Source organism: Zootermopsis nevadensis, unplaced genomic scaffold (genome assembly GCF_977971745.1).
Source record: "Zootermopsis nevadensis isolate Lab colony 2312 unplaced genomic scaffold, Znev_1.0 Znev_ptg000015l, whole genome shotgun sequence".
NCBI classification, from domain to species: Eukaryota; Metazoa; Arthropoda; class Insecta; order Blattodea; family Termopsidae; genus Zootermopsis; species Zootermopsis nevadensis.
The window spans coordinates 1,277,685-1,421,863 of record NW_028259147.1 but is presented as its reverse complement, the minus strand read 5'-3'; the positions used below and the strand labels follow the sequence as shown (position 1 = coordinate 1,421,863).

Below are 144,179 nucleotides of genomic sequence, written 5' to 3'. Positions count from 1 at the left end.
AATTAATAGCCGCAGAATAAAATTATAAAGTTTTTGGATGCCACGTCATACTTTTTCTTCTGCATTTGTTACCATAATTTTAATTCTCCCTGCAAGGTAGGAATATACAAGGAAAATTAATTTCAAATGAATACGAGCAATATATCTTCGCTGGATCTGAATAAACGTTTCTATAGACCTATACCTTAAATTAAATAAATATTCAGTAACTTGTTTCTTCTGCTGATTCCGTTGTTCGTGTTTATCGCGATATCATTACTCAGAAATCCGAATGTAACTTCCTAATGTAAACCACAGACTTCATTATTTAGTAAAATTGTTTCTGAGCTAGTGACTTAGTTTATAAAATGTTCATTACCGTGTTCAAAAGAGCCAGCTACTGGAATCTGTTCAGAAGTAGTTGAACCCATTTCACACCCTTATAGTGATACCCGTTACGCTGAAATTTCAAAATTATATTTTGTACAGTTTATATCTCCTTCACATCTTCATAACCGTAGTTATCAGAGTGATTATTCTCGTGTCACGTTGAGATCACTGTTAGGCCAAGGTCATGACAAAGTCAGGACAAAATCGCCCCAATAGTTTGCCAGATACGCGTCTTTTTAATTTCTCAAGGTCATATATTTTCACGCTTATTTCTGCCAAACTGTAAATACCTGGTTGACCATACTCATGTCAAGATGAGGCCACGTGTCTGAGTGACATTGCACACATCATTTAGAGGTCATAGATATGTCAAGGTCATGTGAAGATCACAATATATACTCAGTGTGTAATTTGTGTTGGGATATGTGACGATAGATTGGGTTAAGTTAGGTTATTCTAGGGCAGGTCAGATCTACGCCTAGGTCTACCAAGGGAGCTGTGTCCTCCAGTTTTTTTCCTCCGACGAGTATGCACGCTTCCCTTTTTACACATGAGTGTCACATGTCTCATCATTTTCTCGAACGCCTTGATTTCATGAACCTGATGATTATTGGTGAAGAGTTAATATAACCCCTGTCATTTCCCCCCCTCTTAGTTCTAAGAGACGGAATAAAATCTCATGTCAAATTTGAGATGACTATTATCTGTGTTTTTACACAGTTTAGTCTCTTTTAATATTGACCGACGTTTCGGAGGAGATTATTGTCTCCATCGTCAGGAGAATGGGCGAACATGTGTTCTAAGACTCCCGACCCCAACCACCCCGAGGACAAACGATCCGTACTGAGGCGCCAGAGTGGTATAGTGGGGGCAACACTGAAACCACGAGCCCCCCCCCCCCCCACAAGAAACGAAAGCCATCTTTAAAATGCCATAAAAACGGTAAGGAATACGAAAGGAAACCGCGAAACAGAACGGTGCTGGCAGCAGACAGAGCTGGAAGAATGGAACACAAGATGTGTTCCAGACGGCGTACAAATGAACACATTCAGGTTTACAAAAGAGAGAAGGCATCGGCGGCGTGTTTTTCAAACAATTTTCGCTGCCTTAACCTGACTCAGAGTTGTAATTAGAATCCCCAAGAGTTTGGACGAGGCCCCTGTAATTTCATCACACGTAGCCAGACGGGGCTCCAAGGGGTGCGGAGGGGAGGGGGGGGGTTGTGGATGAACGGAAGTGGAAACCGACTTTACCTAACCGCGGGTAAAACGTGTCCCTTTGAAGGAAGTTCGGTGTCGTAAAACGATTAGTGGTTCGTATTTTCAATTGATTTTTTGGAGATTATTACGATCGTGTAATATTGAAATTTATCGGATAGATTCAGTGCGGTGTTTCAGAAGTCAGAAGCTCAGAAGAAACTCGTTTACTTGAGAGCTCAGTAATGTCCGCTCTTCACTGAATTAGGATGAGATGGGGCGGGCATGCAGCGCGCATGAGAAAAATGATATAAACATTTTTATTTGCAAATCGTGAAATGAAGGGACCGTTCGTAAGACCTGGGCATAGGTGGGAGGATGATATCAGAAACTGATTTTAGGGAAATAGAATGTGAAGGTTTGGATTGGATTTATGTTGCCTCGGGATAGGGTCCAGTGACAGGCTTTTGTGAACAAGGTAATGAACATTTGGGTCGCGTGGAAGGGGCAATTTCTTGATTACTTCAGCGACTAACAGCTTATTAAAAAGGCACAAGAGAGCGGGGAAAATTAAGTCACGTTTTAAAACATCATTTGAATTCAGGATGTTGAAAATATTTTCTATCGAAGCATTTCTTTTTATACCGACTTACTATATTCGCGGAAAGCTGACAGGTTAAGGTCTTGAGTTTTGATGTGGTATAACAAATATTTTTTCTTCGTAGAAGCGTGGGAACAGTATTGTAATATTTGACGCTGAAAATATAAAATTATAATTAAGCAAGATAATATAACAAATTAACCATAGTTAACAATGAACCTATGCCATAAATAACCATAATATGAGGAGCACTGTACTGCTAGGAATTAGTTAGTTAGTTGGTTACTTAGATAGTTGCTTGGTTGGCTTGTTGATTGGTTAGTTAGTTAGCACGAGGCACAAACTACTTGTAGAAACATGAAGATTTATTTATAACACGGGTAGAAAAGTAGATCTCGTCTGCTGTGAAATTTTTGAATCGTGTGAACAAAAGCTAATAGTCGCTCAGCTAGTGAAGAAATTTTGAACCTTTCATCAGACTTCAAGGTTCATTACCGTGTTCACAGAAACGATCCAAGGATAATTGCAATTATGCCTCATATGACGTGGAATATACTCGAACCTCATCGCATTATCTGCGCTCAGAGCGTGTCGTTAGCGAATTTCTTAAACTACCTAACTCTCACATAACACGCAAACTTGGTATAGACTTTTTTTTCACAGTGAAACCTAGTCAGTTGATACACACTTCTGTACCATTCGTCTCAATTGTTTTACCCTTTAGATAACAAATATCCTTATGGGGTTTTATACCATAACTCATTTTATCATAAACGAGAATCTACATCGAAAGTTTAAAGTAGTCTGTCGGGTTTGGTTTAAGATTTTAAAGCAGACTTAAGTCCACTTCACAGTTGAGTGTGGAGCCAGGTCTGGCTTGTGACCTTTCACCCAGACTTAATTAGAAACCTGGGTAATTAGTACGTCATATTTAAATAAAAGGTCGATACATTCGGGGTTTTCATAACCTATCATTATCTTTACCCTGTCCTTGGATACCGCGAGATGTGGTTGGGGGGGGGGGTTAGTGTATCGGCTCCCAAAAGGGGGGCTGTGGCCAGCAATATGGGTGGAACTGTGTTCGTTCGCTGCTGGACTCTGGAATATATACGACCACTCGAGACAACTAAACAAGAGGAGATGGGAGCCCTCTGTGTAGGCTGCTCGGTGGGAGGACACACAGCACGGATAATAAATTGTCTTAGACAACCTTTGGCAATGCTGCCCATGTGCTCCAGTGGGGAGAGACTGGCTTTTTCAGTACCAGAATTGTGGGACGCGTTCGTATTTTTTATTTTACGTTGTGGTGAAATCATTTGATCACAACTGAAAGTTAGATCAGGTTTATACATATCTCCGCCTATGACTGTCCAGAGTTCGAAACCAGGACGACGTGTTTACAAAATATTTTGTCTTTTTTATAATCCTCTTGCTTTAGTAATATCGCGTTACTTACTTTCAGTCCAAATTGTTAATTAATTTATAATATAAATTGGTTTAAAATCGTGCACTTATGACTTGAATTAACTAACTAGATGGCTTATGGAATCCGAAGGTTCATCACCGAATTAACCAAAGCCCTCCACCAGACCCTGCCCTTATGACTTGAAGCTTGTTCAAAATTCTAGTATTAGAGTCCTTGAAACGCTGATAGTTACTTAGCTAATTGAAAAGAATTATTATTCTTTTATGGTGCGCGTGTGAATGCTCATGACAGGGTTATGTGCTTCTCAGCCAGATTAATCCACTCCACGTCGTTATTTTAAATAGAATTATAAGAAATCAGTGTTTGCCTCTTAAAAGCCAAAGATGACGATATACGCGTATGAAAATATCCCTCCCCCCAAGCGACCTACATGGCGTAAAGTCGGACAGCTTTACTTATGCTTCTATGGTTATATGTGTCATGACTTCTCATCCTAACCCACGCTTCCTTCCTGATTAGCTGATAGCAGAAACAAAAAGCTGGTTAAGACCAACAATTAAAAATAGCTCCGGCCGCTTTTACTCCCACGGCAACAGAGTGTGTTAAGAGGGTGGCTAGCAAGGGGATGAATACAGGGGTAAAGCAAATTTTTATTCATTTGCCGCTGGGTGGTTGGGGGTTGAAGTGCTGGAGTGTGGTTACTGATTTATACCCCGTGCCACGCCTTCTGGTTGCGTTCTAGCAGGGGATTCCCCTATCGCAGTGGTGTGTGTGTGTGAGCGCGTGATTCCTACTACAGCAGCTGGAAATCGAGATTCAACTCAGGATCATAGCGAATGGCCAATATCTACATCGACTATTTTACACTCCCGGTCCTATTGTGTCTGATTTGGTGAGCCATCTGGAGTGGTTCATATCACCATCGTCTGCTGTTATGCCTAAAACTTTTGAAATGTTTTCCCATAGATTAAAAATTAGAATTTGGCGGCTACATGTTCACGTTTACGCTAAAATATTATCGAGGTATGTGGACACATCGTAGATTTAAACGTTAATGACATAATTTATGTGCAGTTTTTCGTAATATTAATGTGGGATCGCACGTGTTAACATTTTGAAAAATTCAGTCAACACTTTTTACCTTTAACACCGGCATATATATCTTCTCGTCTGCTTTTTAAACACCTAAACATTAAATTACACGAAACTACAGTTCTGCCCTTTATTTACGTGAAAGTCCAGTGATCACACCTCCTCCTCTTAAGATTAATTAAAATATAACAAATGTATTGACACTGATATGCATACACCAACGTATTTTATATATCTTGCAATATTTTTAGCATAACATATCCAAAAGTGATGGGAAATGTATTATAATTTCGTAAAATTTGAGGTTCTCACGCGGCGAATTTGAAGACGGCTATCTTCTGTGTTGTTGCGTCGTGTAGTCAGGTAGAATAATACCGACGTTTCGGAGATGCTTGATGTCTCCATCATCATGGTAGTTCGCTTACGCTAGAACTTAAATTACAACTAAAATTAAATAAGAAACTTGTTTATTTTTATAATGACGTTACCAAAACCTGCACATACTGTTATAGTTAGGGTTGCGTTTGAAATGGAACACCCTGTAGCTCGTAGTCATATTTCACACAGACTTAAATAGTCTTCGGTTGTCGTGGTTATTCGGACAGTCGTTATGATCGACACTGCGTGACTTTGGAAGTTGATAAGACGTTATTACGAATCATGAACAGAGCCCTCACCTTTGGGTACACGAACTCGTATTTAAAGGGAGATTTCTACGTGCCAGGAGGTCGACTAAACTCAGCAGTTCCCGAGGGAGCATTTGTCTCAAATCCCTCTATCAAAAGTCTCACTCGTCAGAGTAAAATGTACGTTCCTGAATCACAAATTACTTCCTCGTAATTGGAAACTCTTACATAAAATTTATCGTCAATGTCACAATTAATCGAAGTTTTTATCACGTAGTTAATAAACGCTGCCTACGAGATTCTCATACTGATCTTCAGCCAACTTAAGCCTTTCTGTGTTATTCTCGAATTTGAAGTTTTATTTCAGAGGGTTGTTTTCACAACAGCTTAGAATTCCTTCAGACAAAAGAAATATATATATTACACAGTCGTTGACACAGCTTTAATTGTGTTTCCAGGAAATACACTGATTTTTCTGGCTATATAAAAGTAAATCAATGTTGACCTTTGTCCCTTACGTATGTTTTATGAGCCTATGCAAATTAACTGTTCAGAATTTTCCCTCTTCTGTCTTACACTAAGCGTTATTCTAGTGCTGGAAGCCACTCAAAAACCTTTTAATATTATTATACTAACAGTATTTTTCTATAAAATTTGCCATGCGCTTGGGTAACAATTCCCCTTAAGTTCCAGTAGCGAAATTAAAAAAAAAATTCCAAATGTTTTCTATCGTTGACTATTACGTGATATTTCGTTGTCTCTATTACAGCATTCATAGATAATCCATTCAGTATGAATAATCATAGTAAATACTGTTTTTTCCAAAGTGTAATGGATGTTGTAGTTCGATATTAATATCTACCTCTTCTCTTCTGACAAAATTTATTGATATTATGATCAATAACTAAAGTACTATATGACACTTTTACATTAATTGATAGACACGTGAAGAAACTCTGTGTGCAAAACTTGGGTCAACTGACACTGATATGAAACTTATATTATTAAAACGCTTAAATTACGTCGAATTTATACTGGATATTTTAATAAAAAAATATCAAAAGATTTCAAATATCTAACTCCATGGATGAAAGTATGAAATTTCGAGTCTTCTACGGAACCCAAAGGTTTATTACAATTGAATAAAAATTTACTTGGATATTATCCATCGTCTAGTAATAAAACTTAAAACGACGTTTCGGAGATGAGGCTCTATCTCCGTCTTCAGGTTCCTACTCAGTTGGGCCCACTAGATAGAGCTAATCCCTATCTCTATCTAGTGGGCCCAACTGAGTAGGAATCTGAAGACGGAGATAGAGCCTCATCTCCGAAACGTCGTTTTACGTTTTATTACTAGACGATGGATAATATCCAAGTAAATTTTTATTCAATTGACTCTTCACCATCGTCAAGAAGTTTTAGGTTTATTACAATGTTTATAAAACCCCACAATTTGACTCTATCCTGAATCAGATGAACCCATTCCACACTCTTGTACCATATTTTCTTAAGATCTGTCTTAATATTATCCTCCCGTATGAGGGAAGATCTCCCAAACGTTCCTGGTATTTTTTTTACGAGTTACATTTAATTGCCCGCAAGGTAGATAATTGGTCCCGCCTCTCTAACAGGTAATCCACCAATCACAGTGTAGATCGTCTTCTGATGAATGGCTTTCTGTACGCAGGTGATTAAATTCTATTGGCGTTAACCGTGTGTCGATATAAATACGGGCTTTGTGCAGTCCTTGTGGTACCTTGTCACAGTTGTTTAATGTTGACTTTCGGCTTATTTAAAATTACTACCCAGTTCATTCACCGAAAAATGTATTCTGATTATCTAAATGCCATTCCAAACGGATGTGTGATGGAAAAAATGTAAGTTTCACACCTTCGTCTACCTGTTACTTATCTGCTAACTTCATGAAACATTGTCCCTTTGAGAACATGACAGTCGCTTAGCTGGTCAATAAATTCCATATCTTTTATAGAATTTAAAGGTTCATTACCTTGTTTCAAACATCAAGCCATTTTATCTTATCCTGAGTCAATTTAATCTAGTTCATTTCTCTTAAGATTCGTTTTAAAATTAATCGTACTCCCATACACGCCTAGGGATCTGAATTATTAAATTTCATTGATATTTTCATATTGAAATGTAAGCATTTCTGGACGCGAACATGCATCAGTGTAATCTCGTAGATGTTTGCCGACGTTTCAGAAATGCTTGCTGCCTCTATCATCAAACTCTTCACCCTGATGAAGCTGGCAACAAATATCTCTGGAACGTCGGTAAACTTGAACCAGATGTCGCGTCATCCCAGGAGACAGTAGTTTCAGAAAATCTTCGAAATATCTGTGATGATTTTGATCATGAAATCAAATAGCCATAAGCAGTCGTGGCAGACTCCGAATGTGGTCTCCGTTTTGCGTTCCTTGTGTCATTTTGGTCAAACCAGTGTGCGAATGACAACAAGCCTTCGTTGTGTGGGGTCCGCTCTGGGAGGAGCTCGCTCTGACAGTGACTACTGGCTTATTCTTCTTCTTCTTACTCATTCATCTCCCGCAGAACAACACAATTTGTCAAGGAATCGCAGTTATTTGTCTCCACACGCAGACAAACCCTCGAGTCAACAATAGACCTGTTTGTTAGTCACAAAAACGTCCGTAAGGATTACAGCTTTGTATCCGGTCTCTACCGATGTTTTGTCTTGTGGGCCATGAAGCAAGCCTCTTTTGCCACAGTTCATGGGCAGACCGGCGATGAATGCTGAGTTCATTGCACCGGGCGATGGAATACGTCGGCACAAAAATATAACTTGTATTAGACCTAATTATTAATCATATCAAATAAGTCGTAACTTAAAATAAACTTTGAAAAGTTCAAATGTTTTGGAATGACAGTAACAGATTAGAATTGCAGTCATGAAGAAGTTAGGAGAATATTCATTTTACGAAATTCTTGTCTCCATTTAGTTTAGTATCCTTTCATCTTGTCGTCACTTGTCCAAAACACCTAAATAATAACGTATAAAAAAATTGCCTGTTGTTTTGTATGTATGTGAAACGAGGTATCTTGCCGTGACGGAGGAACGAATGAACCGATTAGCACCAAACTTTGCATGATCATTTCTTGCGATCAGGAAGAGATGACATGATAACCAAAACTCAGGAGAAGGTGTCCTGAGTTCGGTTGTTGGAGAGCGTGTTTCCGTAACTCGTAAACTCAACATGGCGCACTGCGGACACTCCGCTATTATTTAATAACCCAGTCCGTATCGCGAAGAAAACACAACTCTTCACCATTACAAATATCAAGTGGTTAACCCTTTAAAGCCGAAGCTAATATAAAGAATATTGATTTAAGTCCGGACCGCGAAGAAAACACAACACTTCACCATTACAAAGATCAACTGGTTAACGCTGTTTAAGGAAATGATCGCTGTTTATAATGAGAATTATACGAAACACATAAATACACTGCGTAGGCATCTAAATAGTATTTAATAATTCTGTCCGTACCGCGAAGTAAACACTACACTTCACCATTACGAAGATCAGCTGGTTAACGCTGTTTAAGGAAATAATCGCTGTTTATATTGTGAGAATCATAGGAAATCCATGGATACACTTAGTAGGCATCTAAATAATATTTAATAATTTAGTCCGTACCGCGAAGAAAACACTACACTTCACCATTACGTAGATAAACTGGTTAACGCTGTTTAAGGAAATAATCGCTGTTTATATTGTGAGAATCATAGGAAATCCATGGATACACTTAGTAGGCATCTAAATAATATTTAATAATTTAGTCCGTACCGCGAAGTAAACACTACACTTCACCATTACAAAGATCGATTGGTTAACGCTGTTTAAGGAAGTGATCGCTGTTTATTGTGAGAATCATACGAAATCCATTAATACAAAACGAAAATTTGTTGGTTGTTGAAGCAGGTGGGACATATAATTACCATTCAAATGGTCAATCAAGTCTGTACGACAGATTGCATGTTTTAGTTCTCTGTGTGGATCTACACAGGCCAATTGCCGTTTTGTATCAGAATGCAGCTTTCGTCAGCCATCGGCTAAGTTAGAGGCACCTTACCTCGACAGCTTCTGTATTACGTAACCTATTTTTTTTTAAAAGAATAAAACAACAGAACGTTAGCATTTTAAACCTCTCAGACATGCAGGGACTCATAGAATTAAGTTCACTACATAACATTCATTGTCACACCAATAGATCTAACGCCACAAAATGATATTGAAAGTTTAGATGCTTTTAACATGTGATTGTGAATCAGTTTCTCAAGAAATCATTATTCGCTAATTTGGTTAGTTTCTGAAACAAAATATCCTAATATGGTCGTAAATGTGATATATGTGTCTTAGTAGTTCAGTAAATATTTAAAATGCATACTAAATTTTCTTTTCATTTGTAAACAACTTCATTGAGCAGAGTCCATCTTCAAAATCTCAGATTATCAAGAATTATCTACATTTTATATAACCGAAATATTCACTGCAGATCACATATTGATCTCTGCCTTGATCCAGTCGAATCCTATCCACACTGTAATATTCTGTTTCTTTAAGATCTATCCTTCATTTGTTTCGACAAAAATTTTGTATACAATTCTTATCTCCTCTTTGATTTAATCACATTAATGGATTTAGTAGATTCTGCTTTCCAGTCGTTTATTAATTTTATATATTTTATGATTTATTTTTTCTATAAAACTACAGAACTGCATACTTCCGCGTTGTTATAGTCGCATTTTCAAATCTGTCCTTTGCCACTTTTACAAATTCGCTGGATTTGACGTTCATTTACTCTTTAGACAAATGAGTTCTCACCTCAGTCTGACACAGCTTTTTACCTACATGCCACTTATACGCCTTCGTGCCATGATTAGTAACGGCATGGTTCCCATTAAAGATGCTGAGACCGTAAACAACGGTATCTTAGCAACCGCCCCTCGTAAAATTAGCGTGTCTCAATTCTGTCACCACGATACGTGATGCTGACCAATTACACGGCTTTAAGGTAAATCTAGCGAAAGACCCCCGGATGGGGTGAGATGCAGAATATGGCCTGACCGTTCTTCATCCGTCATTTCAGAATTGTTAGTGGCTTATCTTGTAAGAGGAATTCGTGTTACGTAATTAGTAGTGTGAGCGTCATGTCCACCACGCCCAAACCCCGTCTTGGCTCAGCCGTCCTGAAATGCGGGCGACATCCGAGCCCGGGTGCAGTGTATTAATGAAGCAAGACAGGACGGCGGTGACTAATGGGGAACAGAGTCGTAGCACACGCAGAAGTGACAGGCAGGTGCTTTGCCACACCGGAGCGGTGTCCGCCCACGTGGCCCCGCGTTTCCATGACGACAGCAACCCGGAAAAAGGGTGGAGTTTAGGATGTCACGGGGGAACGAGAAGTTAACTGAACCCTCGCCGGGGAATGTGTCTTTTCGCGGGACAAACTACTTTCCCTGTTTGTAGGAGGTGGGAGTAGAATCCACGAGACCTGTGTGTTCTTTCATCAACACTTGTTTCAGATTCAAAAATATTAAACAACAGGGAAATGAAAAAAAGGTAGCGAAAAATTTGTATGAAAATCTTTTCATGTTTTTCTTGGTTTTGGTGTCATGTAGAATCGTAGGTAAATGTCAACGTTTCGGAAGAAAACATACTGTTACCATCTTCAGGGCTGAAATGAGCCAGGAATATCGAGGCAGTAATTACCTCTGAAACGTCGGTCAACTTCTACGACGCTGTATGGTATAATATTTTAGAAGGGTGCCCTATTCATACTCGCCTACATGAGAACCTGAAAACTCACCAAGTTTCATGTAATTAAAAACAAAAGATTAGTTTACAATTCGACCTGTACGTAAACCAATTTAAGGTCTGTGATTTGTTTAATAGAAGAATATTCTCAAAGGAATATCAGTAACCGTTGCTTGAATTTAATCGACTTTTAATTTATTTGTGAATACAAGTTTATTTATTATTATCATGAATTCCGAATCTGAGATCCGAGCTCGGCTTTCGCCTTTATTATTCGTCTGGTCTGTTTAAACCCCTTAAAAGTTATGAACACGTTTACTCGTCATATGCTATGACCTTTGCTTAATAGATACCTATGTCTTTTTGTGAGTATAAGGTGTGCAGTTCGAACTCTGAACTTGACTGACATGTTGTCTATGTTTCATTACTGTCAGGATTTAAGCAGCAACTTGAGAGTGAGTGGCTATTAATTCCTTCAAACCAAGCGAAACACGTTAAACACTTGTGTACTGTGCACTCGTCGTAAAATGTCACACGAGTTTATCAAGCAAGTAAAATGTTACCGGATAAAATATTAAACATTTGCTCAAAGGTCAATAAATGTTGTACACTTATTCAGAAAGTCTGCGATAATTCATAAGTTTTTTTGTTTTTTTTTGAAATGTTAATTAATTATGTGGGTAATTTTTACATGGAAGTTCAAATACTACTGCTAGTGGAATAATTCGCAATATCAGATTCAAACAAAATGCACTTTTCGAAGATGACTAAAAATCTACAGTAAATTTAATTAAATAAACACGTAATAGTTTACAACAGGTTTAAATGTTTCGACTGTTAAAAGAGGCTGTTTAGGTTAAAAAGGCTTTAACTGTTACCCCTTTAACTGAGTCGCTCATTACATTTTGTTATATTAGATCACTTCGAACCTTTTAAATTACTTTTATTGTTGAATTGTTTAAAATATTTTCGTGCATAATAAATCTCACACATTTTTAATGTACCTTCCTTCTGTTTCAGCCGGTAAGTTCAAGTCAGACACCTCGCAGATGGACATTACAAACCGTGTGATCACTCCAGATAAGTACTGTACTCTGTGTAAAACTTAAATTACTATCACACTTAAATTTTACTTAGCAAACGCAACTTATGGCTTGAATTTTTGCTAACAGGATTGCAAGTCGTAATGGAAATAAGCACTGACGACTGCTATTAAATATAAGTAGTAAAGATAATTAATTTTCGTTGGGGAACTTAAAATATTTTCGTATTTTTTGCTTGTTTCTATTAAGGGCTGGATGACCGGGGTTTTAATCCCGGTAGGAGCAAAGTCCAGATCGGCTCTGGGGCATAATCAGCCTCCTATCGGGGTTTAAAGCTGACCGCCCGCCATCTTTTAATGCCGGTGTCAAAGAGTGGAGCTATACCTTCACTACACCATACGCCCTTTTGATATAGTGATTAATAACTACCACGGATGATTTTAGATCTTTTTTGTACATAATACGGAGTTCCCAGAGGATAATGGTGTTCCAGGTTTGAATTTGTTGTCATGAGGTACTCCGAGGGGTGACCCTATTAATCAAAATAATGTAAGGTCCATAAAAGTGAACTCAAGTGAAGTTGAAAATAAAATATATTCCTATTCTCGCTATATGAGAAGGCGTATGGGGTTTGTGGAGGTTTTATAATTATCGGCTTGAAAGACGAGTGGTTTTGGATCTGCGCTCTGACTTTCTTCGAAAATTTCGTAGTCCCCTCACCCCTTTCGGAAAGCATGAGTTGTGAAAATATTTCGACGTCTGTCCCACTTACCGAATCATGAACTCAAAATTTCTTTCGGGTTACACAGATAATTCAACACTTTCGTTTTGGGAGATTTTTAATAATTTAAACGTAACTAACAAAGGAATTGTTGTCATTTCTAAGACAGGAGATTTTACATACGTTTTTCTGTCTCTTTCAATGTCGTGAGCATCGACGTTGAATGTTCCCATCATTTATTCTTTCTGTAAAGAATGCAGCCAGCACACTTCCGTTCATATCACGACAAAGAACAAATTAATACCTGTGCGAAATCTGATAACGTGGAAATATAATAAATATAATGTTGTAGATACAAAGCATTTCTCGAAATCATCGCTATTTTTGTTCTTTTTAAATGGTTATTGTTCCACCGTCGTACCAGTAAAATTGCGTTTGGTTTCTCACGTACGTAACATCCAAGTGCAAAATTCAATTACGAAATTCTTGCCTGTTTACTGCGATCAGAAATGCGACCGAGTGATTTTCGAAGGATGTTTTATATAATCGGTGTGTACCCGAAGTGAGTAACACTGTTAAATAAAACAACCAGCTTTGTACGTTAAATATTTTAATTACCAAGTACCAACATCTTTAAAATTACTATTTATTTAATACTGTATAATTTTCGATGGCCCCGAGGATGTAAGGTTAGTAATCGGGGCAGTCAGAACTTGTAATTTCGCTGGATGCGCGTAACATCCATCAAGATGTTTGATACTGTCTGAAGAACGCGGGAGTCTTTGGAATACTCGCACCGACGTGATCACACGTCTGTCTGTGGGCAAACTTGCCACTGTAACTTTCGTGCTAAAAGGGTATAAGCTCAAACAGAGTATTTCGAATTATGACAAAGTTATGGAAAATCGGTTTGGGAGGATATTATTAAAGAGAATCTAAAATAATTAGTGTGTGAAGGAGATGACTGGATAGTGTAACTTCTGATTCCATAAAAGACGGTGAATTGAACAGCTGAGCTACCGTCATCTTGTCAGGTGGGACTGAACAACAGAGAGTTATTTTTGAAAGTACTTAATTATATGCGATTAAAAATTAATATAAACTTCTATTAGACTATACGGCGTTATAACCCAAAAGACAGCCATATTCGTACTCAACGCCATGAGAACCTGAAATCTCACATTTAAAACGTATGCTCATGCATTTTTATGAAAATTGTGGGAAGTTCTACATTAGATTGCATTTCTGTATTTTTTTAAAATTTTATTTATAAGGAGACGAGTAGGTAAGAGTCAATGAGTAGAAGTTGCGTTGAAGAGCTACGCTTATTTTTATACGTCGCCTGCAGTCTGACACTATTGATTGTAAGGCTTGCGTAAATTACGTCCAGCATTTTTTTTTATTTCGCCCAGGATCATTTCCTTTAAAGCCCAGTGGTAACTATATGCACCACCAGCTTTAACACTCGGTTAACACTTCACTTTTTTATTTATGGGTTTCGAATGATTCTTACTGTAAACAGCGATTATTTTCTTAAACAGCGTTAACCAGTTTATTTTTGTAATGGTTACGTGTGGTGTTTTCTTCGCGGTACGGACTGAATTCTTAAATATTACTTAGACGAGTTTCGCGCTTGAAATGGTAAAGAATTTATTTAATTCTCGACGAACGCGTGTGTTAACTGTGAATTTCGGTACGGGCTGGATATTTTCAGTCTTGTTTTAGATATAATCGAATGCTCCGAGGTCTATCGAAAATGCAGGCCTACTTCGGTATCCGTGGGCCTAAGCAAAATAAATTTTCCATCAGTAACGGTGTGGGCCTAATTATAAAATTGGTGTTTTGAAAGTTTTGTAATTTACACTTTTTAACAGACTGCTCTGTTCCTCACACCCGCACACACACAACTTTTTAGCAAGTTTATAGCAAAGGAGCAAAAGTTATGTTCTGCCTCAAGGTGATCATTGCGTGGCCCGAATTTATCACGAGGTAATCACAGGTGACGTCACGATAATCACGGTGATGTACACCCCCCCCCCCCTCAAAGGGTCTGGCGGCTGTGGGCCGACAGAACAGACTCATGTCATCGGGGCTGTCATTGGCGTGAAGTAATTCCTCGAATGGCGCTGTCAGTTAAGAAGGAAAGAAAAGTTACGAGCGAAACAGGTTTATATCTCTGAATGATAATAACTAATAAGAAATTATTGTGTTGCCGGATCGAAATAATGATAGTAAATAATTCTTATCTTTGACCCATGATAATTAAAACAAAATGACAAATATAACATAATTGCAGTCTTTTTCTGAAAGGTTAATAAAACTAAATTTGAAGGAAAGTTTATATTTTTGGCCGAGGTTGGTTCTCTGCTGTCTTATGTTTAATTGCTTATTTTGTCTACCATTAATGACACGTGACATACCAGTACTGTCTAGCAGCGCATGAAAATTATACTTTTTTACCGTATATATAATATCCCTTATATTTTAAAGGTAAATGAACGACCCTACGCCTATGCCTTTAAATGTTCTAGACTACTCCTGTTCAAGACACAGATTTTCTGTATTTCATTTTCTTACTTGTTTAAAATATAGCATCACGCCACTGTTCCTACTATTTTCAGTCTCCATCTTGATCCTCTTTATCTGACCCCTGCTCCCCCCGCCTCCATTCTGGTCCTGGCTGCATGGCTATAAATCAATTAGACCTTCCACCATCTCTTCCGATGCAATATCATTACTGAGGCGATGGTGTGTGCCGTAGCTAGATGGCACGCAAAGAAACGAGTGTTTAACAATACACGTAGTTATATGAACATGATTATCTTTGCTTTTTGTTGCAACAATAAACAGTACACGATTGTAGTTATTATCATATACGGCGAGAAAATAATATTTTCGTCACTTCTGCTTGGCCAATGGCGAGAAAGCTGCTGTTAATGTCAGATGTTTGATTTGAATTACGCATCAGTAAGTGGGAGTGTTTATGAGATGTCGGCAAAATCTTTAAAAATAAAAATCCAATCAGAGAAGAGTGATTGTGATTGTAATTTACGTAACGAAATATGTCACTTACCCCTTCAAATCGTAAGCTCGTCTGAATAACATTTAATAATTCGGTCCGTACCGCGAAGAAAACACTGCACTTCACCATTACAAAGATCAACTGGTTAACCCTTTAAAACCCAAAGCTCGTCTAAAAAAAAAAAAAAAAATAATAATTCGGTCCGTACCGCGAAGAAAACACTGCACTTCACCATTACAAAGATCAACTGCTTCACCCTTTAAACCCGCAGCTCGTATAAATAATATTTAAATATTCAGTCCGTACCGCGAAGAAAACACTGCACTTAACCAATGCAAAAATCAACTTGTTACGTGTCCGCTTGCATATATTAGCTCGTATGTTCAATTGCTTTGCGACAATGAAAATGTGGATCGCGGTCTTAAAATTTATGAAGCCGTGTAGCATTTCAGATAGTTTACAGTGGTTCGGTGTTGTCCCCTTCCTCAGGATGCAAATCCACAATCCATCTGCGTTCCTATGTCCATTTAATGACAGTTTCTTTTATACACGTAACTCAATTTATAACCGTAGAGCGTTCACGGCATTTAGCTCGTGTTATATATTCTATCAAGTCATTTGCTCGAGATTAACTGAGACTCAGTTCTGCATCTCCGAGAGGGTCCATTTATTCAGTCTCATAGGAGGAACGCAGATGAGTTCATTGGCAGGTTTTATGACGCGTTGCACCCCACACCCTCCCGGCTCGTTGATTCAGATCAACTCGAATCATTTCACGCGAACAGCTCTGTGGGGAAACTTCTTGTGGTCTCATGTACAGGGTGCCAAAATAATGATGTGGCGTAATCCTGATCATATTATTGAAACTTTGACCACCCCTTTTTGTTAGGTTTTTTGGATATAGGAGGCTACGTATTGGTAATTGTCCGGAATGCATGTGGATAAGTTTTGTAAATAAAATAATATCTGAAAACGTTAAAATAAGAGATTGTGAATGAGGTGAAAGATAACATTAAGACGGATTTCAGGGACAACAAAATCAGTGATCCCATGGCAGTTTGGGATATGTACTCTTCACAAAATTCAATAACTAAATGTTGAAATCAAGGGGAGTGACATTTATTCGAAAGTCCGAAGGGAAGAGATCACTCGAAAGACCTAGGCGTAGATGGAATGATGATATTAAACTGGATCTTAAAGGTAGAAGATGAGGTATGTAGACTGGATTAATCTGGCTCAGGATACAGACAGATTGCTGTACTTATGAATACAGAAATGAACTTTTGATTTCTATAAAAGGCGAGGAGTTTCTGGACTGGACTTCGCCTACTCGAAGACAGTTGGTAGCCCAGTGACGGATTCAGACAAATTCACGGGCACCCTAAGTACACACACGATTCGATTAACGAACCAGAAGGCGAGATGAACCGAACAGTCCAGAAGATTGAATTATTCATCATCATTTGTGTTGAGAGGGAGGATGCACAGTGGCCTGCATTGCTGGACAAATGTTAGTTTAATGCTCATCGGGGCATTTCCACATTTATGACAAAGGGGGGGGGGGTCGGTTTGACCCAGCAATGAAAACAGGATCGGATCAGTGTTGCCAACGAATGCGAGGCATGTCACGACACGGATTCGGTTGCAAAACCGGAAGGAAAAAGATCACATGGGAAACCTAGAAGTGGACGGAGGGATAATATTAAAATGGATTCTAAATCCATATGCCCACTTGCTTTCAAAATTCTTTATTTTTGTTTAATCTGTTAGCTAAGTTCAACTGTCACATCTTTTTGTATAATTTCTCTATCTGTTTGTTGTCTTATGTCCAAAAGTTATTACGTGTTGACCACATGGATCCCGTGGGTTAAGTATCTTCATTAAGCTTTTAAGTAACATACACCTAATGCTATAAATAAAGTTTTCAGTGACTCAGAATCCGACGTTTTCTAATGAAACGTCTGCAATGTCTCCTAATACAGATAACATAATAAACATGCCTTTAGTAATGTTTATTATCCTTATACACTGTGATTCTTGTAATTATTTAATTATATTTAAGCATAATATTTGTATGTATGATGTACGAATTATTATGTGTACAAGGTCATGAACTATACGTAAAAAGTTCCATGATCAAGTGAATTTATTCCTCTTCTGTCTCTAAGAGACAGATTTCTTCTTGAGAAACTGACAGTCGCTCATTTAGTCAAGGATCTCGTTTGTGTAATAATAGGACTTAACAGATTATCGGTTTCGCAACAAGGTTAAATATATTTATTTTGTACAGTCTATACACAAACGTTTGAAGTTTATTGGTGTTGTCAATTCATACTCATTCCAAGAAAATAATTAAACATTAATTCCACAGATAAATATAACGTCTGACTACAATAAACAACTTACCATGAAAATGGAAAGCTATAAACAGGACTACGGATAATTATAATATATTGCATCAAATATTAATAGCTTTTAAAATATTTTAAATTGATAAAAACCTGAAGACGACGGTATTACCCGTCGAAACATGTCGTTTTAATAAAAGCGCTAAAAAAAATATAATGTAAAATCGTATTTACGATTAAGAGCGCTAATATAATATTTTACACAACAAAATGTTTTAATATTATATAATTTTTACAACACCAATAAACTTCAAACGTTTGTGTATAGACTGTACAAAATAAATATATTTAATCAAACACAAACATGACGCATATAAGATACAAAAAGATTAAATATGTATATTGCTTAGCAGTTCGTCTTCACGATCGTAAATCAACAGAAATTACTCTTTTCTGTTTCTTAAATGACCGACCATATTTTCATCCAATTTCTGACCAGCTGACATGTATTAACCATGCCTTACATCCGGTAAATTCATTTCACAACGATGGTATTTATGCTCTTTAATGTTTATGTATCATCATACAAAATGAAGTTATCACAAACGTTCGTAAGGGTCTCGAAACTTTAGATTCATCACAGTAACAATTACTTATGCTGAAGTCCCAAACAGGATGTGGCGCGTATGTTTTACCTAGAGGATATTCTTACAGCTGCATAATTTGTTATAATGGCTTATATTATCGTATAAACTTTAATTGAGATATAAATCGTGGCATCATAAGAAGCTTCGTCTATCACGTTTTTATGTACGCTTACATAATATTACATATTAATTTCCGTTTTCGTCCAATGAGACATTTTGCGTTGACTGAACTCAGTGAATTTCATTTCATTGTTGTTCATTGTTGTACAGAGCGAGTCATTTAAAACGCGGCCTCAAAATGACTGAATTATTGATAATATTGAATTCTTTGAGCCACATCCCATTGTTGCAGATGAACTATCTCTGTTTTATATTTATTTAGTGTTCTGTCTGACGACAGGTCCATATGAACAGGATCCTTCAATCCTTTTCTCGGACTGGGACCTGTTCATATACGTTCTTGGCAGATGATCCAGAAGTGGTTTGCCATTGCCTTCTTCTGTGTGTGAATGGAGTAATTGTTGGGATGCCACGGAGGAAAACTCCGTGTTGCCTAGACCACGGCCTTGCCCAACACAAGTTATAAATTCGAACCCGAGACCCCAGGATTACAAGACAAGCGTTCTAACCGCTAGACCACCTCATCTTATTATTATTTAGTGTTCTGTCTGACGACAGGTCCATATGAACAGGATCCTTCAATCCTTTTCTCGGACTGGGACCTGTTCATATACGTTCTTGGCAGATAATCCAGAAGTGGTTTGCCATTGCCTTCTTCTGTGTGTGAATGGAGTAATTGTTGGGATGCCACGGAGGAAAACTCCGTGTTGCCTAGACCACGGCCTTGCCCAACACAAGTTATAAATTCGGGCACCGCCGGGAATCGAACCCGAGACCCCGATTCCCGGCTGTGCCCGAATTTATAACTTATGTTGGGCAAGGCCGTGGTCTACAGATACACAATAATGAAACACAGTTGGCATCTTAAAAGGCAGTTGTCATGAGAAATGTAATTTAAGATAAATAATGGAATATTTTTTTGTTTCACATGTAAGAATTACTGTTTATTTCTGTATTGTCAGTTCATACCCTGACCTTTCATTTATGCTTCGCGTAGAGATAGCTCATTTTGGGTCTATAACACAATAAGCTATTCAAAGTTTGCAGTTACAGCGAATTAATCACTGTTCATTTCTCTTTAAGGTGCCGTGTTATTAGTCGGTGTTAACCTTTATAAGCGCTTGTGTGTTTGTGTGTGTTATGGAACACCTCAACCCATCTGCCGAGTAACAAAGTTTTGGGGGTGTGTGTGCTGTATAAAGGAGCAATCATTCATAAGTATAATCCATTATATGAGATTTTGAGTTTTGTTAAATAGTTTCCCTTGTAATTCTCGCCAAAGCAGGTGTCAAGTCTGACTGATGCTAAGTTTTATTAATGTGCCACAAGCTTGTCTGCGTGGTGGCGCTAACTAACTGAATGTTCAGTCTGAGATTTTTGTTGTAAGATAACGACCCTCACAATTTGTTATAATTAATAACCAAATATTCGGAGCTTTGTTCTGTGGGAAATTGTATGCGTGTAAAATTCATATAGTCCTGGGTTATTATAGGATTATATAATTTGTAGTTTTCATAACTGCTCTAATTTTGTTGGGTTAATGGTTCTTGAGAGTGTGAAGAGATGATGATGAATTATGAACTGTTACATAAGACATTGCGTCTCAAGCACGATGTCTCAGGGGAATTACAAATGTCTGTGCCAACAGTTTTAGTATTCGTTCTTTTGAATTAATCTTACGTTATGAGAATTTTTCTCTAGCAATGGGTCGTTGAATCGATTGGGGGTGAGTGCGAATGAGTGATTTGCCAGTCACTGCTGTCATTATCATTGTCATCGTCAGCATCTTAACAGTCATCATAACATAGCGTTATAACATTAACAGCGTTTATCTGAGATTTTAGGTTCTCACGGATGATTTGTCGCTGTCGGTCTCATGGGTAGTTAAAGTAGTGCGAATTGTGTGCGTAGATATCAAAGTTTCGGAGTGACATACTGACTCCATCTTCAGGACTAGAAGACAAACATCGACTCATTTTATCTGATTATCGCCTTTGATCATCTGAGTAACATTTAAGAATCCAGTCCGTACCGCGAAGTAAACACAACACTTCACCATTAAAAAGATCGACTGGTTAACGCTGTTTAAGGAAATAATCGCTGTTTACAGTGAGAATCATACGAAACACATAAATGCAGAATACAGCTTTACTGCTCGTTCAAGCAGCTGGTACATATAGTTACCATTTGACTTAAAAGGGTTTAATAAAGTGTTGACGTCATTATTTCGCCTTGGTTGGGATACAATTCAGATTCCCTCGCCCTGTTCAGATTGTAAGCTGAGATTATACGCTCTATTCTATCATTTATGGTTATGCACTGTCTTAATATTACTAAATGACCTTTTAACACGAGGGCGCTGCTTCGAAACTGGTCTTGTGGTTACGAAATTGTGGTACAGAGGTTTATCCTTGGACTCCTCCGATTTCTCCGAAATTTAACGAACATTTCTGTACTGGCGTTTAATATTGCTCATTGACTGCACAATTTAACGAATTTGTCATCATCATTATGAAAACTTAACTGTATGTGCAGAGCCCTTTTTGAAAGCTTCGTTCACAACACGCCAGCTTCTGAGTAACAGGAAAGTAAGACCACATGTTCACAGGTTCCCATCTGAAGCTAGACCAATCCAGAGCTCACCTTCCACACCATTTATTTTTATGTCAATTTTAATATTATCCTATTCTTTTTAAGATAGTGTTAGCCAAAAACATAACATTTCTGAATATTATAAAAAAAATTCTTTGTGACGTCATGAGGGTGGATATAGACAGACCGTTCTCAAGTACCGCTGAGTTGACGTCGTGTTTGTGCAATTTGCTTGCCTGCTGAGTGAATCAGAGTCAACCCTCTTCACACCATGGACCACCTCCTACTGGTCCTCCTGACCTCCCTATCGACGATCAATCAGCCGGTTAATAATGTGGTGACAATAGCAAACCATCCCTGTCTAGGGGTCTAGTTAGGGGTGATCTCAGTTCACATTCAACCCCTTCTCATCCGAGCCTTGCATCTCTTCAGATGTATTCGTGTCAAATCTAATTGTGGCACCCCCAGCGAAAATGTCCCAGCCAGTCCACCCTCTCGGCTTTGTTATTTATCAAGGGTATGTTTGCCCGCATTTAGAAAACTCAGTACTGAAAGGCAAAGGGCTCCAAACTGGAACACTTGCTGGATTCAAGGGCCGCAGTGTAGGAAACAGAGCCCTTTGCTAGACGTTCCAATTACGAAATAAAAAATTTTTGGTTTGTTCATTTTTATGTCTACTACAGATCGATAGCCAGTCACTGACATCGGCCCCAAAGTCGAATGTCTCACCCAATTTGAAATTGAAAATCTTTCGATTTTCCTACGTGACACGATACATTTTAACATTACTCTCAAAGTAACTGATTACTTCTAACGTTACCATAGCGACTGCTTACATGTGTACAAATTTTTTAAGTTTTTCACGCAGTGCAGATATTGGAGGGAAATTTCACGAAGGCCAGTCCTTTCAACAGGTCGTTACTGCGAGTTGCTTTGCAGAAGAAACCCTCTTAACTTCTCCGTCTGAAGTTTCCTCAACTTAATTATGACAGTCGTATTGGCCTGATTTGATTTATCATCTCTGAATATGTCTGGAGTGACTGAGGAATGCCACGATAAACCCCGGTCAGGATATTTGGTATCCGGGCCGAGATTTGAACACGGGAGTGTCAAATACGAAGTTTTACTCAGTGAAATCAAGAAAACATGATAGAGAGAATTTTATCTATTATATATTAACCCACCTACAGATTACAGGCTAATCCATTGGACTCTGAAGTATTCTACTGTAAATGCGCATCGAAAAAAGATCTTGTAGAATGGGAAATGATGATGATGATGATGGTGGTGGTGGTGGTGGGAGTGGGGAAAAGCGGTGTTTCAAATACGAATCGTGATGATGGTTCTCCTTGGGGTTCCCCCCCCCCCCCCCGTCATCCCACTGCAGACAAAGATACCCACAAATTATGTGAGAAAAAAATAGTTCGACTTTTTCCTGATTGTGTGTAAAGCGACCGCCATGATACTTTCGCGTGTTCGTTGGGTTACAAGTTGTGTTCGGGTACGCTCGTGAGAGGATAGTATTTTGATGGATTTAAAAAAAAAAATAGGATTGTGAACTGGAAAACTGAATATTTCTTTACAAGCTGAGTGACTATTAGCTTGTAGGATTTTATGTTTTCACGTCATCGCCCTGATGATGGAGGCAGAATTTACCTCCGAAACGTCGGTAAACTTGTACTTGACGGCGCAACAAAACAGAAGACGTCTATTAGTTTGTCAAGAAGGATTCTGTTGCATGGAATAAATTAATAGTTCTTCTAAAATATTGTTTAATTGTTTTATGATTTATTTTATTCTTAGCATAATATATTTGAAGAAAGACATTAGCTATTAATTCAAATTTTATACTGAGAACGATCATTCCTGTGGACCTTTTGTATTTTATAATATTAAAATAGAAATTTAATACGCAAAGTCTAAAACTCCTTAATATCTTACTGATTATTATAGTTCTTTCCTTACCACTGATTTCAGTTTGTCCAAATTACAATATAAGAGTATATAATTTTAATTACACGCCGTCATGCCTAGCGTTACTTAATGTATTCGTCTTGTGTAGTATCAGGATTTATTATCACACAGGTGTTGACACGTGACAGCGTACAGGGCAGGAGGGAGGGGTAAGGCCTACGTGCTTGTATCAGGTCCACGTGACGTGCAGCTGTTATGTTAATGTCACATTCAGATGCGCCTTGATGATGGAAGCGTGATTGATAAATTGCTAGCGTGTCTATGACGGCGTACTGTCATCAATAGTCTCGACGGCAGTGTGAACCGAGGGTGGACATACAGTGGACTCTCATGGTTTCAGGTTACGTGATTTAGTATTAGTCGCTAAGTCACCTCGTATCTTGTGATAGTTGTTTTATATTTCATTTTTGTTACAAAATTATTGTTACATGTGAGGTTATTTGTAGCTTTGTATCAAGTGAATCGATGGAGAAGGGCTGATAGTCGCTCAGACAGTCCAGAAATTCACTGCGTCTTTTGTGAACCGAATGTTCGTTATCGTGTTAACAACAGCCCGCCGCTAGATTACGTTTTGAATTTTCTTAACCCTTTAAATCCGAAACCCATTCACATTTCATATAATATCTTACTGTATTCTTTAATTTTTACAGCGTTAGTACAATTTATTACTATTATTATTATTTTTTATCTACTTTCTCATTATCATTAAGCAATTTTATACTCAGAATTTTCTTAACATTATAAAAAAACTTATACGTATTTTATGACGTGTGTACTTGAAATTATAGAACGCCGACGTTCAGAGAAGTGACGACTAAACATTGTGCGGTCTTCAAACGAGGTCCGAAGGCACAAATGGCACACACAGATGCACGTCTTGACGTCGCCCTGGTACCGTCGGTTGGGATAAAACTCCGCAGACAGGCAGACAGACAGACCTTGCCTGGCTAGAGCCACCAGCATCTGTAATTAAATATCGCCAACCCTGTAATTAGGGCCAGTAAATTTCTGGAGCAGAGGCCTTCAGATGATAACGTAACTGCTTGATGCATTTTCCTCCTCGTTTTCTGTTGCTTGATGGTGGTAGCACTGGTGTATCTGAGGAGACCATCACTTGAGAGAAATGCTCAAGCGACCGAAACTGAAGTCTGCATTTACCGAGAAAACAAACCAGAAAGAGAGAGGCGAACGGAGATGGTATTAAAACAGAGGGAAGAAAATATAATTGAAATAAAATGAGATGAAGCGTAATCATAATTATAAATAAAGCTATAGAAAACTAGTTACATACTTGTGTTAAGAAAATAAAGAACAAAGGATATCATACGTCTGTTTGTTCGTGTTGCGTAGAACAAATTCCGAGTAAGCGCTCTGTAAGGCTGATCATAAACGTCACGCACAATTGTACGTATACTACGTCTTTGGCGGAGTAGGGGGTCTCATGTGATCTCTTCATTTCATTTTAAAAAAACAAATATGCAGGGAACTTGATAATTTTGGGTTAAATGTTTATGGTCTTTTGTTACTTCAAAAGGGAACATCTTTGATGCAGACAGATGCGTGCACTGAATTTGTCGACTGTAGGGTACATTTCCAGCGTTAATAAAAATTGTATCTGTACAGGCCTGGTTCTTCAGACTCTTGTTAAATGTTTCCGGTAGCTTAGCTGGTCAAAAACTGTCTCCCCAATTTTATGAAACCCTAAAGTTCAGAAACGTCTATCACTGGACGTTATCCTGAGCCAGATTAATCCAGTTTATACACTCAGACTTTATTTCTTTGTTCACTTTTATATTTATTTAAATAAATGAATTGATTTTTATGTTACTTAATTGGGCTGTATTAAATGGTGTGTAGGCCTATCTTGAAATATTTATACTTGTCTGAAGGAATCTTCGGAAATTTATGTAAAGTTTGGTTGAGGTTGAAAGATACACTTTTCGAGATTCGAATATCGTAGGATACCTTGCAACGTCACACACACGGAAGGTGACTTTGTAAATGAATGTGCACCTAACTGATTAAATTTATTATAATTTATTTAGTATGAGCCAAAAACTGTAAATTAAATAATCTGGAAATAATTGTATTGGATTATCCTTGAAGCAAAATTGTGAGGAAAAGAAACAAAGGAAGGAAGAATATGATGGGGGCAGTAAGCATCTCTGAAACGTCGGCCAATTTCCACCAGACTACGCTGCGCAACATCCCAGAAGACAGCCGTCTTGATACTCGTGGCCGTGAGAACCTGAATTCTCTCAAAAGAAAGACGGAAGGTTGGAAATACATTTCGTCTCTTGTCGAAGCACCGTGCAAGTATAGACGGGCGCTGAGATATGCTGCTCCTTTCTTTGCGTCTGGGGGTGGGGGGGGGTGCAGCTCTGTAATCACCGCGTTGCAACACCACCAATTATCTTGGTTAGACCTTCAGGCGGTAGTCGGCTCCAGGCCGTGCGATACTGACCTTTGTCTCAACACATGATCGAACATTTCGGACGGCAAAGTCGAACGTCGTCATGGAAACGGGAAGAAGAAATTTTTAAAGTCTGAGCTTGCGCGTGTCAGTATTTCGGTACATTCGAACACTGGGTTTAGTGATCAGAAAACACGGGCCCAATCCGTGCGTATAAAAGACTTTCTCGTTCGTTTAACTTCGGTCGCTGTGAAATGTGACCGGCTGAAGGCCGAAATAGATTTTTTGTTCATCAATAGACGTTTCTTTACTGTTCTATGGTGGATAAATAGGACCTATTCAGTCCGGTGTCGCTAAGAAACAGAACTCATTGTCAGTGCGAGACCTAATTCCATCTTTGTAACACTGATTTCTTGGGATTTATTAACTTCTGTGGTTGTTCATTACCGTGCAAACCCTGGTGGGCTTGCCACACGTAATTGCAAGGCAAATTTGACGGTTCGCTTTGCAGACAAATGGAAATAATTTAAAATTACATTAATAGCATAAAAACAAAATTTCCGGTGGTAGGAGAATGATTTCGTAATGGATATTATGGTGGCACTGCAATGCAAATTGTTATAGAGTCCGTTTCGCCTGTTGCAATTATGTCTGTTCAGCGAAATTGCACGTGTTATTAATCTTTAATGCTTAGACAAAGTCCATTTCAGTTAATGAGATAGGATTGCTGAGGAAAAATGAAATAAAATATTTTATAAAGGAGCAGCAAACGACTAATGAGCCTAGTTGCATTTCTTTGGGATTTATCTTAGCTATTTTGGGCCAAAGCTCGTCTAAATAATATTTAAATATTCAGTCCGTACCGCGAAGAAAACACTACACTTCACCATTACAAAGATCAACTGCTTAACGCTGTTTAAGGAAATAATCGCTGTTTATTGTGAGAATCGTACGAAAAACATTGATACACTACGTAGGAATCTGAATAATATTTAAAGATTCAGTCCGTACCGCGAAGAAAACACTACACTTCACCATTACGAAGATCAACTGCTTAACGCTGTTTAAGGAAATAATCGCTGTTTATTGTGAGAATCGTACGAAAAACATTGATACACTACGTAGGAATCTGAATAATATTTAAAGATTCAGTCCGTACCGCGAAGAAAACACTACACTTCACCATTACGAAGATCAACTGCTTAACGCTGTTTAAGGAAATAATCGCTGTTTATTGTGAGAATCGTACGAAAAACATTGATACACTACGTAGGAATCTGAATAATATTTAAAGATTCAGTCCGTACCGCGAAGAAAACACTACACTTCACCATTACAAAGATCGACTGGTTAACGCTGTTTAAGGAAATAATCGCTGTTTATTGTGAGAATCGTACGAAAAACATTGATACACTACGTAGGAATCTGAATAATATTTAAAGATTCAGTCCGTACCGCGAAGAAAACACTACACTTCACCATTACGAAGATCAACTGCTTAACGCTGTTTAAGGAAATAATCGCTGTTTATTGTGAGAATCGTACGAAAAACATTGATACACTACGTAGGAATCTGAATAATATTTAAAGATTCAGTCCGTACCGCGAAGAAAACACTACACTTCACCATTACAAAGATCGACTGGTTAACGCTGTTTAAGGAAATAATCGCTGTTTATTGTGAGAATCGTACGAAAAACATTGATACACTACGTAGGAATCTGAATAATATTTAAAGATTCAGTCCGTACCGCGAAGAAAACACTACACTTCACCATTACGTAGATCAACTGGTTAACGCTGTTTAAGGAGATAATCGCTGTTTACACTGAGAATCATACGAAACTCAGATACAAATGTAGAGTTACTTACTGCTAACGAAGCTGGTAAATATGTCTACCACTCGGCTTTAAATGGTTAACTAAAGGGATAGTTCTATGCGAGTACAGTTTTAAGAAATTTACAAGGAAAAATGAATAATTAGAAATAATATTTTGTTTTCTGGATATGTTTTGTAATATTTTTATCGATAAATGTATTAAACTTATATTCACTTCAAAATTACATATGGCGCAATCCCTTTCGCTACTAATCCTCGTTTTGAGGGTGAATGCCCTGTGAAAGGGTGGCTCACCCAGCGTAAGCCGAGGGCCGGAAAACGAGGCTGAATTACAAATTGTTGTTACCCAGAGGAGGGGGTGTTTCAGTCGGTATAAAGGACGTACGAATTCTTATAAAAGGATTTAAAGTTGGTAAAAAATAAATTGTATTATTTTTTTGTTGTGTTCGTCTTGTCTCCTGTTTCTTAACTGCGTCTCTCCTTGCAAGAGGCTGGGACGTGTAACCCGATCTTGGGAACAGCGTCTTCTTAGCAGCACGTGTGTCAACTACGTCGAGGACGTGGGATCCACACCTGGGGGACCCCAGAACCCTTGCGGTCTATAGGATGTTTCCCAAATCACTACTGTGCGTAGTATTTATTGACTTCAGCAAGCTGCCACTCAATAACACACCTTTAAATAATGACCGTCCATTGCTGGGCGCTCGATGACTACAAATGTACCAAGAATAGTAATTTATGCCGAGGGTGTCATAAAGTGTCATGTAACTACCGGCTGCTTTATTTTTCTATGAATCGCCTTTTATTGTAAACGTAGGTTAGAGGCTGTGACGCTGAATTATACGGAATGTGTTATTATTAACTCTCACCTAACGCTGTGTTAGGAAAACACAGAAAGTCAGAAAATCCAGTCCGTAAACGGAAATAAAGCGCATTTCGCTATTCGAAAATTAACGCTGATAATCGCTGTTTGCACTCAGAACCGTACGAAACAAAAATTCAAAATGCGACGTTACCGAATGTTGCAGTCTACTGATTATAAATCCTGGTTTGTATTTGGGAGTTCCCGGGCTCAAATCACACACCGGAGACTTTTTCTCTCTCCAGGAGAGTGCCGTTTCCTTCCTTATCCATTCCGATTTGTTATGAATCCTGTAATTTGACGCTGGTATTGGCAGAGTAGATAAACTATTTATTATTTATTTAGTGTTCTGTCTGACGACAGGTCCATATGAACAGGATCCTTCCATCCTTTTCTCGGACTGGGACCTGTTCATATACGTTCTTGGCAGATGATCCAGAAGTGGTTTGCCATTGCCTTCTTCTGTGTGTGAATGGAGTAATTGTTGGGATGCCACGGAGGAAAACTCCGTGTTGCCTAGACCACGGCCTTGCCCAACACAAGTTATAAATTCGGGCACCGATAAACTACAAATAATCAGATAGACATATAAATAATGTTTAATTCATATTTTTATAATCATCGTAGTGAGAGCACCACCAGACACAAGAAAGAAAGGAAGAAAGAATGAAAACCCTCCGGTTTCTTGTCGTGGACATTTCCACGAGCTCGCCTTTCAGGTCGCCATTTATTTATCTGCTTCTGATCTCCATGTGACCTCTCCTACCGCCTAACTGAGCTCTTTGCTCCAAGTTATCTTCGTCCTCGTAAAAATCTTACGCCGAAAACAATTAATTCACATTTTAAGGCCTTCAGATATTTTAAAATAGCAAAGTTTATCGTTGTGGTTTATTCCCACTGCCTTCCAGTAAAATCACATTAAATCCTGAACACTTACTTTCGCTCTAATTGTTTGTAGTGTTTATTGTTAGTGTTTGCATAGATTATTATTAAAAAAAAAAATCTGGCAATCACCAGGCGCAGCGAACAGCTGCAATGACTTCGAGAATTCTGATTGGTTACCTCGCTCTCGAAAACCTGTTTTATACTTCTTTTGATTCGTTCATGAAGCCGTTTCGAATCCAAATTTTTTCTCCAACTGTCACTTGTTTTTATTGTGACGTCATTACCTTTAATGGCGGTGTTGATGGCCGCGTGGATGCTAATGATGCGTTGAGAAAATCGACACCGCCATGACGTAAGACGCGGGGGGGGGGGGGGGTGACTGGCAGGTGCTCTGTTTGTGCCCAAAACATGCCGGCTGGATGTTTGGAGAGACGTTTTCTCTCTTTGGGTTTATTACTGTTGTGTTCATTATGGGCGAAGACGCAGACCGCGATGGAGTAGGATAAAACAGGCTGTAACCTCGTATAACTCTAAAAATATACACATCAGAATGTGAGTGAAGGGTTGGATGGAATATTTTTAACCAAGACAAGATCTTCATAATTTGTAGGTCTACTCTACACTAACTATTGGCTTAATAGGGTTGTAAACCCAGGAAATATGATGTGAACAGGATCCAGTTTGCATTCACGGTGAGATTAAAAATGCGTACAAAATTTTAGTCGGTAGACTCACAGTAACACTGCAATTTAAGGAGCTGTTGTCAATTCTTCACTTTTATATCAGTCTTGTAGATGGAGGCGGTACGTTTATCATAAATAATTCCACACGGCGTTGCAACCCAGAACCAACATTAAATGACCTCAGAAGACGCCTTGATGATGGTCTGGAGACCTTAGAGGTAAAACTCGAGTAATTCTTTACCTCGAGTCCTCAGAGCACGTAGACCATACCGAGGACCATTCACTCCGCGACTTTCTGAGTCCAAGGAGTTCTTGAGAAATTGACAGTCAAGAAATTCCCTGCTGTGTATGGACCCCGAAGGTCCATTACCGTGTTCACAAAAGCCCCCACTGGCCCAAATCCTGAGGTAGTCGAATGCATTTCATAGCCTCACGGCGGCGTGTATGAAGATGGCTGCCTTCTGGGTTGTCTGGTGAATGTTTACCGACGTGTTAGAGGTGCTTGCTGCCTCCATCATCAACCCAGAAGACAGTCATTCTCAAAAATATATGCCAACTGTGTGGACAGTGCGAAGTTTCTGTTCGAGAGGAGTTGGGGAGAGAGTACAGGACATGTTCAGGCAGCCTCGCTAGTTGAAGCCGCCGTTAATGAGTTTTAAAAGACGTGAACCCTGTTTGTGGTAGGTGGGCAAGGAACTCGATGATGACCTATACCAGAGGTGTGGAGGGGGCAGGCAGTTCATACAGGGGAGGAGTTAACATTCTGAAAGTGAACCAATGGAAACGCGAGGCAGTTTCTGAAAGGGGGGGATGGGACACGGAGGTACAGCTGTCTTAGGCACGCAACCCGTCTCCTGCTTTTTAATAACTGTCCACCCATTTGCTCGCCATGTGTGTGTGTCTGCTTGCACAATATCAGCTGCCCGTAGTTACTGTTTCCATGATCAGCGTGTTACCACGAACTGATTCCGAGAACGTGGGAGGACTCGTAATTTGGGACGAGAAATTGACACATCTGGATCGAAATTCTTCTTACCGAGTTCTCAGACGCCTTCTGTTTCGGCTAAATGTGCCACTCGAAACAGTCATAAGGACCGATCTGTATCGCGACCCACACTTTACAATCCTTCCTCTTGGCTTACGTACGATTTGCAGTACCTTATTTCGTATGATTCTCCCTGTAAACAGCGATTATCTCCTTAAACAGCGTTAAAAAGTCTATCTTTGTAATGGTGAAGTGTTGTGTTTTCTTCGCGGTACGGACTGAATTATTAAATATTATTTAGATACCTGGGTTTCGCGCGATTCTCAATGTAAACAGCGATTATTTCCTTAATCAGCGTTATCCAGTTGATCTACGTAATGGTGAAGTGCTGTGTTTTCTTCGCGGTACGGACTGAATTCTTAAATGTCATTTATAGGAGATTTGACTTTTTTATTTCGTTTAATTTTTTTTTTTTTACATATCCTAGCTTCACCATCGTCCTTTGGATCTTGCCAAATATATCCCAGCACTATTTTAATTCTTTATTCGAATTCTTTTCCGAATTTTAATTTTGTTTTTCTATTTTCGCGTGTCACGATGATTGCTACCAGAGAAACGAAGTCCTGACGTAGCGCGACGTTGCGCCCTGCCTCCATAATTCATATTTCGTTACAGTCTGAGTGAGATTGTCCATGTTGCGTATTGAGACACCGTGGGCTATGTGTTATCCTTGAACGGGCTACCTAACCATGAATTACAGCGAGAGAAAATAGCTGTGTTTACACCTCAGAACGACAGCTGAGGCCTCATATCAAGATGTTTCGGTTTCTAAATTCCCCCCCCCCCCCCCCCCCGCAACAAGTAAGCCCAAGTTACTCGGATTTAGTAAATATAAACATGTCAGGTTAGGTTAGGTTCTCGTTTGCTTGTAGTAGTGGGTTTAAATGAATTCATTCTCATTTTCGGTTTTTGAATGAACGTAAACCTGCCTTTACTCCCAAATTCATAGCACGGCTATATTTTCAAGATCTGTGCCAATATATGTATTTATTTATATATTAATGTAGGTACGTACGCGTGTGTGTTTGTGTATGGAATGGTAGCAGATGTGAGAGCCCGTGTGTTGGTCGCACCACAAAGCTGTAAGAGTAGGACCAAGGACTGAGTTAAGACCCTGTCGCTCTATTGGACAACCTTTGTCCGGGTTTCTGAGCAGAGCTCAGTTTGGCCACCTTTCGACACGTCCTCCTGCACTGTTAAAATAATTATAGGCCCTGCTACTCGCTACGAAAAAATAGTAGTTTTGTGCAAAAAAAGAAAAGCAAAATGTGAATAGTAACTTATGCTAAGGCAGGCCTAAAATTGAAGTTTGTTCCCAACTGTCTTTAATGAAGCATAATTAGGAATTGTATTACGTCGTCGCGTGTATTCTGTAATTAAGCTATCAGCATCAGATATTTCTGCATACGGTGGAATATATGGACAGGGTTGTTAAGAGTAAAACAGCTGTTTTGACTTCTTGAAACACGAAGTTCATCTTTAATAACATTTAATAGCTCAGTCCACACTTACCGCAAAGAAAACACAACATTTCACCATTACAAAGATCAACTGGTTAACGCTGTTTAAGAAAATAATCGCTGTTTACAGCGAGAGTCAAAAGAAACTCATGGATACTTACGTAACCAACCAAAGAAGCTAACTGAGGGCAGAGTAGAAAACACAACACAACACTTCACCATTAAAAAAAATCAACTGCTTAACGCTGTTTAAGGAAATAATCGCTGTTTATATTGTGAGAATCATACGAAAGACATAAATACACTGCGTAGGCATCTGAATAATATTTAAGAATTCAGTCCGTACCGCGAAGAAAACACAACTCTTCACCATTACAAAGATCAACTGGTTAACGCTGATTAAGGAAATAATAGATATTTAATCCGATAATTAATTAACCCTCGAAGCCGAAGTTCGTCTAAATAGCATTTAAGAATTCAGTCCGTACCGCGAAGAAAACACAACGCCTCACCATTACAAAGATCAACTGGTTAACGCTGATCAAGCAAATAATCGCGGTTTTTAATGAGAATGAAACGAAATCCCCCCTCCAAAAAAAATAGCAAAATTCAGAGTTACTGTCTGCCAAATAGGATGGCACCACTGTACTTAAAGTATTTGAGCAAAGTTTACGAAAATAAAGTTGACGACAAGTGAACCTTATTTTAATTATTTTTCCTGTAGCTGAGCCATCTTGTGTACAGAAATCTCCTATAATTCCCACAAAGATAATTAAAGGTAATTTGAGGGCAGATATTTAAACTGTGTACGTTCATTGGAGTCTGTTATAAAATTGCGTAAAAAAAACAAGATTGCATGAAATAACCGACTATGTCCACGAGGTGAATTTAACTGGCCGAAATAACAATATTCTTAAACACCCAGTCCACCATTTCTCTTGTGAGAGAGTTTAATAAATCAAGACAATAATTAAGGCGAACAGGATCATATGAAAGTAATTAATTCTAAATATGAATTATGAACAAATTAGGTTGAAGAATACTGTCCGTTGTTAGCATTGTTTGTTCCTGTAATGTATCTCCAAACACTCTTTGACAATTTGAATACGTAACTACTAGCTGTGCCTTTGGGGGTCCAGTTTTTTTTAACACTTCGTGCCTCGTAATAAACCAGACTTAGTAGCATCAATCAGGCAAAATGAGAAGGCTGTTGAAGCACCCACAACCTCAGGCATCGCATGATATCCCTAACCAATTCCCGAATTTGAAACATTTAGAAATCAAATTAATGGAACGGTTTCCTTCGTAATATAAACTCTATTTTTAATATTTTATTATTAAGTTATTTTTCAATTAGTTTTCCATAAACGAGGTATTATTTATTTTGATTCTTTAGTTAAATCATGCAAATTTGTTAAGGGGTTTTATTTATTTTTCTGGTTAAACTTTAAGAATGCAGTGCCCCTGTCTCTGGACTACACAGACTACACAGACTGTAGTTCGCATGGTTTGTCTTCCACGTCACAGAAATGATTGATTGGTTCTCATCGGTTATTATATGTAAATTGCTCACATAATTAGAGCCTTTTCTCATAGACTTACAACATCATTACAAAGTATCATATTCTCCTAACACAGTTCACAGAATAAATGTTTGTTTCGTTAACACTGTCAGTGTTTGACTATCAGGAAATAACGTAGTATTACACATCCATTACAGATATTAATGGCAAATTGACGAAGTATTAATATTGTACATGACTACATTTTTAAAATCTGACGTCGATTCTGTGCAGAATTGGTGTTTTGAAAATGGCATGATTTTTAATGTTATTAAAATTACTGTTAAATCTTTTACATAATTTTGGGTTTATGTGACATGTGCCCTTTTTATTCCCACGCACAATTAGTGGTAAGTCACAGTTTCAAGGACAGTCGCTCAGCTGTGTTTCCACTGCCAATGCTATTTGTAAGGACATCGACGTTTCTAACAAATGTTATATTTCGCTTGTGGACGTTTCATAACATTGAACGTGGCTGTCTTCTTGGTTGTAGCGCCGTGTAGTCTGGTATGATTTTTACCAAAGTTTTATAGATCCGCGCTCGCTACAACCCAGAAGACAGCCATCTTTGAAGTCACCTCCGTTAAAACCTCAAATCCCACGAGGTCATAACAATTTCCTTTTGCCTTGTCTTAGTTCATACTCTGTAGGTTTCGTGTTGTGTTTCTTGGTTTTTTAATGTTATTTTTTGATCACTTACGTCATTTGTAGATTTTATTATGATATTTGATTCCCTTCATTGTTGATTTTAGTGCTTGGCTATGATTGGTTCTGTTTCTGCTGTTGTCAATAAACTGTAAATAAATTAATTGAATTGTTATTCAGCGGATCATGCAGGACTTTTAACACGCAGAAAAAGTACTATTAGGCCCTTATTGAGGTGAAATACCAATTGGACCTGTGTCTGTCTGCCTGCCCGGTCTCTGGAATCGCTGTGCTTGATTGAATATCATCTGAAGGTCGCCAGATGTTTGTGGATCCGGGAAAGACTCTGTAATGCGATTTCCTCGATCTGTAGTTAGGCCCTTAATCCTCTGAAGTCGAAGCTCGTCTAAATTATATTTAAGAATTCAGTCCGTACCGCGAAGAAAACACAACTCTTCACCATTACGAAGATCAACTGGTTAACGCTGTTTAAGGAAATAATCGCTGTTTACACTGAGAATCATACGAAACACATAAGTACAAAATGCCTAGTTGGTGATTGCTAAATCAGGTGGTACATATAGTAACCACTTAACATAAAGTGGTTATAAACCGATTTGGAATTTTTTCCTAAAGTTTTCTTTGATATATCACAAAGTTAGTAGATCAGAATAAAGAGTCTGGTAACAACAAATTATAGTTAAGAGTGCTCTTCGAAATAAATTATTTTAGCTAACATAACTCTAATACGGATGAAATAATTTCGATACTGATATTAGTATTGGATATCGATTTATCATTTATCTTCGATTTCCTTTTGCGTTTGTTTCTTAGACCGGGAGAAGTTTAATGATCCAGTGTTTTTAAGTGTTATCGGGCCTGCATAACATTAAGGCTTTAATCTCAGCTGATCTCGAGTCCTGGATCTGATAAATTCAATAAAATATAATGAAAAGATGGAAGGGGCTTTGTAATTCGTCCCGCCCTTAAGTGAATAAGCTACTTCACACCCATGTGTATGCAAACAATGCTTTCTTCAAAACATGAAATGGTGTCTCGATCCGAGATTTTTCTAGATCTGAGTACAGACATGCAAAATGTTTGTTTCGCTTCTATCCTATGCATGAATGGTTTAACTGCCATTCGATCAAATCTTTCTCCAGTGTTTCATCCGCGTTCATATAAGAACACGCTCGTATTTCAATTCGAAGCTAAAACCTCTTTCGTAGGTCTAAGTTATATATTTCTGATAACATAGCATGTCGTTTGGAGATGAGGATTACACATGTAATTCACTTCTATTCAATTATGAACGTCTGTTAGAACTGTCTTACGTTTCAACGTTCTGTCTCTTGGTGTGTGTAAAATGGATATTTGAATTACGAAATACATGCACCGCATGTACGTATAACTGTAACTCAGTGGTGGGGGGGCTTTTATATGAAAATACACACAGCAGGGAGCGCTTAACATTTAATGATGTCACGGGGTCAAAGTTGAATAACGTACAGGATGATCCAAAAGTCCCAGTTTACATACATTTGTACTATAACCTACCTTTAAATATAGTCAAAGCTTTGCGATTTCTGTACTGAGTGTCTGAAGCTACTTTAAAAAAAATTTGCCTTTTTAAGATAATATTAATTAAAGGTAATTATAATACGTAACCTAAAGTGGAGACGTTAATTTAATACAAGTGTTTATCATCGTTGTCTTCTATGTTCTTTTTGTTCTGTAAAGGTTTAGGACATTGTCTGTTACAAATTTCCTTCACTTTCTTGGTTGTCCAAGATTTGGTTTTCTTTCTACTTGATATTTCGGGGCTTCTTTCGTCAGTCTTCCATTATTTCAACATGATTGTTCAAATTCTTTTCACATTTATATCTTTTCTGTTTTTTGGAAAAGAGTTTATATTTTGTTCTGTACGCCCTTAGCTGCTTTTAAGAATCTTATCTCTGTGGTTCTGACTTCACCTTCTACTCACTTAATGTCCAATCATTTATGCTCCGTGTAAGGATGTTTGGCGCTGCTTATGTAGACCTGTCTGTCTTAATAAGAGACATCTGTACGTAAGATCTGCAGGTTGATCGAGATAAGTTATATTATGAGTTACTGATTTCAGAGATGCAGAACTACATCAAAGGATAATTATACGGGTGAGACATAGAGCTATAAAATAAGAGACGTAGTTTAAAGTTACCGGGTCTAATTGCTGATAAATATCCACGTTATTTGCATGTAGCGATACTGAAATATCCTTTAATGTTTTCATGTATGCATGGTGCAGTTGATTCTAAATAAAGATAATTTTTAATGTTGATTAGTACATTTTAGAGCGAAAATGTGTTCTAGACAAACAACTGCTTTGCTTTATTAATTTGTAGGCGTCTCGTTTTCTCTGCCACTGTGATGAACTTAGATTTTTTTATGAATGACTTAAATTTAAATTACAGCCAGAGACCTTTGTGGGGATGAAACTAGACCTTTTAGAATATGTTACTGAAGCATTAGGAACACGGGATTCTTCAGAAGCTGATAGTGGCTGAGCTGGTAAATAAATTCCCACCCATATTTTATGGAACGTGGGTTTATCAGGTAATATCAGGACGGATAAGCAACTACCAGTATAACGAAAGGAAAGGGACATGAGAAATGCATAACAAGTATAGTCGGAAATCCTGAAGGGAAGACATGATGCAATAATAATAATAATAATAATATTAATAACAATAATAAATATCTTATAGAAAATGTATTAAATTATTAAAGTGGCTCGTGACAGTGTCCAGTGGCAGGCTGTTGCGAACACGGCGATGAACATTCTGGTTCCATAAAGGGCATTGAATTTCTTCACCTGGTAATTCTAACGCGGATCTTGTATTCCCACGCGTTTTTTCGTATCGACATCAGACAATGATAACTTTCGACATTCCGTATGACGTCATGAAAAATAATAATATAAAAAGGTACGAGTGTTTCTTCTTGGAATGGGCCGCGCTCCACCCAGCGCACTACCAGTTCGCTCCCCTCACTCCGCCTCACCCTCTGAACCGTCTACAAATTGTTCGTCTGTGATTTCCTTCACGGTCTAATCGCCGATTTGAATTCTGTGTTGTCGTAATAAAAGCACAGTGGAGCCGAAGACGGAGAGAGATAAGAAGTAAAGCCGAAGCTCTTTAAATGGTTTTTAAGAATTGAGTCCGTACCGCGAAGAAAACACTACACTTCACCATTACGTAGATCAACTGGTTAACGCTGTTTAAGGAGATAATCGCTGTTTACATTGAGAATCGCACGAAACCCAGGTATCTAAATAATATTTAAGAATTCAGTCCGTACCGCGAAGAAAACACTACACTTCACCATTAAAAAGATTATCTGGTTAACGCCGTTCAAGGAAATGATCGCTGTTTACAGCGAGAATCATAAGAAACTACCATAAATATAGAAAGAAGAATTATTGATTGTTAAATCAAGTGGTATATATAGTTACCACTGGGTTTAAAGGGTTGAATAATTTAGCTTCAGATTGCGACCTCTGGAGTCATATACCAAGGAAGGAAAATACTTAACAGCAGTGAAATTGTCTAAATCTACCAAGAAATTATAATCCGAAAGTCGTCTTATAATTACTAAGATAAATCTTGCTGCTTAGTGGAGGATTATAATCATAACTTAATCATTCTCTGCAGTTATCATTTCAGTGTATAGACTCTAATTTTTGTTAAGTAACCTTATTTAGTCCCAAAGTCATATTTGGCTCAAGGTAAATACACAGATTAGGCAGCCTGTAAGAACACAAATTAACATTTCTTGCGCGTGTTCATGAGATATGTGAATGCTAGCATATCGATGCATGTGTGGGTACAATGAACACATGGCATTTCCATGGCACTGGAGTTTAAGGAAAGAAGAATGTATAATTCAATTCAAATTTGGCAGAGGCCTTGTATTTGAGGTTATGAAATTTACTGTTGTCAAAAGACCATATTGCTCGCGACAGATCTAAGCCGTTTCATGACGACTCTCGCCGATGATCCAGATGGCGTGATGTTCCTAAGCTACTTCACGTCGTGTTCTGCCTCAGGCAGGACGTTTCCTTCACGTGACGTGACGTGTGGCCTTGGTCAGTTCACAGACAACAACGTTTTAACCGTCAGGACTGAAAATACCTTCCACCTCTTGTAGGTACATCTTTCAGAGATAACGTTAACGAATTTATCTGAGTTCATTACAGTTTCAACGTTGTGAAGGAATCAGGAAGGTTTACTTAAGTTAACACGCAGTTGCTATAAATAACCAGGAAAGAAAATAAAACCATTTTAATACAGCCTTTATCATGATGGCCGGGGCGTGAAGCTGACCACTCACCCCATCTAGTGCCGAGGTCAAGAATGAGTAGGAGCTATACTGCCTCTCCCCCCAAGCGCCTACATGGCGTGTAATGAAACAGCTTTATCTTTTTGTACTTTATGTATCCCTCTTAATTGATCTTACATGAACGATGTATTTTTAAAAAGCGTTTTTAAACAAATAAATAAACATAATTACTTTCGCCTGCGTGTATGCTTAGACTGTGAAGATTCTTAAAACATTCCAAGTTGGCGTTTATGAGGTACGCGGGAACAACTGTGCTCCTTGCTCGGATGTGATCATATCACGTCTAAAGACGTAGCGAGCGCTGATGCGAACTGAAACATGGATCTTATATCGAGAACAATAGGCTTGTTAACTTAGGCATATTTATGTACCCTAATAATAATTATTAAGAGACGTAAATAGGCAGAATTATTTTATCAGTTAATTATATTTCTGTATTTATTTTACTCTTGGTTCATTGAAAGACGAATTAAATTCTTGAGATTATACAGCATCCAATGATGGACGATTAATGAATAATTCAGTGGAAAGGAAGCTGTCGTGCCATAATTTAAAAGTACCATTCCATCATTTGCCTGGATGGACTGAGGGGAAAAACACAGAATTTCTCAGTCGACCGTCAGTTATTTTGAATTTGTCCACAATTTTCAGACTGGACCTCGGTTCAAATCACTCTCTATCCAATAAGCCAAAAGTACTTAATTAAGCACAGTGAAATATTTTTATCTTAAACAGGTTAAATGTAATCGAAATTCTTAGGCCGGAAGCGCGTATTGTTAATGTGTGAGTTCAGACACAAGAAAGCTATCGAATTCGATGTTGAAACCCCCTATAAGGCCGTTTAATGTTTTTAAAATAAAAATCTAACGTTGTGCATAAAGTACCTTTAACGATTCCATTAAGATGTGCTGAAAGAGACCAACGCTTTACGTCTTAAGTTTATCTGTAATTAATGTAATTTGCTAAGTTGTTACGTGTGATAAATAAATCAATGAACGACATCTCGTGGTAGTAATGATCAACCACGGATCGTGTTAATCGTGATCTGAAGGAGCCCCCAAATAAGTGTTATTAGACACAATCGGATCCACTTGCAATGCACTGTAATTACAGCCGGAACCTCGTGGCCAGTCTTGCGTTGAAACAGTGACCGGAAGGAGAAATTGTAAACAGCTGGGTCAGATCTAAGGAAGGTCTCATCAGCGCTTCCAGAATTAAGGCGGTAGACTCTGAAAGCACCGTTTTAACATAACGGAGGCTTAATGTAATGTGTGGTGTGTAGGGAGTCGATCGTTGTTTGGTTGATTGGTTGATTGGTGTGGGTAGGTTGGTTGATTACGAATTATTAATATCAAACAGGCGTGCTTTAACCAGAAAATTCTATCAAGGTGGAAAACGGTTGACTTCCTTAATTACAAAGATTTTTAGCTCAAAGTGACAGACTCAAAACGCGTACAATCTTTGATCAGTTGATTACTAAGAACATGGGTTCGAATCCCAGTCGAGGCCTTTCACATGTATTTTGGTGATCGGGGCAATCATTCAACAAAGCAGTTCTACCAACTGCCGAAAGGGATCCATAGTTCATAGCTCTAGAATTATTTACGAACCAGAACAGGCCATTACTTATTTAGAAGCTGATAGTGTCTCAGCTGCCCACGAAATTCCTGTATTTATGAAACCAGAATATTTATTACTATGTTCACAAAAGTCCTCCATTCGACTCTGTACACACCCTCACATTCTGTGGCTGTGGGATAAACTTTAATATTATCCTTATATCTAGTCGTAGGACTCGCAAGTGGTTTTTCTTTGTTTTTAATTAAAATTTTGTATAAATTTATTATCTCCACCGAGCGTGCTACGTACCCTGCCAATTCCATCCTCATTTGTCTCATATGATATTATTAAAATGCTTAAAAATGTATTTTTTCTTGTCTAAATAGCGCGGGTACAAGGAGTCTTACCAATCCTTCCTGTTTTGCTACGTTCTTGAGGGAGAGTAGGTGTTCGTCGATTATGATCTGTTGTTTACCAATATTTTATGCTATCAGGAGAGAATTTCATTCATCATGATCTTGACACATGATGAGATATTGTGCGTGCCTCGTGTTCAGTGGCGTTTAATTACAGTAGGAGGGCCCCTTGTGTCTCGGAGTGTTAGTTTATTGGGAACACGAGTGCTGAAATGGAACACCACCCAGATGGCTCGCTGGACCACCATGTCATCATCACTCTTAACTGGCACAGCTCCATCTGTCCTAATTGACATGTCTCATGATGATGATAATGTTGATGATGCGCGTAAGAATCAGTAGCCCTCACACGAACAGCGAGCTTTTATGTTCACATCCACTGAGTGGTCGGCAGGGATTAGATAGGTGACTACTGGAACTACTTTTCTGCAGAGTGGTCAGTAGCCACTCTTTGTATTCGTGAGGTCCTGGGATCGAAACTCGAAACAGGATACCGGCTATTGTAACTGAGGGTATGCACGGTTCTTCTCAGTTAGTCCCGACAAATCGTTTATATTACCTTAAATTAGGCCACGACCACTTTTTTACATGTTATTTCCAGTTCATTATTCATTAATCATTCTGTAATTTGACGCTGTGTCGTCAGAGTCCCTGACAGGGTTGTTAAGGGTACATAAACAGGAAGTTAGTAAATAAATCAAATACTAGAATTGCGTCGAAAGATTAATGACCAGAAAATTTTTGATAAGAAATTGGTATATACAAATTTTTCTATCGTTACCCCCATAAATTGTTTTGGAACCTGAAGTTTAATTTTTGAAATAACGCGAGTCCGATATTTTATCCTAAGCTGAGAAATCACAGTCAGAACCATTTAAATATTAAGTAAGTCACTGAGTAGAAATAATATCACTTTCCGTGTCTTCGCAATACAATTTTTGTGTGCATCTCTTTTATCTCAAGGCGTAACCTGAGCTAATTGAATCCAATCAGTATTTTTAAACCCACAGATCTCTATATTAAAATATTTGTATATTGAATTAATAAATGTAAATGTGGACGTGCCAATCCACGGCCTGTCCACGGGCCTTCGGCATTACTCTCCAATAAACGCAGGTCCCGGCTGAGGCATTTGTTAGTGAGGGCATTACAGAATTAGTCCTGGGTTTAATATACAAAGAAGTGTAAGATACTTCTATCGTATAAGTGTCTGTTTGATACCTCGCGAATGACATGACCGTGTATGATCGGTCAGCTCGACGTATTTAAGAAAATGCGGAAGGACTCAGCGAAGATGGAAAATCCTCAGTGGGAGTGGCAAAGCTAATTATTCAAGCCGAGTAAAAATAACCGCGCATGTGGCCGACCTTTGTGGGCCAGTTAATTGAAAGACGAGGCCTACAAAAATGTGTTTTAATTACGCGTGTCAGATGAAAAGTGACAACTTTGTGTTGTGAACTTCCAACTCCAAAACATCGTAATCTCTAAATAAAACCCGAAATGTTATTGACGCTTCTAAGTGAAAATCAGTCAACTAATGACTAGATAGTTCAGTAGGTTAATCTGACTGAATCAATGGAACAGAGTAATTTTTGAGAATCTGGTAGTTGTTCAGCTGGTTATTTCTTTACAAGTCTTTAATATAATTCGAAGGTTCTTTACTGTATCCACAAGATTCCACAACTGAGCAAAATTAATCCAACGAAAACACTTATTTCCTTCAAAAATATAATTCACTGTGCCCCTTCCAAAACCAGAATAATTATCCTAATATAACTTTTTACACCGACGCCTCTTAAAACAATATTAGGACGTAAAACTTGTCTCTTCAAAATACGCGCTTCTCATAGCTCAGTCCATCTGTTAAGATTATCAGTAACAAATCTTCTCTGCTCGTATCTCAAGACATCCTACAGCAAGCGATAAACTTGCGGGGGGGGGACGGACAGACGGACGGAGTGACGTCGCTGTGTTCCGTGTTTTATGAATACTGGGAGGGGCGTCTGAGCCTCCCCTTGCGGAGGGTGGCAGGAAGGGGCGTGGTAGTTAAAGTAGACTACACAGCAAATGTGCGTATCGCGTGAGACAGGACAGACGCACGTCGAAAGCGATGATTCCGCCAGGGTCTGTGCCCCGCGACGCCTTTCGTGAATGAGGCGCCCCAAAAAGTTATAATGAGGTCTCTGGCATCCGTAAGGTAAATGATAAGATGGATGTCTTCTGGGATGTTAGGCCGTGCGGTCTGGTAGATGTTGACCGACGTTTCGGAGGTACTTGCTGCCTCAGTCGTCAGGGCAGTTCCTAAAAGACTACATGGAGCTAAAATCATCTTGAAACTAGGCGCCTTGAGAACCTGAAATCTCGCTCGGATAAACTTGATTGTAGGAAAGCATTTGTGAGACTTAAGCTTAGATGTGACGACAAGATCTGGACTGGATAACTTTTAGCTGAGTGCAACCCCAGGTTGCATATCAGACGGGGGTTTTCGTCTCTGACTGAACTTCTACTAGACTAAATACACCTTTTGTAGACGACTGATGTAACACAGACTGATCTTGAGGATAAGTACACTGTAATGCATTGAGACGCGTGTGAGTGAATCATGCTTTAATTTATATTTACAATGATTTTCCTTTTTATTTCAGGTAATTATGCGAGTATTTTACGTAATTTCTGTCAAGAGGTAAGCGTTTGGCCAATGTGTACTTCAGGACTGTCATGCCCGTTAAAGTAAGGTAAGAACATTGATCATACTTAGGCAGTGAACAGAAATACTTAGGGTTAAGTGCGCTAATTCTTGCTAAGCATATAAGGCTAGTTAAGTTAGAGAGGAATTTGGATGTTTGTATTTGGGTTTCAAATACGTGGTTTATAAGAAGACGGTGCTCTTTTATTGTATGAGTCAGTAATAAATGAATGTGGAAAATAGAACTTAACCCTTTAAAGGCGAGAAAGAGAGAGAGAGAGAGAGAGAGAGAATTGGGACTGGCAGAGAAAGAATAGAGACTAAGGTAAAATTGTGGGAGAGAAGTTGAATTTTGCTGTCCTTTGTGTTTTATCCCCGTGCAGTCTGCTATATGTTTGTCGACGTTTCAGAGATACTTGCTACCTCCATCATCAGAGTAATGATTGAGGCAGCAAATACCTTGGAAATCTTGGTAAACTACCAGACTACACGGTGCATCAGTACACAAGGCACGCATCGTCACATTCGTCTCTGAGTGGCTATGGCGTCTTAGTTTGTCATCTATGTAATTTTCGCGGTTGATTCTTTAATCCCTTGATGCAGGTAACTGATTCAAACTAGAGAACAATGGCTGGTGTGAGGTTAGCGGGTTTTGAAACACACTGTAAAAATGATACTATGAATATTCGAGACACGTGCTGATACTCCCACAATAAAATTCGTTTCGGTCTGATCCACCGCCCTTGGCTCACACATTCCACCAACCAGAGACAGTGTAACATCCTCGTTGGCTTGGGCATATATCTTGCTGAGCATAATTATGAATCACTATAGTAAATATGCCAACAGTTTGGCCAGGAACATTATTGTAATATTTTATAATGCTTATCTGCTTTGTGGTCGGATACAAAATTTATATACCTCGGCCTATAAGCAATTTGTTTCGGTTAACGTTTACACGATGTAATTACATCATGCTTACTTAAAGTAACTTAGCTTATAACGAAGTGTTTCTTGTACAAAAACTCGTAAACTAATTTTAAATTATTTATTATTATATTGATTATTTTTGTCATGAGTTAAGATATTTTTACTTAAACCTCTGAAGTCGAAGCTCGTCTAATCAATATTTAAGATTCCAGTCCGTACCGCTAAGAAAACACCACACTTCAACATTAGATCAACTGGTTAACGCTGTTTAAGAAAATCATCGCTGTTTACACTGAGAATCATAGTTCGTCTGATTAATATTTAAGAATTCAGTCCGTACCGCGAAGAAAACACTACACTTCACCATTACGAAGATCAACTGGTTAACGCTGTTTAAGGAAATAATCTGTGTTTGTAATAAGAATCATACGAAACCTATAATAAATACAAAATGGAGCGATACTTATTGTTAAAACAGGTGGTACATATAGTTACCACTGTGCTGTGTGATTGTTCGCAACAATTTAGTGCCTCCTGTGGGTGAAGTTTTATATGGCAGACAACGGCCGATAATTAAATAATCTTATGCCCCTTCTACGTTCACTTGGTTATCGAAAAACAAATTCAGATTACCAAAATATTTATTTCTCATAGAACATACAGCCTCTGTCATTCTTCTTAACCTCGGCACCAGATATATTGTAGTGGTAAACTCACAGACGGTATGAAAGCGGTGTTTATGTCGGGAGTCAAACCCAGGTCCACCTGTGGGCTCACTGATCCACCCCAGCCTCAAGTTTCAATTCAAAATGAACAAGCAGCACTTCACTTGAAATAGCGTTTTTAAATTACTCCCCTTGTTGATGAACACTGATCTTCTGTATTCCATTTGAGGTTTCCCTGGCGACCACCATCTCAGCTAACGACGCAGGGGATAATGATAATGGCCGATATAGATAAGATTAACCTCTCTTATGGAGGCTTCGTCTCGCTGTTCCCTTACAAACCTGCGACCTCATTTTACCCCTCAAACTTACCCTAAGTAACAGCACGGCTGTACACTTTTTGGAGGGGGTGAAAAGGGTGTGTGTGTGTGAGGGGGGAGTCCGATAATTAATAATAATAACAAGGCCCTTTGCTTTGTACAGAAGAGATGGGATGAAGCATCAGGAGCTAAGTGCATTGAGGATGTAACCCTCAACTGATGACTTTGCTTGCTTTGCACAGCCAGCAGGCAGACAGACAGGCCCTAGAAGGGCTGTAATTACAGGGAGAACCCGCCACAGTAATCCTATCAGATCGGACGACATGGCGCCAGCAACTACGAATAGTTTCGGTTCATTTTAGAAAAATACTCTCTGCGGTCTTCATTATCATCAAATTCATTTTATCATCACAGTGATGGTACCGGTGGATGAAATAGCTGACTGATGACACAATCATTTCTCGTTCTGTAATGTGACCTTCAAGTGTTTTAACTTTTATCTGGTAGTGGCGTCAGTCAGTGGAATGTTTTTTAGCAAACTTAAGATCGAAATAAAGTAAAAATTCAATATTATAATTCAGTCCGTACCGCGAAGAAAACACCACACTTCACCATTACAAAGATCAACTGGTTAACGCTGTTTAAGAAAATAATCGCTGTTTTTACTGTGAATCATATGAAACACATTGATACAAAGTACAGAATTACTGATTGTTAAAACAGGTGGTGCATTTAGGTACTACAGAGCTTTGGAATATTTGAAAAGGCTGAGATGAATTCGGGTGACAGGTATTTGAGCACATTCGCGTCATCGCGACAGTGAGTGATCTGTGAGTGTCTTGCTCCCAGCCCACTCCGTCGGGCAGGTTGTGACACTTGGCAGAGACAATGCAGACACAAGACGTGTCCCGCCACGGTTTATAATTATAATCCGCGTGGCATCGAGCTGCCTCGAAAAGGCGACCCTGTGCCACACCCGGCCCCGATGACAACAGGGCTGAACAAAGCAGTGACGCTTGACTTGTCAACCGCCTTTGCCACCAGGAGACCTCCCTCCCTCCCAAAAAAAATCGTGTTAGTTATGAAGACGGCTATGTCCCGAGAGTTTTTTATCGCCCTGATGATGGAAACAATAAGTGCCTCTGAAACGTCGGTTACTTTGTACCAGACTACGCGGTGCTACATCCTTATCTCAATCAAATCGAGACAGCGATCTCTATTTTTAAGATCTGCTTTGATATTATCTGTCTCACTCCGGCTTTGTTTATTGGATCGTATACCACCTTCAGCCTACTCCTTTCTGCAGGAAAATGTCTTGTTTTGTTTGTCCTTGTTGCATTTAGAACTAAGAAGCCACTCGATGATTAAATAAACTTTTTTTTTGAGTCGTCACTTTTCTGCCCAGTGACTGCAGTCACAAAAATTCCTCCTTCTGACACTTGGCTGACTGCCTTTATCCATCAGCCGCGTCAGGTTGGCAGTCATGACCAGGTTCCCCAGCTCCTGCCCCATCCGGGTGGGCACCGGGGTGCGTCCCGCGACAACCCCTTAAAATTGCTTTTTGCTTATCTCTGTCTAGTGCTGAGGTTAAGAATTATGATGTCTTCGGTAGGTCATAAACACGTTGTGACGTAGATTGTAGATCTACGTCACCCGGGTAAAGCCAGAACAGCTACAATGTGGATATCCCTGCGCTATTTGTGAGCTCTAACAGCATCCGTCATCTCAACAGAGCGGTATGTTTTGAGTTATAAAGTTGTCACGATTGAGGGCCACGCCTAGGCATTGCAATTAACAAGCCGACATGCATTCCGCATCGCTTGCGTTCGTTGGGCATGGATCATTGCTCCATGTGCGGTGGGCGAAACACCTTCTTCATGACGGTAATTGTGCTCCCCCCCCCCCCGTACTTCACTTAACAGGCAATCAAGTACCATCACGGGACAGAAAAATTCTTCGAAGCGTTAATATTGGTAACGTTATTTTGTATCTTCTCTTGTGTGGCTAATACAGGCTAGGCCTAGTAGTTTTCCTTTTTAAAAGATTCTAGGAATGTAGGCCTAAATTACGTTACGTGATTGTCACTCAAAAATTTAACATTAATTTATCTGATTTATCACTTGAAACAACTAATGGTTATAGGATTTTTGGATGTGGTTTATTAGTCCTGCCATGACCCGCAAAAGAAATTTTGAATCCTGTATCTCACTACTTTAGTATATTTACAGAAAGAGGGTGTACATGTGTAACCCATACAGATAAACGCAACTTAAAAGTTGTCAGTGGAACGACGGTTCCGGAGAATTAGACGTAAATACGTCTATACGGAAAGGAAGTTTAAATATTGGCTTTATTCTAAATATTTCCTTTATACATTCTTTACAATTGAGTAAAGTTTGATTAAGACTTTGCTTATTCAACTTGAATTAGTTACGCTTAAGATGGGTCTGTGGTAGCTGAATGTAATGTAATGTAATGAAATGTTTTATAGGTAACAACAATGCCGAGTAAACACGACGTTTCCTTGGTAACCATCTTACAAACTTTTCTTACACTTTTTCGTTACACTGTTTTGCGGAATGACTCTAACCCTTCCATATAGACGTATTTACGTCAAAAATCAATCGAATAAAATGTCTATCAGTTTTACTGTAAGGTAGTGTTTGGTTCCACATAACAACGTGAAAATATAGAACAATCAGACTTGTAAGCGGTTACCGACGTTTCGGAGGAACGTGTGAATTCCATCCTGTACCCTGAAGATGAACACCATAGAAAGCACCTCGGTTGGCATTCGTTTTACAGAACATCCTGGATAAAGTAAGCTTTTGGGGCTTTTCCTGTAGAGAACATTTATGTGTTTGTATTCTGTGTTGTAACGCAGTGTAGCCTGAAGAAAGAGGCCACAGGGCCGGCCTTAGGGGCTGTCGCCCTGGGCCCCGATCGGAAAGGGGCGTCAATCAATCTAAGGTATTTCACAAAATACTATTGAACTTTTGAAACCCATTGGTTATTGTGTGTCCTATATCTACCAAAAATAAATAACTCTTCATTTTATATTTGTTACGTATAATTCTCATTATAAACAGCGATTATTTTCTTAAACAGCGTTAACCAGTTGATCTTTGTAATGGTGAAGAGAAATGTTTTCTTCGCGGTACGAACTGAATTCTTAAATGCTATTTAGACGAACTTCGGCTTCGAGGGTTAATTAATTATCGGATTAAATATCTATTATTTCCTTAAACAGCGTTAACCAGTTGATCTTTGTAATGGTGAAGTGTAGTGTTTTCTTCGCGGTACGGACTGAATTCTTAAATATTATTTAGATACCTGGATTTCGTGCGATTGTCAATGTAAACAGCGATTATCTCCTTAAACAGCGTTAACCAGTTGATCTACGTAATGGTGAAGCGTTGTGTTTTCTTCGCGGTACGGACCGAATACTCAAATAGCATTTCGACGAGCTTCATTTAAATAAATGCGTTTGAATAAAGACGTGAGTTAAATTCTTATTATTTGAAAGTTATAATTTGGTCGTTTGAGCTGTTGATAAATAGTAGAAGGGATTTGCATTGATTTATACAGTCTCACACCGAATCCAGTCGGGATAGAACAGTTTATTCCAGAGCGATTTATATATTTATAAATTTCGATTGTCACATTTGGTTCGCTATTCAAATAGGGCTGATCGACGCTCATAATACCATAATCTCCGGAGAAATTTAATTAAGTACATAGTAAGTTTTAGTCTAAAGACCGAAATTACTTGTAAAAAGTGTCGATAATGTCTCAGATACACGTATTGAATTTCAAAGCACAGACTAGTAGTCTGTAATGAACGTCGTTCAAGGTGTGTTGTAGCAGATAACTGATTCTATTGTTGTTAAAAAAATGCCTCCGGGCAATACAATTTTCTCATGGCTTACAGATGAAGCTCATTCTTGTTCTTTCCTGTCCGTACCTCAACGTTATCATCACCTGAGCGTCAAACATCAATAACAAGGGTCTCTGCCTCTCACGTAAATAGAATTACACGCTACAGAAAACAACTTTTGTGCGTGTTTTATTCTGTAAGAATCTGATTTAACATTACATTTGAAAAGGAAAACTTTTGATTTATGCTACATAACAAAGTCATTATCATCATCATCACCTGTGCTTCATCATTACTGTTAAGGAATCATTCTGTTGTTTCAGTTTCTTGCTTGAAATGTCGGATTTAAATTAGGCCTAAAATTGAACGGAATACAGAAATTATATTTTATTTCGGTTTATTTTGACGAAATTTTTTTTAAAATTAAAATTTATCTGTTAAAGGTTTGTAGACCTAGACGGAACGTAAAAATTACAAGGTTTAACTTACACTGTGACAGGCCGCTGGAGATAGAAGTCACAATCAGTTGGGACAAATTTTTGATTTTACGGACGAACTTATCAGTGACCTTGTAATGACAGCAAGGCGGAATAATGGCTGACAAGAGTTGATTAAGATTCATGCCGTGGTCGAATTTATTCCACATACAAATTTCTTAAGACGTGGTAACAGAACATTTAAAAAAATATTTCCCGAGGCTCAAAATATCATCCAGTTTCGTCACAGGTTGTTTTGTAGGTTGGCAGTTCTGATCGTCTCCCTTCCATATTTCGAGAAGAACTGAATTTTGCATTGTTTGGTGCCGAAGGCCGAGTATTATTTTAGATATCCTTAGGGGACTTTTGTTTCCTAATATCAAAAATAACAGAATTGATCTCAGGCAAATAAATATGGTATGCTGACGTGAATTGGATTCATCCGGCTCAGGAAAGGAGCCAAATTTGTGAACGCGGTAATAAACATTCGGATTCTGTGAACGACTATCAGCTTCTGACAATGGCTCTGCTCCTGTTATCCCATAAGTGGATTTTAATAAAAGCTTACAGATATTATTATTAATTATTATTACAGTATTTATATATTCGTAATATTTTTGTTTCTGGGCTGTGCCTTTAATAATCTTAGTCCTAATGATTACCACACCGGTTATTGTAATAAATAACATTCTTTCAGATAAGCACCGCCCGGTTACATCTGCGGTGTAGTACACATATTTCTGTCTTTCCTTCCCATAAAAGGTAAATTTTCTTCTCTGAAAGGTCATGTCACAAAGAAATATGAAATTTAATGTAGACTGTGTTATTTATCTTCAGTTTGGGAATATTAGATACCAAGAGATGATAAAGTTGCGTCATATTGTGATAAATATATATTTGTTTAAATCTTGTCAGTCTAATCACAATAAAATTCCTATTAAATATTAAAATATTACCATAATTAACATTTAAATATTTAATATATATATATATATATATATATATATGAAACATGTCGTGTAAAAAGTGATATTCTAATGTAAATCGAACATTTCGATAGAGAATATCATTTAATATATTTTAAATATTTAAATGTTAATTATGGTAATATTTTAATATTTAATAGGAATTTTATTGTGATTAGACTGATAAGATTTAAACAAATATTAGATACCGAATTTTGAATCTGGATTCGAACGTTATCCACTTCAGACATTTAATGATTCTCGCAGATTGTCGACTCGAAAAAAAACTACAATGAAAGGACCCGATGTTCAGTTACAGAAAAGAATGGGGGGGTTTTGTAAACGGAACAAAACTTATTGTTGGGGATGGTTAGTACGCCGTGTCTCCACAGGATGGCTCTCACAACACTCGACTGCCGACAGACACAAAAAATTGAACCATACAAAAAGATCCAAAGTCTGATGAAGTGTGTGAGAGAGGGAAATGGTCGATGGGGGGCGTATCCCCATTATTAAGCTGGGTGCCCCTCGATTGGTTGCAGGGGGGGCCCGGTTCCCGCCTCCTACAATACGATGAGGTAGCAGAGGGACGGACTTCCCGATTACAGGGTTCTACAGCGCGCACGTCGGACAAGTCGGCCGACAGTAAGTGGCGTGAAGGCGAACTGAGCGGACGGACGGACGGACGGGTCAGTGCACGTTGCCTGAACATCTTGCCAACAGGTTGTTTTTACTCCACACCAGGGGCCGCGGGGAATCCCCCTAACCAAAAACAGACGCTTCAGATGTGCGAGAAATAGTTCGCTTTGCTCCATGCATTGTTGTTGTTGTTGTTGTTGTTGTTTTATTTTGTTGCGGTTATTGTAAGAGACAAAGTGCTGAGTTGGGGGGATCGATTTGGACAATCGATTTTTGTTACAAAACGGCACCGGCAAGGACGAGTTCAGCGAAGACGCCGGCGTCGAGATGCTAACAGATGTGACTCCTGTTGGTAGAGTCGCGGGTCAGCTGTACGCCGGGCAGAACGTAAGTTATACCTCAATGCAGCGAAACTCGGTCAGCGAGACAGCTTAAGTTACACGTATTTAAGATTACTTAACGATTCTTTTAAAGGTTGTGTTTAAAACTCGCTTGATCTCGGTAATTTCCACTTCTTAACGCGAGGATAATAACGTAGGATTATGTTAAGGACCAGTTTCAAATGTGTGCGTTCTGAATGTCGGAATTTGAATCCAAAAATTATCAAATCAGAAATTAACCAATTTTTTTTTTCTTCGTATAGCCGGACCCCTTCATATTATAGCATTGTTACTATGGTAATATTATTCGAATTTAGCTTATATACCCAGGGATAAATTTTTTTTATATTTATATATTTTTTCTGTTTTTGGCTCGAAATAATGGTGTATTATTCCAATTAAAACTACTTCAAAATTTATGTACGTACATTAAAGTAACAGGCATTATGGCCTAATACCTATCAGGAATAATAATAAGATATTAAAGTGTCTTGGGCAGGCCTGAAACACTTATGACCCTTAAAGTTCGTTAATAACGCCACTACATAAATGTTTCGTTACAAATTAAGCCCTGTGTAGGTTTAAGTCACAAGGTAAATTGCATGGCTTTGCCAAATTATCTGATCTGATGCAGGTTTATAAGCTGTCGTGTATAGCACTAAGACATTTTACCGGCAAGACGTTTATCAAAACTATCTTAGGGCCTGTAACTGTGATATTAAAAGACTCGAAGTTAAATTTCAATTCACGCCTCACGTAAACAGCTAGAAATATAACAGCTAAGATATCTCGTAAAAGCTCGCAGAGACGATAAACTTCTTGTAAGATTTCAAGACGTCGTTCTATATGTCAGGTTTAGGCGACTGTCATATTTTATAATTAAGTTCATATCATGGTCGATCCTGAAAGTCATTTTGAAAGCTTAACGCTGTTCGTGACACTGCTTGAGGAAATATTATACTCTTATATTATAAAGGCTTAATCGACATTGGTTATATATACGCGAATCTTGTATAGAAACATTTGCTTTGTTAGACCATTAGCCAGGTATCTTTTGTTAATGTCAATAGTCTTTTTTTCCGAAAGATTGCTCATTTCCAGTTCCCCTTATATGAACATCGCACAAAAACACATTCTTTTCTTCTCTTTTTAGAAAAAAGAAAGGGTCTCTCCAAGAGCTACTTTGGTCTATGCGACCACTTTAATCTGGCGGAAAGTTTTTTTTTTCCCCCTTTCGTCGGTCTATCAGCCCTTAACGTGAAGTGTTCTCGCGTTTTGAATGGGGAAAAGACCCCCGGTGCGCCCACATTGTAAGACGGACAGAACTGCAACAGACGGCCTTGTTCATGCTTGTCGGATTAGGACAGTGTTATACTTTTCACGGCAACCGCGGCCGGCCGTCCGGTCCCCTGTTTGAACAAGGGATTACTCCCGTAAGTGTTCCGAAAACTCCCCTACAGTGGTTTATATACTTAGGTCCTCTTGTCATGAACGTGGATTATGGTTCGTTTATTTAGCAGACTGTAAGTTTGTAGTCAATCGTGTGCTAAATAGTGTTGGAAGCAATTTCGTTGCTATAGGCCTATATATATATATATATATATATATATATATATATATATATATATATATATGTTATTTAAACACTCATAGGGGTTGTAAGTTACTGCAACCCCGCGCAGAGATTTGTTGATTCAGGCCGAGCGTAAGTCGAGTACCGACTTGTTGAAACACATTTTGAGGTTTTAAGTGCGAAGTCCGAACACTCGGCAGAATACAGCCTTCTACATGTTAAAGAGGAAGGCAGCGCTTGGACAGTTATTTGCGTCGTCCTTCTGACATTAACAAAACTATAGTTTTAAGTGGTAATTAAATGTATCATACGCTTTAATATTTGATAACTATACATTTTGCCCAGAATGTATTTATGTGTTTCGTATGATTCTCAGAATAAACAGCGATCATTTCCTTAAACAGCGTTAACCAGTTAATCTCTGTAATGGTGAAGAGAAGTGTTTTCTTCGCGGTACGAACTGAATTCTTAAATGCTATTTAGACGAACTTCGGCTTCGAGGGTTAATTAATTATCGGATTAAATATCTATTATTTCCTTAAACAGCGTTAACCAGTTGATCTCTGTAATGGTGAAGAGTTGTGTTTACTTCGCGGTACGGACTGAATCGTTAAATGTTATTTAGACGAGCTGTGGATTTTAAAGGGTTATCACACATTCTTCTGAGGTTCTAGGGTAATTTAACGCATTTGAGTTTGGCCTGAGCAAGTTGGATCCTATTAGAGTCATTTTTGTTACAGGAGTGACACATCAGATAAATACAAATTACGAATAAAGGGACTGTTGAACCTGGTGGTGCCTTTAGTTACACATTGAACTTTAAGGGATTACAAATGTCTATCTTGTCACTTATAAAATCACAGGGTCCGTGCTAAATTATTTAATCTCACTTTTCAAAGTATCTACAGGGTATTATACTCATTTTCTACAGTTTTCCGATTTTCATAATAACGTGTAGGAAAATTATCCCAATTACCGACATTTTTTCCGCCAACCTGTGGGCAGTACATATTAATAAATGATGTTCAGTTGTACAAATGAGCATCACGTTTTCTAGAAATGGCTCGCAGTGAAGACGCTGATCTATACAAACTAAGGTCACGTGAAAAGCTGTCAGGTGACGTGTTGTGAGGGAGTACAGGGCAGGTAGGTTTTCTCTTACCTCAGTGAGAATGTCAGAAGGGCCCGTGGTGTACTGACTGCACCTCCTAAACAAAAGTTGCAACATGAATAAGGCTGGAGGAGAATTCTCACAGTTTTGAAAAGAATGCCTACAGGTAACTGAAGGTTTCGTTTTTCGTAAATTTCATTCTTCGTACATACAAGTGTAAGAGGTTTAAAAACATGAACTTGGAGCACCGTGGAGCGTAAAGGAACACTATAAAAAGTGCGGTTATAGGTCGGAGTTAGGACTTTATGTGATACTGACCTCGTTTCTTGAATGTGAAGTTTTCTATTGCAGTTAAATTGACCAAAGAATACGCTGGTCCGATTCAATCACCAACCACCGACGTCCTGCGTCAGAAAGATTTCGCTTCCGCAGGTATTGTCACTAAAGTGCGTGAGACATGTAGCACGCATTGAAGACGTAAGAAATGCATACGCATTTCAGTTCGAAAAGTTTAAGGGAAGAGGCAGTTTGAGAGATTTAGGCGTAAATGATAAGACAAAATGAAAATGTATCTTTAAAATGGTGCTTTGGTGTGTTTAGTGGATTAAGTAAGCTTAGGACCGTGTTCACTGGCTGACGTCTGTGTTCTGCTACTGAAATATTATTTTATTACGTAAATGAAAGTTGTGGGGAATTGAAATATTTAAGTAAGTTTAATTTATCTTAAATGTTGTTTTTAGAGAGTGTATTTTAGCATTTTTTCCTGGTGGTAATTATACTGAATTCTTAAATGTTATTTAGACGAACTGTGGGTTTTAAAGGTTTAAGTGAAGGACGTTTATCAGGACGATCTAATGATAATCGTTATATGTCAAAAATTGATGAAGTCCAAAGTAGAAATCTGCAATAATTTTAGACTGAACTGGTGGGGTGGAGGTTACAAACTTCGAATTTGTTTATAAATATTCGTAAAACAGTATGGCAAACACTGAGTCAAGCGAACTAGAAGGAAGGATTGCTTTGTTGTTAATATTTTTTTTCTAAAATTTCATTTTCGAAGGTTTCTAAATGTTAGACCCGTATTTGATCGTTTCCCGCTACGATGTTACATCATAAGCCGCTCTTAAAATTGTACACCCACGTGTAGGCTGCTATCTGTACCTGTTTTATACAGGATTTTCTTAACCTGTAAATAACTTGTTGATTTATGCATTACTAAAATACACCTCAAATGCTATTTATTACCTCCAGTTTTTCCTGCTATTAATATTTGATCCTACGCCGTATTTTACATGACTAGTGAACTTAATACATGTCTAACAAAGAAAGGATTATACCGCGCACTTTTAGCCTGAGTTAATTTTACTGGTCTTGTGACGAAAGACACTTAACATTGGGAAATTAACGTCTGTATACTATTAGCTTTGCAATAAGCTATTAACGGTAAAGAATTTACAAGATTGTTATTGGTATTAAATTGAAAGTGACTTAACTTTGCTACAGTTAACAGGCGGGATGAGGTGTTTTGTGATTCCATGTGAAATTATAATAGTCAAGGATGAAAACAGAGTTTTAAAAAGTAAATTCAGAAATTTACAATGTTGTTCTTTTGTCGACGTCTTTACCGCCGTGAGAACCTCAGATATTACTATTTAAAAATTTCCCCCATAATGCAACTGGCCACTTCCTTCTGCTCTGAAAACACGCAACGTTTTTTATGTTTCCCACTCTTACCATCCAACTACTGTGTCAGCCTCAGACACTAAAGCAACTTGAAAATATGCCCATAATATTTAGGCACGTTTCGAAGACTACATTTTAATTTAAATTACATCACATTATTTTTATTGTTCAGTTCGTTTGTTGTTTTGTTTTCTTGTTCTTTGTTGTGTGCGTCCTGTGTATAACTACGCACTTGCTGATTGAATTCATCACTTATTCGCTGAATCAGCACGAAAATAAACACAAGATTGAATTTAATTAATTAATTAATTAATGGCAATTAGTGTATTTTCCAGTAAACTTTTGTGTTATCGGTACTTCGGATGTGAAAGTGGCCTATTATAAAGCATTCTCTGTGAAATAGTAAGTAATAGGAAGTTGGGCATGTAGAAAGTTAATAAATTTTACACTTTGCATATATCGTTATGGTGATCAAATGGAGGAGGGCTGGTGATCAAATCATGGAGCACGCAGTGGATATATGCGAAATTAGAAGTACGTACAGAATTTTGGCCGGGAAACCCGAAGGAAATAGCTACAAAATGGTGAATTAAATAGTGTATCAAAATTGGTGTTAAAATTGATAGGGGGCAGAATGGATTTATCTGCCTTAGGATAGGGACCGGTGGCGGGCTTTTGTGTACATTGTGATGATTTTTCTGGTTTCACAAAATTCTGGGAACTTACTGACTAGCGGAGTAATTGTGAGGTTATCAAGAAGGATTCTGCTCCAATGAGTTGATAATTCTTCCGCGCTTTTTGCTACAGTCATTTCCAGTTTCATATAAATAAATCTAGGCTCTGTTAGTAATTTCTCAGTTTTCGGAATTCGAGGAAGCGTGTGTTGGCGCTTACTCATTCGATCGCCCGTAAAGAGACGCCTACTTTTCCCGCGAGATACGCTCTTCGCGTGTGCCAGAAACAGGACGGGCGGTTGAACACCGCGGTATCGGGATTTGACAACTCAGCGGCCGCCAGAATCAGGGTGTGATCGGCCCTCTTAGAGAAACGTCGATCGGAGGATACCGTGAATTGAAATCGTATGGCATTTGAACATGGAACAGAGTGCACTTCTACGAGCTGATTGGCGTTCGTGTAATAAAAGAAATTTCCAGCGTTTTATGTAACCCGAAGATACATCGCTGATCTCTGCATGCGTATAAGAAATAAGTTTTAACACAGTGGCATGGAACGAGACATTTACGTATTTAAAAAATGTACCTGAAGATGGTTGTCTTCTGGGTTGTTGCGTCGTGTAGTCTGGTAAAAGTTTATCTACGTTTCATAGGTCCATGTCATCGCCCTGATGATTGAGGCAGCAAGGACCTCTGAAACGTCGGTCAATATATAGCAGACTACACGACGCAACAACCTATGAAAACCTAAAATTCTACAAAAAAAAATGTACCTCATAAGGGAATTTTAAGAGTTGGAATTTCACTTCAAGAAAATATGACGACATTTCATGTTTTAATTTTGCAGATATTTTCACTTGGACGCGAATTTACAAAACTTGCGGGATTTTCATGTTTATAAGGTTTGACCATAGGTAATAACCTATGGTCAAAGTAGCTTATAGACCTTATTCTAACGTAATGAGGGCAGCATGGTTATCAGAAGGGAAACGTTCGTGAATGTTATTTCAGTCTTTGATGGGTTCCTCACGCTGAATGAGGAACATGGATAGAGGATATTTGAAAACGTGTTGAAGAGAATATTCGGACTTAAGAGAGAGGAAATCAGAGGAAAATTGAAAAAAAAATAAAATAATGAAAAGCTTTATAATTTGTACTCCTCAACAAATATTATTCGGGGTGATCGAGTGAGGAATATGAGGTGGGTCTGTCATGTAGAACGCAAAGGGAGATGAACTATTCACAAAAAAACATGAACGTAAATGGGGCGTTATAAGAGCAGGCCTATTTCCGAGGATGATATTAAAATGAATGTTGATGGGTTTGTGTGGGAGGGTATTGGCTGGATGCTGTAAAGCGCTTTTGTTGACGAGGTAATGGAGGATTCTGAAAGCATGGAAAACTTCTTGACTAGCTGAGAGACTGTCAGCTTGACAAGAAGGTTGTGACCTTGGTAAGAGATGCTTTCGGTGAGCATGGAACTCACACTCGAGCCATCTTTGTTCGTTGCTTAGTCACCGCAATGTAAACAAACAGGGATATACAAATAGCTTAACAGCAAGAGGCGTTTGCTTAAATTTGCAATAAAGCGGATATGAGATATCTTAAAGTAGCCTTTCTGTTTTTATCTGTTTGTCGTGGAAAGCGGAATATAAAACAAAAATTGTCGACGATAAAGAATACGTTGTTGTGGTCATATTCATTTGGGTTCGGGAATGGAAGATGATTTTCTCTATTTATTTATTTATTTATATGTAGTTTATTAAACGTCGCTGTCAGTAGATCTGACTAGTGTTGAATAACAGGTTAACTAATAAATTGAAAGTAGCATGGAAGGAATTGGTCATGGCCTAATTTAAGTTACTATTTTGTCTTCGTGCATGATGATATTCGAACCCTCTACCCCGAATACAAAGTATCGTAGCCACTCAAGTGCAAAGTTCAGTCATTGGCTTTTAAAGGAAGGTGGGAGGTGACACCTGTGTCGTCTAATTTCACCATGAACGTGGTAGTATGATAATGAATTAACACCGGTTATTGCACCCAAATTTGAAACGATTTTACACCTACAATTCGCAGAAAATTACGTTTTCTTATTATCGTCTTGGTTGGGTTACTTTAATTGATTTAATGCAGTAGTAACACGGATGTGACGCTTAAGTAGACCGCCGACTTGCGAAATTGCGGTATTAGACTTTCATATCTACGGGCAGCTCATTGCGAACGTAGTCGTCAGTCTTGTTAACTTATTCAAGCGACCTCGGGGTTCAAATGTCAGACTGGTTATGTTTTTCCTCAGTCACTTAGGGAAATATCGGAAAATGCTTTAAATTACGTCACGACCACGTATTTCAGAACAATTTCCATTTCGTTACTTAGACTTAACGCTGTTTTATCTAACTACTAACGACGTCGTTAAATAAACATTACTCCTAAATAAGAATCTGCAGTTTCATTAAAAATGTAAACGTGTCAGGGCCGCGACGTCGAACATTCCGAGGTCCGAACATTTCGTTTGTATTTTTAAACCTGCACTTTCAGTTTCGAGCATAAATCCTGTTCAGAGCCAGATTGTATCCGTTCTGCTGAACAGTTGGCCGGCCATGCGTGGGTAACACAGCATCACGTTCTGTGTTATTCTTCGTGATCTGTGTCCCCCTCCCTCCCTCCCCGATACGTCTATACAGGTGCTTCATAACTCGTATTTCTCAAGAACAAGCAAAGGACATTGAGATGAAGCACACATGTAGCACGCAAGGGTAAGATGAGAAATTAGTACAAACTTTTACTTTCAAAATATGAATGGGAAAAAAATGAGGTATAGAATTAATAATAAAATGATTGAAAAGAGGTTGTACTGTCTAGGAACAAAATTGGACGCTTCCCAGCGCGTCATTTCCAGAAGGACCAACGGGCAATGCTTGGGAACTTTCAGTGCCTGTAAAACATCCGTAATTTCACTTTAACAAATTTCTCTTGCCTCCCTTTCCATCTTCCTCTTTGTCTCAGTGTTTCTGAACAGGACAAGGACATTTCTGAAGCCCTGGAACGCTCTGAAGGTGTGTTTCGCTCTTGAATAGCCCGTCACCACTCCGTCAGTCTTCAGAGGTCCGATTGTTCGTGAGTGGCAGTGGCAGTGGCTATTAACCGAACTGCTGACAGTCGTCGAGTGTTCGCTTTCCCGTGTGCCCCCCCCCCCCCCCCCCCCCACTCGGATCCACATCCCACAGGCAGCCACCCCGTTCCCCGTTTAGATGCTTCCTCGTCTGTGGACAAAACGCGTTCATTAAATCGCATTATGACTGACATTTCGGCAACGCCTCTGACTTCTATTTGTGATGCACCGAGTATGAATCTCGACTGAACTACTGGTTACGTCTACGTGATTGTCGCAGTCCGTACCGCGAAGGAAACACCGCACTTCACCATTACAAAGATCAACTGGTTAACGCTGTTTAAGGAGATAATCGCTGTTTACACTGAGAATCATAGTTCGTCTGATTAATATTTAAGAATTCAGTCCGTACCGCGAAGAAAACACGACCCTTCACCATTACGTAGATCAACTGGTTAACGCTGTTTAAGGAAATAATCGCTGTTTATAATGAGAATTATACGAAACTTATGATGAAGAGTTTTTTGTTAATTGTTGACGGAGATGAGTCATTTTATTTATTTAGCATTGGGCTTCAAAAGGTTGATATAACAGTGCAGTGCTGTTTCATAGTATAAACTAATTAACAGATATTATTAGGGCGATTAAATCAAATGTGTGATAGGCAGCGCATGTAGCATGTTGGGGAAGATGAGAAATTCATAGGCCAAGAGAATTTTGGTATGACAACTTGATTTGAAGAAACCTTCGTGAAATAGATTAGAGGGTTTTTAAAATAGCTCTTACATTAATAACATTCGAAGGTCTGGATTGGATTCATCTGGCTTGGGACAGGGTCTACTGTCGTGCTCTTGGGAGCACAGTAGGGAACCTTAGGGTTCCATGAAAGACGAATAAATTCCTGGCTAGCTAAGCGACTATCAGCTTCTGAAAGAGGACTCTGCTTTATACAGGTGGTACGTTGATCAGTTAATTAATTAATCGATTAGTTTGAATCGCTCAAGCAGATTAATTTGAAAAGCTTCTGGTCGAACACGCACTCAGGAGGCCCGGCATACCAATGGAAATGCCTGTCACGGCGAAGACATCCACGACGATTTAGTGACTGAATGGCGGAAGAAGCTGCTTCTCGCCTTTTGCCAGGATAAGACGCGGTAGAGAGACAACGCGCTGCATTCTTGTTACGAAACGACGCGTATGCGGAACGACGCTGCCATTTATCCGAGTAAGTAGACCACCGTCAGCGTTCCTAAACGACCACAGAAGTCGAAATCTAAATCCGAGGATTCTTATAGCAGCCACCAACTCTGTTAGCTATTCGGGACGGCCGAGGGGGCAGGTCTGTTCCAAAATAATTTCGCTTTTGAAGTTGACTTGAAATTGAGGGTTGAACAATTTTTTTAAAAAAATACGAAGTTGAAGAAATTTGATATTCCGGCTCCAAATTCATTATACAGAAGTTACCATTACCATTTATATATATATTTTTCTTTTTTAAACTGTGACGAGATTAAAACTTTCAAGTTCATATCTGCGATCAGCGTATAAGAGTTAATGTAAGAAGTTTTTTTTTTTCAATCATGTTACCAAAACTTTGTTGAATACTTCCTGAAGAAGGATTCTACTGCGTCGAGTTAAAACTCATAGGTGAAGAGTGTTTAGGGTCTGCTTTGAATATCAAGGAATGTTTCGTATTGATTAATTTATTCGTCTGTTTGTACAGCTGATTCTGATAAGATGAGCTTTTATGTGACAGAGGATTTTGAAGCAAAATATGAACGATGTGTGAACACAATTCGTCGTGGGGCGGACATTTAACTAGACACCGACACCGACACCGACACCGACGTAACCTCGCCTTAAATTTGCATGTCTCGTTTCAGCCCGTATCTCCGTGTTGACTGTAACAGTTCCGGTCTGCAGTCATTTAAACACGACTAGTGATATTAGTTCCTTGAAAATGTGAAGGCCCCGACATATCTGGAATTAACATAAAATGGTAATTACGTTTACAATGAAAATGACGTTTTGGCAACTTATCCATGTCTCGTCCTAAAATAAAAGTCTTGTTCAGAGTCTGTTTATCTTATTTTCGGACACTTGTCTTCAGCTGTTTTGTTTACAGTGCGTACATTTTTTACTTTTCGTCTGTTTATCTGTCACTTAAATTATAATATCCAGTGAAATTTCTGAAATTAACCAACTCCAGTCATTGCTTTGTCTTGAACAGCTTACATTTTAGAATCTAAACGATTCTCGTCCTTTTACAGAACCCGAAAGATAATTAACGTGAGGTTTAAGGTTCTTAAGGCTGCGAGTAAGAAGATGGCTGTCTTCTGTGTTCTAGTGCCGTGTAGTACGTTTTGATGGAGGCTGTAAACATCTCTGAAACGTCGTGAACTTCTACCACACTACACGACGCAACATTACAGGAGACAGTCACCTTCGCTTATTACCATGTCCAAACGTGCCTGTCCTGATCCGTATACATTCCACCATACCTTTTCAACATGTTTTCTTAAGATTCGTTTTAATATTATCGTCTACACATAGGTTCTCCGAGCAAGCCACATCAGTCAGTAACTCTTCAATTTCGTATTTATGTTTCGTGTGATTCTCACAATAAACAGAGATTATTTCCTTAAACAGCGTTAACCAGTTGATCTTTGTAATGGTGAAGTGTAGTGTTTACTTCGCGGTACGGACTGAATTCTTGAATGTTATTTAGACGAGCTTCGTACTTCAGCCATCTCGACGCAGGTTTTCCTTGGTTTTCCTCTGTCTTCAAGCAAATGCTGAGATGGTTCCCAAGTTCCAAGTTGCCACTGCAAGCTTCTCATGCAGCCCTCCCGATTTAAATTAATCAAAATTTACCCCCCCCCCCTTAACGCCGTCAAAATTTACCCCCCCTCCCCTCAGTAGGAACTTCTAAATTATGTATTAAACTTCCAAATTAATAGCCTCAGCTTTCTCTAATACAAAATTTCAAAATTCCGCCTTTTATGCCAATCATCACACTAACGCCTTCACTCTTACTTTATCCTTAACAGAAGGACGAGCGGGCATTGCCTGGGGACCTTCTAGCTATAAGATGCTCTTTCTCCCCCCCCAGATATCGAAGTGTCTCTCACTTCTCCCCCACCAATTTCCTCTCTCTCTCTCTCTCTCTCTCTCTCTCTCTCTCTCTCTCTCTCTCCTTCGGTTTCAAACGATCTGCTCATTTTTAGAAACACCTAAATCACACGCTGTTTAAGAAAGCTTTATATTCATTGTCTTACCACTTTGTTAATTTTAGTCGTCCAACTTTGCCTGTCGGATACTGAAATAATAATAAGTTGTGTCCCACTGTTTTCAGTTTATGCAAGCTTTCACGATTTAGTGCTCGTGAACGCGTTACATAAGCCACTCTTGCAGTCATTAAACGGTCTTTGTAGGCATAGAATTTTACCCCGTCTTCCTTGCTTCGTTTACAACTTAATCTAATTTATAACGCACCCCCTTTGCGGTGTTTAATTCACCGCTTCTTAAGGGAAGTAATTAGGTGGACTCGGGACTGAAAACACAAAGTGCAGTTGAATGAACAAGTTCCTCATGGGGCAGTCTTAATTAATTATCGGACCTTTATGTCGTGTTTGATTGAGTTTCGGTTTTATTGTCATTAATGAAATCGGGTCTCGATGCTAACAGGTAGAAATGCGATATTTCAGGAGCTGACTGGGGTGAGAACGAAGATGGCTGTCTTCTGGGACGTTATTCCTTGTAGTGACCAACGTTTCGGACATGTTTACTGCCTCCATTATCAGGGCTTTTACACCAAACAACGGTAAGAAGTATAACCTTATGATGGAGGCAGTAGATATCTCTGAAAAGTCAAAAAAAAAATTCTACCAGTCTGCACGATGCAGCATCCGTGACGACAGTCATCTTCAGGTAGAAACATTTTCTGCATGCATGACATCAGATGTCTTTATCACCTTATTTAACAAACTGAGGCTCCTCACTGTGTAATTTTCTCCATTCTCTTGTCACTTCTTCTCTCTTGGGTTCAAATATTGTCCTCAGTGTCTTGTTCTGAAATACCCTCAATCTGTTTTTAGGATTTAGTGGTAAAATAAAGAGTAAGACAGAAGGAACTTTACGAAATAAGTCTTAGGGGAGAAAACGAGATATTGGAAACCCAGGCGATGATATATTTCCTGTCAAAGTGTTAGTTTAATTGTGACTGACACACTTAATAAAGGCCGATTGCCCAAGAAACATGAATATTTAAATTACACCCGATAATTTTTTTTCTCCACCTAAGCTTAATACATAACAACTTTCATAACAACAACGATTATTATAATGATGTCAATTTATAAATATTTTGCATTCGAAAGTAAATTACTGTGTGTAACAACATCTAGCTTAAACAGACTTTTCCTAACCGACCCTCTAATTACAACACAGTCGATTAAAATTTCATATCCGGAAACAGAAACTGAAATTGATTCGAGTAAGCTCATTTGTTGTCTAGGATACGAGTACATTGTTTCGTGAAATTCTGTCGTATTGCATTTTATCTGTGGTTTCACCGTCTGTTCATAAAAGAAATTTAAAATCGGAAAACCTAAGACGTCCGAAGTTCACTTGGGAGACAGGCGTAGATGGACGGATAATATTAAAATGTTTCTTTAAAATATGTGGCATAAGAATTCGGACTCTATTTATCACGTTAATGAACTTTCATTCTTTATAAAAATCAGGGATTTTGTGACCAGCTGAGCGACTGTTAGCTTCTTAAGGTTAATTGTGCTCTGTGGATTTAATTTAAGCCCATACGTGGGCTCATTCTGGTATTAACTGTGCCTCATTAACAAATGGTCGTATTACATGTAAGAGTATAGTACAGGGAGTTCATTGTACAAGCAAATGACATGACGAATGTGTCTTAAAATTGTCCTCTGTCTCGTAGTTTACATTTTATGGGTCCACGAATCGCTCAGCAGAACAGAAGCCTTGAATTAAAACGAATTTTGAACCATATTAAGAGAAAAAACCAAATTTCTAAGAATTAACATATAATAAAATGATCTTGATGCCCAGATACGTCTGTCACGAAGCCCAGATCGAAATCGAACTCCACGGGTCATACTTTCTGATAGCAAATTGTTAGCTACTCAAAAAATTTAACACCATCTCTCCCTTTAAAAGAACCAGAAGATTCATTGTTCTTTTACAAGAGCCCGCCACTGGACTGTGTCCTGAGTCATGTAAATCTAATAAACACCCTCATACAGCAAGTTTTAAAAACAATTTTAATATTGTCCTCGCATCTACGCCTAGGTCTTGCAACTTGTCTCTTTCCTTCCGGTTTTCAATTATTATTGTGCATGTTACATGCCCTGCCACTCAAAGTCTTCGATTTGGTCATGCTAATGATATTTGGTGAAATGTGTACAAGTCACGAAGCTTCTTATGAAGTGATTTATCTGTTCATCATTTTACTTATAATGCAAACTCTGGCTCTATTCGCCGTTTGTAACTTAAAATTTTACGATAGTCGTTCTGATGTAACGGAAAGTTGTGAACATGCATTAACTCTCTGCGTAATCGTTTACTTTGTTATCCCTTTAAAGCTTAGTGGTAAGTATAAGTACCACTTGCTTTGACAATCAGTATCTCTGTATTTTGTATTCATGCGTCTCGTATGACTCTCAGTTTAAACAGCGATTATCTCCTTAAACAGCGTTAACTATTTGATCTTTGTAATGGTGAAGTGTAGTGTTTTCTTCGCGGTACGGACTGAATTCTTAAATAATATTCAGACAAGCTTTTTGCTTCAAAGGGTTAATCAGTATATATGTTTAGATCTGACTTATGTGTAGTCGCATCATAATTTTTGTGGTAAGCTTTTGTTTCATAACAGAAACAGCATCTAAGCGACAAATCACCTTCTTCCATTTTCAGGAAATTGTAACGGTACAATTAATAATTCCGTTCAGGTGTTTAAAACCATTAATAAAGTCCGTATAACGAACTATGACTAACATATTTCGTTTCGTAATCTGCTGTTTTATTTCTTTCTCGTCTGAAATCAATGTTGAAATGCAATTCGACGTAATGAAAGTCAGTTCTCGGTGCTGACGTTACAAGCTAAAAAGGCCGCAGGGAATAATTAGAGCTTATAACGGGTGTGTCCTTATAGAAGGAAGGGGAAACCCACGATTTAATCCAGCAAATTCTTGACTCGTAGGCTCAGCTACTACGTGTCCCCATGTCTCCAGTTATTAAGCGCCATGTTTCTTACGTCATTAGGGGTGTACATCTACCTGTATTCGACTGAACTGGCCTCTTATAGCCACAATTCTTCTGCGTACGAGGTAAGAATTAAGGCTTTTCTTGTGTTTAGCCCTTGAAATCCAAGTTTAATAAAAATCAGTAGCAGTTGCATTTTGTATTTATGAATTTCGTTGTCATTCTCAATGTAAACAGCGATTATCTCCTTAAACAGCGTTAACCAGTTGATTTTTGTAATGGTTACGTGTAGTGTTTTCTTCGCGGTACGGACTGAATTCTTAAATATTATTTAGATACCTGGGTTTTGTGCGATTCTCAGTGTAAACAGCGATTATTTCCTTAATCAGCGTTAACCAGTTGATCTACGTAATGGTGAAGTGTAGTGTTTTCTTCGCGGTACGGACTGGAATCTTAAATATTGATTAGACGAGCTCTTTGCTTCAAAGGGTTAAATAATCTCGACGAAATGAGGACGTACGTGTGAGCCTTTTATGGAAACAAAATGTCCATCGCCGTCTTCACAAAAGCCTGTCACTCAACCACTCTATTTCTTCAAGATTTATTTTGACTGTGTCTTCTGAGTTGTTTCTTTGAGGCTTCTGGACTAAATTTTTTTTGTATATTTTTTATTTCTTGGATCTCCCATGATTCGTCCGTCTTACCCTCCGTTATATTGTCACGTAGGCCTGTATTAAACGTTCTGAGGCGAAGCTCCTGATGGGACAAACTCCCATGTTGAAGTCCCCACGACGTCACAATCACCTGTTATGGAACGCGTAGTGAAAATATGTGTTTGGCTTCCTCACCGCTGCTTATCTAAACAAGGGACTGTGTGTTTGTGTGTGTGTGGGAGGTTTTCCTAAAATCAATTAGCAGGTCGAATGATAAATACGAGTGACGGTACAACATGTAGTTTCATGTTAATGTTCAACCTTCATTTGTTGCTACTAGAATCGTTATGTAGGAATATAGATTACTTGTAAAGCACTTTAAAACCGTTTTTATCTACCGTGACAGACAGACAGACGCACTAATGCACACTGACGTTCCGCTATGGTAAGAGGTGTGGGTGAAGGGCGGGAAACAAAGGTCTTACAGCTGGGCATTCCTTTATGGTAAGTTTTTTTATCTGGTTCATTTATGGTAGGTACTTGCGGCTTCCTAATGTGGTACTCAGTCAGTGTCTGTGAACTGATAACAAACCACAAAGAGTGCTTCAGTGTTTGTTTGTGGTAAATTAATTGTTCTGGTAATACCGCATGACGTAAATTATGAATGGCAAACGATAACTGATGTCAGTAAAGTTTATATCTGTAATGAATATTCAAGTCGTAATAATTATTACAGTGGGGGATGATAATTGATTAATGATTTTTAAAAGAAATAATCGACTTTTTTTTTTTTGGCTGAGACTGGCACGAAAGTCATTAAATACTGAATAAAGAGTTACTGATTTGTTAAAGCAGGTGGTACATATAATTGCCACTGAGCAGGGGTTAAGCTACATTAATTTTTCTGTCTTTCAGATGTCAACCTAGAAAATGAAACTCAAGCTGTCGCCAGTTTACTGTTTTTCATGGTTGTTATGCACTGGTTGGTAAATCCGTTTGCTTTGCAGACGGGGAGAATCTATTGTAGTATGAAATGTCATTATGACACTGATGGCGTGGAGGCTTTGAGCCACATTAAAATAATTGCAGTTGGCTTGGCTAGGGTTTGGGGGGGGGGGGGGCTTCCTCGAGGACTCGATTGTGGTGAAGGTTGTTTGCTGTCATTCCTGCCAGCTCAGTCATCCTCGACTTGCTACCTCCTGATGACAGAAGTTGTTTACGTATTTTCTCTTTTCAACTCATTTAAAGACGTTCTGCACTGCACCCTCGCTAAATGTCCGTCTAGCATGAAGGCGAACTTCACAATATCCCTCCAACTCTTTAAACCCACCCACACCCAAACCCTTCTTCGGTTCACCCCAATATCCGTCTTCAAGTTCGCGTGCCTGTGGAAATTTTTTTATTTTTGTTGGATCATAAGTGACTTATGTCGCTAGTTGCTATGGTAACGATGGATAATGAATTTTTGTTCTTTTGTTGTCGACTGTGGTGTTCTGGGTTGTGACGCCGTGTAGTCTTGTAGGTGGTCACAACATTTCTGGGATGTGTATCAGCTCCATCTTCAGGACCGGAGTGGCCAGAAAGCATGACAGCGGATTTGTGTGGACATTTAGAAATATGTTCAACTGGAATTAAGACATTTTATCACACAAAATAGCCTTATCGTCGCAGTAATTATAAAATTAATGACAAGTTTACAACGCTTTCTACGTAAACTTATTTACAAATGCTATTACTAGACAACCTACCAATGTCTTACAAAAAAAAAAATCACTAACAGTAATATCTGATTTTTTCCGTTTCGTATTTTATAACGCTCCCTATTTTTTTAAATATGTTGAAAATATAAAAGTTTTCGGTCCTGAATATTATCGTTTGGAAAGATAATATCGTATTATCATCGAAAATAAAGTTATTAAAATAATTATATGCGGGTATTAAGATGATTATCTTCTGAGGTTGTAACGCCGTGTAGTCTGGCATAAGTTTACCGACGTTTCGGAGGTCCTGGCTGCCTCCATCATCAGGGCGATTAATTCCTTCTCCCTGATGATTGCGTTACAGCCCAGAAAGTCGTCTTCGGACTTAACCGCAGTGAAAATCTAAAATCTTATTTTGGGTATTATTTTTAAAGCCCAAACCATTCCCGTCATGTTCAAGTGGTTTTTACCTTCTTCATATCGATAGTATCGAAGTTTCAGCAGTCATCAGTACGCCAGTACCAGGTGGTTTTATCGGCACCGCCCCTTCAACCCGGGTGTTTAGTTCTGACGTGAATTGTAAATGTCTCACGCGCCCATAAAAATACTTTAGACATCATTTATCATCGTCATCATCATCATCATCATCATGAACTGTGAATTATTAGGCTTGATTACATCCCTCTAAATCTTCTAGGCTCAGTTTCTCTGACATCCAGTATCTGCAAGTGGTTTCTATTACAGGGCCTGCTTTGTCATTCTAGGCCCACTTATATCCACTTTGTAAGCCCCTACATATGGCATTATTTATGTAGTCAACACATTGTAAATGTGTGACATTTCAGGTTCTCGCAGAGTTGAATTTGTGGACTTTAATGTTCTGGATACAAACATTTTGGAGGAACATTGTGCCTCAATCTCTAGCCCTGAGGATGAAGACAGGATGTTTCTATGTAACGTTAGTACCTGTCTACAAATCCACACGGTATCGCAACGCAAAGGAACAGCAATGAAAAATTTTAATTGGTTTTTATAACCCTTTAAAAGTCCAGTGGTTTAAATTCTTTTATACTTCTTGTCTTTCTCGAGAAAAAACGATATTAACTTTCTTATTTTCCAAAACACAAAACATTTCTCAGCGAACTGACTTTACTCCATGGAGCAGAGTCCTTTTTGTGAAGCTAAGAGTCGCTTACCTAACTAAGAAATTTCTCGCTCTCTATAAAACCCTAAGTCTCATTAAAGTATTCGTGCCTGTTCTGAGACAGATAAACGCAATCCGAAAGCCCTCAACCTTTTTTCTTTGAGATGTTTTGTTATTGTAATATCATCTTTGCTCCGGCTTCCCGATTAGTCTCCTCCCTTCATGATTTCCACCCAAAATTTTGTACGAATTTCTCTTTTCTCTCATTCCCCGTCCTTCACATCTTGATTGATTTGATCATCCTAATAATTCTTGTTTAAGAGTACAATTTTTGGAGCTTCTGATTACGCAGTTTTTTCCAGTCACCTGTCATTTTATCCCTCTTTAGGTCCAAATATTTTCCTGGTCACCGTGTTCTAAAGGAATCCCAATCGCTTTACCTCCTTTAAACATGAGAGACCAGGTTTTATAACCATACAGAACAACAGGTAAAATTATAGTTCTGTGTATATCAGTCTTTACGTGTTTGCATAACAGATGGGACGAAAAATGGTATTGGGCTGTGTGGTAACACTCGTCACCATTCTGACAATAAACTTGACGAACAAAGTTTAATTTAATTAACCTGCGAGTAAAAAGTTTTAATCAGGTGTCGTCTGTCATATGTCTAGTAACGCAGTGAAATTTTCTTTGCTTTAATCAAGTTTCAAAATCTCGAAATGGCAGTTGTAAAACCCTTCAACACGATTAAGAAAATGATGTCACAATCAATTTTGAAGATTAGTCTCAAATTTACCACGTTTACGGTACGTCACGTTTTTCTCTGTCCTCTCAGTGCCTCCGTTCTGTCTTTATTCTCCTTTCCCCCTTACTTTGCTGTTTCCTCGTCTCACCTTCATCCGTCTCTTGACCTCAGAGATCGAGGAAACACAACCTGCTATTGGTCCAGATCCCTTTTGATGACTTTGCTGTAGGATCGAGGGCTTGGGGCGACTCGAAGCTGAGAGTTCGACGGTGGAGATGCATTTCTCTTCGCGAAATGGCGAGTGGATGTTTCCGGGCGGAATAGAGGAGGACGGGGAAGCTGTGGACCGTAATTTGGGGTACTTGTAGGAGGCCGAATGACGAGTGACCAACCCACGAAGGCAGAATGTCCTCTCTTCTGTAGGAAGAGTAATAGCCAAGTAGAAATCTCTGAGAAATTTCCCCTTTGAGACTTGTTCTGAGTAACAACATGATTCAGTGGGGGACCAGAATATCGGTTGAACGAGGGATGAATTTCAAGATGTCTTCTGGGTTGTTGTATAAGTTTACTGACGTTTCAAAGGTACCTGCTGCCTCAATCGTCATGGGGATGAAACCGAACCTAACCTGAAATCTGACCGAGAGATAAATTGGTTTCATACCAAAGTATTTCAGTCCATGATGAACACTAGTTTATGAATTTTGTTTCCCAATTGTGAAATTTGAGGTTCGTTTTGAAAATAAAAGTGTAGCTTTAGGATTCATAATTCTGAAGTTGTCTTGGAAAGGAATATGGAATTCAGAATTTTGACTAAGCCAAAACTATACATTTTTATTTTAATAAAATATTCAACAGTTAAGAAAATTGGGCCCTGTAGATGATAGATCTAAGACAGAGAACACAGCAAAAGGAAGGGGGAAATATCTGTATAATATTAAAATGTTAGTTGGTTGGTGATCATTTAGTGTTAAGGAATTTTGTCTTACGAGATAATATTTGTGACTGTATTTACTGCTTTAAATATTTTCATCATCCTCGAGAGATTATTTAGTAATATCACAAAAATTAAGTCCTTTGTTATTCATACTGTTTACGATTTATAATTAGGGGTAATGTAGGCTGAGACTAGAAATTAGTCTGAAAACCCGAATGAAAGAGATTATTTGGGAGACCTAGACCTAAATGGGAGAATAATAAGCGGATGGATCTTTAAGAATTATGGTGTAAGGATGTGCACTGAATTCATGTGGATCAGGATGAGATCCTATGGCGGACTTGTGTGAAAACGGTGATGAAGCTTTGAGTTCCTTAAATGACGAGGACATTTTCAAGGAGGGCCTGCTTCGTGGAGTTGTTTCTCGTCTGAATATTTTGGCTATAATTCGTCTGACGTACAAGGAAACCGCGTTGTTGCTAAGCAAATTTAAAAGAAGCTTCTGTGCTCAGCCTCCGAACTTTAAAATGGTCTTCGCCGTCTAGAGAGACCTGTCTAGCTGTTTCCATTGCAAAGTGCTGCCGGGAACTTAGCAGAAGGGAAAAATGTTTTGAAACCAGTCTAGTGTGTCCAGTCAGAACCGAAATAATGACATACAGTTTATTAAAACTGCTGCTTTCTATTTCATAACTGATATCCATTTGAAGTGGTGGTCCAGACACACACATGCGAGCAGCATCAGGGGAGTGGTTACGACATATCAACTACCAATGTTACAGGAGCAGGGAGATCCATTTCCAAACTTCCCTCATGTATAATAATGGAGACCTTTACCCACGTTTGTTACAAAAGAAATGTCCCTCGCTGCACTACCTAAATCTTTCCCCCCTTTTCCTTCTTACCCCTCACCCTCTTTTCGACTTTAAAAGTTGTTGTTCACTGGACAAGGGTACAGCATTTGTGACGCTATTTATAATGACGATCTTAATTCAATATACAAGCAGAGTTAGTAATTTATTTGTCAATTAATTTCTTTATTTATTCTCTCATGCTCAGTGGTAACTATATGTACCACTGCACATATAAATACAAAATGTACATTTACAGAATGTTAATGCTGATGGTGAAGTGTTAATCCTGAAGTATTTTTATTAGAGCCAGTATATTTTAATAATAAGATGAGGTGGTCTAGCGGTTAGAACGCTGGCCTTGTAATCCTGGGGACTCGGGTTCGATTCCCGACGGTGCCCGAATTTATAACTTGTGTTGGGCAAGGCCGTGGTCTAGGCAACACGGAGTTTTCCTCCGTGGCATCCCAACAATTACTCCATTCACACACAGAAGAAGGCAATGGCAAACCACTTCTGGATCATCTGCCAAGAACGTATATAAACAGGTCCCAGTCCGAGAAAAGGATGGAAGGATCCTGTTCATATGGACCTGTCGTCAGACAGAACACTAAATAATAATAAGATGAGGTGGTCTAGCGGTTAGAACGCTGGCCTTGTAATCCTGGGGACTCGGGTTCGATTCCCGACGGTGCCCGAATTTATAACTTGTGTTGGGCAAGGCCGTGGTCTAGGCAACACGGAGTTTTCCTCCGTGGCATCCCAACAATTACTCCATTCACACACAGAAGAAGGCAATGGCAAACCACTTCTGGATCATCTGCCAAGAACGTATATGAACAGGTCCCAGTCCGAGAAAAGGATGGAAGGATCCTGTTCATATGGACCTGTCGTCAGACAGAACACTACAAATAAATTAATTATATTTTAATATTTATCAGTTTTTTATTTTTTGATAAAATATGATTCTTGATGATGTTTCTTTACCTGGTGATTATAAAAATTCGCAAATTATGCTGCATAATATTTTGCAGTGTCATTCCTCTGGATTTAATTAGAAAGAGATGTCACATCTTGACTTCTAATAGAATTGATACCACTTGAAAAGTAGAAGAGTTGAAACAAAAGACAGTTGGGATTGCTTTTGTACGGCGCAGCATTAATCCGAAGAAACGATTTCAAACACATTGGAAGTTAAGCTAAAATCTGTCGCGTACGTTACTTATTAAATTGCCACGCGTCTTACGGCTGACTTATTGAATCACTTCAACGAACACATTTTTGGAAACGTTTTATAAAGGAGAGCCTGTCCACAGCGCGAGATAAAAATATCTTAAAGTGATCTATTGTCTACCGTGACGATGCCTTGAAATTGGCTGTGTGTCAGATTGTGCCACACGAGATTAGACGGTGATTAAAGAATAAAAATAAATATAACCCCCCCTTCCCTTTACTGAAACTAGCTACTAAAGAGTCTTTAACTTGGTGTTGTTGAAGAGGAATGCTTTCAAAACTGACTTCAGTCACGAGAAATATCTAATGTTCGAAAGTCGTTAATTATTCTGTTTGCCTATGGTTTATTTTTTTTATTTTTTACGTATTTATCAAATGCGGTTCATTATTTTCGAAAATATTTCTTCTGAGATTTCTTTTAGGTCTGGACGAAAAGGGAATTCTGACTGTCCAAATCTATTTTGTTTTTAAAGTTCAGTTTTATGTTATAAAATACATCTATGAACTCACAGATCTCATTTTGTTTATTTTAAGATTATAATTTCTGTCTGTGAGGATATTTGAATCTTATATTTCATTATATTTGACAGTAATCTTGACCCTACATTAAATTTTTACAAAAAAATTTCTGAGTTTCATAATATGAGGGATAGGCATGTTTTGAAGTGTTAGAAGATTGTATTTTCATTATCCCTACGACATAATCCCACCATCAGACCCTGCTGTTGTGTGGTTTAAAATAAATTTCTTGTCCTGACGCACTGCTTTTTTAAAATTATTTTAATATACCGGTTCGTCCCTTTTTTTAGGTTTTCCAACAAAACGGGTTAAAGCGACCGGAACTTAAATCAGATCACTGATCTTCATCATAATGCCGAATATTAGGAATGCACGGTGGCTTACTTAAGTTTTCATGGTTTTCTTCAGTCTTTTAAGTCAAATTCTTAAGATATTGGCTACGGCTGTTTGATTTTAAATTTACCATTCACATTCGATGTTCTGTCAATATGGACAAAACTACGTGATTAAAAAAAAAACAGTGTGGTTACATAACCCTATGCGTAGATGTCTAATATTCAAATTATATGACGGAACCAGTTTGAGAAGGTGTGAATTGTGCAAGGTGCAATGAACTTTCGGGTTTTATCAAGGAAGGGGGATTTCTCGACAGTCTGAACGACTGTCAGCTTATCAAGAACGACTGTGCGTTATGGAATGTGTCAGTCAGTCGTTAAATTGCCCAAGAATCGATTCTTGTAATATTTACCATCTTCAAAGGTTGTATATTTAACAAGTATTCAAGATTCTAAGACAAGTTTGTAAATGACGATAATTTTGATGCATAACTTTCTAACTCCACGGAAGAAAAATCCTTGAGATGCTGACAGTGCTCTCAATTGGCTAGCAAGAAATTTCCCTCCTTTTATAATACTCGAAGGTTCATTACCGTGTTCACAAAAGTCCTCCAGTTGTCGCTGTCTCTTCCTTTCAGACTTCTATTATCCGCGTACGTGCTACAAGCCCTGCCAATGATATCCTCCGTGACTTGATCAAGGAAATAATATCTTATGAAGCTCGCCGTTGTGCGGTTTTTCATTTCGTCCCCTTTCGGTCCGAATATTCTCGTCGGCACTTGATTTTAAGTGCGTGGCCCAAAACGAAAGAAATGTCTTGATGCGGGCACATCTGCCATTCGCTTCTCATTCCTTATTACGAACACGTTCAGTTGTTCGCTCGTGGGCCTCGGGATATTTTGTTCCACAAACCACCACAACAACCAGCGCCACAGCTCTCGACTCATTAATTTTCATACAGCAAGAAATTATACCGAGCTGATCGCGTGACTGCCTCTCGGGGCGTGAGGGCCGGGGGGAGAGTCCCCTCCGTGTGTCACTGAGTTCACTGACATAACCGCCGACCGCCATCATCCTTATGCACTGGTTAGGGACAAATATGCACATTTCGTTGGCGAAAGTTAACCATTTAAAACCCAAAGCCCGTCTAAATTATATTTAAGAATTCGGTCCGTACCGCGAAGAAAACACTACACTTCACCATTACGAAGATCAACTGGTTAACGCTGTTTAAGGAAATAATCGCTGTTTATAATATAAATAACATTTAATAATCCAGTCCGTACCGCGAAGAAAACACTACACTTCACCATTACGTAGATCAACTGGTTAACGCTGTTTAAGGAGATAATCGCTGTTTACATTGAGAATCGCACGAAACCCAGGTATCTAAATAATATTTAAGAATCCAGTCCGTACCGCGAAGAAAACACTACACTTCACCATTACGTAGATCAACTGGTTAACGCTGTTTAAGGAAATAATTAATATGTCCCTTCTCTCGTCTTTCGTAAAATGTCTTTGTATCTTTCGACCTACAGATTGAATCCCATGTAAAAGCAGCGACAAAGTGTCCTCATCGCCACTGGAATAAAATACTGAATCTTAATTATACGTCCGATAATGATTTATAGACTTTGAAGCAATCATGCGGGTGGTGAAACCGAATTTTTAACACGAAGAGCCCCCATGACTCATTGAGGAAAGTGACTGCTGGCTGGACAGACATATTCGAATCCCAGTAACGTCAGACATTTTTGCCTTTTGCTACGACTTCAAGATCAACTTCCGGGTCCACACAGCCTCCACCCCAATGGGTACCGTGGCTCTGTATCCGAGGCTGGAGCGACATGAATGTTAGGAATTGATGGAGTCTCCATGGAGTGATACTTAAACACAAGGACATCTTTGTTTCCAGTTTCCCTCATTTCTTTGTATTATTCTGAAGTCTGTTTTTGACCTGAGTAAACGTTTTTGTTTTCTGGCTCTATTTAAAATTAACCTCGACATTAAATATCATAGTTTTGAACCCAGGCTTCCGGAGAACGACTTAGAAGCATAACTAACTCCCACGTTGCGTAAATTTACAAACAACACACTGATGGTGGAGGCAACAGACGACTCTAGAACGTCAGTCGACATTTACCAGACAAACAATACGGTAAAATATTCCAGAAGATATTTATCTTCACGCCGTGAGAACCATAAATCCCACCAAGAAAACTTTGTAAAGTTAAGGAATCTAGTTTACAGATTTCTTCGTCTCGAAGATCAGAATATAAAAATTTCTTTTCGTATTGTTTTTGATTGTTTATTACAAAACGAAAGGTTAATCCTAGACCTTATCATTTGGCACGTAGCATCATGGATCAGAGTTATTATTGAGAAGCGAATAGTCCCCCATCTGATAAAAAATTCTCCTCCTTTCATGAAACCCGATGGTTCTACCCTGAACCACTTGGATTCAATCCACATATTCACGTTATATATATTTAAAATTCATTTTAATATTACCTTCTCGTCTCTGTCCTGCCAATCGAATTTGATATACGTAGGAATATTTGGCCCAACGCACAAATTATGGGCCCCCTCATTATACAACGCAATTAATATTTGTCTTTGTTTCCGTTCCTAAAACTGGCCCACAGTCATTTGAGGGAAATTATTGTTCTTTATTAATATTCCGGCGACATACAGCATTTTGATGTTACTTACTGTCTTGATAGATGGACAATTGTATCTGTGACACGGATCACAGGTGATTATGCTTTTCCTTCATTTGGCACGTCGTGTTCCTTCCGGAAGGCAAGAAAAAGTGTAATTATTAGTCTGCACAAAAAATTAGTAACTAATGAATAATAGCTGAGTTTTTTCCTGAAAGCAATTTATAACAATTCATGACTGTCGATAAAATAATATAATGACTTATTGAGGCACATAAAATGTGTACGAAGATAAGTCTTCGTGTTTACGAGCATTCGCCGGACAAAAGCAGGAATTAGTTCAAACCGGAACTACTTTAATTGAATAAAAATTTACTTGGATATTATCCATCGTCTAGTAATAAAACGTAAAACGACGTTTCGGAGATGAGGCTCTATCTCCGTCTTCAGGTTCCTACTCAGTTGGGCCCACTAGATAGAGCTAATCCCTATCTCCGGACCAAGGGATTAGCTCTAGTCCAAGTAAATTTTTATTCAATTGACTCTTCACCATCGTCAAGAAATTTTAGATTTGATATACGGAACTACTTTATTCACATTTACGTTTCCTTTATGTTGTGATGACTATACCTTTAAAGTCAAGTGGTAAATATATGTACCACTTGCTTCAAAGCATATTAATCAATCTATAAAGTAATTTTCAAAATTTGAATCTTCCTTGTCATTCACTTATTAGCAATTATGCATCATAACTAACTCCATGGAGCAGAGTTATTCTTAAGAAGCTTTCTGTCGCTCAGCTGTTAAACAAAATTTGTCGTTTTTATGTGGCTCAGAGGCTCATTATCGTATTCACAACAGGCCGCTACCGATCCTTATTCTAAGCCAGATGGATCCAATCCACACCTTCTAAATCTTTTTCTTCAAAATAATTTTTTTAATATTATCTTCTCATCTGCGCATAGGACTTCCAATCAAGATTTTGTTTATACTTTATACTGCAAATCCACTTCTGTTTCACTACTTTGCACATAAAATTCCCCTAAACATCTGTTCAGTATCTTTCACGATCGACACAGACTATACAGATTATACTTTATCAGCATTACAAATATTATTTACCATTTAATTGTCTAATTTAGCTCAGCGAGAACGAACATTTGCCTGCAAATACAGAAAGTTATCTCAGTACGAACACTGTATAAACTTCATGCCACATTAAAGAGACTTTCATGATCAATAATGGTAATCAGTAATCTTATTGTGCATATAGGTCCATGAAGGGCACCTTGAGGGCTCAGTGGAAGTTACGCACAGGGTTCAGGCTAAACTGATGCCTAGCGTGGAGCAGATACTGGTAAGTTCAATCAGTCGGACTCTCAAATGCTTTGTCCTGTAACACGACGTTAGATTTCTGAGCTTGTAAATTAACAGTGTTTACACAAGTGTCGACAGTAGAAACGTCGAAATGTACGTGGAACGTCTCTTATAAACTATACGCGGCCATTTTTTTATTATTTTAATCGATTATAGTTGCAATTGAAACTTTGTCTTCAAATTTAAATGTTCCTTGCTCTGTTTTTTCAAACTTTGCTATGACCATGATGAACTTTGAACTCCCTGTTCCTACCATATGTTTTCCTGTGACACAATATTCTGGTCTGAAATTGTTCCAAATTTGGAATATCTTCAAGTTAATGTAATGTAAACACCGCGAGAATTGGTCTTGATGTCAGCGTTTTATACACTTGGTAACATCATCTTAGTTTACACACCCATTGACATACTTAGTTAAAATAATATTTTAATATTTTCCGTCAAATCACAATTTTAATAAGATAATAAAATATAAAATATTTAAAATATAATTTTACGTTCCGCATCGAATGATTGTGATTTGACGGAAAATATTAACCTAATTCACAATATGACGCAAATATACTACCTTATAAAATAATCTGCATTTTACGAGTCTGTTACTTCACAAATATTAAGATTACGTGATCATATTCAAATAATTATGTAAAGCCATTGACTAGTTTGGTCTTTATCAAATCCCTTTTTCTTTGAAACAAAATACCTTTGCTTAACTGAACATGATTTCCACTGGAAGTGTGTCCACTAAACTTCAGGGCGCTTTGTATTGGCTGTACACGAACAAAAGAATGCCCCATCACGCAACGGTGATTTCAGTATGCCCTCTGGCATTCATAGTATTCGTGGAACACCGCCAATTCAGCGTTCTCAAATGCCTGAGACAGCTTTACGGTATCATCCAAATGAAATACGCTAGTCTCTTGGAGAACGTCCTCTTGGAAGACCGAGAAAGAGATGGAGGGATCCAAGATGTATCTTAGGATGATGGATTATGAGAATGGGAGGTGGATAAAACTGGCTCAGATTTATACCGAGTGGGTGGCTTTGACGTTTGGTCAACTACTTCCATGGGGCAGAGTCGATTTGAGAAGCTTATAGTCGCTCAGCTGATAAATCCTCCCCCCCACGAAATTTCATCAACGCGTCGACAATAATTCAGTCCGCAATTTCACAGATTTTAATATTAAACTCTCATGTTCCAAGTGACTTTTTCTGTCTAAATTCTATATATTTATCTTGTCTTCTACTCGCGGTAAATACCACATTTATTTAATTCTTTCTTTAGTTGATTGTTGTAGAAGTTTTTGGTGAAAGGAAAACTGCACTTACAATGTCTTGCGTTGTGCTAGTAAGTGTGGATTTTAAGAGTTGTTTTGTGTCTCCGTGGCAGCGAATTGAAACAAAAAGACTTCGGTTAAATACGTGGCTTAGACACCATGATCGTGGCCAACCTGAAATTCGTGAACACGTCCCAAGACGCAGACTTATAATTTTAAAAAAAAGGAAAAAGACCTTTTGATTAAAACCAAAATATCAGACATACATTTTGTCAATCTCCTTCAAAGAGCGCTGTACAGCAAATGCAACATAGATGTAGTTTCATTGTAGAAATGAAATCTGAAATCAGAGTAAATCTTCTATTGTAAGGAATTTCAAGTTCTTTTCTCTGATCGCTGTATTTGTTGAGGACACAAAACAAGGCCCCCAGCCTTTGTGTGACAGGATGTTCCAGATGAGACTTTACTTCCTTCCTTAGCATCAGGTTACGTCTTACGATATTTTCGCAACATTACAGTTGTAAGTAAGAAGGAACGAGGCTTAGAAATCCGAGTATTGTCATACGTCCCTTTCATTACGGATATCTGATACCAGGTTACTTTAGTTTTTCGAAAGTAAATATGTGTGTAAACAGATTTACATTTCAAGACGGTTGACTGTCTTCTGGGTTGTTGCCCCGTGTACCGACGTTTCGGAGGTGCTTTGTATCTCCGTCTTCAGCTTCCTGACAGTTCCCATCTCATTATTAACCGATTGCACTTGCATCTCTAATCTCTTATGAGGGTAAGACACTTTGCCTTCCTCTGTCCTTAAATATTTAACCAACGACAAGTGTTAATTTCTCACTTCTGAGTAAAGTTGGGTTTTAAAATAATCGCATTTGAGTTAAGGTTACTTTTCGTTTATAACACTTTAAAAAAAGCTAAATTCGTCGGTTATTTTTGTTCACATTTCTGAGAAATAAGTTTACAGCTGCAGATAGAAACAGGAAATCAGGGTATAAAAGCCTATGTTCGCATGTCGTGCTGGGCCCAGTGAAATTGGCCACTTTTTTTTTTTTACAACCTACGTCATAAATGGTTCCACATACAGAGTGTCCCCTTTAAAACGTACAACTCAGTTTTGTTTTGTATCTCAGAACGAGATATATTTTATAAGTCGGAAGATCTAATCATATTTAACGCTCCAGTCCGTACCGCGAAGAAAACACTACACTTCACCATTACGAAGATCAACTGGTTAACGCTGTTTAAGGAAATAATCGCTGTTTATTGTGAGAATCATACAAAACACATAAATACAGTGTTGAGCGTTGCTGATTGCCAACGTGGGTGGACTTTAAACTTCAAATAAGAGAAACTTAGCATGATTATGTTCCCTTCTCGTACCTTATTTAAAACATGCTGTATACACAGTGACTATGGGGAAGCCTTGGGGCGAGTGTTTGGCCGGCATCTGACCACGCAAACAATGGAGACGCAGTTAGTAAGCGCACATGGTGTTTATTAGGGTTTTTGGTCAGAAAATTTAACGTCGATGACAACTGTCGATACACGATCATCAATTATTTGTTGTTTTGTTTTTATTCTGTAAAGTTGGTTCGCGGTGAAAGTTGAAATTTGAGGAAGTGACTTTCTTCTGGCTGTATGTGCCCAAGGACTTTGCCTCTAAACTTCAGCTGCTGAAGTAATTACCACTGATGCAGGTAACACTTTCAAAAGTAAACTTGATATCCATCTGTTACAGGACGTAGTAACTTATTTACTGCTAATGTCACGGAGTTTTAAGGAATTTGTTAGTCTTTTCCTCATAATGACTACGATAATGCAGTAATAGCGTCTTACAATAGTGGACGACCACTTCCCATTCGATTCTCCTCACATACAGTAGATCTTAATGCCATCCATTTGTTCCCTAAAAAATTTATCAAGAAATAATGCGTTATTTCACTCAAATTATGCAACTATAAAAATGTTTCAGTCACATGGGAGTTGATATTTTTTTTATTTTCCAGCCAACATTTTGCATGCATTTGTTTCTTTCCATGCGTGCTACATGTTGAGTCCATCTCATGCTATATTTAATTACGCGTACTATTTTGTGAAGAGCGCAGGTACAAACTTATTATCCTGTTTAGTCCAGCCTCCTGTCATTTCATCAAAGTATTCGCAAACACATTCCTCGCCTTGATTCTTTTAAAAGTAGTCGAAACAGTGAGCCGCTTTAAGATGCATGATTTCTGCTTTGTGGAATATCACTAATGGCACACGAGCCACGTGTTGGAGATCAGCGACTTTTAGGATTACGAAGTTCTAGCTTTGAGAAAAAGTTCTGAGTCGTTCTGACGACGAAGCGAGTGTACTAACCACTGCGTCTGCCATTAAGTCATTTTTTGTGGCTCTTGCATGATATGACAGTTCAGTGGCTGCTTTCTGTCCTAATAATGACGACAGAATGTGTACTTACTCAGTCCTCCGCGCCTCTCGGGACTGACCGCACGCACGCACGTGCGCGCGCACACACAGAACCCACAGCGGGCAACACTGGCGTAAGGGGCTCTAAGGATAACTTGGACTTCCTGGCGGAACTGAATAATATTTAAAGATTCAGTCCGTACCGCGAAGAAAACACTACACTTCACCATTACAAAGAACAGCTGGTTAACGCTGTTTAAGGAAATAATCGCTGTTTATTGTGAGAATCATACGAAAAACATTGATACACTACGTAGGAATCTGAATAATATTTAAAGATTCAGTCCGTACCGCGAAGAAAACACTACACTTCACCATTACAAAGAACAGCTGGTTAACGCTGTTTAAGGAAATAATCGCTGTTTATTGTGAGAATCATACGAAAAACATTGATACACTACGTAGGAATCTGAATAATATTTAAAGATTCAGTCCGTACCGCGAAGAAAACACTACACTTCACCATTACAGAGATCGATTGGTTAACGCTGTTTAAGGAAATAATCGCTGTTTATACCGAGATAAGAAGTTTCTGTTATTGAATCAGATGTTACGTAGTTATCACAGAGCTTTGAAGGGTTTTAAACGTTATCACTTCTAAGGAGGAATATGAGATAGGCCAGGCGTGTAGAACACATGGAGGAGATAAAAGATGCTTAAAAACTTTGTTTGGAAGAAATGAGAGCAACAAACCATTTGGTAAACCCAGACGTAGATGAGTGAATAATATTAAAATGAATGCTACAGTTGGCGAGATTATGTTAACACTGTAATAAATCTCCTGATTTCGTAAGGCGCGGAGAATTTATTTATAATCTGAGCGTACTCTTAGCTTCACAAGAAGGACTTTGGCCTTCGATTTAACAAGTTTTGTTACTGTCCGGTACTGTCAAAATTTCTTTTACTTAGTAAATTTATACGCCAAGAATTTGGGAATATTTACCACGGAAACTCTGCTGTGTGATGTAAATTTATTGTTTGTTTTATTTTCTTACAGAGTCCTTACGCCGTTTTTGTTGTCAGTGATTAATGTAGTAATCCAATGAAACGACAGAGGGCCATTTGCGTGTCCTGGTGGGCTACCTAATAGGGGCTTCTTTCGAAGGCGACATTACTGCCACCATGTGTGTTCGCCCTGCTCACTTCAGAGTAGGATATGCACCTGGTTTCAAAAGTGGGAAGGTACACACTGCTCCAGAATGCTTACAAAACAGAGGAAATGAGACATTTTCAACCGCTGGATACAAAGGATAGTAAAAAAACATGGAATGTTGCCCCTGTGTGTTCATGAATACGTGCGGAGTAGTGAAACTGTAGCTTTAAGAATAGCGTAGTGGTTAGGTTATGGGTTAAGCTTATACTTGGTCGATATGAACCAAAATGAATTATACTTTTTTTTAGTGTTCTCCGTTAATAGTACCAAATTTAATAAAATAAACTGTTCAGTAGTTTCAGAAATGCAATTTGGTGGACGGACGGTCGAATATGGCTTTCTGTTTCTCCAAAAGATGTATTAACTTTCTTGTTTTGGAATTATCGCTTTTTATTAAAACATATTTATTTGTTTATTTTTATTTTAATTGTGGCTGTGTTGGGGAAAGTATTCGATTATTGTTTTAAATTATTTTGCTTTACTCTTACATTTGCTAACCAGGACACGCGCATTATAATTCGATTTTTATAACGTGTTTGCACCTCCACAGCTTTTGTGCAACCGTCATGCGCAGCGGCCTAGCAACAAGGATGACCTTGACTCGAGTGTTACATAGGGGTTGGGAGAGTCCATTACGCGGGTGTAGATCTGTTTCTGATTTCAGTTTTGTACCGTAGTACGTGGTTGTTAATTTGCATCTTAAGTGACACACCCTGTAGAGCACAGAATCCCGCACTGAATTCCATTGTCGTTTCAACAGTTGAAAGAGGATCTTTCAAAATACTGTTTCAGCGTGACCACCAGAGGCGTAACATTCATAACGAGCCTTTTTAAAATCGGTTTCAGTATTGAACAGTCCCTAGGTGTGTCACCTCAAAAACCTCTTTTTTCGCATTAAATTCTAAAGGTTTTTAAAATTTATAAACGTACATAATGTCAGTATGTTTGTTTTATTATATTATTAACATATTTCTTCAGATTTTATCCTTATTGTCTTAGTTGATTTATAGACAGAGAGACTTGTATGTTTTATTTTAACTTTTTTTTGAGCTGGGGTGTTTAACAGTGTACAAGAACCTACAAAGTAATTACAAATGTTGTTTCAAAATTGTTTCTACGGCAGGTTAGCATGTCACACTGGACACTAAAGTACAATTTTACGCTCAGTAGAACTGAAATTTTACGTCATGCCTCATTTTCGAATGGGAAGGAAAAATATTTTACGAATCTAGTTATGGAAAATTCCTGTTCTACGGAAGTGGACTCAGATTATTACTGTTTCTTGTCAGCTGTAACATATATCCTACATTTTATAGGCCTATAACGTGGATAGGTGGGTTTTAGTGTGGACTCTTTGGTACATAAATGTGACGGTCAGTGGGGCAGAAATGGTTACTGCAGCATTAAAGTAATGATAATTACTTTCTAACTAGACCTATAAGGATCAAAAGTTTTAAAACTTTCTTATATGAACGATATATCGACTGTCATGTGTTGCCTAACCTCATGACTCCTAAAATTATCAAATTTGGTATCGATAATTCTTGTCACTGTCTAATCTAGGATGTTCATAGAACAGATTCTGGTTTTGAGGTTTTCATTTGGAGTTAGTGATCTCTAGGGTGATAATCAGACGCGTTGGTTTAAAAGGTGTTCCACAGAGCACCAAATAAACTTGATATATTTCTAAACGTTGCGATGTGCTAATAGTACAAAGAGAAGTGTTACTTACTTCGTTTATGAGATAAATAATAAGAAACCACATAAATATTTGTCCTACACAAATAATTATTTTCACACGCAGAATGTAAATAATTATTATTTTTAAGATGGTAAAGTTGCGTCATAGTGTGATATAATAAGTATATATTAAATCTTGTCCGTCTAATCACAATAAATTCTTATTAAATATTAAAATATTACAATAATTAACATTTAAAATATTTAAAATATTAAATGATGTTCTTTATCGAAATATTCGATTTACATTAGACCATCATTTTTCATGATTATTGTAATATTTTAATATTTAATAAGAATTTGTTGTGATTAGACGGACAAGATTTAATATATACTTATTATTTTTATTCTTCTTCTCCTTCATTTTTACATTCAACTTTCTTATTATTATTATTTAAAAACTAGTTAAGTTACAGTCATGTTTGTTCACACACTACCCGAAATTAAAAGTACGTGCAATTATAATTACTGAAATAGAGAATTCCGGCAAAATGACTTTTAATTATCGTCATATGCATGAATGTTATTAGTGCGTAAAATATACATTCACGTTATTCAATAGAGTTTTATAATTATATGTACTTAAATAAGTATGAAAACGTTTCAAATTAAAATTTGTCAGCGTGAGGTTGCGTGGACGTGTGTCTAATGCTAGTTCAAAGTGTAGGGTGTGTCCGCCCTCAGGGTTTGAGCAATTCTTAATGAAAACATTTTCGTATTATATTGTCGTCCATGGTTTTCTCCTGACGCCAAATACCGAGTGATGACATGGGCTGGGGCAAATCCTGACGTTCATACGTAACTGAACGTGCTAGAGGTTAGAAGAGACGGTTTAAAAGGATAAATTTGAGACAAAGCAAAATTGATAATGAAGATTTTTGTCATTCTTGTCGGTTTCCTCCAACTACCGCAGTAGTTAAATGAGGGCGTAAGCATTTGGAAAACGTCCTCTTGGAAAACCAAGAATGAGATGGGAGCAAAACGTAAACTTATACCTTAAACACAAAGTCAGAGTGGTCCATTTATTTAATAACATAAATAATTGTATCCTCATAGATCATTTATGATCGATGTAATTTATTTATAAATGTTTTCTTAATAATCTAATACTACGCATATTTTCAACAGAAGATTCCTTAAGAAATCGCGTGTTAATTATGTCAGTTGTTTGTCCTGCTTCACGCATTGTGACACGATGGTCGGCCATCTTAGTGTTTCCCCTCCCGCCCATCGGAAGGAGGGACAAAGGGGAACGATGACCAGAGACCAGCGGTTTGATTCATTACTCGTGCGAGGTGTCCGGAAGGGTTATAGCAGTTGATACGTCGTCCTGCCGCCAAAAGTGGACTAAACCGCATTGAGCGTGTAAGCTGTGTCGAAAATTCAGGGGCTGTCATTTAAGTCTCTGTAGGCTAGATCTGTAATGTATCTTGAAATCCGAAATATTTATCTGGCCCTAAGGTTCATTTTTGTGTTTTCTGGAGCCAGCCACTGGACCGTATCGTACGCTCACACCCTCACATCGCAATTATAAAAGACTCATTTTAATATCCTTCCATTTGCGCCTTGGTTTTCCAAGTGCTCTTTCATTCAAATTTTCATACTAGTCTGAATATTTTTACGCATTCGTTACCCCCCTCATGCATTCTACATGCCTTTTACTCCATCCTCTATCATATTTCATCATTCGCCAAAGCCCTGTTTGGGGGATCAGTCTTTGAGCATGGGATTATTTTCCACGTTTCGGAAACTGTCACTGTTTCCATCATCATGGATTGATCAGCCTGATTCAATTTTTGAACACCTGATCGCCCAAGAAGATTTTACGGCGTTCAAATGCCTTGAAGCTTAAAACCACGAATTGTGATTCATTTTTAAAAAAAAATTTCCCCACCTTCCTGTTGCCTAGTTCAAGTGTGTGTGGCCTCTTCTCCTAATCAAGCCACACCTTGTCCACAGATTCGTCTACTTTCTTTTCAATAAAATACTGTACTTTATTTTATCTACAAATCAAAATTAAAAAAAAAATAATTAAATTCCAATTTTTCCCCAGACGAGTAGAAAATTGGACAAAATTAGGCTCCAACGCTTACGAAGTCCCAAAAATGTAAACTTCTGCGTCATTTAAAGAAAGTCTTTCCTCTTATAGCGGTGAACGTTAATTAAAAAGCGAATTTCACAGCAAGCTGGCTGTTGTCACGACACCCCAAAGTGAATCACTTAGAAGTACTTACCACTCTGTATATAATTGGAATAATAACGATCATTACATGCCCGAATGACAGACCGTGCTCAGAAGAAACTGCAATCAGAACTTTCTTTTCAAGTGTTCGTCTAACTTAACTCAGAGAATTATGCTAGAATTTTTATAAAATTGAGATAATTCTTTACGCGTATAATTTCCGAGTCTAGCAGGAAACAGTTGAAGGTGGTAGAATGTAAGTCTATAAATGGGACAGAATATGTAGATGAACATGACACAAAACCAAAATAAGCAACATTCTCATATCAGGTTGTGCCCAAACTTGTAATAAATCATTTCGCAATGCATCGTTATTTAATTTACCAAGCCGGAAATCATTCTGACAGACGTAGGCCTGGAATAAATGGAATATACAATATGCATTTTTTTTATTATTATTAGTGTTCTGTCTGACGACAGGTCCACATGAACAGGATCCTTGGATCCTTTTCTCGGACTAGGACCTGTTCATATACGTTCTTGGCAGATGATCCAGAAGTGGTTTGCCATTGCCTTCTTCTGTGTGTGAATGGAGTAATTGTTGGGATGCCACGGAGGAAAACTCCTTGTTGCCTAGACCACGGCCTTACCCAACACAAGTTATAAATTCTGGCACCGCCGGGAATCGAACCCGAGACCCCAGGATTACAAGGCCAGCGTTCTAACCGCTAGACCACCTCATCTTATTATTATTTAGTGTTCTGTCTGACGACAGGTCCATATGAACAGGATCTTTCCATCCTTTTCTTGGACTGGGACCTGTTCATATACGTTCTTGGCAGATGATCCAGAAGTGGTTTGCCATTGCCTTCTTCTGTGTGTGAATGGAGTAATTGTTGGGATGCTACGGAGGAAAACTCCTTGTTGCCTAGACCACGGCCTTACCCAACACAAGTTATAAATTCTGGCACCGCCGGGAATCGAACCCGAGACCCCAGGATTACAAGGCCAGCGTTCTAACTGCTAGACATGCATATACAAACAAAACTGTTTACACTATGAAAGGACACTAATGCCAAACGCGTTTCGACCTCAAGATGTCATCATCAGTTGTCAGAAAACAAGTTAAATAATATAATATAAAGTTCCCAATATAATACACCAACTCTTTTGTAACCAAAATCCACTGAAGTGTTACTAAATATTGTTTTGTAAAGAACTTACCTTTATGCTCTGTTAAAAAAACCATAATCCTTTCATTTTTATTATATGATTTAAATTCTTTGTCACTGATGATGACACCTTGAGGTCGAAACGCTTTACCATTAGTGTCCTTACATAGTTTAAACAGTTTTGTTTGTATGTATGCATATTTTATATTCCAATACACTACACGGTATGCAAGTTTTTAAGACTGGAATAAATTGATTAAATATAAAATTATAATAAGAATAATTTTTTATAAATATTTGTTTGTTTCTCAGTTCAAAAACTTTCTAATGTTTTGAAAAAGCTAAAGATCAGTAGGTCTTTTAACTACGATGATTTTGCCTGTTGTCAAAATCAGTCTCTTACGCAGATGAAATTATCGAAGTTAAAAATGCTTGAAGCGTTTTCCTCCATTCCTCCTACGCTTTCTTGGTGTGTTGCCTAGTTACCGGGGCAACTTTAACAAAAAGGCAAGAAGTTTTGCAAGTGCATTTAGAAAATATTTCTGGCGGTGAAGTCTCCGTGGGGAGATTCTGATTCTGACTTAGAACAAACAGGAAAATTGCCCACTCATTGTCCAAGCTTTGGCTTAATATTATGTTCACACAAGAGACAGGACGGGTAGGTTAGGTTAGGGTAGGGTGGGGTGGGGGTAATGGACTGGGTTCGCTTCTTTGCCGTCATACCAGTGGCGCCAAGTCATTCCTATACCTGAGTCAGTGAAACACATCAGAGAGATTTTTTGTTGTTGGGAGTGCGTGCGAAGGCTTTAAAAGTTTATATAAAGCCACATAACGAGGTTGGAAAAGAAGAAGAAGAAGACTGGTCGTTATTGTCATCAGGCTCGAAATCGTTTCTGTTCTATTACGCAGGCGCCAGCTGGACTAATGAAGAACTCAAGTAATTTAGGAACAACTGATTCTTCTTTCAAAAACCAACCAATGTGGAAAAAAATGTAAAAGTCCAGACTGTGCGATCCAAAGGATAATATTAAAATGAAAGCTGACTGTGAATAGACGTATCTGAGCCAGAATGCAGATAAACATTTGATCTGATGTCCTCTAACCCAGTGGTATTCAACCTTTTTTGTTCTCGTACCCCCAGATATAATTTCTCTTCAACTTTGTACCCCCAAAGTTGTTGGTGTATAATTCAAGTTATACATAGTATATAATCTACATCTAAAATAAATTAAATAAATTACATTACTGATTATTCAGTGTTTATCATAAAATAATATATTTTTTTTAAATTTCATATACCCCTTAAGATATCTTCGCGTACCCCCGGGGGTACGCGTACCCCAGGTTGAATACCACTGCTCCAACCTACTAACGGAGCCTTCTGGTTTGTGACGCCGTGTAGACCTAGAGGTCTATAGCGACGTTTCGGAGAAATATACTGTCTCCATCTTCAGGGCGGCGGTGGTGGAAAGTGGAGTAGTTCACATAGGATCAAAAGGGGGAAACGATAAGATTGCCCTGAAGATGGAGACAGTGTGTTACGCCGAAACGTCACTGTAAGTCTACACGGCGTCACAACCCAGAAGATCTTCGCCGTCTGTTCTGAATGTGGATTCAAAGAAATGCGGGAAGTATCTTGACCAGTTTACCGACTATCAGCTTCTTAAGGATAACTCTTTTGTCCGCGTAGTAAACTGGTGGTTCCTGGAGCAGGTGACAGCGTCGCGCGGTGGTGGCTTTGTTCTAACTTCCCTTGGGATCAATAGTCAGATTCAACCCTCGTGCCCCTCGCCCACCAATCACAACTCACAAGGCACTCTGTAAGGGGCGGGACCTCAGGGTTCCTTTATTTTTATGACCACAAGGGGGTGGTTGGTGCTTGATGGTGTGTGCGGGGGAGGATCCTGTTTATTTTTTAATCCTCCCTCAACCCCTCGTACTATTACAGCGATTCGTTTGAGTGGATTTCTCTGGCTTCTCACAAAGCGACCAGATTTTCGATTTTGTATTTCATTTCTTAAACAGGAAGAAATAAGATACAGCATGCCATTCGTGAAACTAATTTTGTTGCCTTGCTTTCCCAACGTTAAATTGTCCCTCAGTGTAATTTCTACACTACAAGAAAAATATTTCTATTTTGTACCATTATTTTCCTTTCGTACCGAAATTATTTGTTCTGAGGTAAATTTAATCGTGGTATTAAAAAGGGATTCATAAATATCCCTCCGTGAACGGGGTCTGTAGAAAGGAAGAATGGAACGAGCCATCTACCGGCCAAATCTGAAACGAAATTATACTTTCAACAATGACAAATTTGTGATGTCAATAACAATGGAGCAATTCTCCATTGTTATTGATATTTCATGTCTTGTATTTAAAAGGACAATTGCTCCTTGGAGTTCGTCATTAAACCCTATAACTCTTGGAAAAATTGGAAATAAAAGTAATTGTTGAAACTATTTTAACATTATCTTCAATAAACTATTTTTTCTCATTGTTACTACTTAAGAATTCGCGCTAAATTTTAGCAATAAAAGTTACTGAGTAATTGTTTAACATTACATTAAGGTGTTTTGTTTTGTTCAGATTTTGGGCAGTTGGCCACCCCGAGCAAAGCATTGGCTTTTGCTGACGAAACATGAGGATAACGCAATTTTTATATTTATCGATTTCGAAGGATTTTTAGAATAAAGGACGAATATCTCCTTAAACGGTGTTGAGCATTTGAGCTTTGTAATGGAACCCATTCCAATGCATCTACTAATTCAATAAATCGACCCCCCAATTTTATATTCCTTTATTGAATTTCACGCACATTTTACCCTTTGCATTGTATTTTGTAATTACCTTCCAGATCAGAGTTTCCAATAAGCTATTAGCCTGCTCCCTCGTAAATGTGACGTACCGAAATTAAGGAAAAGCTCTGACGTCTCGTATTTTCAACTCGAGCGCCCCTCTGATGTAATGTGGCTCTGCTTTGGGGGGGGGGGGGGGACGTGAGTCGGTTGTTTGTTGTGGAGGGGAGGACGAGCGGGAACCAGTGGGATCGTAAATCACGTGGCTGTTCCCCCAGGAACAAGTCCGACCCGAACTGGAGTGAAAACGTGTCCCAGAGGCGTTGCCGTGCAAGACAGTCTTAAGTACGAGCTCAAGGCTTCACGGCGATTAGCTTACCGACAGCATCTCGACCTGAAGATGGTTTCGGTATCGAACTCCCAAGCTTCACTTCATGTTAACCGATTAAGTTTTGAAATTCGTCTGTGTCATTCATGCATGCAACATTAATTATTTCGCGAAGAATACAAATTCATCACTTATTCTCGTTGATGTATGTTTTTCAAACTCCGTTCACGCTAAACACGACGTAGTGTCTTCAACGTAGGCCACGGCATGACGTAACCTCCCACGGCACAGTACCCATTAAATCTATCGTCTAAGACAGTGGTATTCAACCTTTTTTGTTCGCGTACCCCCAGATATAACTTCTCTTCAACTTTGTACCCCCAAAGTTGTTGGTGTATAATTCAAGTTATACATAGTATATAATCTACATCTAAAATAAATTAAATAAATTACATTACTGATTATTCAGTGTTTATCATAAAATAATTTTTAAATTTCACGTACCCCTTAAGATGTCTTCGCGTACCCCCGGGGGTACGCGTGCCCCAGGTTGAATACCACTGGTCTAAGATACCGGGTGGGTCCCAGAGTCGTTTTAGACATCGCGGCAAAGAGAAAAATACCTGCTCTTACCGTGAATCGAACTCCATTCGCCGAGACCTAGACCATAAACTATAATGACTTGTGTCTTAGTGCAATTATACGCTGAGCTTCTGTGTTGCACTGACTTTTGTGAGTGACTGTCCGCAAAGCTGGAGGCGTGGTAGGGCCTCACTGAACACGGGACGGTCTCTCAGAAGCCTTTAATTTCTTGGCAGTTGGATGGACCCTCGAGAGATCGGTTTCCGTTAGGTCCCCTCTTGCTGCCTCTTTCATCTCATCGGCTCCTGCCACAGAGAGCCATCACCGAGGCCTCCAGTCGATGTTTAACTGCCCACAGGCCAACTGGTTTAACCTCAGTCTGTGGCTATTCAAAGGAACGGACGTCAGTGTCTCCGCATTCCTGGAAACAAACATTGAATAATTGTATAGGAATGTCAGGATTTCTACAAGGAATAGAAGTGTTTTGAGATCACCCCTTGTCGGCTGCCCTATTCAGGTCACGTGGCGTTGAGCATGGAGACAGGATGGAGGACACAAGAAATGATAACAAATTATTCTGGTGGAAATCTCTTGTAAAACGTCCGTGAGAGGTGGAGCGCAGCCTATTCGGGTGGCGTCACACGGTGTTAAAAATTTTGGGTGCCGTTGGTTAATTTTCGCTGAAGCTGGTTTCTGCAGGGCTTGTGTCCAGGGTAATTTGAAAGGTGTTTAAAATGTTTATAGACATTTGCACACGCAGGTTATCGGAATAAGAAGCTGCTTTGTCAGAATTAATACGTGCGTTTCAGGTTAATTTCATTTTTCAAGGTCATAGTAAAGTTATGTCCCTGCTTAAGCACCAGACCATGAAGACGTGTGGAGGAGTGGAGGTATAACTCCGTGGATTTATAATGTCGGTAGCCTCGTCCTGACACATACTGTATCCCTTCATTATAGGGTAGATTAATGCATTGTCAGTCCAGTGTTTGTTTCAGCTTTGTTAACTAACTGGTGACCTTGTCTGCTCCCTCGTTTCTGCGGTTCGCCTTCAACAGAATCACCACTGATTGGATTTCGTCTCGGGGACGGTCGGAGGGTGGGTTCATTACAGAAACGGTCAGTCGGTCCTGTTTGTCTAAGACAGCATTTTCTAATTTCGACGCCTCCAACCAACTTGGGTGGGCGAACTAATGACTCGTTTTCAACACTGTTTCTTACAAGGTCCGGAAAACTTCACTCTGAAAACGGCCTGGAATTTTAGATTCTGAACTCTGAAGTTTTCTGGGCTCGGCTTGCATAATTAGAGACATCTGCTGGAGAAGTTTCGTACTGGACGCTTCAAATCTCAGAAAACAAGTGGAGTTATTTTCTAATAAATAAATGTTGCACATTGAAGAACGTCACAGTGGGCCTAAGACGTTATTCGGTCGATACAATTAGAACCGATGAGATTTGTAGGACATGAAAATGGCATGGAAGATTGCAGGCGAATATCATACGGAAAGAGACAACTTGATAGAACTAGGTTTAAAAGAAACAAAGTGTGAGGTGTGAATTTGATTCATGTGGCTGCACAGATACGGTCCAGTGACGCGCTGTAGTTAATACTGTAATGAACATTCGGGTTGCATATAACGGGGGGCTAGTTGACTGGTCCGTGGAGTTGTTGAATTGAAAACGAAAGTTCATTGTCACCGGACGGCTCGTAATTTCTGTTCCAGGATCACCCGGGGCTGAGGGGCACTCCCCTGGCAATGCTGGCAGCACAGTGCAACAAGCTCTCCAGTAAATCTCCTCCGCCTCTCGCAGACGCCGCCGTGGGCAAGGGATTCCACCCTTGGAAAAAGAGTCCTCAAACCAGCGGCTCGAACGCCGGAACTACCGGCAGCACAACGCAGCGCGCCACGCTTATGCCCTCCGCGACAAGCAGTAGTGTCGCCAGCTCGATGGCATCCGCCAACTCCTCATACACCAGCCGCCCTGTCATGACTTCCTCGGCTTGTAGCTCGGCGGGTACATACGGGGGCGGAGACCTTTACTTCCCCGGGGCGACCACGCAGACCGCGGTCACCACCGACAACTCACATCATCACCACCACCATCAAGCCGCGCTCCTCGGGAAGGTGGAGGGCTCTGCCACCGCCCACCACGCCGCAGCCTTGGGGTCGGTGTACACGAGACACCCGTACGAGTCGTGGCCTTTCAACACCATGCCCGGAGCGACCCACCACAGCGCGATCAAACCCGGAGACACCGTGAACACGGCGGGTACCTGGTGGGACGTGCACTCCGCGGCTACTGCCGGCGGCTGGCTGGACATGAGTGGAGCCGCTGCTGCTGGCATGCACGCTCAGATGGCAGCTGCAAACTATGCCGCAACGTCGGCAGACTACTCGTCCCTGAGTCATAGCCTAGCCGCGTCTAACACAGCCCACCACCTGCTTTCCTCAGGGCAGCACCTCTTACAGGATACCTACAAGTCGATGCTCCCGGGAGCGCAGACCGTGGGGGCGTCTTTCGGCCTGGGGCATCACCATCACTCCCCGGCCACGGCGCCGTCCCCCGTCTCTGCTGCGGCGTCCTTACCGCCCCAGGTCCCATCTCCGCGCTCCCAGAGACGCTACACCGGGCGGGCCACGTGCGACTGTCCCAACTGCCAGGAGGCAGAACGGTTGGGTCCAGCGGGAGTTCATCTACGCAAGAAGAACATCCACAGCTGCCACATCCCGGGTTGCGGGAAAGTTTATGGCAAGACGTCGCACCTGAAGGCACATCTCCGCTGGCACACGGGCGAGAGGCCTTTCGTTTGCAATTGGCTGTTCTGCGGAAAACGTTTCACCCGCTCTGACGAGTTGCAACGTCACCTCAGGACGCACACGGGCGAGAAACGCTTCGCCTGTCCCGTCTGCAACAAGAGATTCATGCGCTCCGACCACCTCGCCAAACACGTGAAGACGCACAACGGAAACGGTAGTAAGAAGGGAAGTTCCGACTCCTGCAGCGACTCCGAGGAGAACAGCCAGTCCGAGCTTCCCGGAGGCGTCAATTCACCGGCGTCGGTCAACAATACGCCGCCCCCGGCGCCCCTCACAGGACTGGACGACGTGAAGCCCCCAGGGGGCCTAGTCTGAGCCCGGTGGGGTCCAGCGCTGTTCTATCACCAGTATCACCACTAGGCGACTGGCAGCGTACGGACCCCACAGGGATAAGTAGCTTTGGAGCGGACAGAGGCACTGGCCAGATGGTTCTCCGACGGGAAAGCGTTTCGTATAATAAAACTATAAACAGCTCAGTGTTTTTTTTTTTACTTATTTCCGTCTCTTTGCATCAAAAATCAATTATTTTGTTCAAGTAAATGATGTGCTTGCCTGTGACTTAAGACACGCGTCCACAGGTTTCTCAGTATGGACGTGACAAGGTGAATTTTTAGTCTCTGGTTCACTGAGTTTTCGTAATATTTTAAAATCCAGTATCTTCATGATTTTGTTACTGGATGCTGATTGGCTGCTTTCAGTTCTGGTGGGTCACTGACCCCCCCCCCCCCCCCCCCCCCCGAGGGCGTGGAACTTTAAATTCGCACGTTAGTTAAATAATTCTTTACAAAAGTTACCCGTGACGTATTTTTATTTTCTGGTCAGTGCTTCGACTCCAATGTGCCATGGGATCAGTTTTTCTTTATCTGTGATTTTGCCTTAGCACTTGGAACAAAGTTTAAACTGTGTCCCCCCCCCCAAAAAAAACCCCCCTGCTATATAGTTATAAACAGAAAAAATAATTATCACTCAACAAATACGATTGTAATGTTTGTGTGTAAAATGAAATTTAAAGTAAAACAAGGCGACGGATTTATGTGGAAATGGTACATTACGTCATCAACATGTTTCCGAGTTTTACCCGAAAGATAACGAAGTGAGTCAGTATATGAAGATTTGTGTGTTAGTTTTTGAACGCGAGATGAGAGGAATTTTTTTTAAAAAAAAAAGTGCACAGCGGTTTATTAAAAAACTGGTTTCAAAATCCTCTCAATTACGTCAAACTCTCACAGACATCTCCTAAAATAATAACCCTCTAATAACGTTTTGTAACTGTGTTATTTGTACATAGGATAACAAAAAACTGTGAGTGCGTGCAGAGACATCTATCTGCCTGTTTTTAAATCGGCAGTAACGGAAGATAAAAGTGATGAATCAAAGCTTTTAAGGTTAAAACACAAGTGTCTGTGTTTTTTTTCTTGTATATATTATAAATATTATTATATTATGTATTATAATACTATAATAAATGAAATTGTGTAAAAATCCAAACTAATCGAAGTTAATCGAAAAGACGGTAAACTACCGTAATATTTTTGTCAATTCAGTTGTGCTACTGTTTGCTAGTGAAATGAATGAATCGATGTAAATAAAATAATAATAATAATAATAATAATCGGAATCATGTGACAGATGGAGACTACATCAAAAAATTCTAAAAAATGCGGTATTTCACATATCAAACACCTAAATCAAATTAATCGGTATTATTATTATTATTATTTGTTTCTCCTTAATTTCTGTTCGCCATGCACGCACAGGGCGACATTGTGCATAAATTGTGACACTACTCTAATACAGCTTGTAGTGTGTAACAAATTAAACAGTTTTTTTTTTAAAAAAAAAGTTTCTTGTCATTTTCACGAAATAAAAACATTGGGATGTATATTGAGATTGTTTAATTTATAAGAATTCTAAAATATTTTTGTACTCCATTTAACCTGAGTAGAAAATTAGGTATCACAGATTGTCTGATTCTGTGCTTACTAATCGAGGAATGGTTACGTCCACTGTGACTTAAAACTTAAGGAAAATAACATCAGGATTTTAAGACATCGGTAGTAATGGAAAAGACACAAACCACGAAAATATTTTCGTCATTTTATGTATGTTACAGTTTGCTATTGAAATGAGTGATTAGACTTAAATAATAAAATAATATGTGCAGACAATCGTAATATCTTGGTTTTACTGTCGTGTCAGGTGGCCTGTAAAAGTCACGAAATTATTTGTTGTTAAGAGTAATCTTATAAGTGTTTACTTTGTCGTTCTTAGGTTCAAATATTCTCCTGGGTCATTTTATTTTCAGATATAAGTCAAAGTTTATAATCTTCCCCCAAAGCAGAGAAACTTTTTACACTCATACTAAAGAAAGTATAATAATTTTTCCCTTCGTCATTTTTGAAAATTATGTGTAATGTCAATTTCAGAGATAAGTGATAATTTGGATTTACAGATATTGCTCTTACCGTAAAATTATCACGTGGTTGTGTTTTGTGTTGTTCATATTTAACACTACTTAAGATTCTAGATTGTAATCTGGTAGTTTATCGACGTTTCAGAGGTTCTTACTGCCTCATCATGAGTGTGTTGAGAACTCATCGCCCTGACAATTAGACAGTAAGCACCTTTGAAACGTATACAAGACTACACAGCGCAACAACTCTTCATTCTTGCTGTCGTGAGAACCTGGAATCTTTTCAAGGCCACTTCAGTTTTGCAGTTGTGAGACCGAACGTACACGTTGAGCCTTACGGATTATTCTTTCCCACTAGCCCCTTCCTGACATCTAGCGGGGAGTGGGAAGAGCTGTAATCACTCTTCACCCCGCATCTACCTTCAGCTGACCTTGCTGTATCCTATTCCATGTTAACGCAATGAGGGAATAAAAACCCAGGTGGTTTTCAAATCAATGACTTTGGGGAGAAAGAATCTACGTTGGTATCACTTTAATTACCAAGGCCACCGAATCCTGCCACCATGACGGCAGCAAACTTTGAGACAACGAGATTCTGATTACTCTTAGAAAGTAATGTGTTTATGGCCTGCAAACAGATCCGTCCGGATAACATTTCAGCTTTGTGGAATTCAATTACATTTACAGTTCATCTAATTCTATCAGTATTTAAGTAGTAACACAGTTACCACATTTACTAATCGACTTATCAACAGTTTGCCTCATTGATGACTAGAGTAGAAACATTCACGTAGATTGTAGATTATACAGAGTTATGAATGTAATGCAGATACCCCGCTTTTGACACCCCTAAAAATGATTTTCCAACCTTACATTGCATAGAAATAATAATAACATTTCGCAACACTGAGAAAGTATTTGTGACATCAATGGAAAACAGCCTTGTTCCTACCAGAATTTAACATGTTTTTGTTGGTAGCACTGAGATTTCGTTATTACATTCGCGGTGTTTCATAGTCGTGCATGCTGTGGTAAACAAGAAGCGTGGGGTATTAATGTTTTGTTTCAATAATGCAAAAATAGGGATCGAACATGTAACTATAAGTGTACATACAATGTAAAGAAACATTTATGTGAGTGTAAGTGTAAATAACACGGTGTTCGATTGTTTAAACGTAAATAGTTCAAGTGGTCACATCATCTTGATACTGTGCAGTGAAGTGTATAATTCTACATCGACTGAACTTCCCAACTGGCTGACATTGGCTGTGTACGTACAACGAAGTGGTTCGTCCTGTTTTTAAGCAATTGAAGGTAAGGACAATTGTCGAGAGTTATCACTTCGGTTGAAATTAGTGTTTTGTCATTGTAATGGTGACTATCACAATAAGGTTAGAACATAAATTGAAGATATTTGAGAACAGGGAGCCAAATAAAAATGTAAGAAAGACGAAGTAAAATAGAGGAAATTAATTGACGAGGAATTTCATGATTTGTACTTTTCGATATGACCAAATAAATGACTGTAAGGTGAGTGGGGTATGTAGCACGCATTAGAGAGAGAGAGAGAGATGATAAATACAAAGTTTTGTCCGAGAGATATCTTGGAAGACACGAAGAATAATATTAAAATTGATCTTAAAAAACGGTTCGATGACATGGACTGCAGTGAGGTCTTGTGAATGTAATGAACTTTCTGAAATTGCAAATGGTGGTATTTGTATCGATTAGTTTTTCAAGAATGATTGAGGCACGGAGTTAATTAATCTTACGGAAGAAAGCAAAGTTGAGGCTTTAAAATTGATTGAATAGAATAGAAATTATTTACATTCTACAGATCCTTCATTGGTCCAAAGAAAGTATATAGAACATGTCATAGCACAAATACAATATTTGTTTCTAATACAAATTTAAATTACATAGTTATGGCAATAATTTACAGTCAAATGCAGCATTACTATAAAAATAATTACACAAGAAAGCAGATTCACTATTTCGTATTATTATTATTCTTTCTTTTCATGGAGTCATTTTTGAGAAGCCAACAGTCGCTCAGCCACTCAATAAATTCCCAACAGCCCGTAGCATCCCATCCTATTTATCTAAGATACATTTTAATATTATCCTCCCACGTACGTCTAGGTCTTTCTAGTGGTCTGTTTCCTTCTGGTTTGCCCACCAAAACCCTGTATGCATGCCTTTTCTGTACTGTGCGTGCTACATGTCCTGTCTATCTCTTCCATCTTGACTTGATCGGTCTAATTATATTTGGCGAGGTATACAACTAGTAGTAAATAAATAATAATATGTAAAGACCATCGTAATTTTCTGATTTTACTGTCGTGTCAGGTGGCCTGTAAAAGTCACAAAATTATTTGTTGTTTAGAGTTCTTTGTCGTTCTTAGGTCCAAATATTCTCCTTAGCACCCTGTTCTCAAAAACCCTTAGTCTACGTTTCTCTCTTATTGTAAAAGACCAACTTTCAGACCCATACAAAATTATAATTTTTATATATTTTAATCTTTACGTTTTTAGACAGCAGACGAGAGGTCGTAAGGTTCTTTAGTGATTGGTAGAAAATATCACACGAATTTAATCTGATCTCAACTTCCTCATAAATCCAATCTTGATTTGTTGCTGTAACTCCAAAATATCTAAACTTTTCCACATTTCAAGGGATCCATTAGCTGTCACGTACGTAGTTTTCTGTGTGTTTACGTCTAGATTAACCTCCTTAATATTTAAGACTTGAGGTTCTCACAGCGGTGAGTATGAAGATTTCTGTCTTCTGGGTTGTTGCGCTGTGTAGTCTGGTCGATGTTAACCAACGTTTCAGAGGTCATACTGCCTCCGTCATCAGAGTATGAAGATTTCTGTCTTCTGGGTTGTTGCGCCGTGTAGTCTGGTCGATGTTAACCAACGTTTCAGAGGTCATACTGCCTCCATCATCAGGGCGATGAGTATGAAGATTTCTGTCTTCTGGGTTGTTGCGCTGTGTAGTCTGGTTGATGTTAACCAACGTTTCAGAGGTCATACTGCCTCCGTCATCAGAGTATGAAGATTTCTGTCTTCTGGGTTGTTGCGCCGTGTAGTCTGGTCGATGTTAACCAACGTTTCAGAGGTCATACTGCCTCCATCATCAGGGCGATGAGTCTGAAGATTTCTGTCTTCTGGGTTGTTGCGCCGTGTAGTCTGGTCGATGTTAACCAACGTTTCAGAGGTCATACTGCCTCCGTCATCAGAGTATGAAGATTTCTGTTTTCTGGGTTGTTGCGCCGTGTAGTCTGGTCGATGTTAACCAACGTTTCAGAGGTCATACTGCCTCCATCATCAGGGCGATGAGTCTGAAGATTTCTGTCTTCTGGGTTGTTGCGCCGTGTAGTCTGGTCGATGTTAACCAACGTTTCAGAGGTCATACTGCCTCCGTCATCAGAGTATGAAGATTTCTGTCTTCTGGGTTGTTGCGCTGTGTAGTCTGGTCGATGTTAACCAACGTTTCAGAGGTCATACTGCCTCCGTCATCAGGGTGATTCATCGCTCTGATGACCAGACTACACAGCGCAACAACCCAGAAGACGGAAACCTCCTTAATATTGTCGAGTAAAACATGTGTTTTACGTTTTGGTATCCCCAATTAATTTACGTCATCAGTACAGACCATAAGCAGTGTGTACGATTCAATTTCAAAATTAAAAAGCAGTGGTGATAAAGCATCTCGTTTTAGACGATTTTGAATAGCTAACAAGTCAGACAAATTTTTAAATACACATCTAGGTTTCATTTAAACACATTTTAATAAGTCTAACTAGTTTCATGATTATACCAAAGTCAATGAGAATGTTGTACAACACTTCCCCTTTTCTGAAGTCTAAGGAGCTATACCTCCTCTCACCCCAAGCGCCTACATGGCGTATAGTGGGACAAACTTTACTTTACTTATGAATACCTGATGTAATATCTCATTGTACTCCCATTTTTTCTCTAGTATCTGACGAATACAAAACTTTGATCAATATTTGACGTGTTAAGTCGAAACCCACAATAATTTAGTCTACGTACGGACTAAACCTTGACAGAAGGATGTTCGATAAAATTTTGTATGAAGTTGGTAACACTGATAATTACATCGATAATAAAATAATCGATTGTTTACATGTATTCATAATAACTGAGAATTTTTGATTGAGGTAAATTCTTGTATGGCGTAGGAGTAAGATACGAGATAGCACATTGGAATGAAGTAAACATACAGAGACTTAAACCGTATCAACATCGAAAAGTAACTAGATTAGTCGAATTCGATTTTTTCCTGATTTAATTTCTAAAGGTATTATATCTTTAGTTATTGTATGAGGGATATTCATGTAACCTTAGAACACTCTAGCTCTGAGATGTTCACGTAGCAAAAATGTATCCTGATAACGTAACACACTGTGGGGGGTGGTGGGTAAGTTTTGCTTCATTGAAGAAATAAAACGCATGAGGTCAACACGACCTCAGCATTCGGTTTCAAGGAGGGTAGTGAATGTGTGGTGATGAAAAGCAATTGAATTATATTCGATGCGTGTATCTTTTACCCCCTCGTCACAGAATCAACCCCAGCCACCATATCATCTCACAGCATCCCCCCCCCCCCTCAAATCTCCAGTACAGGAACACAAAAAGTTCCTGTTCACAAATTTTTGACACGAAATTAGACGCGTAAATTTGAAAAAAAAATGCTGGCTTAGCAGAAAAGAGATTTATAAAAATTTCTCGAGGTACACTGAAGATTTTAATTGGTTGAATTTTAAAATTAATATAACATTATTTAAAATATTTCAGTATTTACGCATTTTATGTAACCTGGTTTTGATTTTATTTATAATATCAGTTTAGTACAAAAGGTACAAAAGAGTAGGATGTAATAATGACCTTTATATATGATTGTCTTCAGGCCTGATGATGGTGGAATTATTTTCCTCCGAAACGTTTGTACCCACCTACAAGTCCATACGACCCATGCCAAGTAGATCATAATGAACCAAGCCGTGAGGAACTTAGTTCTCATTTAAACTTACAACTTAAAGTTTTTGGAAATAAAAGTTTAATTTGCCAAAACGTGTTACTTTCTTATGACCCCGAACTTTTCCAAATTTGGAAGTTCATGTGATTAGACTCGTTCATATATTTTTTTCTTTTAAAAAATCGGAGTTTTCTGTGACAAATACGAAACTTAAGTGATCAGTTTAATTACTATTTTGTGATGTTTAATTCGGAACATATGATTATCTAACAAAGTGGTTCTTTATCTAAGTTACAGAATTTTACACTTTTAAAATATTAATTCTAGCGATTTGTTGAAATTTGATGCTACGTTAAAGCTCATAAACCGTGTTTTTGTGTATAAACTGCCCAAGACATCCCATACTACAGGGTTACCAACCACCTCATATTGCGTACAAAATATCCCAGGCCTTATACAACGAAGTGTATATATTACATTGACCCCTAAAGTACCAATGACCCCTGTTTGTTGTCATGGATAATTTCGTATACTCTCTCATACATCCACACTGAGAGGGCATTTCTACGTTAAAAGCTCGACTCATTCCCTGTAAAGGGGAGATTCTGGCCACCATATAAATCGCATTTCAATATGAAATTGACATATGCATATCATTCACTGGTACATGACAATGAAAACTTTTTGGTGCGAAAAGAGCATAAGAATTTTTCTACGATGAGAAGAAATTTGGAGGCTGGACTGATTGAGAAAATAACGTGACGTAATATAGTTTGGTGTATTTGGAGGATAAACGTAACCACACAGAGTGTACACGGACATTTGAACGTATTTCGAATTAGCCCTAAGCATGGAATGCATGCAGAATTTTGGTGGGGAATACGTCTTGTGAAACAGGTACCTAGAAAGCCGAGGCGATGAGACGGCAATTTTAAGATAGATATTAACGAGTGAGGTCCCTAAGTACTTTTCAACAAGACAATTATTCCTTTGTCAGTTTATCGTCTTCTTAAGGATTCTCTGAGGTATAAAGATTTAGCCACGTTATTAAAATAGCTACGCTACTCAAGATGTGTTATAAGCTTTTGAGTTTTTTGCTAGAAATTTTCAATAGATCTGCAGTCCTGCTCGTAACGATGGGTAATGACATTAATTAAAATTTTACTTTATTACGAATCGTATTTGTAAATTATAAATGAGGCCTAGAATATTTCTATTTCGTGGGGAGTGGGGGGGGGGGGGGAGGCAGTGATGGGCTGTACCGAACACGAAAGTGAATATTTGTTTTCTGTAGAAGTCGTTGAATTCCTTGACCAGCTAAGAGACTAGCAGATTTTTTAAGATCGAACGCCGCGTCTTAGTATTCAACACCTGTTTCCTGGTTGGGAGGTCTCGGCTTCAAATCCCACTTCGGAGCTGTCCTGATTGTTACGTCCTTATTGTTTTCCTCAGTCACTCCTAGGCAGATATCGCTACAATTTCTTCCCTATGCCTTGTAATCTATTATTTATTAATTATCCCATTATTATAGATAATCTGACAGGCTTTCTGCATTTATCGGTCATTGTGAACACGATTAAATTAGTTGGGGATAATAAAATATATTTAAAGCATTACAAGGGAACTCCCATTTTTCTAAACACGATTCATGTGACCTACAACGCGCTACAAAAATTTTTGCCGGCGCCTCGCTTTGTCTCATGACCTTAAGTAAAGAGGTCATTACTTTCGCGTGTTGTTTCTTAAACGTACAGTATGGATCTTCTTGTATGTCAGATATGCCCTTTTGCCAAGAAATTTGGTGTATCAACGAAATGCAGTTAGACGCGTCCCATACATTTCTATTAGCAAGACCCGCATAACAGCCGCATTGTCGACCTCTGTGGGGGGTCTCCCCCCCCCCACCTCCCCCCCCCCATCTCACTTGCGCTGATTAAAAGCGGGGCCTGAAATTTACACACACAGAGGCGAGCGCTGCGTCAATTTGTCCCCCCACCCCGCCATCCGGACGATTTTCGTTACACGATCCATTGTTCATCATGGCCACACATTTGACAGTCCTTTAAAATCAGAATCCGCGTTCCGAAAATGACTCCCTCTCCCCCCCACCCCCTCACCCCGCAACCGTATATCTTGTCTGATTCAAGGATGTACAAAGTTTCTGTCGGATTCTACGTGAATTTTGTGGGATAATCGCAGTGCAAATTCATTATTTGTCCGGGTACCCTCTTTGAGTCTGTTTTAAGGCCTTTATATCAAGGCTCAGAGACCGGTTTTGACACTTACGTAAATCAATTTATTAAATCATGTTTTTGGAAAGGTCTGTGTTAAGTATCAGATGTAGCCAACATATTTATGTAGGACAGAGGACGACAAATGATTCTGGCTTCCACGAATTGAAACTGTAGTTAAACTTCTTCTTGAATATAGGCTAATATTAATACATTTATTTCCTTAGCTAAATAGTTTAATTTTGCGACAAATTTCGAAGGATTTATTACCTGTATTTATATATTATGATTTTATCTTGATGAATTATGTAAATTAGGGAAAATTAATAACTATAAGTTTTTTATGTCCTTTTAACTTGCTATGTGTACTCCTCCCAGAATTTTTTTATCAAACATTCACAGCGTTCTTCCAGAAAGGGCGAAAAATCTAACTATCACACATCCTTACAAAAACAATCAAAATTATAGTTTATTACATTTTAATGTTTACGTATTTACGTAGAAGACAGGAAAATAAAAACAAGACTTATTCGTGAACGTGATTTTTAAATGTTGCAACCTCCGTTGAATGTTTTAACTTTTAAGATTATATCCTCTGGGCTGTTGCGTTGTGTAAAATTTCACCGACGTTTCGGCGGTCTTTGCTGCCTCCATAATCAAGGCGATGAGTAATTTAATTTTGCTAAATTTTTTTCCAGTGATTTGTCCTACAGTTAGTTAAACCCTGTGATGACAAATTACTGTATTCTGTTACTGGGGTTGTTTACCCCTGTCTGTCCACCCTCTTAGTACAGCGATCCCGTGTCTCCACGGAGACTTCATTAGGGGTTGCGGCCTTGTTTCTCGTCTGCGATGATCCCATTGCAATTAACCCCTCTCTAATCCCCACCCACCCCTCTTAGATATCTACCACCCCAGTCAAGTATACATTGGCTAGTCGCTTCAAATTCGGGAGTTCCCCGTTTCGTGTATCGCGTCAACTCGATCTCCACTCGTGACGAAATCGGGAATTTTCGAGTGGAAAATGCCGGTGTATCGGCAAAGACTAAAACATTGGCGATCCGGCATAATTTCGGTGCCGAATGTTGTTGGTAAGTCACTTAGATATCTACCGTGCTGAAACTAATGAATCGCGTAAGAATCACGAGGTTTAACCTTCAAAACCCAATCCCAACTCTGGTATGTCAAACCTACTTCAGCAATAAGTGATTGAACAGTTTGTGTTTATGGGTTCCGTGTGATTCTCACATTAAACAGCGATCATTTCCTTAAACAGCTTTAACCAGTTAATCTTTGTAATGGTGAAGTGTAGTGTTTTCTTCGCGGTACGGACTAAATCTTTAAATATTATTTAGATACCTACTCAGTGTATCCATGGGTTTCGTATAATTCTCACTGTAAACAGCGATTATCTCCTTAAACAGCGTTAACCAGTTAATCTTTGTAATGGTGAAGTGTTGTGTTTTCTTCGCGGTACGGACTGAATTCTTGAATATTATTTGTTTGCCTACGTAGTGTATCTATGGATTTCGTGTGACTCTCATTATAAACAGAGATTATCTCCTTGAACAGCGTTAACCGGTTGCTCTTTGTAATGGTGAAGTGTAGTGTTTTCTTCGCGGTACGGACTGAATTCACAAATATAACAAGTTACCGGAAGATACTTCTGGTAATGAAGTTTTCTTCATTTTCTAGCTTTTTCATACTTCTCCTATGTCTTTCTCCATTTAAATTGCGTCATCATGGAATATTCGTGAAGTAAATTATGTTTCGGGTCTCCGGTAGAGTAGAAAAGGCGAATTTACCCTATCGAATAGCCGAACTTCTCTCTTGTCGTCTGTCACATTCCAGCACCATAGCAACGTTTTAGCTATGAGGGTCGGTCAGTCGTCTTGTTATAATTTCCACACAGAATGTTGCATGTTTGTGAACTGTTTCTGTGGTTCAGAAGCTAAAACACACTAGTTTTTAGACGTGTTCCTGGTTGTAATCACAAGAATAATTTCGCATTATTAGAAGCATTAGAATTGCATCTGGGACCATTAGCTGATACGGCTTTATGCAAAACTTATATAGAACACATTTGAATGTAGTTTTGTGAAAATTAACATTTCTGTAGTCATTACGTTTTAAAACACACCAGAAGTAATTTCCTGTTAATTTTATAGCTAGTTATTCACGTTGTTACTGCGAGAATGTAATCGAGATTACCTTTATTTGTAAACCAGTTATTTGGAACACAAGGACACAATTTGAGAGTTGATTTTGATTGCCTGGGGGGGGGGGGGGGTAAAGATACGGATTTTTTTCTCCTGTCACGTGACCCCGTTTAGTCTTGTAGGTGGCTGCCATATTTCGCAGTGACACAGTTGAGGTATTTTTAACAAATTTTGAGGGAATTGCGTATAGATTTAAAAGGAAACTTCCCGCTGGAATTATTTATTTAATTTTCGATCGATAGTGATTGTGTGACTGTAGATGGACCCGTGAGTAGTTATGAATTTGAAGTGGCCACAAAGTATAATGGACACATTTTACGTCCTTAGAAAATTCGTAAGCATGTTTAGAAAATTATCCAGGCACTAAAAATGGGGGAAGAATATTTGTAAATTGGATACTAGCAGCAATCTTCTGTCCGCTTAGTAATATTTTTTTTAAAAAAATAAAACACTCTTTGCGAGTGGTGGGCATTTTAGTTCGGCTGAAGACTGAACATCGCAGGGACATCACAGCAAACGGCAGTCAGCGGGTGTACAGTGAGCCCGCAGCGAAACGATCACTGGCAGAGATTATCCTTCTGCAACCCTCACCACACTTTTACTTAGTCCCCTGGGGGCGATTCTGAAGGGTAAAACCACAGACTTCACAACTGTGCGATTATGACCATCTCATCGCAACCAAAACGTCCCGGGGGGGGGGGAGGGGGCAACGAAAATAAATAGAATAGTAGAATACGTCACAGAAAAGGACAAGTCGGATTCAGACTGCGTATAAAACTTTTTAAAATTATGCTGTTGTCAACGTTACGATGGGGAGAAACTGTGTTACTATGGAAATGACCCCGTTGCGGGCTCTCGAAAGTGATGGTAGACTGATATCAGAAGACGTTTTACCCCAGTAAATGTCTGTAAGTGAATGAAGTAAGATGACAACCACCGAAACGTCGGAGAATCTCCTGCCAGACTTCATAACGCAACGTCCCCACCGGAAGGCAGTCTTCCTCAGCAACTGTATTATAAATTACTAGTGATATATAACGATTCAGTGTGTAAGCTGTCCGACGTTTAGGACCTCCAAATGTGTCTGGTGCTGCCTGAGGATAATAAAGAATGCTGGGAGACCAAGCGTAGGCCCACGAGGACGTGAATCACTCTAATGAAGTTCGGCGGGTTGCAGGCACGCCAGGGAGACCGTGATCTTCTTTCGTGTCGCAGGAGAAATGCAGAAGAGCTCGTGTGAAGTTACGCGGTCAACCACGTGAGTCAGTTTGTCGTCCGGAAAAATCGGTATGTGATTTTAGTAGTAAAACCTGAAAGTAAGAGAACCATCTGGAAGACGTAGGCATAGATGGTTTATCAGTTATTAAACACGATTTCAAAGTAATTACTAAGAGGAACGAAGTGACTGGAGATTATAAAAAAAATTTAATGAGGAGCTTTGTAATTTGTACTCTTCGTTAGTTACAAACTGAAATATCAAGTCGAGGAGGATTTGATGGGCGGGGCATGTAGCGTGAATGATAATATAGAAGTGCGTACAGACGGTTGGACAGACTGAAGGGAAGAAAGTTCTTGTAAAACCTAGGTATAGACGGGAGGATAATATTAAAATAGACTTGGAAAATATTTAGGTGGGTGTTTGGTTGGATTGATCAGGCTCGTGATAGGAACTATAAGCTTCTGAAGAGGGTCTTTGCCCCATAAATTTATTTGTAGTGATGTTTATAATAATGAGTTTTGCGCTGTAGAGGTTTCTGGCAGCGATCACTCGCTAACCGTTACCATGGGAACGTGATCGAGTTACACTGAATAAGAAACTATGAAGTTAAGTTGTCTTGATTGTCGAGATTGGAAAATCACGACAGATGGCCTCACTATGAATCATGAAGAAGTTTGAAACACAGGCGTCGATTTGTCACGGTCGATCTGTTTCGTGAAAGGGAGAAATGGATTTAAGAATCGATGTATTAAGTTGCCTTTCCCTTTGGTTATCTTTAAGAGTTCTTGAACGTACCTGAACAACGTGGTGAAATGTCGGTCTGTCCGTCTGATATTCACGAAACACCTAACACGCCTGTCACGAAGTTGTTTCGGAATTTTTTTAAAAAAATGAAGGGATAAAGTTAGCGGCCAGCAGTACGAACGGACGTGGCGTTTATGAGGGAACAGATCGGCAACAGTGTTAAATGGACGACGTATCAACATGTGGTCCGCGACCCTCCAGTAAAATTATAAGAATTACGTAGGAGAATGTGTGTTACGCCAAACGATGATTAAGTATGTTTAAGAACGAGAAACTGTACTTTGTATCATGCAGCCTAGATCGTCTCTTCATGTGAGTCACAGCAACAGATTAGGCTGTTTCAGAGGTGCTTACTGTCTCCATCATCATGGTGATAGCAGTAGACGTCTTCGAAACGTCGGTCAGTTAATATAAGACTACACGGCGCAATACATCAAAGGCTTTAAACTTCATACTCGTTCTCGTAAGAACCTTGAAATCTCACCTATATTTCTTTAGTTTATTCATATTTCGTGTCCTCGACTTTTAATACGGATCTTAAATAAATTTCGTGTGGGGTTATAGAGTAGATTAAACTCGCTCGGGGTTGACTCTTGTCAGTTTCAGAATCAAATGAACCAGGTAATGTAATGAGGTTTTCCATTACTGGCAGATAAGGACTGGTCCATGGTGTTAGCAAAAAAGGCCTGGATAACGTATATAATTTCTTTACGTGTAAAATAACAGACGTTATTGTTTAAACTTACAATTTCCCAACTATTTGGCTTTCCGAAATAATTTTCTGAATAACAGGTTTTTATTCTGATTCAGAATACAGCAAGATTTGAATTCATATTTTATGTACTATTTTTATCCTCGTCTATTTAACTCAGTATCTGATATCAAAATCTTATTTCTTTAAAGCCCAAAGCTCGTCTAAATAACATTTAAAAATTCAGTCCGTACCGCGAAGAAAATACTACACTTCACCATTACAAAAATAAATTGGTTAACGCTGTTTAAGGAAATAATCGCTGTTTACACAAATATAAAAAAAAGAATTATCGATTGTTAAAGCTCATGGTACATGGAGTTAACAAGGCTACAGAAAATGCTGTGAAATTTTTTGAATGTTATAATTCTGCCAAATTTCTGCCCAATTCCGTCCTACACTAAAATATCATTTCGTTATTTCTACGGTGTAGTTTTCAGACGTTAGACTCTGGAGCGGGAGATATTTAATGTGACGTCGAGTTGACAGCCTGTAGCAAGTTGTGGGTGTGAAATATTCCTTTAATCTTGCTTCTTCTTAGCTCATTCAGCTCCCTGACTTTTGGGTGAGGGCAAGAGGCTGCTATTCATTATAACTTTTTTTTACAGTGTAATGGGGAGCGTTGCTTGTTTTGAGTGTGATTATTATTACTTCAACACATCTTGCAAACACCAAAACTTGTTAACACGAGAACAAAAATGTGTTTAAATGTGACATTTTCTAGTATGTGATCTTCAGAGAACTGATTTTTTGTACGATATTTATTTGTTTTGTCATTTTAATCGTCTGTTCGTGTTGTCTTTGATGAAATATTTTATATACCCTTAACACTCAGTGCCAACTAAAAACACGAACTACTATAATAATAAACAAATGTGCATTTTTCCCCACAGATTGTATTGTTTGCGTATAATTGTCAATTAAAAGCGACTGTTTCCATAAACGATATGCACCAGTTGATCTATGTTATTTAAAACATTCTGTTTCTGATCCCTCTGATGATGGAGGCAGTAAGCAACTCTGAAACGTCGATAAACTTCTACCAGACTCCTTGGCGCAACAACCCAGAAGACAGCCATCTTCGGGTTATTCGTTGTGAAAACTTAGCATTCTGGTCGTTAGCCCACTGTTTCTCTCAGGTCTTCAATTACAGATGTACTTGGAAAAAGAAGATCTAGAAGTCTGTGTACTAGAATTTGGTTCTGTAAGAGGCCCTGGGGGGGGGGGGGGGATTTTTAGGCGGCTGAGCAACTGTTAGCTTCCCAAGAAGGACTCTGATCTGTGAAGTCGCGAGGCCGGAACTTGAACTCCGGACCTCCCGAATACAAAACAAGATCGTCAGTCACTTGTCCGTGGTGGTCGGTTTCAGGGTTTTAAATTTTGGTTAGTTATAAAAATTATGTATTTTCTACGCGCAAATTATGGGCCCTAAAATACAAAATTATGTCAAATGTATTTGAAAGTGGGATGAGCACAAACCAAGCAAAGATAACTTTTTAAAATTCATTAATGGTGACGAAGTGGGTAATTTTTTGATGTTCGTTCCATATATTGAAGTCTTAATTTGGTACGTAATTGGGTACAATTCTGATTCCGTAACTTCACAAATTTCTGAATACTTAGTCACACAAGTGTTCATTTTAACACTGTCAGAAAGGTACCATGTGACATTCCATGCTTCCTCTATATACATGTGATAATTGGCTGTGTATATATGCTCTAAGGAGACATAAAATATGATATATGTGGCAGATCCTGGGGGTAATTAGATGCTTGTTGTGGTGACTCTTACCAGCAGCAAGAGATACAGGAATAGAGGGTCCAATATCGTGTTCCTTTGTATGTTATTTAAAAACTCTTTCGAGCAAAAATCATCTATACACCATCCTTCTCTACAATCAGTGTTCCAGTTACACTGTTGTTTTTTTTTTAACTCAGAAGAAACATGGCTGTATTTATGTTATTCAATCGACAAAACAGAAGAATTTTTCAATGAGTGCCTTATTCCTTTGAAGTCGAAGCTCGTCTAAATGTTATTTACAAATTCAGTCCGTACCGCGAAGAAAACACTACACTTCACCATTACAAAGATCAACTGGTTAATTCTGTTTAAGGAAATAATCGCTGTTTACAGTGAGAATGACACGAAACTCTGGGGTATTGAGTGATGTTAATGTAGCGTGGTTGAAGTTTACCACCGTTTCAGAGTTACTTAGTTTATGTGAATCGAGGACTTATCTAAGACTTGGCGTTCTCACGGCTGGCGATGACGACTTGGCTTTTGCCTTCTCGGTTTCTACGCCCTTCAGAGGTGAAGATGGAAGCGGTACGTTCTTTTGAAATGTTTTTATCTACCTACAAGTCCACGCTGCTTTACAGCGGAGAAGACAGTTACAATTCTGTTTTATCTTACCGCTGTTTTACGACGTGGCCATTCTGGACTGTTAGTTAAACCATTTTCCAGGAACGGAACGAACGTGTAGAATATAAAAATACGAACATTCGGCTGCAGTTAATAAATTGCATTCTGTAAACGCGAAACGATGTTGCCAGGTGCTGATAATACATCTCAAAAACTCATTCTTTAATTTTTTATCTTTCATCCGACTTCCATCATTTCTACGTGTATTTCTCCATCTTGAGCCTCGTGAAGACGAACGACCCTCTCCTTAACAGCAGCTGGCTTCGCAGTCATTCATACGTAGTGTCATCGAGACAATTTATCATATCAAAACGCATGATGGATGGTGGAGAAGAAATGGCTCGCGCTCCGTTGCCACTGGTGCATTTTTACTGTTGCTAAGTAACAAGAAAAACGCTTCTAAGGGCCGCTTTGAAAATAATATAACACCGTTTTAAAGTGGTGAAGGGTTTTCCAAGCCATTTTAACTCTGACAAATGGGTGATAATTTAAAATACAAACTTCACAAACGTTCTGAAATGATATAAGATTAAATAACGGGCCTGCAGATGAAAGAGGAAGGGTCATCGATATCCTATAAGGGCGAATCGATGTTTTTTTTTATGCTGAGCTTTCAGGTTCTAACGGCTTTGAGGAGGATGATGACTTGTTTCCTGGGATTTCGTGTCGTGTAGTCTGGTAGAAGTCTGAAACGTCGGTGAACGTCTACACAGCAAAACATCTCAAAAGACAGTTATCTTCATTGTATCATTTTAATGTTTGTGAATCATCAGTTTAACTTTTTTTTAAAGTTTTTTTTTTTTTTTGTAATATCGGACACAAATCTACATTTGTCTTACGCCAATGATTAGATAATGGGCGCTGATTACGAATTTCGGACGCATGAGTAACAAAAATAAATTGTCGTTGGTGCAAGGACTTGATCCTGTGAGTTTTGTGGTGTTCATTCGAGTGGTTTCATGCGGCTGAGAAAGAAACTTGGCTTCGCCCTCCTCCGGTCGGCATCCCTTTAATCACTCGCTTATGTTTCTTGGGGGCTGTGCCGCCTTGATGAGTTCAACTGTTCGTTTCCCGCGTCACCCCACGGCACTTCTTTTCTCGTACGTTTTGAAGTTCACCGCGCAGGCGCCGAAATGACACTAAACATCGCTGATGAACCCTGCTGTGTTCATTTCCCATAAATTCACCGATATGATGCATTTTTAGAACTAACTTTCTTAGCGACCTGCAACTCAAAAATATTTTACCCACTCTTCGAATCCGAGAAGCATTCTCTTCCGCGTATTCTCCGAGAATCGATATGAAATATCGATATAATCTCATATCGTATGTTATCTGTCACAGAACGTCGTCGAGTGATTAGCACTCCTGCTTTGTATTCAGCAGGTCCCGGGTTCAGATCTCAGCACGGGCACCGGTTATCCTGAAAGGGTTTTTTCGTGATTTTCCCCAGTACTTCCAGATAAATGCCGGGATAGTACCTTAAATTAGACCACGTCTGTTGCGACGGGCTGATACTCGCCCAAGGAGTCCTACCAAATATCTAAATAGGCTGTGGAACCATAGACGACAGTAATAATATCTTAGCAAAGTGTTTAAATCGTTGGACGTTCTGGATCTCATAATTCTGCCGAACTAATTTTAAAGCAAATGTCAGACGACCGGCGTGTTTGTCTTCCTCGTCAGTGGCGACAGAGGAGAAGTGCCGGGATGGATCTGATCGCTTTTGTAAATTTCTTCAGAAGCTGTCGCCTTGAAATGGTTCATGCCATGTATCTCCCGTTTACTTGCCCCATCTAGTCCAAGATCCATTAATTTCATATAACATTTGCCAAGACAGAGACTTTCTCACTCTCATAGCATTCTTTGTAGATTCTGTTGAAATGTGCGCATTTCTTTGAAGAGTGGGCGTGGTCTATCATCAATATAACCGGGTCAGAACGAGCATGCTTACTGAACCCAGCAGACAGTCTCAGCGTGTTCTTAGTTTATTTGACTTGAGTCTTGTCATACTGCCCAATCGCATTTTAACCCTTTGAAGCTCCAATTCGTCGAGGTGAAAACTTCATATGTCGCTTAATTAGTTCCATTTTCCATTTTTAGTTCAGCCCGTACCGCGAAGAAAACACAACTCTTCACCATTACAAAGATCAACTGGTTAACGCTGTTTAAGGAGATAATCGCTGTTTACATTGAGAATCGCACGAAACCCAGGTATCTAAATAATATTTAAGAATCCAGTCCGTACCGCGAAGAAAACACTACACTTCACCATTACGTAGATCAACTGGTTAACGCTGTTTAAGGAGATAATCGCTGTTTACATTGAGAATCGCACGAAACCCAGGTATCTAAATAATATTTAAGAATTCAGCCCGTACCGCGAAGAAAACACAACTCTTCACCATTACAAAGATCAAATGGTTAACGCTGTTTAAGGAAATGATCGCTGTTTACAATGAGAATTACACGAAACTCAACAAAAATAAAATTGAGATTTATTGATTGCTAAAGTGGGTGGTACATATAATTACCACTGGACTTTAAAGTGTTAATTATGTCTTCCATATCTTGGTCCTAGCGTTATGCCAGCGTTTGTAGGGTGTCCCCTATCATATTCCTCCTTTTGGTTAGTAACAGAAAATTTGGAATGGAATTTCTGACAGTAATTTTTAGAACATGTTTCCAGTTAGCTCAGCAATCCTCCGTTAATTCATGTAATATTTTATTTTATATTCAAAACTATTCACTTTAATATTATCCTGTCGCCTAAGCGCAGGTCTGAAGTAATGTCACATTGTATTTAAAATAAGCCAGTTTATGTCTGTAATTTGCTTTGAGTCTGCCGATGAATATAAGTTCGATCGGACATGGTGAATAATGACGCAACATAAATGCAGGAATAGATGGAAGTATATTATTAAAATTGTTTTTAACTAAATGGTGTGAGCGGGTCGATATTGATTCACGATGTGGCTTAGTGGCTGTCTCTTATGGACACTTTAATGAACCCTTTTTGATAATAGGGGATAGGAATTAGTGGCTAGCTGAGTAACTGTTAAATTCTGAAGAAGAATAAGAAGTTTCGTCTAGATCAGTGGTATTCAACCTTTTTTGTTCGCGTACCCCCAGATATAACTTCTTTTCAACTTTGTACCCCCAAAGTTGTTGGTGTATAATTCCAGTTATACATAGTATATAATCTACATCTAAAATAAATTAAATAAATTACATTATTATTATTCAGTGTTTATCATAAAATAATATATTTTTTTAAAATTTCACGTATCCCCTAAGATGTCTTCGCGTATCCCCGGGGGTACGCGTACCCCAGGTTGAATACCACTGATCTAGAGAGTCAGAAAGATTAGGCAGGTGAGGAAGGTGCTATTCAGTCTGATCACCAAGCAGAGCTGAACTTTATGTAAATGTTGTTTCATGATCAAAGGAAAATCGGGTATTTGGTCCTGGGAGGGTTTCATCAGCTAGGCTTCGGTTATTGACACTTCCCGGTTATCACCTCCTCTGACATATATTGAAAGGGGAGAGACCTTTGAAAATGAAAGTGGCAGTGGTGTCATGTTACATCGGAAAACCACGCTTTAGGGTGGAATTTACAATTAGATTGAACTCCGTTCTCTTGCTTTGTTCACTCAGTCTCTCGACTTGGACGCGTCTCGAAAGTAAAATAACTTGTCATGTCCTTAAATAAAAACAAACAAATAATCAAAATTAAGCAATATGGTGGGAGGACTTGAACTGGATTCTTCTGGAACCTGTGTGACAGGCTTTTGTGAGCAGGGTAATGAATATTAAGTTTCCGTGAATGGGGAAAAATATTTCGACTAGTGACTGACTCTAGGTTCTACAAGAAGTGACCTGTTCAAAAGTGTTGTTGATAAGGTAATTGAAGTATTTGTCACAAATATACGATTTATGGTACAAGAAATTTATTCTGAAACTCCTGATATAAGGCTGAATGCGTTGTATCGTCCACAGTAAAGTCCTCATTACTTCTGTCTGTCGATAAAAGCGATTTATTCATACCTTTGTACATCGTGCGTGCGTGTGTGCGTGTGTGCGTGTGTGGGCATGTAATACGCCCTTCCGTATTCCATTTTATCCATAACATATGTTTGTCCACCGTTGAATTTACTCTACATAAATCGATTAAATTGCCGTTTGAACGATAGTCGTACAATCGACCGATCGATACTTGTTGAATAAGGTCTGATTTGAATGTAACTTTCATGTGGTTACATATGTCCTCACAAACTTTACGTAACTTAATGCGAGCTACAAGTTTTATCACAGGCTTACAAAGAACTGTTTCAAAAGAGTGTTTTAATGCGGTGAATGTTTATGTTGTAACATTCTGGCTTCTTGCGTCATGTAGTTTCATAAGTGATGACCGACGTTTCGGGCGAACGTATTGATTAAAATATTTAGTGTTGAATGTAATAGCTGTTTAAATCGCATTTCTGTACCATTTGTGAAATCAAGAAAACTATTTGCATCGTGATAATATTAAAATAAATCTTAAAGAAATTGTGTGAATTTGAGGATGTGGACAGGGTTTGGCCGATTCAAGAAAGGGTCCAGTGTTGGGCTGTTGTGAACACTGTAATGAACCCTCTTGTTTTATAAAAAAACACAGTATCTACTTACTTCCTGAGCTGTTACAAACGTCTCAAGCGAAAATCTGAGTAATTAAGAAGATATCCGTCTTCTGGGTTATTGCGCTGTGTAGTCTGGTCGATGTTAACCAACGTTTCAGAGGTCATACTGCCTCCATCATCAGGGCGATGAGTATGAAGATTTCTGTCTTCTGGGTTGTTGCGCTGTGTAGTCTGGTCGATGTTAACCAACGTTTCAGAGGTCATACTGCCTCCATCATCAGGGCGATGAGTATGAAGATTTCTGTCTTCTGGGTTGTTGCGCTGTGTAGTCTGGTCGATGTTAACCAACGTTTCGTAGGTCATACTGCCTCCGTCATCAGGGCGATGAGTATGAAGATTTCTGTCTTCTGGGTTGATGCGCTGTGTAGTCTGGTCGATGTTAACCAACGTTTCAGAGGTCATACTGCCTCCGTCATCAGGGCGATGAGTATGAAGATTTCTGTCTTCTGGGTTATTGCGCTGTGTAGTCTGGTCGATGTTAACCAACGTTTCAGAGGTCATACTGCCTCCGTCATCAGGGCGATGACGGAGGCAGTATGACCTCTGAAACGTTGGTAAACATCGACTAGACTACACAGCGCAATAACCCAGAAGACGGATATCTTCATACTCACCGCTGTGAGAACCTCAAGTCTTACTGAGTAATTAAATTGGTTAAGTAGCTATTTAGCGAAAATTAATCTAATATTTTCTTCGATAAATACATAATCCCAGACAAAATATGACTTTGTTCCTTTCTCATTTTAAAAGAGGTGCTTTATTGGATTTAAATCCCTTATCCTCTCAAAGACAAGTCATTGGTGATGCAGTGGTCCATGAGATGTTGAAAAGGAGGACCATGCATGAGAAATTGTTCTCCCGAGCGGGTTATCAGAGCGGTGTCTGGTTCCCGCGCTCCTAACAAGTGCGACACAGCTGTCGCCCTCAACTTCGCCGATCTCGTTAACTTTTTTTGTGCTCCGACTGTCGGTAATGCAGGTCGTTACATGTTGTCGTTTCCGGCAGCCACGACGCTCAAGTGACAATTAAGAGCAGTCCGGACAGAGTTCGCGTTTGTGTTTCTTATGTGTATTTGTGTATTTGCTTGTGCTCAAAGTGTCAGATCCCACTCAAAATGAGCCCAGTTTTCTTTTTCTTACGCCCAGAAGTGAGTTGATGTCTGTTCAGACTTCATAACCATCTTTCGAAACGTCTGCATCCTTTTTGATCGCAACGAACTCCAAGTTCCCGGAGCCTCTCCTTAGTCATTATTTCCGGCTAACTTCCCTTCTCTTGCTTCGACCCTTTTGTATATTTTAGATGGACAGGGCATGTAGTACGCCTGAGGAAGTTGAAAAAAATGCGTATAAGTTTTGTTTTCGAAAGAGTCTACTCCGAAGACATTAACGTAAATTGTAAGATAATATTAAAATGAATCTTAAGGATGTAGGATCGGAGGAAGTGGACTGGATTAAACTGGCTCAGGATAGGAACATATGGCTGGCCCTTGTAGGATTTTGACTATCTGAACTGCTGTCAGCTTGTTAAGACTGATCCCTCTCCATGGAGCTAGTTGCTTAGTTTGTGTGTAAGCCTGTAAGCATATTTCATTCAATATATTGTGACCTGGTGAATCTTTGGCATGAAAAATTTAATTCTATTTTCTGTCGGCTGTTGTCTTCCGGGTTATGTATGATTCCGCGTAACCTTGCAGATTATTAGCAGCGACATTTTCTCTTCGAAATGATGGCGAGAATCTGTAAAATCTTATTCGATTTTATCTGCTTAAATTTTACTCCCATCTTCACTTTTCCCGTAACCCAAGTTTCAGTTCCACGTAAAAGTTCGTGGACTCTCATTTGCGTTTTGTAACATCTTCAGTTTCTTCCGAATAAATTTACTTTGTTCAGACGGAAAGAGAAGTGTCCTGATGATGAAGGTTTGTGGGTTATAGAGGCCAAGGGGCACGCCGTTCAGAACACAGGCCCCTGTGTCCCTCCCCCTCGACGGCTGTTCTGCTTTGTTGCAGAAAGGTCAAGTTTTGCCAAAAGTTGACACTGTTCGCTTCTTACCAGGAAGGAAGGAAGGAGGTTCCGTGCCTGGGCTCCAGAAGTGTGACGGTGACATGTCATCACCGTTCCGAAGTAAATCGGACACCGGGGTTAGCTTGGAAACAGTGCCCACTTGTTTCAAAAGCATGTCATAATTCCGGGACAAAGGCTTTTGAAGCTGAATTCATTTTAGTTCCATGTCAAAATCTTGGTTTGTCTTACGTAAATTTTTCTCGGGGACATTTTTGCGCACCAGAACAGCGTAAGCAGGTGGACCACCAATTTGGGGGTTGGGCGGGGTGCTAACCTGACTCCTCGCCTTAAATCGCGTTGTAAAAATCAGCATGTTGTAAGGTGTTTTACAAGACCTGAGGTTGGAGGTCAGGTCAGGGCAGTGACTGTCATGAACACGGTAACGATCCTTCGGGTTTCATAAGATGTAGGAAATTTCTTTACTAGCTGAACGTAAAATTTGTTAATCAACGACTCTGCTTCGTGTAGATCGTTAGTTTGTTAATTAATACATATAAACAAGATATTGTAGGTGCGTCATATTGTGATTTTATTTAAATAGTATTAAAATATATTAAAATTGTCCGTCAATCACAATAAAGTAATATAAGATAATTAGATGGTTAAAATTTTATCCTTTGTTCCGTATCGAGTACTCGATTTACATATGGAACATTCTCGACATGTTTCGGCTTTCATAGAGCCGTCATCAGGTGTATGTTATAAACTCTTAATTCAATTACTAATTTTTAATTTAACATACACCTGATGACGGCTCTATGAAAGCCGAAACATGTCGAGAATGTTCCATATGTAAATCGAGTACTCGATACGGAACAAAGGATAAAATTTTAACCATCTAATTTTCTTATATTACTTTATTGTGATTGACGGACAATTTTAATATATTTTAACATATAAACAACTTACCGAAGTCCGTATTATTTTTATGTTAAAATTGTCCTGTAATTTTGTAATATCTCTCACTTTCCAATAACGTAATTAATTGCCAAGAAACATATAATTCAAATTTTAAACCCTTGTTTTCGGACACAGTAGCTTCTTTGTGAATATAATTTACAAGTGTAGATAATAATAAATCTTTGATTGCAATTACTGACGAGTGTTATTTCTGACACAAGAATCATTTTGTGTCGAAATTGCGTTCGATTACTTCAGTTCACGTCTGTAAAAGTTCAGAAACGAATGACAAAGGATAAATGTCTGCTTTCGTGATCCATTAACTTAACTTTATTCAGCGCTAAAATAACACAGGAAAAGGCTTTGGAAAAACTGAACTCTGATATTAACATAATAAAATAACATGGGAATAACTTTGAAGTTTATTCAAAACTTCGAATACGACACTCATATATTTTTACGAAACTTAATCTTTGAACTAGTTCCTTTTTATTTTAAATAAGAAACCCAATTTGAATTTGCATAATAGATGGTTGTGAGTAGGGAATTTGTTATAAAGAATTTTCTATGTTTTGTGAGCTAACACAAATTTGTAGTAGCACATTCGTGTCCTTAGATATATTTCTCTACTTAATTTCATTATTTTTTTTTATATTTATCGACTACAACAAAAATATATGCTGAAATAAGCCAATTTATCTCACCTGATGCTCTCCTGTTTTTTTTTAAAAAATTGAAATATCCTGTGATATGTAACTTTCTTCTCTAGTCTCTTAATTATTCTTTTTCAGTTTGTTAAACTTGGATTAAACGTATAGTTACAAATTAATTACTGGTTATTGATTTAGTTTACCATTTTGTAATAAAAACATCCCTGAATTCCATTTCAAAATTTGGACAATTTTATAAAGACGACGAATAGCGAAACAATTTACCATCTTTAAAAGACAAGTTTCTCAGCTAATCAAGAAATTCCCAGCGTTTTTTGTAACACTCTAGTTAATTTTCGTTGTCACAAAATACAAAGAGCAGAATCCCTCCACTGGACCACTTCATTCCAGTCCTAAACCTCATACATTATTTATTTATGATCCACTTTAATATCATCCTCATATAAATTCTTTGGTCTCCCAATTAGTCTTTCTTTCCTCCTTCATATCTGGGAGGTCCCGATTCAAACCTCGGCCCGCAGACCTGCTTTCCTAACTAAGGGTCTTCGTGGTTTTCCTCGGTCCTTCCAGACAAATGTCGTGATAGTACCTTAAAGTAGGCCACTACCGCTTCAACCCATATCCTTTCCAATTCACTGCCGTCCTCTCATTCGACGCCGTGTAGTCTGAGTTAATGAAAAACGTCGTTAAATAAGGTATAAATAAATATTTTTTTAAAAAAATATTTTCCGCCTGTGATTTGGTAAGTAGACCTAATTCTCAGAGTCTGTATGCGTGCTGCATGTCTCGTCCATCTAATTATCTTTGATTGATCACACTTTGGCCTGCGATGTTCGGTGAAGCGTACACATTAATACGAAGACAGGACGTTTCTTGATATGTGATGAGAGCCAGGGCCTTAGGAAGAGTTGTAGCCCATATGCAGCCATCTGTCTGCTAAATACATTTCTTTTCGCGTTCCTGATAAGTACAACTGTTTCTCCTCTGACACGTGCAACTTATTATAGGATAGAAACAATGCAGTCGAAAACCTGACCTCGCCCATGGAACACGCGCCGACATCTTGTGTCGGAATGTCACAGAATGACGCATCGAACTTCGTCAAACGGAGGGCTCCGTTGTTAAAATTTGAAGCCCACTGGCAGATAAACTTCTTTAAATTTTGCAAACTCGTTCTGTTCTGTTAGTTAAATTACCTGACATTTCAGTGAGAGCCAGAAACTGATTTAATGAAATAAAATAAATAAAATTAATTAGATATATTTATTTTGTACAGTCTATACACAAACGTTTGAAGTTTATTGGTGTTGTAAAAATTATATAATATTAAAACATTTGTTGTGTAAAATATTATATTAGCGCTCTTAATCGTAAATACGATTTTACATTATATTTTTAAGCGCTTTTATTAAAACGACATGTTTCGACGGGTAATACCGTCGTCTTCAGGTTTTTATCAATTTAAAATATTTTAAAAACTATTAGATATTTGATGCAATGTATTATAATGATCCGTAGTTGATAAAAACCTGAAGACGACGGTATTACCCGTCGAAACATGTCGTTTTAATAAAAGCGCTAAAAAAATATAATGTAAAATCGTATTTACGATTAAGAGCGCTAATATAATATTTTACACAACAAATGTTTTAATATTATATAATTTTTACAACACCAATAAACTTCAAACGTTTGTGTATAGACTGTACAAAATAAATATATTTAATCAAACACAAACATGACGCATATAAGATACAAAATTAATTAGATAAAATAAAATGGATAAAAGAAAGGAAAATTTAGAAAAAAATAATAAATTAATAAAGGATTGTAATTAAATATGCTGATACCCCATTCTTTCTTTGCGTGATATGTACGAAATTAACTCATATAGAGCTGACCACATCTGTCTGTCAGCATGATTCAACTTGAGAAGCTATGGACAGATGTGGATGAAATTTGGCATAGACGTTATGCCATTGGGGGTCTACCCTAAAATATTCACAACAGGTAATACCAAGTCTACATAAATTTTTGTTCTTCCTGCGCCCTGAACATTAAATCTGAAGCAATGCAAGGGATCAGAAAGGTGTAGCCCTTCCGTTTGAACGTAGGAGACAATTATTTCACCTGAAATCGCCGAAAAGTTTGTTCCCAGAATCCGTGTGACAAAGCTCAGTGCTCGAACATCTGCGTCGCAGGGGGTAGTGATTTTGCCACCCCTGTCCCCTTTAAGGGAGGTTGTAGGGTGACCATGTGACAGGTGTCCGGTATCAGGAGATAGAAGGGCTGTTATGCAATGTCACCGCTTCTAGAACGTTACTTTCGCTGTAGTAAATTGCGCGGTTTATGGACATGTGGACTTAGTACGCTGTGCTACGTCCTAATTCTTACGTTTTTAGTTACTTGGGGGGGCCGATGGCCACTTTCTAGCGACATTCTAAGTTCCCAGTTCGGACGGAAAAAAGTTCACACATGAAATTTTTATTTACTAACTTTATTTTACATTTTAGTAACTTTCGTATTTTACTAACAGTCACGCTCTACAAAGTTTATTATTTTACTAAGCTACTCATTTTATTACGTTCTCGTTTTCAGCGTTGATACCGGTTGCCTGGGAGAAATCAGATGTTCACAAAACATCTGTGGGCATTTTATGTATCCCAGTGTTCATTACCGTGATCACAAGAGCTCGCCTATGGCTCCTAACCCGAATCAGATAAATCCAGTGTACCAATAACTTTTGTTTTTAGAAAATAAGCCGCGTCCAATGTTGAAAGATTTCCGACGTTTCAGCAAACACTTGCCTTTGCCATATTGTGGGTGTCATTTGGGGGGGGGGGGTCTTGGAAGATCTTCAACATCGGACACTTCCTGTACCTCAAAGCTGAAGTTAAGCACCAGAATTACAGAAGTATCAAGGCCATATCCTGATTTTGCATCTAAGATCGATTTTGACATTATCGTTCCATTTACGTCTAGGTCTAATCTTGTGGTGTTTTGTGGTCCACAGTCTAACCATTAGTTAGTACCTCTTGTTTAATTAGGACGGAGTGTGAAGACATTTCATCTCCATCAAGTTCCATGGTTGAGAGTGTGTATTTATCTCCACGCCTCTATACGCCTTTAATTTATGTATCTTTATTCGGATTTCAATAAATAATCATAAGTTTATTTATTTATTTATTTAGTGTTCTGTCTGACGACAGGTCCATATGAACAGGATCCTTCCATCCTTTTCTCGGACTGGGACCTGTTCATATACGTTCTTGGCAGATGATCCAGAAGTGGTTTGCCATTGCCTTCTTCTGTGTGTGAATGGAGTAATTGTTGGGATGCCACGGAGGAAAACTCCGTGTTGCCTAGACCACGGCCTTGCCCAACACAAGTTATAAATTCGTGCACCGCCGGGAATCGAACCCGAGACCCCAGGATTACAAGGCCAGCGTGGCTAATCATAAGTTTACGTGTAGATAATTGAATTGGGCTTCATTGTTGGTTATCGTTAACAATTAAAGTTTAATTTTAAGCAGATCCAGTGTTTGTGACGATAACATTGTTGTAAAACATTACACGATTTGTTACCACAAGCGAGTTCATTCGTGAATAACCCAGACACGTGATAGAAATAATGAAGTTTGTGAAGTTGGTAACGATATTTACTGTCTTGTGACTGCATTGCCATTGAAGTCAGCAGCTGTCAGCAGATCAAACAATCAAATCTCACGCTGCCAACAATTCAATAGGAAAAGAATTGGTCTGGTAAATGGCGGTAATAATTCGTTTGGAAGGCGAAGAGGTGTGTCGTTTGGAAAACAAACAACGTGTGTTGTGTGTTTGAGTGTACGCACTTTGCTGTGCTGTGGGGCGACGTCTTTTGTACGAGGCTTCAAATCTCCTTCTTCATCAACGGCTGGTTTCAAATGTACAGACTCGAAACATCTTCTTAAATCAATTCTTCGGTATCCACGGATATGAACGCTGTACTTCAGTGTAATCGAATTTGACGGGAAGAATTATCATCTGGTTACAGGTGTTATTTTGTAGGTAACAATTTGAGTTGCATGAACAAGTGTTCCGGTAATTATTATTACCTTATTGCGTCTTCATCCAACACAGAGTGTGAATGTAATTTGTCGCTGTGTTTTAAGCCAAATGAATCTAATCTATACAGTCATACTTTTAATTATTAACATTCATTTTAATATTATCTTTTCGTGCGCCTAGATCTTGCAGTCTGACTCGATAAATGACTACTAGCTTCTCAAGAAGAACTTTGCTTTAATGGAGTTACGTATTTTATAAGACTTTACTTGGATCGAAAACAACAAAAAATCTTAATAAGAGTAGCCGGCTAAGAATTCAATATCACGTCTCTAAACTAAGATCCAACATCTTCTAGAGTGTTCAATTCGGAAAACATGCCTCTTCGAGAAAGCAATTACATTTTTTTTTAATTTTAATTTGAATAAAACAGTCTTTTACCATGCACGGAATTTGGTTTTAAGTATAATCGACTCTTAGTTTGTGTACACGTGGAAAAACTCTGTTTCTCCCCCACAAAGATATCCGGACAGCGTTGAAATGACGTCCGAAACGTCTTTATCTTACCATTGCTATCCATCCTTTTGTGATACTTATTAATTTTAAGTTACATGCGTCTGTAATTTTGCAGGCACGTAAACTGTATTTGTAACTTGTTCAGACTGAGGATTTAATAAGTATTATCAACAATTTGGGTTACAATAATCTCCGATTTATATAGTACCTGATTAAAACTCATATTTAGAAACTTATATATTTTCATGCCGTGTGTCTGTTTATTTGAACCCGACCAAATAAACAGTAGGGCCCTTATTTTATGATTAAAGAACGCCCATCCTATGGCTGTTGGCTGTCGTAATCGGTTTAACATCGCTTGGCTGAATCTCTTCATCAGCTGTAATGTCTATCAGCAAATAATCGTATCAAGTTCTTGTTTTAATCGAATCTCGGCACTCGCCAATTATGAAAGTTGGTCCACACACCGCGGGGTGCGACCTTCCGTGTCACTTCACCACTTCAACGCTTTGTCACTTCAGATCAGACTGCTTCAGAAGTGACCTGTGTCCGATTGATTGTTGAAGTGTCCTGGAGAGACGGATTTGAATCGTGAGTTGTCAACCCTCTTGGTAGAAAGAAGACGGACATGTGGTTTATCTGAAAGAGAAGCTTTTGTGTCGACGCTCGGATGGGCGTGAATGGTTCTGTTTTGAGCTAAAAACGTTTTGTTTTATTTCACTCTAATTTTATTTTCCTTACAAAGTTCTAGAAACTCGTTTATAGGTTCATGTGTTTGTCTGCATACACCATAAATCCCATAATTAACTTCTCATCGAACTATTTTTGTTCAAGAACTGACACTGAGGAAAATATTTGGGTCTAAGAGAGATTAGTGGACCCTGGTAACCCTGGTAACAATATCTATATATAATAGTTTTTAATTTTCTGTGTTTCCTGCAAACAGCGATTATTTCCTTAAACAGCGTTAACCAGTCGATCTTTGTAATGGTGAAGTGTAGTGTTTTCTTCGCGGTACGGACTGAATTCTTAAATATTATTTAGATACCTGGGTTTCGTGCGATTCTCAATGTAAACAGCGATTATCTCCTTAAACAGCGTTAACCAGTTGATCTACGTAATGGTGAGTCGTTGTGTTTTCTTCGCGGTACGGACTGAATTCTGAAATGTAGACGAACGTCTGCTTCAGAAGGTTAAAATGAGGAAAGTTGCTTACTGGGAAACTTCGTAATTTGTATGGAGTCGAAGCGTTCTGTCCCACTTACGTGGACTTATTGAACCCATTTAAATACGAACTTCTATTACGAAATGGTTTATCTGTGCTCGTTAAATATTCAGCAAAAGACATTTTGTCAGATAATTTTATTAAGATATTTGGGAGAAGTTTAGGAATGAGTCCTTGTCTGCTTGGGCAAGATTATCGGAAGAATCAGAATAAGAAATTGACGACAAAAATTCACTTTGTAACGTATAAGAAAGCGTCGATTTTGACTTTTCTGAGTTGTGGCATTTCGAAGGAAAATATTGATTTAATGTTTCCGCCCTGATGACAGAGACATTTTGTTTCTCCGAAACAGTGTGTTATCTTCGTGCAAGTCCACACTATTTTACGATCCAGAAGACTAACATAATTGTTTTTACCGCCGAGAGAATCTGAAATCGATTAAAATAAAATCAACCTACGTCAAAGTGGGTTTGGAAAGTCCCGGATACCGCCGTTTCCATGACTACGACGAAAACTTGAGAAACGGAAGGCAAACGCAGCTTGAAATTTGCCTCGTCCGACAGCCGTCAGCTCTAATGTACATGCAGATACACCGTGACAAATTAATGTCGCTATCGGGGTCCTGGAAACACGCCCACATCACCAATATGGCGGCCGTGTTTAACCAAATCAGTCCTTGTCTCTGCTGTGGAAAAGGCGCTCAAGGAAACATTCCTATCGGAACTGACACTTCGATTACTGTGCTTTTCTGTTTCCTGTTTACGCACAGACGCCATGACGTTTCGTACTCAGACAATGAAGTCTGATCCAAACACACACAATAATTAATAATTCGAATGTAGTGTTATTCTGAGAGTGAAAATGATTCCATAAAAGGAGAGGAATTTATTTCGACGAAGTCCATTGTCCGAGGTTGTATTTTTAATATACTCGACGTTTCGGGAATTTGATATGCTTTCCGTCTTCGGGAGAGTTGTCGGCGTAATTTTTGAAAGTCTGTTAGTGACCTGTTAAGATTCATTATAACTAACTCCCGAAACGTCGAGTATTTTAAATGTGGGCTACCCTATAAAATGTGTAGTTGCGAACATAATCACAATTCAATGCAGGCTGACTGATTGTCAGGTCAGATGTTAAAGATATTGATTTCAAGACTGGGAAAGGTGTCCCCCGGTTGAACCTACCAGCAAATAATAATTAATGTTAGCGTAATTATTCACACATGCTTTATTTTGTTACAAGAACGGTTTTAACCTGAATTAAGTAATATAAATTATTTAATTTAATGAATCTACGGCACTCTGAAGGCACTAGAATGAACATCACACTTCTTAATTATAGTTTATAACCACTATGTATTATTTTTTACTGTTAACATATAGGCGTAATTATTTTACACATTTGAACTTTGAAACAGAGCGTCTCTTCAAGCACATATGTTGAAAAATAAGACAGATGACAAGTATTTTTTTCAAAAAAAAAACACAAAAAGAAATCTGTCAATGTAATTTATGGATACGTTACGGAAACTTTGAAGAATAGAATTTTGGTTTAAATCGTCTTGAGTTTTGCAAAATAATAAGCATCGAGGCTGTATAATTTAGTGTTCTGCTAAACACTAAGAACACGTTGCACTATTGTCGTTGCTGTACAAATTTCTCATCAAACACATGATCGCTATTCATCCTTCTTTTGTTACTACAGACATTTTCCTAGCCAACTGCTATATTTTATTATAATAATTATTGAAGAAGTGCTCCAGTTATATTAGTAAGCATGCATGTTCTTAAACACATACGTGATCGAATAGGGTATGATGTAATATATATTTTCTTAACAAATTTAGCTTCTGTTAGGAGCATCTGGTACATTAGGCAGGTAAAGAACAGAATGAATTTAAGAACAGGAGAATAAGAAGAAACATTGAAAATACTATAATTATTTAATAACCACAGTAATTAAAGTAGCTTATAAGCGGTACAGGGATAATCATTAACGTGGATCAAAATATGACGTGTGTAGATTAGCATCCTTTGGAACGTAAGTCATCACGCATATGGGATGTGAAGTTGGTAGAATGGGGCTGTAAAGAATACAAAGACGAGGTAAAATGACAAAGGCATTCTGTCCCGGGTTATGCCGTGCTTTCGTGCGTTCGTTACAAACCGCAGCTGACGTGGCTCTGGAAGCCAACAACATCTTCGTATTAGTCCGGGGTCTGGAGAGAGCAAACCGCAAAGTATCTACGTACGTTAGAGAAGACGTTTTAGTGTTCTTGTGAGACGAGACTGGGGCGATGTTTCCCATGCATTTCCCAAGACTTTTGCGGTAAACTGTGTTCACAACCCGCGGGCCTCGGCGTTTAAGGCGACTGGTAAATAATACAAACTCCGACATTGGTTTTTTTTCTAACCGAGTAATTTGTAAAGCAAACATCAGATTTTGTACATCTGTTCATATTGTATTTTCCGTTTTTAAAGAAAGTTCCCACACTCTACATTAGTCGATCGATGTTTCTCATCTATTTCCTTAAATTAACTACGCCTTTTTTTATTTATTTCCATTAAATTTTTTATAAACCTCAAAATAAAGAACAGGTGATTTAAAATCTACCATACCGCAGAAATTAACAGGAAAATGTAAGACATTAAAGTCATTAAACTGTTCTGTTAGCATCTAACCAACTAGATGGCTTACCGAACTCAAAGGTTCATCACCGAATTAACCAAAGCCCTCCACCGGACCCTGTCCTGGGCCAACAAAATCCAGTCTCCTTCAACTCCTATCTCCCATAGATCCCGCCTGAGATTATCCTCCCATCTACGTCTAGGTCTCCCCAGAGGTCTCTTCCCCTCAGGCTTCCCAAATAGTGGACCCAACCAACTAGTTGGCTTACCGAACCCAAAGGTTCATCACCGAATTAACCAAAGCCCTCCACCGGACCCTGTCCTGGGCCAACAAAATCCAGTCTCCTTCAACTCCTATCTCCCATAGATCCCGCCTGAGATTATCCTCCCATCTACGTCTAGGTCTCCCCAGAGGTCTCTTCCCCTCAGGCTTCCCAAATAGTGGACCCAACCAACTAGTTGGCTTACCGAACCCAAAGGTTCATCACCGAATTAACCAAAGCCCTCCACCGGACCCTGTCCTGGGCCAACAAAATCCAGTCTCCTTCAACTCCTATCTCCCATAGATCCCGCCTGAGATTATCCTCCCATCTACGTCTAGGTCTCCCCAGAGGTCTCTTCCCCTCAGGCTTCCCAAATAGTGGACCCAACCAACTAGTTGGCTTACCGAACCCAAAGGTTCATCACCGAATTAACCAAAGCCTTCCACCGGTCCCTGTCGTGGGCCAACAACATCACGGAATGGAAATGTAAAAATTTACATACATTTCTCAGTGTCTGGTCTGAATTATACCTGATAATAACCGGCTTTATAAACAAAAGAAAATATCATATTTAAAGCTGTTTTGTTGTTTTATATCCACTTAATGCACCTGGCGAATTGTACGTGGAGGAATGGTAAATTAATCAGGTAGTGTATTTGAAGAAAAATCAGATGTAGAAACGGGAAATTCGGTGGATAATTTGTTTTTAATCTTAGCTGTGACTCAGATCTGTAGCAAGTATCTACAGCTTGGAATGAGACGGCAGGGTCCTTGGTGCATGCAACACAATGCAAAACTTCAGAGACATGGTCTTCAACAGGAATGTTAGCTACCGTTTAAAAAATTCCAATAAATTGTCAGAGAGTTAGCAGATATTCTCGAACATCAAAAGATATCTGTTCTCGATGTCGCAAGTTACTTTCTTTTGCGATAATTCCCACGAGTTTTACTGAATGAGATTTCTTTTTGCGCTGGTGTCAATAAAAGAAAAATTTGTTGAATAGGAAGACCCCCTCCCCCCCCCCCAACTACAAAACTACCCGTCTCGCGTTTTGTGTAGATTCTTGGCATCACTTGGAGGAGGAGTTGGATCTGAATGTGTAAATTGTGAAGAGATCGTAAATCAACTGGTTGCTTTGGTTCTGTTTAGCACTTGGCTCTGCTGCCTCGTTTCTTTTTTCGTGTTTTATTATCTTCAGTCACTCCCTGCAACATCGACATATCAGGGTCTTCGTCGTTGTCGTATTTTCCGGTCGTCGATTTACGGCTGTTTTCTGTTCCTTATGACAGGGCTGTGAAAAGAACTTAGCTGTTTCTTAGTTCAGTTTGCCTGTGCCCTAATGAGTTGTGAGAAAGTCTGGTTTATTATCTCTGCAGTTACAAATATTATCAGTTATCATCTTTAATGTAGTAATTAAAGGATAAGGTATGTAAAGTTATTTTGAAATCCCAATATTTTTATCGATTCTTGAGTATGAATCTTAAAAGAATATAAAATCCGGTGCTCCAAATTTTAAATTTAAATACCAGGAATAAATACGTAAAAAAATCTACGGTTTAATTTTTGCCACGAATTGAAATTAATATAGGTCGATCCTCCGATATCTTTTCAAGGCTGATTATTAATAATCATCCCTGTATTTATCGATTTATTACGCGTAATTGAAATACAGCAGTGGTATAAAGCTTATTTTCCCAATTACCTTTAGTAGTTTAGGTTAAATGACATTTACCCATCACGAGGATTTACAATTGAAAATAATTTTGACTTCTGTCCTATCAGATATCGAATTCTAGTCGTTCAACTTTAACAACAACAACAACAACAACAATAATAATAATAATTATTTTTTTTACAATTTTTATTTATTTTCATATTTACATGTAACAAGATGCAGTATCTACTGAGAATGTTATAATTTTAAGTAATTTTAAACAACATTATTTTAAGTTTGTGTATAGACGGAAAATAAATAAAAATTGTATCAATAAGACACAAACATGACGCAATTAAGATATAAAAAAAATAATAATAATTAATTCATGTCAAAAAACAAAAGTATTTCGGAAATAACTGCTGGACTATGTATCTCAGGGACAAGGTTTTTTCTCAGGTACACAGAAGTAAATACCCTATAAAGTGGTGAATAGATGGAATAATAATAAAGTTTTGCAGCCAATTTTTGGGGCTATTTACCCCTGTTGTCCTCCCCTTCCAAGTCATCCTATACAGATCTCACCAGGTGAATTAGCACATAGAAATAGGGATCTTCTTCTTAATCTTTAAATAGCCCCACTGAGCCTTAACACCGCGTGACCGCCCCGAAAAAGTACACGGCATGCCCCCCCATTATATAAAGTTTTTGAATTATGGGACCACTGCCTTATTTATATACTGACTGGAGCTCTGGTGGTAATGTCGTGTTTTTCGCATCACACTTCCTCCTTTATCCCCCCCCCCCCCGCTCCTCCTAACACATACAAATTCTCTCAATTCCTTTTCATGTTTTAATATATGATCCAAAGTCAGAGCGAGAGTTGAACCACACAGTAGCACAGCCATTATTTCGGCACAATGCCGACGAGGTGGGGAGTCAATTGAGTGAAAAACATGTTACCCTGTGTTCTTCTTACTCTCTTAGGACCCCGCCTGACAACACAGCGGGGTGCGGGGGGTAATACTTCCCCCTATTATTTCTCATAACGTATTAGGTTAAACAGAATTTCGGTACAAGCCGTGGCTCTCTTGCGTGGTTCAGACTCCGTACCAATAATTCAGTAAATGCAATATTTCAGATCGTCGTAGATTTATCACCACTCAGACCTCGCATTCCATAGGTCAAAGGTTAGATTTCGGATCCTAAACCGGTCATCATCACTTAGTCTTTCGTGGTTTATCTCAGCCACTATTATGCCTAAAATTAAACCGCGAAAACTTCTTATACACATCCTGTCAAATTCATTATCCAATACTTATAATTTTATCCGATATTGAACGTCGTTAAATAAATAAAAAAATAACAAATACAATTTCAAGGGAGATATGTGCTGTCCCATGCGTCTGAGTAAGGAACTATTCAAATACTATTACGTACAATAGGGCACAGCCTGTACCTAAGGTGGGTGATTGCACCGAGCGAAGTGACTACCCAACTGTATTCTCCGAAACGTGGGGAATACATTCTACACATACACGATACCATCACCCATGGTCGTTATCAACATTATTCAAATCTATAGTCTATAGGCTCTGTATTCAAAGGGGAAAAAAAAGATTCATGAGATATTTAGTAAATAATTTAAAGTAAGGTTGGATTTATAGTTTGTACTTCTCTTTTGTCTATTAAGGTCTTCCGTCTGTCTGTCAGCCTGTAATCTGTTCTTGTATACGGTATATTTGACGAAACGACTGATCTCTCGTTATGACTTTCTAAAAACATGTAATTCTTACCACAGTGGCATTTAAAAAAGGTTGACGACATCTTCATTCAAGAGAAAATCGTGATCATCTCCACAGCTCTTTCTTAACGTTACATCTGCATTGATACGCGGTTGTTAACATTTAAAATAGTATCATTCAGATCGCAGGTCGTATTCGAACCAAGTCCATCCGTCACGCTGTCTCTTAAGATGATTTTCCGGGTTCAGGGAGCAAGAGGGCAGGTGTCAACTTCCTTTCCGAGGAGTCATAACGGCTGTGATGAGTTCCAGTGTAATTATAAAGCCTGGAAGTGAGAGGGACGTTCTTGACGGCGTGCTGAGTGATTGGAGCCCGTGTCACGTGACTCCACCTCTAATTCCACTTCTATTTTATTACAAGATCAAACCCTTTAACCAAATAATTTTCCGTTCGAACAGACGAACATAAAAGGAAAATTAAATAATAGGTGTTCAATCATGTCGTGCCGCTAACTTGACTTGGCCAGCCAAACCCATGTGGGTACAGGGGACGCCTTTTGTCGCCTTGTACAGCAAAGGAGTCGAATAAATAAATAGCAGAGACCCTCAGGTCTTTGGATCCTACATCGCTTTGGTGACCGGCTCAAACTTTATAATGCAGTAGAACTTAACGAAAAAAGATTTGCAGTTATCTGGGATTATAAGTAAAGCTATCCCACTACACTCCATTTAGTCGCTTGGGGTGAGAGAAGCTATGGCTTCTACTCATTCTTAACCACGGCACTAGATGGAGTGAGTGGTCAGCATCACGCCACGGCCGCGCTGAATCCACTGCATAATCTGAGAGTCTATTTTGAATCAGTTTTATTGGTATCTTCTTTTCAGGTATTTTGAGTGAAATGTTTTGCGAATTTCTCATCTCCCCAGTGTGTGCTACATGCCCAGCCGTATTACATCCCTTCTTTTTATTGAATCAGCGTAATAGAGTTTGTTGAAGATAATAGACGACTGTCTTATGGGTTGTAGCGCCGTGTAGTCTGGTAGAGAAGTTTACCGACGTTTCAGAGGTGTTTGCTGCTTTAAAACCCAGAAGACAGCCATCTTCATACTTGTGAAAACCTGAAATCTAACTTGGAACTTACGTACTTTACCGTCGTCAAAAGTTCTCCATTAGCGTCTTCTGCAATGTGTGGAGGTGCGCAGACGGATAAGCGTTACACGCGAATTTTTTTTATGATTCTGTGGGCACTTTCTTAAAATGCAGGCTGCAACACGATACCTGGAGTGCGTAATATCGGTGTTGTTATTGTTGGTGCAGGAAGGGACGGACAGTAGCACGCTGGGACAATAATAGCCTCCAAATACTGCAGCAGAGTCGAGATTTCCCGCCCACAGAATCACGACAATTCGCTGTGCTTCGCGACAGAACAGACAAAGGCGAATACTTCTCGCATTCAGCTGTTTATATGCCACAAGATGTTCACTGACAGAAAACAGCCGATATCAAAACGACAAGCTGTCATCTCGTTGTCTCTTCTACAGAAACCTGAGGATTCTTAATATGTAAAATTAGAACTGTTACTTGTATGTGAAACATGATTTTAGTATGTTTTCTCCCACCATAGTATTTTATGAAATAAAATAAAAATGAGCCCTATTATAATGAAACACTGTCGATTTACTGGGTTAAAAATTTCATAGACATTAATACAGATTAAAATTTGAATCTACAAGAAATAGTAGCTCCAAATTTACACAGACCCCCTTCGAAGCTTTCGAGATGTCAAACATTTTTGTCCAAACTTGGCACCGTATTTAGATTAAAATTCGCTCCTGAAAGATACTGAGAAGTTTTATTTTTAATATCACCATCTCATTTCATTTCAGACCATACTAGTACGTAGTAGTAGTTTGAAAAGACCATTAATATTGGAATTCTAAATACGTAATTCTTATAAAACATTGCATTTAAGTGAAACATTAAGAGTTTTTACAAAATTAATTATCACCTCTTATGTATATTTCACTTTTATGGACAGAATAATTATGTTAAAAATGAAGTGGCCTTAACTCTTTGAATCCTAAGTTCGTCTAAATAATATTTAAGAATTCAGCCCGTACCGCGAAGAAAACACTACACTTCACCATTACGTAGATCAACTGGTTAACGCTGTTTAAGAAAATAATCGCTGTTTTTTCTGAGAAATACATACAAAATGCAGGGTTGTTGAAGCAGGTGGTACAAATGAATACCAGGAGGCTTTAAAGGATTCATGTATGGGTTTGAAACATGGTCTCGTACTTTGAAATTTGAAGTAAACGACCGATTTATCATGACATATGACCTGCATGAAATCTAGACGATGGGCCAGGCTTTTGACTCATTGCGACCATGTTTGGGCGTTCTTTACTCTTCAATGTAAACAAAGAACCCCCTATTTTTACACAATCAAGTGTTCTGTAACAAAACATTATTTTTTGCTTGAAAATTAGTTAAAGGATTCTTAAAATAACTGAGCTGAATTCCCCTAAATTCATTTCAGCTGCAAAATACGTTAACTGGAAGCGATAATAATTCGTACTGCAGAGAAAATCATGCAGAGTTGTTATATATATATCTTGTCTACAAGTAAATTATCCTTGTCAAAGCGTCTACAACACGCGTTTCTGTATCTGGTCCCAAAAATGGCACCTGTATGCCTTGTGCCATTTTATCTTTCACTTGTATCTCACCTTAATATTTGGTTCAAGGCCCATTTCTTGTACACAGTTGTGTAACCCTCTTAATATAACCTGTATTTACATTTCGAATTGAAACTTACAAACATCCATTACGTTCTTAGATATGAAATCGTATGTTCAAGACCCACTTGCTCAACTAGTTTGTCATTAAGCTGTGAGGAATAGAACAGAGCTGCAAATAGATCTTTATCGAGTGATGGTAACTGGATTGTGTTGTAGGCGATCGTAATTTCTGCTAACAACTTTCACGTGTAATAACACACTCAGGGCGACATAAACAGGAAAATGCTGGAGTAATTACGGCAGTGGGAGGTATCGTAGTTTTGATGTTGTCTTTTAAGGGTCTAATAAAACGAAATTGGCAGAGTATCTGTCATGAGGACAGCTGATTACTCTTTCGAATTATATACAGAATGACGAAGGTATGTAATTTGTTACGATATTATTTTTGGTGGGTTGAATTGGCGGTGTAGGAGACACCTGCACCTCTTCTGAAGTTTAATTCGTTCTGTTACGAAGAACGGGGTAGATCTGTTTCTAAGCTTATGTGCCGGAAAGCTGTTGACGTCCGTCTATTGAAAAAGTGAGAAGTAATTTTTTTTTTTTTTACATGTGTTACAAATAAATTATGTTCGGAAATTTTATCACGCGAATCGTGAACGTTTTAGACCAGAGGATTATTTGTTTGATAGCGGTTCAGACGCCACGTGAAAATACGAATCAACTTTAAAGAAGACGATGTTTGAAAGGAGAAGGCAGCTTGATTCAGTGTTTTTATATGTGAAGGTTAGTGACTCGATTTTCTTATGCGTAGTGTTGAACTACAGCTGGGAAAAAAGAAAACTCAACGTTGATTGATCTGTAAATTAAATAAATATAATATTAAATAAGTTTTAGGGTTGTGATTGGTTTGCATTTGCTGTAACTGTGTGTATTTGTGGAGAGAAATTTTAATTTTATGACGTTGGGGCGAAATGTCATTGTCCTGAATTTACTCAGCATCTTTCACGTTATAGAACTAGGCAGATTACTCTACCTACATGAAATTATCCGTCTTAAATAGACCCGGAAGATATTTATTTTGGTTATGTGTTACAAGGAGCCTACCTTTAATCTCTGCCTAAGGTTGATAGGGTATTTAACAACTTCTGAACTACGGTATCCCCCCCCCCCTAAGTGCGTCTCTGGCTAGTGGTCATCCGGTGATATTTTAGGTTCTCAAGGCGGCGAATACGAAGATCACAGGCAGTCTTATGAGATGTTTCGCTATGCAGAAGTTTTTATCGACGTTTCAGTGTTGCGTGATGCCTCCTTTATCAGGGCGATTACTCGTCGTGGAAGATAAGTCGTCTTCATAGATTCATCCGGCCTCAAAATAAATACGATCTTGATTGTTTTCTTAGACTTTTCAATTAAAATACGTTTTTGTGTAGAGCTTAAGATTTTACCGCCATTCTTCGTTTGTAATTTTCCGTCCCCAACTCTAACAGATGCAACATTGGGAGCTGGCCGCACCCTTCTCCGTAGTCAGAGAGACTACATTTGCCAATGTAATAGTTCCTAATGGCTCCATTTATATGAAATATGGATGCAACATCTAGACGACCTCGGGCTATGGAGCTCTGCAGTTTCCCTGCACAATGCTCATATTGAGGGAGAAATGCCCTTCTACCCACGAGCAATAATTTTTAACCCCAAAATAACCTTTTTATATAACAAGGGTCACACGCTACATGTGTTGCAACCAGTTTGACATGTACAGAGCTTAACAAAACTAACTCCATACATGAATTCAATCACCATCCGTCCACCCTGTTTTGTTTATTATACATTTTAGTAAATTTTATTGGCCCACAGCCATCTACTCTTAGGTCTACTAAGTCGGCTCTTGTTTCCGGTTTAAAGTTTTGTATTCAATTTTTAATATCTCCATGTAGTCTGAGCTCAAATCATACTTCGTTAGTTTTTTTTAAAAAAAAGGCTTATTGTTAGAAAATTTGTTTTACGTGATTTAGAAAATAAAACACTTTTGAAATTAACAACTTCTGTTTTATGGGTTTTTTTTTTGCGATATTAGCGAAATAAAACGAAAATAGTGTACTGCATTTTAAAAAAATAGATTTATCGAGATATTATACTTTTCACGTTTTGTTAGTTGTCTTAGAATTTCGTTTACTAATTTCGTTCAAAGCATATCCGGGTTTTTGATAGAACCACATTATTCTCTAACTAATTCTATTGAATTTCCTTTTAACAATGGGGGATTAATGGTTGTCGTGTGATAAAACAGACCTTTATCAACAATAAAATAATATCAAATCCAATTATTTATCTATAAAAAATTTAAAACAAAATAATTTTGGACGCTCGTATACCATTTTTATTTTTAACACCATGCATTTTGGCTGACTAGAATGAGTAGTCTTTAAACCATTTAAAATAATGGTAACTATATATACCACCTGCGTTAACATTCAATAACTCAGCCAGTCTTTACTTCAGAGTGATGAGGAATATCAGAAAAAGGTAATTGAATTCTTGCAGACTTACAACCACCACACTATAATTTATTACTGGTCGCACATACAGAGTGCAAGAGTTAATTACAAACTTCCGTATAAAAACACTAATTACAGGTTATTAATTACTTGTAATTACTTATTTTCTTGCTTGCGGGTTAAGTTAGCTGAAGCCTAGCGAAGAAGGTTAGCAGCATCTCAAGGAGAAATGAGTGTGCTAAGGCGGTATTATGTCTCTATTTTAGCATTGCATGTTGACAAGAGTGCTCTAAAAATTGCGTGACATGAGACTTAATATTATTCTGTGAAGAAATAGAACAAATTTAGTATAATTTCTTTTTTACTTTTCGACTTTTGTACATTTTTTATTTTTTGTGACTATCTTGTAAAAAGTGCGTACAATTAATGCATACGTAATAATAGGTACGTTTTATCTGTCTATGATCGTTATAGTTCATTTTTGAAACTACTACTACAACAGGTATAAACGAAATTTGGCGTTAAGGGTCTGTATTTAAAACCTTCTGAGTGGCATATCGACACTGAGGGTGAGATTCGACTCACAAAGCCCTCAGCCCTCGAGACCACTGATAAATCAGATTTACAAAATCTCGTGAACTGTACCGATTCAAATCGAATCTGATTTTGTGATCTGTGCCAGTATTTCTAAAGTAAGCCTAATTTGGACAATTATCGTTTTTAATACCTACTTCTACCTGTTTCATTAATTATAGGTATTCGTCTGTTATCATATTTGTTAGCCGTCACTCAAAAGCCTTCTTGTTTGAATACTGGAGTAGTAAAATAGTATTCTTGTGTCATCTTGTGTGCAGAAACCAATTTCTTTTCCTGGGTAATTTAGTACGTAACCTGGACGTTTACATTTGCCCGTTTTTGACTGAGCATCGTGTTTCGACTGCTTCCTCCGGTTACAGCATTCGTCAGGAATGCGTTACCGCCGAATAAATCCTTGCTTTTTTATAGCCTGGCCTGAGCCATATGTGACACTCACAACACACGACCTTCGTGCAAAACTGTACTTTGTGACAGTCTGAAATATTTAGACGAATTCCTCTGCCACAACGAAGTATCGAAATAAACCTGAACTCGTCCCAAACGAGACGTAACTTTACGACAAAAAAAAAGAGAGAGAGACATAGTTGAATAACAAAGTAATGTCGGAATGCGTTCTCTGAGAGAAGTGTTGGAGATAACGATCCAGCAGATTAAGATGTCGCAGGGCACGTTCGTGTTTCCTGCTTTCTGGCTTCGTCGTTTAATATTCACCACGTTTGTCGATTCTGGTAGAGACGATAGATTCCGATAGATTTATCTAAGAAAAACCGTGTTTGACTAAGTGTTAAGAACAGTCGCATATATTAATCAGCTTCAAGAGTCGATGGTGTTAACTACGAAACAGCAGTTCACATAAAAGAAATACAATCTTATTAAAAGATGTCTTCTAGCATTCCAGATGTGTCAGCCTGTTCAAATTTCATATAAGAATGTATTTATAAAATAGCTGTTTGTAATGAGTAATGTCACCGCAAATTTTAAAAAAAAATAATTTAAAGCCAAGAAACCTTAACTTTCGCATGTCGTTTGTTGTTTATTTAATGACATTATCAATATATCTGGACTACACAGCGTCGAATGATAAGATAATTAATGATTAATGTATTGGAACGGATGTGGAAGGAACCTGTCCTAGTCTAATTTTAGATACTCCGGTATTTTTATGGAGGGACTGATGAAAACCACGGAAAGTTCAGGCAAAATAGTCTATAAACGGGCCGAGATTTCAATCCCGCATCTCCACAGTACCGGGTGTAGATTTTTTAGAAACGTTTTTTGATTTGGTTTGAGAGAAATATGAGTTTACCGATTTTAATTTTGAATTTAAGAAATTAGATTCTGGTCTGTGTTGATTGCGTTAATATATTTTACGAAAATGTCATAAAGTAAGATGCAAATTATGTTCACGTCTCATGTTATGTCATCGTCATGAAGGTGCTTGATTTCTTCTCGGACGACCTTTTAACAAGCGTCTCATCTATCTACATATCTGTGGTATATTTTCCACAAAATAAATTACCACCTGAAGCACAGACCAGAAGCTGATGTGTTGCGTTCATTTCATAAAATAATAGATACATAAACGCTTATCTTCTTCGTCCTTGTATCTCTGGTTTAAAAAAAATATTAAATTACTGTTCAAAAAAAGCTTTACCGTCACATATCTCGATGAATAAGATCAGTTATTAGCCGCAAGGCTGGGCAAAACCCATAATTCACTGATGTTCCAGAAAGCACTGCAAAGCTCGTATTAAGTGCAGTTTATGGAGGATTCAAGCCAGTAGAAAAGTACTTTGTTATTATTTACTTAATATAATTTTATTCTCCTGAACTATCATCCGTGTGTCCGACTTCGTTGCGTGTAGCCATTCGTGTTTCTCGGAGCATAATTAAAAGATAAAAAAACACAGCGCAAATGAGAAATATATTATTAACCTCAATGACACGATAGAACAGTCTATTATTTCTTTCTGTTGTAGTGTCGTTTATGGTTGATCGGAGCCGATGGTTCATTATGTTATGACCCTAAGTCATTCTGCGATGGATATATGTCTCCACATAATGCACTTATCATATAATTATGTGATGTAATTAGATACCCACAGACTTCTAGATCATGTTGTTATATGTTTATGAATATCCTTGTAAGATTCTATTCATGTCTTCTTGGATATCCGTATGTGAAATTAAATTATTGGATTATTGACAGAATTAAAATTAGTTCCTTAATACCAGATGCGTGTGTACTTGGAGTAGAAACCTGCAAATTGGTAAGTTAATCTCCTTGAGGAAGTTGTTGATAAATCAAGTTCTCGTGTGATCCACATCACTCCAGATCCTGATTCAGCGTCTTGCTTCCTTTCTGAAGGCCTGAAGTTGTGTTATTCTCATGTCTCAGAATGCGCGCTGACGTTTCTAGATGCAGACACGTCCCATCAATTTGTTAATTATTCGGAAAAGAATCTGTTAATTATTACATCTGTTTTAAGCAGTAGGGAGCATTTCGAAATCTGTCGAGTGAGGCATCTGGCTTTTTTCAGCGTGACAGAATCTAGGATCCTGCATTAATGCAGTTACTCAGTGGAAGTAACTACGTTTAAGTAGGATCTGAGGTTCTCAACGGCGGTGAGTCTGAAGATGGCTATCTTCTCAGTTGTAGCGCCGTGTAGTTTGGTAGAAGTTTACCGACGTTTCAGAGGTCGTTGCTGCCTCCATCATTAGGAAGACGAAACGTCGGTAAACTTATACCAAACTAACACAGCGCTACAACCGAGAAGATAGCCATCTTCTAATCACTAATTAACCCCATGGAGTTGAGGCGTCCCTGGGAATCTTATAGTTTCTCACATAGTCAATAAATTATCTTTGTGTCATGGAACGCTATTGAGAGAAACTCCATGACCTGTCGATCTCGTCTGTTTTTATTTGTGTAATCTTCCTAATAATGCCGGAGGGTGGGGAAGAACATTATGAAACTTGTGATTATGCAGTTTTCTCTAGTCACTTCCTCCTTCTTAGGTCTAAATATTCTTGTCAACTTGTTCTTGAATACACTTAACATAGTCTACGTTCTTCCTACACGTCCACCACTGACGCAAATGAGAGATGTAATGCAAATAATTGGCTATATTATGACTAGGCAGTTTTTTTAAAATGAAATCACTTACTTCTCCATGTTGAATGTAAGATTCTTGAATACCCACAGCTGCTTACTTGAGGTCTACTAATGTAACATTACAGGACTTTGTAATGTAACTCATTGAAGAATGTTTTATCAGAATAATAAGCTCTTATAGCAGGACCCAACACACATTAGACCGAAGAATTCCACGTAAACTGCTTGTTGCTAATTTGGTTTGTCTGATTTAAAATTCTTCTTTTTTGCTACGTGGATAATGGAATTATAGTAACACAGAATTGCATTTGACGAAGGAGCAGACATTAAGTAGAGATGAAGCAATTCTTTTAAGTTAATTTCTAGAAATTAACTTGGTGGTCGGCAAATAAACTTTTGTATTATTTCATATTTTGACAAAGGATAATTCTCAAAAGTCATTTGTTTAATATATTTGGTGAAAAAAATACCTGAAATTAAAGACTCATGTATGTATATATATATATACATTTTCCGTCTTCATCTTGTATGCTGTATCTTTCATCCAATTCATCTCCTGTGATCTACATTAGAAATATGTGCTCGGTAAGATTTGAGGTTCTCACGGTGGCGATTACTAAAGTGACTGTCTTCTGTGTTTTATCTCCCTGATGATGGAGACAGCAAGTACCTCTGAAACGTCTACCAGACTACACGGCCCTAAAACCCTGAAGACGGTCATATTCATGTGATCAGTAGCGAACGTAAAATAAATTTATTATTATTTTTTATTTTATGATTTACTTTGTATCGCAGGGGATGCACAGATGAGACGTCAACAAAAAGTCACTAGTCAGTCTGTGAGCAGCCTCTATCACCGCATAAGATAAGGATTTTTCAGGACGCCTCTCAGCTCATGCCGTATAAACCCAAATACAACTGAAAACTTTGTTCAAAATCTGAAATTAAAATAGCGTAGATCAGTAGCAAGGGGTTAGTTAGTGAAACCAAGTGAAAATTGTCGACGTTTCGTGTAAATCAATTGAATAATCCCCGCAAGGAAGTCGACATCAGTTTCATACGTCTAATCCCCTCGTATGTATCCTACAATAAAATTTAAGGGCGAGAAATAGGGGTTGGTGTCTCGGCTGTGAGAGGGGGCGAAGGACGCCGCTATTGTTGGGCCGGTCGGCGTGGTTCTGACACCGTCGTTTGTCAACGTCATTTCCTACTGGCAAACGTCAAGTGGCCGACCATCTCTTGTTGCTGCAGAGCGAAGCGACCCTTTCACGGCCTTTTTGCATTTCATTTGGCCCCCATCTGCTTGTGCCTTTCGCCTTGCCCCGACTAACTTGCCTTTCATTGCTAGATCGTGGATTTTGTTGTTTCTCAGTGCCGAACTAGCCCTTCCTTCACTGCGGGATATTTGAAAATAACAACAGCATTCAAAGGCGAAGTATCGCCTAATATCATGGATAATTATATCGCTTTAACCCTTTGAAGTCGAAGCCTGTCCAAATTATATTTAAGAATTCAGTTCGTACCGCGAAGAAAACACTACACTTCACCATTACGAAGATCAACTGGTTAACGCTGTTTAAGGAAATCATCGCTGTTTACAGTGAGAATCATAGTTCGTCTGATTAATATTTAAGAATTCAGTCCGTACCGCGAAGAAAACACGACACTTCACCATTACAAAGATCAACTGGTTCATCCTTTAAACCCGCAGCTCGTATAAATAATATTTAAATATTCAGTCTGTACCGCGTATCACGGCAGAGACCGACTGGGCTCACTGACGTCTCTCGCGGTTTCCGTCAGTCTGTCCAGGTAAATTCTGCCATAGAATATTAAAATAGGTCACAACCACTTTCTTCAACAACGTTGCTGGACTAATTCTAATAAGCTAGCGTTGTGGTTAGCAGAAATCGAAGATTTGTGAACGCTGATGATGAACCTATTAACGTTCTCCATTCGACAGGAACTTGAGCTCGTTTCTGCCTCCATCCCCTCCTCAAAAATCTGTCTCCCTGACGCACATATTAATGTTATCCTCGTATGTTCGTTTAGATCATCAAAGGACTTTATAATCTGCGCAGTTAGAATCGTATTAAAGGAACTGAAATGATAGACTATTTACAGAGGTTGTAGTTTGTTCCACTATCTTACGCCAAATAAGATGGCATTTACAGAAATATGTAGAAAAGTTGATAGACAATTTCTTCTGAAAAACATACTTTACTGAGATTACTTGCAAAACAAGTATAATATCGATCCTAAGAATCATATATCGTAATAGGATTCTAAGGGATTCTACACAAAACATATAATTCTTTATTCGAAATTTGTTGTGATGGTGGACATGCTCCATCGTCCATAAAAATTATTTTACGTTTGTCTGTTTTGGTCCATTTCAAGAATGTTAAATAAAATAATAGAATACTTTTCTCTTCGTAGTTTATTCTGACAAAT

General features: G+C 38.6%; 1 protein-coding gene across 4 annotated transcripts; it reads left to right on the top strand.

Moving 5' to 3' along the window:
* The first annotated feature begins 43,167 nt into the window (after nt 1–43,167).
* Nucleotides 43,168–97,204, top strand: Sp1 (transcription factor Sp8). Of its 4 annotated transcripts, none has more exons than XM_022071800.2 (3): nt 43,168–44,055; nt 78,699–78,782; nt 94,228–97,204. In XM_022071800.2, the coding sequence occupies exons 2-3, from the start codon at nt 78,759–78,761 to the stop codon at nt 95,635–95,637; spliced, it is 1,434 nt and encodes a 477-aa protein (XP_021927492.2). In that variant the 5' UTR covers nt 43,168–44,055; nt 78,699–78,758; the 3' UTR covers nt 95,638–97,204. The 4 variants fall into 4 exon arrangements, with proteins under 4 accessions (XP_021927492.2, XP_087205134.1, XP_021927489.2 ...); XM_022071797.2 differs by lacking the exon at nt 43,168–44,055 and adding an exon at nt 51,837–52,265; XM_087349008.1 differs by lacking the exon at nt 78,699–78,782 and having other exon boundaries at nt 43,173–44,055.
* The last annotated feature ends 46,975 nt before the right edge of the window (nt 97,205–144,179 follow it).

Bases quoted from the DNA above. Each gene is read 5' to 3' on its own strand.
- Sp1 (XM_022071797.2), top strand. From the start codon at position 52,206: ATGCTAACAGATGTGACTCCTGTTGGTAGAGTCGCGGGTCAGCTGTAC. The intron at 52,266-78,698 runs GTAAGTTATACC...TTGTGCATATAG, and splicing joins AGCTGTACGCCGGGCAGAAC to GTCCATGAAGGGCACCTTGA. The intron at 78,783-94,227 runs GTAAGTTCAATC...TTTCTGTTCCAG, and splicing joins CTAGCGTGGAGCAGATACTG to GATCACCCGGGGCTGAGGGG.